The sequence below is a fragment of the Pituophis catenifer genome, unplaced genomic scaffold, assembly GCF_029215685.1.
Source record: "Pituophis catenifer annectens isolate HBS135680 unplaced genomic scaffold, rPitCat1.0.hap2 SCAF_1, whole genome shotgun sequence".
Lineage (NCBI taxonomy): Eukaryota > Metazoa > Chordata > Lepidosauria > Squamata > Colubridae > Pituophis > Pituophis catenifer.
The window spans coordinates 187417681-187561859 of NW_027256881.1; the positions used below are offsets into that span (position 1 = coordinate 187417681).

At 38.9% G+C, this 144179-nt stretch overlaps 1 protein-coding gene across 1 annotated transcript; it reads right to left on the reverse strand.

Moving 5' to 3' along the window:
* Positions 1-594: 594 nt before the first annotated feature.
* COL3A1 (collagen type III alpha 1 chain) lies at positions 595-72499 on the reverse strand. Its single transcript, XM_070940720.1, has 51 exons — positions 72418-72499; positions 48295-48500; positions 45955-46002; positions 43920-44036; positions 41336-41401; positions 37566-37634; positions 36100-36153; positions 34322-34375; positions 32729-32782; positions 31583-31636; positions 31080-31133; positions 29477-29521; positions 28771-28824; positions 27719-27763; positions 26936-26989; positions 26433-26531; positions 26259-26303; positions 26049-26147; positions 24868-24921; positions 24595-24702; positions 24057-24110; positions 23824-23922; positions 23037-23090; positions 22068-22166; positions 21742-21795; positions 21578-21631; positions 21068-21121; positions 20659-20712; positions 20073-20117; positions 19892-19990; positions 19689-19796; positions 19108-19161; positions 17828-17881; positions 17677-17730; positions 15841-15894; positions 15462-15569; positions 15233-15286; positions 14341-14394; positions 13233-13394; positions 12146-12253; positions 10406-10513; positions 9701-9754; positions 9463-9570; positions 6807-6860; positions 6596-6703; positions 4974-5027; positions 4734-4841; positions 3701-3983; positions 3055-3242; positions 2692-2934; positions 595-1726 (listed from the first exon to the last, which is right to left on the reverse strand). Exons 1-51 carry the CDS (start codon positions 72497-72499, stop codon positions 1580-1582), a joined length of 4392 nt encoding a protein of 1463 aa, XP_070796821.1. The 3' UTR covers positions 595-1579.
* Positions 72500-144179: the final 71680 nt, after the last annotated feature.

Consider the following 144179-nt stretch of genomic DNA (forward strand, 5'->3'; position numbering starts at 1 on the left):
CGTTTCTTTCCTGCCATATTTAATAGTCACCCAAATTTGTTATAGTTGCTATAAAATAGCCATACCAAGGGAAATGACTTAAGTCTGGGGAGCAACTTTATATAAGGGGATGAAGTTGATGGGCTGAAATTTCAACCCTTGATGGTCATGCCAGTCATCTAATCAACATGGAATGGAGTCTCAAGGTTAAAAAAAAAGAAAGGACAAAGCCCATTGATCTGAAAAGATAGGAAGAAGAGGCCTGGGATTTGAGCCTGAGCCTGATCTATACAAGGCAGGTTTCTTGTGTGTTGCTATAGGCTGAAGGTCTCTATATCTATACTTTCCTAATTATTTACAATAAAGTTACTCAGTCTGCCTGGAAATATGAATGAGAAGAAAGATTAAGCTGTTGTTGGAACTTCTCAGCTCAATGGAATTTAAAAAAAAAAACACAGCAGAATCAGATGGTTCTTCATCTGGGAAGGCCCTGCATTTTCTCAGTGAGCAAGTTATATTAAAGATCATTTATGAAACCTCCAGAAGAGTAAAGCAACACAGAAAGGACACCACAAAGTTTTATTACAATATTTTATTATGTGTCTCTGTAAAGAAAAGACCAACAACTGTATAAAAGCTTACAAAGATGGTTAACCTCCAACACCATACATGTGTGAATGTGACAAGAGAAACTCATGATTCTGCATCTTTATTGACTTTTACAGAGTGAAGGAAGAAAAGCCCTTCAGAAATGGCCTACCAACCATATGGCATCCAACAAGAGACATGTATGACTGTTGTCAAGTTTTGGCGTTTCTAGGCAAGTCAATAAAACCTGGCTTGCAGATTTACAAGGGAAAACATACACAACTAGCACCATCATATGTATCTTTTTTACACTTCCCTAATTTTAGTGGTTGACCAGCAATGACAGGAAAGTTTTGGAGCACCCTTAAAACATGCAATGCAGTCCAGAAATAAAATAACGCAAGTCTGTTGGTATCAGGGCATTCTTTTCTTCTGATGGACTATACTCTGTTCAGCTCAATCTGGCACAGGAAGAAACTAACAAACATAAAAGACCAGATGTATTCCTTGGTCCCAATACATTTTTCTTTCTGCTTTCTTGATGGAAATCATCAAACTTATCCCGGTTTCTGTCCGTGTTGAGGTAGTTGAAACAGGGAATTCTCTCTAGCTTTATGAACTGCATCTTATAATGGAAAGTAAACTTGGATGCTGGAATCCGTCAGTGCTTGATTGATTGGGCAAGTATTCAACTAAAATTATCATTTTGAGTTTTACTGAGTGTTGAAGTTGCAATGTAGCACCATGAGAGTATTGTTGAACATGGGAGTTTGGTGAAAGGAAAAAGAGCAAAAGACATTTTTGTTGTATTCTGTGTGAGAGCAAAATAAGAAAATGGTAACCCTTTATGTGAATTTATCTTATTTTTTTTCTCCCCCCTCTTTCCAGAATTTTTGCAAATAAATAACTGGGGTACTGTTGATTTGACTCTAATAGTTGCCAAGATTAAAACAAGAGCAAAGATGGAGTGTGAATTTGCTTTCTAGGGTTCAGAATGAGCATTACTCGTGATTTATAAGAAGCAAACTGGGCCAACGTCCACACCAAATTCTTGATTGGGAGCGCCAATGTCGAAAGGTGCAATATCTATCACCGGCAACCTCATCGTCTTGCGTGTTCTGTATTCAAAGACGGTTTTACCCCATTTGTCAGTATGTTTCTGTGAAATGTTAAAAAAACAACAGCTATGTTAAAATATACTCATGTAGAGCTGTCGTACTTGCTCTTCTGCCTACCCTGATTTCAGAACTTTTGAGAAACCCAGTAACTTGCTGGGCTTCTATTAGCAAATGTAACCAAAGGAAATGAGGAAAGAATAATCTTGATATCTTACATCCCCACCCATTGGATAGATTTAAAAATGGAATGCTTTGAAGGATCTCTTTTCATTGATGTGGATGGAGAAGAGTAAATTGCTGTCAGCTGCTTCTTGCAGATGCTATATTAAAATATTACTTTGCTGTTCCAATTCTGATACTTCAATTTTTCCTCCTCTAAATAATTTCATGAAAAAACTTTTATACTTCTTACAGATTAGATCCAGGTAAAGTAAATGAGTCATGGAAACATATTGTTCCCATTGATTTCAGCGAGACCCAAATACACACGTCATCTGTAGCCATCATATCTTTCTAACCAATCTTGCGTCCTCTTGAGATATGTGACAGAGTGAAATAACAATTTCACTTAGACTTATATACCACTTCATAGTGCTTTACAGCCCTCTCTAAGCAGTTTACAGAAACAGCATATTGCCCCCAACAATCTGGGTCCTCATTTTACCCACCTCAGAAGGATGGGAGGCTGAGTCAACCTTGAGCCGGTAAGACTCAAACTGCCAGACTGCTGGTGGCTGGCAGTCAGCAGAAATAGCCTACAGTTCTGCATTCTAACCATTGCGCCACTACAGCTCTCATAAACAGTACATAAAAGTAGTTTTGGGGCATTCAAATCAACAGAACTGCACTAAAGTTTAATATGGAGATGCGTCCATTTGAAAAATTCTATTTTTTACAATTGTTGTGTATGTATTTGTATTTGACTTTCTGTAATGACTAAAAATACTGAATGTCTCTCTCTTTTTTTAAAAAAAAAAATTGTAATGGGGGCATTTTGTTTACTTACAGTACAGCCATCTTCCAGAACTGTGTATGTGAATTTGTTGTTTCCTTCTGCCTTGATTTCACTATCAGTAGAACTCATGAACTTGAGTGCTCTCTTCACATTCCCACTGGCTTCATCCATATAGGCAATGCTGTTTTTGCAGTGATACGTGATGTTTTGAGAGGCTCGGCTTGAAAGGATTCTGAGGAATGCCAGCTGAACATCTGCAACTTCTTCTGGAAGATCTGGATCTCCATAGCTGAACTGTGGTGAAAACACAAAAGAGTTAGTGGCTGTTTGACACAGCTCGTTCATTCAGTTCTGCTTCATAGAAGTTGAGAACTATAAACACTTTCATCAAGTATCAAACAATGCGGTCTTTACCTGGAAGCCTCCACTCATAGTCTCTCCAAACCAAATGTGCTTCTTTTCAGGACCTGGGCTTGTCCACCAGTTCTTCTTTGGAACACTTGAGGGATTGGCACTGAGGCATGTTTCCCCAGTTTCCATGTTGCAGAATACTTTGATGGCATCCAGTTTGCAACCTTGGTTAGGATCGATCCAATACTCTCCTACAAAAAGAAAAGCAAAACAAGCAAGTGAGTAAGCAAATAAAAAACATTATTTAGTTCAGTTGGATGATGATAGACTCCATTTAAATGGTCGGCATTTTGGGAATAAGGCAATCTTCTCTAATAATGTATACATCACTCTTTGCATGTTATTTTAAAGCTATCTGGATAAACATATTTCTTTAGCATTTTAAAGTACAAATTAAGTGTAACTCCCAAAGTAAAATTAAGTAACTCCCAAAGACTTTTTTCTTTTTTCTTTACATTTTCCAGGAATATTCAACATTTTCTTTTTGTAGACAGAAGAGTTTTATCATATTTTTGTGAATAGTTAAAGAACACATGACTTTATATTGCAAATCATATATTTGTATTACTAGAAAAAGAACAGAAATAATCCTATTTCTTGAGGATCCCACATTGCTTGCTAGCACAGATAAGAAAGGAATGGAACATACCACTTGGAAGTTCAGGATGGCAGAACTTGAGATCTCTGCAGTTACGGGCAGGATTCTTCCGTGAACCATCAGGGCTAATGATGTTTTCGATCTGGCTGTTGACTGATTTCAGTGAAGCTAAAATCTCACCCACGTCAATTTTGCCCTCAGATGCCTGATCTCCATAGTAGCCATATCCTTTTGTGTCACCACCACCATTACCACCACCACCACCATTGCAGCATGGACCAGGTGATCCAGGTTGACCAGGAGGCCCAGGAGGCCCACTGTGACCAGGTGGACCCTTTCAAATACAACAAGTAAAATTGCCCATCAAAACTCCATCCATAGGGATGCATTAAGAGAAATAATGTTCACATGTTATACACACATTTATTTCCCCCCACCACCAAAAAACCCACCCCTTAATATGTATTAGATCCCATACACTGGGTATTAATGGTTTTTTTCTCATGTTCATTGTAAGCCGATTAAAGGTTTCCCCTGTCTGGTTGAATCCAACTCAAGAGGGCAGTGCTCATCTCTGATTCTCAGCCTAGAGACCCTGTGTTGTCTAAGAGATGTGTCCATATCGTGTGGCCAGCATGAAAATATGGAATGCAGGAACCTTTCTTGCCAAAGCAGTACCTATTTATCTACTCCCATCTATATGCTTTTGAACTGTTAGGTTTGCAGGAGCTGGGGTGAATAATGGGAGCTCAACAGGGGTGAGTTCTACTTACCTTTACTACTGGTTCGGAACGGGATCGTTAAATGATCTAAGTGACCAGTCAAGGACTATCTTTAAATGTGGGAAGGTGCTAAGTGTGCATGTCATGTGTGCTAGGTAGATTGTGGCAAATTTTATTGGAGTATTTTTATGCAGATCCTTTGAAGCATAACTTTGAACTTCTGGGGAGTGGCAGCATATGACTAATTTGCTTCTCCTGTCCTGTGTTAATCTTCCTGACATTCCTGTCATGTTGATGCATGGACATGTTCCTTTATAAAATGCAAGATGGAAACTTCAGAGTGGAAACTTGGTTTATCTTACCGATGGTCCACTTTCACCTCTGTTCCCACGAGGACCTGGAGGGCCAATGGGGCCTGCATAACCAGCTCTCCCATCTTTGCCAGGTGGGCCACCTGGTCCAGGAGGCCCCTAAAGAATACCAGAAATCAGATATCTGTGTCATTCACGTGTTGTAAAGTATTATTATGAAGTGACATCATATCTCTTTAAATAGCTAGATATAACTTAAACACGGATTAAGAAGATACAGAAGATACTTACTCTAGCACCTGCAGGTCCTGGACTTCCATTTTGACCTGGGGGACCCAGTGGACCCTACAAAGGTAAGAATAAAATAGAGATTGTTGTATTCATTTCAATTGATTGTATAGAATGTGAAGGATGTGTGTTTTTGTTTTATTTTTTTTTATAGTTTTCTTAAGTATGATGTACACTGAAGATGGCATTTAATTTTGGTGAACGAGGTGCAATGATAATAAGCTAAACTAAACTCATTACAAAGTTTGATAATCGCCATCAATCTAAACCATATGTTTTAAAAAGCAGATGAGGGTAAGTAAATAGAACCTTCAATTGAAAAGAAAAATCAGTATATGATCTAGGAAAAACAATAGGCTAAGTTTTATAGAAACATTACTGTTGGATACAAATTCTGGATTAGAAATTAATTGAGGCTAAGAAGCCAGGCTATAAGTAAGAACATCCCCATTATGAATTTTTCACTTGACATAAACTCACTTTAATTGAGGGAAGCCATTATTTTTCAGACTTACTTCTATTATGTATATGAAACACTTTTAATAAATATAAGTAGCTGTATTTCTATTGAATGCTATTTTTATCAACAACAGTCAGCAACCACTGATATTTGTAGTACAGGTTAAAATGTTCATTTAAATATCTTCTAACTATTTTGAGTTCAGAAATGCAAAAGTTGTTGAATTGAACCCCAAAACTCTTTAAGTTACTGAGCATTAATGGGTCAGAATATTGCATTTGCAGTATTTTGTTTTTCTTCTATACATGATTTCTAAGGATTTGGGGATAATAATAATAATAAAAAAGCTTTTTTCTTTACACTTATGGAAAAGAAACATTGATCTTCTGAAGATGATCCATAAAACTTAAACTAATAATCTCTCCTGAAAAGTAGCATCAGATACTATCTTTCTGCAATTGTGAAGAGCTCCAGAATGGCTGGTTTTCTCTAGCTCCAGGTTCGGAGAGAGAATTGGGCAAACTGGATCTCTACTTGAATAGGTCCATGCCCTTCTAGTTTCTATCTCCACTACCTAATGGTTTTCCCAGAGTTGCTTTTTCAAAAAGCAACTAGACTTTGTTTTTCCTTGAAGACATTTCTCTTCTCATCCAAGAAGCTTCTTCAGTTCTTCAGAAGTGAAATATCTTCAAGGAAAAACAAAGTCCAGCTGCCTTTTGAAAAAGCACCTTTGGGACAACCATGACCTGGATGACTGAGAATCTCCATAGACATTTACCTAATACTTTGCCTTTCCCTTGGGATCCCATTTACTTGGAAAGAAAACCCCAGATGAGCAAAGGAAGCTGTGTCCTTCACTGCTGTCTCTGAAAAAGGCAGGAGAGCAAGCAGTGATGTTCAGAAGAAGAAGAATAAAATTGCGCTGGAAGAATCTTCACATTGGGAATGACTTAAATGGACATGCTGTTCAGCAGGTGTCCAGTGATGCCTACTCCTAAAACATTATGTCTTTAAGATGGAAATAGACAATAAGGAAAGAGATGCAGCCATTTTAAAATACAGCAGTGCTATTCCATAGTGACACGTCATCGTAGGATGGCTTCTTCTAGTCCCATCTTTCCCCCCCCCTTTCTTTAGGGAAGTCAACAAAAGCTGCCAAACTTACCGCTGGACCAGGGGAACCTGGGTTACCATTAAATCCTCGGTGACCCTTGAGTCCATTGCTACCTCGTTCTCCAGCTTCACCTTTATCACCACGTGGTCCAGCAACACCCTTTAAAAAAAACATAATGAGAATGAGTTTTAAAAATGCTTCTCAGATGAAAGAGAACTAGCTGAAGCAGACAATGAGACGTTATTCTGAAGTGAGGACTTACAGGAGCACCACGAGCACCAGCTGGGCCAGCTGGGCCAGCAGGACCAGCAGGACCCTATATGAGAACAAAAACAAATGGAAATTAGGAATGCAAGCATCATTCCATATCAATAGATAGATACATTATGACACAATAAAACGAATAATTGTCAATAGGATCCCAAACGTACCACTGCATTTAATATACAATTATTACCTGAGAGTTGGCCTTCCATAATAATTGAAATCCCTTAATTTTTCACAAAAGCACTCATACCATTTTGACTTTTCTGACTGGAAACGGTTTAAGAAACTACTTTCTAATTATTAGATGAAAGAAATCTTGTTCTGCAGACTTAAGAGTAAGCAAGAGTAGGGAAAGAGGTGGTTCTCCAAATATGCTGCCTTGAATCCCGAGCAGTTTTAAAACTCCATGCTGCTTATCTGCCATGCACATAACAGAGTTGGAAGGGACCTTGGAGGTCTTCTGGTCCAACCTCTTGCTCGAGCAGGAGACCCTATACCAGTGATGGCTAACCTTTTTGCCATCGTGTGCCAGGAGAGGGGGGGGGGGCAGGAGAAGGGTCGCGCATGCACGTGCCCACACGCATGCGCACGCAACCCCACCCACCCCTGCTCCTGGCACATGATGGCCTGGTAGGCCCATTTTTCTTTCTTACCTGATTCCAGATCCTCTCTGTGTATCTGGGAAGGTCGAAAACAGCCTTTCCCACTCCCTTGGAGGCCCTACGGAGGCTGAAAGGGCCCATTTCCCAACTCTCAGTGGGACAGGAAGTGATTTTTTTTGCTGTCCCCAGCCTCCAGAATCTCTCTAGGAGTCTCTAGGAGCCTCTCTAGGAGTCTGTTGGAGTCTCTCTAGGAGTCTCTGGAGGCTGGGGACAGGAAAAAACGTCACTTCCTGTCCCACCGGGAGTCGGGAAATGGGCCCTTTCAGCCTATGTAGGGCCTCCGAGGGAGTGGGAAAGGCTGTTTTCGCCCTTCCCAGATCCATAGAAAGGATCTGGAGCCAGGTAAGAAAGAAAAATGGGCCTTCCCCACCCCCCACCAGGCCTCCAGAGGCAGGAAACAGCTTGTTTCCCTACTTCTGGTGGGCCCAGAAGGCCCGAAAATCAGCTGTCCAGCATGCGCATGCGCCCCAGAGCTGAGCTGGCGTGCCCACTAATATGGTTCCACGTGCCACCTGTGGCACGCGTGCCATAGGTTCACCATCACGGCCCTATACCATTTCAGACAAAAGGTTGTCCACTCTCTTCTTAAAAACGTCCAGTGTTAGGGTATTCACAACTTCTGGAGACAAGTTGTTCCACTGATTAATTGTTCTCACTGTCAGCAAATTTCTCCTTAATTCTAAGTTGGTTCTTTCCTTGATCAGTTTCCATCCACTACTTTTTGTCATGCCTTCCAATGCTTTGGAAAATAGGTTGACCTCCTCTTCTTTGGGGCAGCTCCTCATATATTGGAACACTGCTATCATATCACTCCAGTCCTTTTTATTAAACTAGATATATGCAAATCCTGCAATCATTCTTCATATGTTTTAGCCTCCAGTCCCCTAATCATCTTTGCTGCTCTTCTCTGAACTCTTTCTGGAGTCTCAACATCTTTTTTATATTTTGGTGACCAAAATTGGATGCAATATTCCAAGTCTGGTCTTACCAAGGCATTATAAAGTGATATTAACACTTCATTTGATCTTGATTCTATACCTCAGCCTAGGACTGTGTTGGCTTTTTTGGCAGATGTGGAACACTGCTGGCTCATATTTAAGCAATTGTCCACTAGGACTCAAAGATCTCTCTCATAGATACTACTAGGTACCACCTATTCTATACCTATGAATTTTGGTTTTTTTGCCTAAATGTAAAACTTTATTTTTCTCTGCATTGGATTTCATTTTGTTAGATAGGGCCAAGTCTGTCACGATCCTTCTGTATCCTGAGTTTATCTTCTGGAATATTGGCTTTTACTGTCAGTTTGGGGTTGTCTGCAAATTTGATGAATTCCCTTTCTATCCCCTTGTCTAAATCATTGATGAAGATAATGAAGAGTACTGGGCCTAAGATAGAGACTTGAGTACCCCACTGCATACTTCCTTCCATGTAGGCACAGTTCCACTAAGGACTATACCTGAGTGCAATTGGTCAGCCAGTTACAAATACATCTGGTAGTGATGCTGTCTAACCCACATTTTTCTATCTTTTAAAGTAATAGGTTGTTGTCTACTTTATCAAATGCCTTACTGAGGCCAACATAATTAATGGCAAGGATGCTGGGAATTACAGTTCAGCAACGCTAGCAGGACCATATGTTTCCATCCTATACTAAAATGGAAACAGCATTCAAAGGAAATGGAGTATCCTAATTTAACTCATTTAAAAGCATTTGAACATCTCTGATTGCAGGGCTTAAGGAGATCTTCCTGCCACTGTCAACTCTCTGATGTTTGCAGTTGTTGTCGATTCTATAGGACATTTATCACGTTTGATCAGGTTCTTTCAAAGAGAATTCCCTCTCGAGAGTATAAATATATTAAATTTCTCTTTGACCGTTGCAACATAAAAATGCAGCATTGGTTGACTTGAATAAGTGGCTTATTCTTAACTTTTTGCTAATGTACAGGTAAGAAATGTAGGATTCAGCAAAATTTTCATCCTTACCGAATGTCCTCTTTCACCAGTTTTTCCAGGTGCACCAGCATTACCTGGGGGCCCAATATGACCTGGAGTTCCAGGCACACCAGGAGGACCATTTTCACCACGATCACCCTGAAATGAAAAGAAAATGAAGCTTTAATTTATTATATGACATATGAAATAAATGCACAGTTATGCAGGAAGGCGTATAAAGATTCAGCAGAAGCAACCACAACCAAATGATAATATTGACGATTCTCACCTTTGGTCCTGCAGATCCATCACGACCTGGGAGACCATCTGATCCAGGATTACCCTTACAAATACAGAATGATAAGTATTTAGATTTTTTTGGGTGAGGATAGGAAGAAGGAATAGGAAGACACCCCCCCCCCCCAATTTAAAAAGCATTAACTCAGGAGTAGATTTTCTTTTCACAATATCTCTCCCTTAAACTTAGCGGTGTTGTAGAGAGCTTGTCAACCATGTGGTCATTGCATTTATAAGACTGCTGGTTCATATATGTTTTCCTAGTTTAAGGCAGCATCAAGTGATGATTGTATATATAAAAGGTCAAACAGATGTATTGCGAATAGACAATTCATATTAACTCACAAAATGTTTTTCAAGAGAATCAATCAGCTTAGTAATGGACCATCTTGACCAGTGCATATCTTCACTAGGAAAAGACCTACCAGCTTTCTCAAACTTTCTGCAGATTTCATCCCCAAATCATGTGGGATTTTGATCTTACGTACGATTATCAAGGATATGGAAATTAAGTGGTGTAATCCCTTGTATAAACCAGCTTTCACTTTCACACTATATTAAGTTGATTAGATTACATGTCTGAACAAGATATCTGCACGAGGTCCCTTTTTCTCATTTTGGGATTTATGTCATTTAACTGTTCTATTTGTGTCAAGCATCCAACACAGGAATACAACTAAATTAAAAATATGATTACATCTCTTCCTGGTTCTCCTGGTGCCCCACTGATGCCAGGAGGACCTGATGGCCCTGGAGATCCTCGTTCCCCTGGACTACCATTACTTCCTGGTTTGCCATCTTCACCCTACATTGGAATAAGAAAGAAACTGATCATGAGTTGAAATGTTTAGATTTTGTAAAATTCATGCCTAACTTTTAAAAAAGCAGCTAACATAAATAATAAACACAAATAATATATGCCTATAGATATATTGTTCAAATTGTACCTTTGTTCAGCCAATCATGGAAAATGAAAGGCGTTTCCCTTTATAGTAATAAAGGTCCAGATAGCTATACAAAATGTAGCTCTCAAAATTCCATTAATCCTCCAAATTATTGATATTTTCCTACTCACAATCTCAGATGTCAACTTTTAACAAATATTCAGGTCTTTGCCTAAATGTATATAATCCTATGTATTGTTATTGACTCTTTTTTAAAAATAATCAAGGTAGAATGTAATTGCATTTGCCCTGGTCTTGTGATAAATGGGTGAGAAGGTATCATAAACCTAAGAGAAAAAATAACTATGGTAGGTGGCTAATTCACTAGGCAAAGCAAAAACTCAACTGCTATCATGTGAAGTATTAATACTGCTTTATAAATCCTTAGTAAGGTCATACCTGGAATACTGCATCCAGTTTTGGTCACCACATTACAAAAAAGATTTTACTATATTAATTTATTATATGACTTCTAGTTTTATTGTTTTTATATGGGGTTTTATATTCTGTAAACCACCTTGTGTCACTATGTGTGAATAGGTGGTAATATAAATTCCCTAAATAAATAAATAAAAGAAGATGATGACTTTGGAAAAAGTGCAAAGAAGAGTAACTAAGATGATTAAGGGCTTGGAGACAAAAACATATGAAAAACAGTTGCAGGAATTGGGTATGGTCAGTCTAGAGAAAAGAAGGACTAGGAGTGATATGATATCAGTATTCAATATTTGAGGGGCTGCTACAAAGAAGAGGGGGATCATCTTATTTTCCAAAGCACCAGAAGGCAAGACAAGAGACTATGGGTGGAAACTAATCAAGGAGAAAAGCAACCTAGAACTAAGGAGAAACTTCCTAACAGTGAGGACAATTAACCAGAGGAACAGCTTGCCTTCAGGAGTTGCAGGTGCTTCATCACTGGAGGTTTTTTTTTTTTTAAAAAAAAAAGACTAGACAGCCAGCTATCTGAAAGAGTATAGGATGTCCTGCTTAAGCAGGGGGTTGGGCTAGAAGATCTCCAAGGTCCTTTCCAGATCTATTCTGATTGATCAGTAGGCAACCATGTCTTAGGTTAATTATAAAAGGAAGCAAGCTGGGGACAGAGAGGGATCTCTGGAGCTTTAACAACTACCGGTAGCGGAGCATTAATTAATATTAACTTGGGGGCACAACAATATTAATGAATGAATGAATATTAATGTAGGAGATGATGCCATGGAATTATGGGGAAAAAAATATCTTGTCTAGTTTAGAAAAATGAAGGCCATTTTTAAAAGCATTGTCAGGAGACCCTAACCCTGATATAATGATGTCAACAAAATTAGCAGATGGTTCTGTTGCTCTGAGGCTAAGTATCTGAGCAAAATAATTAAAAAAAATATTCCCCCCAATTCTCTCCCCCTCTCACATGCATAAACCAGTTCAAGCCCCAAACCAAACAATCTCCACTTTCAGCTCAATCCTTCTTCCATGAAATCTTTGGGATGATGACTTACCTTGGGACCAGCTGGACCAGAAGACCCTGATGGTCCCCTTGATCCTGGCAATCCTACAATACCACGCTGTCCAGGGATGCCACTATTTCCTGCAGGACCTGGTAGACCCTAGGAGAGATCAATCAAGACCATAATTCACTAAATATCAATGGAGTTAGGGGTATAAGGAAAGAGGTATGTTTGAATGAAGCTGGAGGCTTACATTTTAGAAGATATATCAATATATCCATATGGATATCTATAATTATTGTATTATTATTAAGTATTTTTCCATATATTAAATAATAAACTGAAAGGGAAAAAAGAAAGAGAAAACTAAAACAAAACAAAAAAGAGCAAGAAACAGCAAAGAATAGGAAAACAAACAGAAATCAAGAAAAATATGTTATTTCCAACCTTCTTTTCAACAGGTATTTACAATCTTATTTTCCCTCTTTCCTCTTAGATATTATACAAGTCACTTATAAATGGGATCTGAATAAAGTTAGGAATATTAGAGACAAATAAAAGTAAATAAGCCTCTTGTTATAATAGACCTGTGAAACAGCTCTGTGCCACATCAAGGCATGGTTTCAATTTAAAACTCCTGCAGCTATCTGAGGTGAGCCACCATCCAGAAAATTAAGACATTTAGCATCACTGAAGCATGGCAACCTGATTCTGCTGGCCACTTCAGTCTGGTGGAGCAGGGATAAGTGCAGAAGTCCCCTTTAGCAATAGGACTGAAATGGGATGACTGCTTTCACCTGGCCCTTGAAAAGGGGACTTTGATTTGGCCTTTGACTTCAAGGGGGTGTTTTAGTCAGAGATTTATGAAACTGAACAACCCCTTCAAATTTCTATACCACCCTGGAAAATCAAATAAGAAAGTATTATATTGATAACATTTTTCTGTAGGCAGGATGTAATGTTTGGATGGGTTTTTAAATTTCTGGACTTATTTATAATGGTAGATCACCATGCAGAATAGTTGAGTGTGATAACTGTTCAAGATTTGCAGAGCTGAAGTATTTAGAAAGCTACTGTAATCATTTCTGAATATTGGTTATTTTTTAAAAAACGTACAATTTTCAAAGAATGTACTTACATCATTTCCTTTTGGTCCTGCTGAGCCTTTTTCTCCTGGTACACCTGGCTCACCTTTTGGACCTACACCACCTGGGGGACCAGCTGGGCCAGTAGAACCAGGTGGGCCAGAATGTCCATCTTTGCCTGGTGGTCCAGAATTGCCAGGTGGTCCTGATGCTCCCTAGAATGTGATATTTGAGAGAGAGGAATATAAGATAATTCTTGACTTAATGATACCAGGACATCAGGAAATAGAGAATGTATGATGTAGGTATAAAAGACAACAACTAAACTTCTTAAGTACCTCATATCCACTACTAATAAAAAATGAATATATCTAGAATTGCATGCTTTTAAAAATAGCAAAGAAATTAAAGATTAAAGATCAAAAGAAATATCTGATAGTGTAGGCCAAATTGTTTTTTCCCAGTTTGCATGCATACTACACTTTTTCTAAAAAGCCATCCTAAGGAAATGAGGATGCTGTAGTTGTAACAGTGATGGCTAGTGTTATCTGACCTGTGGCCAACGGAATATAACATAGTTCCCTATCCCACTTCCTTACTTTGGGTAGGGCAGGAGTAGCCAGCTCTGCTGTTGCTACCATCATGAATTGAAAAAACAGAAAGATTGGCTTCCATGAAGGATAGTTCATGCCAGAGTTGCATCTCCATGAGACCTTATTCAATTCCATGACTGCATTGCAACTCCTCCATTGATCCTGCTCTTGGACTAGCTGAATCCTTCAAACTCCAAAGTTATTGCTCTAGCTTTCCATTTCTACAAATCATACTCAAGATGGAGCATTGTTGCTCACTTTTCTTTTAAGAAAAGAAGGAAATATATATTTTGGAAAAGAGGTATTCCTTAGAAGATTTTCAGTTAGCAATCATGGGCATGAAGTAGACTGGGTTAAATATTGCCCACCACAGATATATGCTTAAGAGGCGCTTCAATTTATAAATGGAACATCTATGATCGAAGCACAGCACCTGTGACTGAATGTGCAAATGGAATTGTTGTACAGTTTGATTTCTCTACTTATTTCCAGCTACAATACTGGAGCAGAGAAAAGAATCTGAAAGCAGAGAAGAACAGTAAGTGTTAAATATTGTAGTAATCCTTACGTTGTTACCAGGAGGGCCGGGTAAGCCTCGAGCTCCAGGAAAGCCAGGTGCACCCTGAAACAAATGAGTATAGATGACATTAACAAGTTATCAACTACTGCTCAGCAGGAGATGGAAAAACCAAATTCAAGAAACTGATATACTCTTTACACATACAATAAATACACCACTTATATTTCTTTTGCCTCTGAGTCAGTCTTGACTCCTGACGACTGCCTGGTCCATGCAGTTTTCTTGTCAAGGTTTTTCAGAAGTGATTTCCCATTACCTTCTTTCCTTGGACTGAGATATAGTGACTGGCCCAAGGCTACCTAATTGGCTTTGTGCCCAAGATGGGGCTAGAACTCCCAGTCTCTAGCCTGGTACCCTAATCACCAGACCAAACAGTCTCTAAGGAGACTGTTTGCATTTGACGATTTGGTTAAAAGGCCATTACATCTCTTGTACGATAGCTTGCTGTAACATGACTCTAAATAAATGGATCTCAAGAAAAACTGATAGGTTACAAGTAGCTGTTAGACTGCGCTTTTCCCAGCTCCAACCTAAAAAAACCCAAATCTGTCCTTTACATAGCTATTTCCAAAAAAAAAAAAAAAAAAAAAGAAGAAGAAGAAGAAGAATGCACAGTACATGTTTATAAGATTCAAATGGAAAAGTCTGATTGTTCTAAGCCCACGGATCACTACTGAACCACTGAGAACATTTTGGAACTGAAATGTCAGGTGAACTGGAACATGCCATATTAAAAGGACATTTTTACTTTATTTATGTTTCTTTTTAAAGAAATTAGTGTGTTGTCTTTAGACTATGGTGTCTTTTAGAGGCCCTAAGAATTTGGATGCAAAAATCAACTAGTTTACTAAACATTTTTTTTTAAAAAAACAAGACTTACGGCAGGGCCTGGACCGCCACGTTCTCCTTTAGGTCCTGCTGATCCAGCTGGACCCTAGATAAGATATGAGAATTAGCACCATAATACTAAAGTAAAGAACAGACCAATCAATACATGCATTTCAATGGAATCAATATAGTCGATGGTTTCTCTTACAAAAGATACAGGATAAATCAAGTTTCAAAAACAGTAGAGAATACATAGAACACATAGATTACAGCACACTTACTGGGGCACCAGGGCCTCCTGATGGACCTGCAATTCCTGGGGGTCCAGATTCACCTCGCTCACCAGGAAGGCCTCTCTCTCCTTTTCCACCAGGTTCTCCATTTTGTCCCTATATAAAGATTAGATATTGCAAGTGTTAAACCTTAATAGTTAATGATATTTACTAAGACTTAGTAGAAGTGGAAGTAGGACAAATCTTCCTGAAATACTAATAGACAATCAGGCTTTGAACAAAACAAACAGGCCTCTTATCAGCTGCCTGATATGCTGGTTGATATTTGCTTTGGGTTGCTCTGCTATTTATTTACTTTACTTCAATTCATCTCAACCAGTAGAACAAATCTTTCCCACCCTTTATGCTAAAATATCTTCATACTTACAGGACCTCCAGGGAAGCCAGCAGGACCAGGGGGCCCTTGTTCACCACGATCACCCTGCAGGTGACAAAGGAATAGAGAAGAAGCATAACTAACCCTACAAGGAAAATGTTCCACTATGCTAACACCATTCTATGAGCCATGGTGGTGCAGTGGTTAGAGAGCAGTACTGCAGGCTACTTCTGCTGACTGCCGGCTACCTGCAATTTGGCAGTTCAAATCTCACAGGCTCAAGGTTGACTCAGCCTTCCATCCTTCTGAGGTGGGTAAAATGAGGACTCAAATTGTTGGGGGCAATACGTTGACACAGTAAATCACTTAGAGAGGGCTGTAAAGCACTATAAAGCAGTATATAAGTCGAAGTACTATTGCTATTCTTTGCCTCACTCAGCTACCCTCCTTTGCTTACAATAATATGTATTTCTAACACACTTCTTCCACCAAAACCTTTATCATAAAGTTATTCCAAGCTCTTTGTTATTGTGTGAATTTTTCAGATGGAGTGAGAGATTTCTGCACTTTTGAATACACACAAGGGCTTTGTAAAGAACTGCTAATTCCCTCCAGAGTGCTTCAAGAGAGCCATCTCAATCAGATGGCTGGAACCTCCACTCTGGTGCAGAGAGGCATTGCAACATTTGGCTTTGCAGGCAGCATCAAAGGGGATCAATACAGGTCTGTCAGCCTCTATTAATCCAATGAAAGCTGCATTTGAGTTTTCCAATTCTTGTGAAAGCAGAATTGACAACAAAGAACAAGAAGTGGGTTAATATTTTTTGAAGACAGTGTTCCATAGGACAGGGATCCCCAACCCCTGCTCTGTGGCCCAGTGCCAGGCCACAGCCCATTCAGAACTGGGTTGTGAAAACGGTGGGTAGGTCTGTGTGTGCATGTATGCATGAAACCATCCCAGAAAGGTTGGAGACCTCTGCCTTAGGATATAAGCCAGATGGTTGCAGTCTATCCCTGTTCCTAATTCACCTGCTGATGACCTCCATTTCTACTTCCTATGTTATTTTCATTTATGGATTTACTTGTCCATTTCCTCTTTTATGACTTTAATGGAAGAGTGACAGTGTATCACTCTTGAAGGAGGCAAACAATTTTAGGAAGATAGGAGAGTAAGAGCTTGAATTATTTTTTTCTAATTAACATTGGTTATGAAGAATTTTATGCTGTTAACTGAAGATACAGCTTTTGAGATATGAATTAATATTCTTAATTGTAGATAGGTAAAGGTAAAGGTTCCCCTTGCAAATATGTGCTAGTCGTTCCCTACTCTAGGGGGCGGTGCTCATCTCCATTTCAAAGCTGAAGAGCCAGCACTGTCCAAAGAAGTCTCCGTGATCATGTGGCTGGCATGACTTAATGCCAAAGGCACACGGAACACTATTACCTTCCCACCAAAGGTCGTCCCTATTTTTCTACTTGCATTTTTTACATGCTTTCAAACTGCTAGGTTGGCAGAAGCTGGGACAAGTAACAGGATATCACCCCATTACACAGCACTAGGGATTCGAACCGCTGAACTGCCGACCTTTCGATCGACAAGCTCAGTGTCTTAGCCACTGAGCCACTGCGCCCCTTTAATTGTAGATATTTACTCTAAATTATCTATAATATGAAATGTATTAATGTTTTAAATTTAAATATAATTTCTAGATAGGTTGAAAAGAACAAGAGTATTCTAGCATATTACTCTTATCAAGAAAGTAATCTAACTTTCCAAACCAATTAAGATTATTCAAATAAAAAAAAACCTCTTTGTATGAAAATCGTAGGAAAAGGATGAAACACCTAAAAATGTAATTAGATTGTGCAATTGAAAGAATTTCTTACCGGACCACCACGGGGACCTGATGGGCCATGGGGTCCCGCAGGCCCAGGTTCTCCCTACAAGAGAAATAAAGAAATAAAGAAAGCTTTTATTTCAGAATCGTTTTCTTCAAAAGGAATTTAATGTACATTAACATATGGATGGAATGTATACCTTATCACCAGATTGGCCAGATGGACCAGGAGGTCCAATGGATCCTACAGGCCCCTACAATGTTAAAGGTAAAAATCAGTTGGAAGCATGGGCTCATCAATCAACAAGTATAGAAATGCAAAAATATTCAGAATACTCTTCCCTGCACTGAAAACCTCTGCTCATTTTAGTTTTGCCTTCCTAATCCAGTCTGTCTCCTGTTATGCTGAAATTTCATAGGCAGAGAGAATATGCATAAGAATTATCAAAGATAAAAGATATAGAGCCTGATGATGTTTAACAAAATGTCACAATGCTTGGGACTTGGCAAGATATTTATTTATTATAGCGGATTCTTTAATTTGTGTCAATCAATTTGCCATTGCATAAATTGATTGAAATGAGAAAAAAAATCTGTTTTTGTTAACCAATATTTTTATATTTCCTCCTCCCACTCCCCCCATGTTTCAGGGATTCTAATTCTAGCTCTTTGAAAGATGAGGAAAAGCTAAACTTTTAAAAAGCCTTAGAATTACTTTTTATATGATTGGCTGGTTATTGATTGATTATGTGCAATCAATTGGATGCCAGCTCTTAGAAATCACATAGCTAGATTTTCCCTATGTCCCTTACCTGGTCCTTCAGTTCTTTCAATGTTACATCCATCATCACTGTAACTCAGTCCATCCATTTTGTATATGCTTGCCTATAAGCCTATTCTACTTCTTTTCATTCTGTTCACTATATTCTCATCAAGAAACTACTCTCAACCCAGTAATAGTCCTGGAGGATAAACCCATCTGCCTCTTCAAAGAATCTTGGTAGATCTGGGGAAAATTAGGTCAACTAGATTATTTTTAATTTTATTCTTATTACTATAGAAAAATGCTTATTAAAATATTTACAAAATTGCACACATTAAGGGAAGAGCTCCTGAAAATGGCTATAAAATACATGTGTCTTTTTGGAAGGCTACATTCAGCAAGGGTTGAGGCAAAAACTGAAGTTTCAGACTCAAGCATCCCTAGAGATAAGGATTTTGCTGTGCCTCTCTCTTAATCTTGGTTAGATAAGGAAGGAGTTGCTACAGATAATCTGGAAATAGATGCAACTAATCAATCAACTACATTTCCTAAACTTTTCCTCAGCATTAGAAGTTCTTGGCATGCCTAAAAATATCCAGGCTATAATATTAAATGCAAAACCTTTAAAAAGCTATATGCTCTGCTGGAACCAATTTTGTTCTGTTGTAAATTAGATGAAGCAAACAAATTATCCATGATATGGCAGAATCTACTTACTCGTAATCCATCTTTACCAGGTGCACCATCTCCTCCTCTGCTTCCAGGCTCTCCCTATCCAAATGAAAGAAAAGAGTAGATATGTTGTGACTGAGCTAACCAACAGCAACCTGTTGCACCATGCAGTTCATAAGCTTTTCCCAAACTAAAAAGCAACATTTAAGTCTTTATTTAAAATTATATAATAAAGAGTATTAAACAAATACAATCAGCAGGGAGACATGAAGCAGGACATTGACTTAGTGGACAAAGAGTAAAGCATTAACAACTTCCACTTCTGAAGTAGGTGAACCTAATTATTCACTAGCCCTATTCTAAGCACTCTTCCCTAAATCCATTAACCTCAGTTGGAGTTACTCTTCTCAACATACAGAAGATGGGCTTTATGCAACCTGGAGATCTACTTTACTACTTACACATAGTGCCCTGCATCAAGTTTTATGAATAAGTGATATCAATCTCAAAAGTTTAAATCAATTTGGTTAAGCTTAGTAATGCTTGATAATAAATCCTAGTTTGGCTGCTCTTCATAATTTTGGATGGTATTATCTTGTTATCAAGGGAAATATAAAAGAAGATACCTTTTCTCCTTTAGGTCCAGGATTTCCAGAAGCTCCTCTCTCTCCTGGCATTCCTTGCAATCCTGGAGGTCCCATACCACCAGGAGGACCAGGTGGACCACCAGGGCCCTAAAATCAAATTTTCCAGAACAATTATTAGGACACCTGGAAAAAAGTACCTGGAGCATAATTTAGGTATACAAAGTGCAATAATTTCAGCTTACTTTTCCACCTTCAGGGCCAGCAGGGCCAGGACCACCTCTAGCTCCAGGGGGACCTGGAGTTCCTGGTGTGCCTCGTTCGCCTGGGATGCCATTTTCACCCTAATAGAAATAAGACCATTTAGTTTTGTTTGAGTTCTTTGTTTTCACATTTTTATGTGACCAGATTAGTACCCAAATTTACCTTTCCTCCTGGAAGTCCTGGAAGTCCATTTTCACCTTTTGGGCCCTGTTGTGAAACAAAGATAATTTGATTATTATTTATATATTTTCATGGGTGACAACTTCATTAATATTCTAGATGCAGCCAAACAATTCCACCTGAGGTGTCTGTCCAGTCAATGACACAACTAAGTACATTGATCTTCTTCCAATACATCATATGTTCCACTGAGTTTAGCTAAAAGAATAGCCACTTCTGAAGAAGGAAGAGAGAGCGAGCAAGAGAGAGAGAGAGAGAGAGGGAGGGAAGGAGAGAGAGAGAGGGAAAGGGAGAGAGAGAGAGAGTGGGGGCTTTGGAAGTATATAATAAGTTTGATTTCTGTAAGACATTATTATAAAAATAGCTGGAATTATATCTAAATAATAGGTAATGAACTTTCTTAAAAGCTGAATTTGGAGTGAAGTTATAGAGATTTGTTTTTGTGGAAAAGAAAGAATGTTTCAGAACAAGGTCATATTTCTGGAATTATAATTTATATTGTTCTCCATACTTATAGCATTACATATCCTTTTTAGCCCTATTGGGGAGAGACGAAAGGACAACTTACTGAATCGCCAGGTTTTCCACTCTCTCCAGGAGGTCCTGAAGGACCAGGTAGACCCTACGGGAAATACGATTATTGTTTAATGCATATTCCTCTCTTTTTTCAAGATTGCATTTAAAAATATCAGAAATAGAGATTTATTGTACCTGATGAATTTTTATAAAAATTTGAAATAGCGCATAGTCAGGCCATTAACATCATGTATGTCATTCTTGTGATTATAGCATTCAGTGTCACCACTTTTTATTGTGAACCACCATACACATTAAATAAAAAAATAAAATAAATAAAACATGAAATAATTTGGTGGACAAAATCAGCCAACCGTAAGCTTCTACTTTTCTTCACTAATTTCTTGATTCTGGCTTGAATGCATTATTTAGAAAGCAAGCATTGAAGAATATCAGCATACCTGGAATCCAGGTGGACCTGTTGCTCCTTGTTCTCCTCTTTCACCAGGACCACCCTGGGAAAAGAAGAATATCATTCATGGTTTTCCATCCCCCCAACAACCCCTTCCTTAGGTCGTTTGTGCTGAGCGGCAATAACTTTCTGTTCCTGGATATGAAGCTTTCCAAAACCCCAAAGGGACAACAGCAGTATTAATTAAATAATAAAAAAGACAACAAAAATTAATGTGCTATTGTAGAGTTACAATAGTCAGTGGTCCATTCCACTCAATCTAATTTTCAAGGATTTAGGCTAATTCACTATTTTGAAAAATATTGCTTTCCAATAGATCCTGTGATCAAAGGATGGGCTCAAATAATTCTTCCCATCACTGTAAACAATATGATGACTAGTAAGTTAATGAAAAATTGTCTTATTCATTGCTTGCATCCATTACTCTTTAGTAATATAGGAGATATACATATACAGTAAGTTAGTATTAATACATGACTTTTATGTTTCTATTACTTACAGCAGGTCCTGGGGGTCCCTGTGCTCCTGCTTCACCATCCTTTCCAGGTTGCCCCTGTTAAATAATGGTATAGTGATTAGCTTACACGGGCAACAGAATTCTATATGTGGGTGTATACATGTGGAAAGAGTGAAATAAATTATTAAAAGATTGAGTTTACTAACCGGTCCACCAGGAGGTCCAGAAGTTCCTCTTTCCCCGTTTTTACCTGGTGAACCCTAAAAATACAAAAGATAAAGTTTAATATCTTACCAATTATTATATATAAAAAATTATAGGGTTCAAAGGCAACTTCAATTTAACATGCTCATAGTAACATGGTTGGATATTTTCTTATTAGTTTCATTTCTGTGAATAATACACACTTGAGAGCTTATTTCTTTGTTTAGTTTTACTTTTGATAAACAAAGAGTTGACATCTCAAGAGAAATGTAAAAAAATGTCATCCTAAAACCAAGGGTAGTCTGGATAATAACAAGGTTATACTGACCTCGTTGCCTTTTGGACCAGGGAAGCCCATCACACCTGGTTGACCTCGTGGACCTGCTGGGCCTGGGGGACCACTCCGCCCTGATTCTCCTGGTGAACCCTGAAAGTCATAGAGATGAAGAGAGGAAGAAACATAAGAAAACACTGGAAGACCCCTGAGATTAAACATTCACAGATACATTTAAATGATGGGATCAGCCCACCCCATTCAGTCTAGCAGAAGGGGATTGGTACAGACCCTGTCTGTCAAGGAATTTCATCTTGTGAGGTCAAAGAGAACAGACTTTTCCACTATGGTCCCTTCCCAACATTCTGCTGCCAGAGGTGAGATCTGCCCCCACCCTTCTGACTTTCCAGAAGGACCTTGACATATGGATTTGCCAGCAGGTTTGATGCCCTTATCCGGGCACTTTTCATTGGAGGTGGTTGATGATGTAAAAAAGAAAACCCTTCCCCCCTGCCATACATCCCCTTTTAGTTCTTATTTAAGATTTATTAATTTTAATAAGTTTTTATATTTACATTTTTTACCATTTTGTAAGCCACTCAGCATTACTTTACCAATGAAATGTGCGATATATCAAATGAATGAATGAATGAATGAATGAATGAATGAATGAATGAAAGAATAAATAATGTATGTATGTATGTATGTATGTATGTATGTATGTATGTATGTATGAATGAATGACTAAATAAATAAATAGTGCTATCCTATTTGATCACTTAAAATATAATTGATTTTTTTCAGAAGCAGAAATTAATGCACTTCTGGTAATAATGGATGTTAATACCAAGATTATGTAAAAAGGCTTACAAAGCCATTAAATAAAATGGTCAATGAAATGCTTGTAAATAATTCCCCAAGAAGCAAAATAAGCAACTAAATTAAAGGCTCATAAAGTGACATCAAGGTAAGGCACAGTAACAAAAATAGTATCAGGTAAAACAACAGAATATAGTAACGTACAGAAGGACCTGGTTTTCCATCTACTCCTGGACCACCTGGACTTCCTGTTAAACCCTGAGTAAGAAAATAAAAACAATATTATGTAATAAGTGCATGTTCAAAGCAATAGCTGTTCTAACCCTACTTTATTATGTAAATAGGGATTAAGAATACAAATGGGGATATAGAACTGGTTGGATAATTTGTTTCAAGTACTTTTATTAAACAAATCAAGAGAGGCATCAATAGAGCTCAGAAATATGTGATGCTAATACTACAAGGTATAAGTAAGATAGTTACTGTAAGTCAGGAATATTACAGTCATTTCTTTACTTTAATAAAAACCTATATAGCAGGGCTTCACAATTTATCCTGGGCTAAAGACTTTGCCTTTTAGAGATATACTGGGTCCTTTATTCCCAAAAATAATGAGTGAGCTATTAATTAAACCCATTGACTAGCACTGACATTTAATTAAAATTAAAGCAATTTCAAAAGACTATGGCCTGGTCATATATTTAATACTGTTCCCTTTCCTTCACAGCCTGTCAAATTCTCTGAGAGCTATACCTCAAACTTTCTAGAGTTACATTCTTAAAGGAACAGTGAAGTATTATCTATAAAGATATAACTGATTCTCAGAACTGCTTTCGAGATGTTTGCATTAAATGTAACAAATATTTACATTCTGGAAATATGGAATCTGATCATTAATAAGAGAATGCATTGGTCTTTTTTTATTCTTGTAGCATCTTTCCTAATAATGTCTCTGAGTTTTATATTCTACACCCAGGAAATTTCTACTTACTCTCATTCCTGGAAGGCCAGGGCTGCCATCCCGTCCTGGTTCTCCAGGAGCTCCTCTTGGACCGGTGCTGCCTGGACCACCTCGCTCACCAGGTGCCCCCTTAAATGACATTGGACAATATGATCATACAAGGATATGAAGGAAAAGGGGATTACAAATCATAATGTGACCTGAACAAAAAGTAGTAAATATCTTTGGAAACCAAAACTCTAAGTAAGAAATATATTCTTTACCTTTTCACCTCCAGGTCCACTCGGACCAGCAGGACCGCGGAATCCTGGAGCACCCTGAAAAAATAGAAACACAGACAGTTTTATTGAAAAACTCATGAAGGAATTTCTAATGGTAGGTATATCACATAGTAATGAAGTTGAGAAGTCAATGCATACTTTAAATTTGTGTTCCCATGTCTGATTATTCTGATATCTAATGACTAAAATAACTAAGATTATATCCTTGTTAACAAACTGAAATTTTGCTTCTAGAGTGTAGCAGAAGAAAAATAATGATAACAAGATAATTCTCTCTATCAACATTAACAATCCCATTGCCATTTCTCTGGTGAACAACCATCATACTGCTTTTAATTCCAATTCTTCTGAATAATCCCATTGGTTTAATTAGCAATATGGACACAACTGATGTACACAAATAGTGCATAATCTCACCACTTTAATCTCTTTTAGGCACAAACGTATCTAGAAAAGGAGTGCTGACTACCATAGGTTGCCTTGTGTTCCTGTCTAAAATGAACTTGTTACTTGTACTTGCCCGTTCTCCTGCAGCTCCAGGTATGCCATTGGTACCAGGTTGACCAGGTGCTCCTGCCTTGCCTTCTTCTCCTGGAGGACCAGAACCACCAGGGGTGCCATTTTCACCCTTATAACAAAATGCCATCAAACAGTCATTGATAAAACTAGTGTCATTCAAGATAAACTTTTAACAGAACAATACAGCTTTTCAAATTAAGGTTTATTCTATTTTAGTAAAAAGGGCAGGCCTGTCCCACCCATATCTACTACAGTTGTATAAATCAATACTTACACGTTCACCTCTTGCTCCTGGCTCTCCTTTTGCACCATTTTTACCAGGTTCACCCTGAAAAGAACACAATGACTGATGAATTGTCTTGTCAAATCTGATTTGTTCAGTCCCACCAAACACAGATCTTGGTAGTAGATTAGAATCTTGCTTACAATCAAAGACAAGAGTTTATTTGGAATTGGATCCAAAGAATCGTGTGCACAAAGAGAATGTGAGTCAATACTGTTACTCTGTGAATTCTTCTGCAAGCACTAGATAGATTTCTCACAGTGAGATGTCATTGAGAATTGGGGATATTGATATGGGAATGAAGATGGCATACAAATATGTAAGATGTTTTGAGACAGCTATTACAGAATCAGTCTATGACAGAAATGTGTATAATCTAAAGATGATAAACCATGCAATGATCTTTGGCTGTTGTTCTATATTGCCAGTATAGAAGGCCATTTTATATTATTTTTACCTAGCAAAAAAAAGTAGAAGGCCTTTTGCTGGATTTGATTTATGAAGCTTGTATCTAGTTTGCAGAGGCCTAGGTAGAATCCTACTTCCTTTCTGGATCCTTGTTCTGATTTTAGTCCTTTACTCAGTGCTATTCTGGTATATTTCTCCTTGTAGGAGAAGATAGGAAACAGAAAACGCCACAAAAATGGAAACATGGGGCATAGAAACCCCTTTGAATGTTACAGGGAGGCAGATATACAAGTGAGCATATTACTTGAACATTACCTCTGGATCCAAGTCAACTTCTTTAAATTGAGACGTTTCAGAGTGAATATCTGATCTACACTTACATGTTTATTGCCTCAATATATAAATGAGGAGACATATATATTGCCCCTCCTCTCTGAGATCATCTATAAATGTTACAAATTCTTACTCAGCATGTAATTCTCTTAAAATATTTTCTTACAGTTAATATTTGGACCTTCTGGCTCTCTCATGTTTTAGATTATCAAAATTACACAATAGGAAGAAAAAAGTTGACAATCTCCACATATTGAAAAAAAATGAAGAAAAAAAAAACTTTGAAACCTAGGAGTTATTTCCCTCTACCCAAATCATGTCCTTCTGTCAAAAGACATTGTGCAGATTTCTACAACATGGCACATTTTGTGTGTATCTGAATTCATTTTTCATGTAATAATGACATAAAAAATAACATGCTGATGACTTACAGATGGACCTCTTTGTCCAGGGATTCCATTAGTCCCAGAAGGACCAGGAGGACCACGAGCTCCACTTAGACCAGGAGCACCAGGAATTCCAGCAGCACCCTGGATAAAACCAACATGTGCTCAAGAAAGATACCATGGAATGATTTGAGTCAACATGCACATTACTTAGGAAAATGCAATGGCATTTACTACTCTGCCTGAGACACTTACTGGAGGACCTTTGGCACCAGCATTTCCATCACGTCCTCCAGGACCCTATTGACAAAAGATAATAGCTTTTATTAGGTTATGTATTTTTTTGAAATACTATGATCTTACTAAAATACACTTTACTAAAATCTAAAATAGACTTGACACATTATTTTATAAAGAACATATACTTACAGGAGGGCCAGAACCACCAGGTTGGCCTGGGGCACCAGCATCTCCTTTTGGTCCAGGAGGTCCACTAGAGCCTGCGGGACCAGAAGGACCTGTTTCACCCTGTGAAGTGAGAGAGAAAGAGTTAGATCAATCAAATTGATAATATGTGGCAGCTGGAGAACTTTATTGGGGGATAAGGTGGTAGTGGATTATCCCTTGTGGTTGGAAGAGGTTGGCAATGTGTTAATGAATATTCTTTAGAAGAAGCATTATCCCAATGAAATCTCAAATATTCCCAGTGCTGATGCACTGTGCATAGAACGGTATCTAGCAGAGGATAGACTAGTAGAAGGTAGAAAGAATTAAGGATGTATCAGCAGTGCCCGTCAATATGCCACAGTAACAATGGCTTCTTTTCCTCCCTTTGAAGGAATATATACCAAACATAGGCTAATATATGAAACATCTTTTTTTAGAGTGTTAATTTAATCTCTGTCTCTTTTTATACATGCGATAGTAAATACCTTAAAACCTGGAGTACCAGGAAATCCTGTAGGTCCAGGAGGGCCTGGTGGACCCTGAAGAAAATAGAAGAGAGATATGATTACTTGAAAATTATCAACGATTACTTAAAGAAAAAAAATATTATTTGGTATTACATCATATTCAAATGAGAGGGAAAAAAGGCTCTTGTAATTGAGCCAACCAATGTAAAATTGTGTTGAAACAGTTATATCTCTAGTTATATGACTTGTTGTTCTTGGGGTGACTTGTGGAGCCTTCAAGATAAGGTGACCAATGACAAAGTTCTTGAACCTCCATCCAAATCTAATTATTTGCTAATTTATTATAGGGTTCTTTTTTTTCAAAAGCACTGGATTTTTATTTTCTCTGCCTTATTTGCAAATTGTAGTGTACATTATAAATTTACTGTCCAGGTCTCAAGAGTTTGCGACCTTGATCTTTTTAATGGATAGGTGGGAGAAATAATATTTGAAAATAATATTTTATTTTAAATATTATTTAAGACCCAGTTAAGGTGCCAGGTTAGAAATCAGAAGGTTGTGACTTCTAATTCCACCTTACACATGAAAGCCAGCTGGGTAACTTTGGGCCAGTCACTCTTTCTCAGTCCAATTCACCATGATTTGGGTTGTTGTTATGGTATAAAATATAACAAGTATAAAGTTTCAAATGGGATTTTGGTGATCCAAGGACCATAATTTGTACTTCAGCCAAGAATTTCAGTATGGGAAATCAGAAAAGGGATGGGAAATACCTAAGAAAGAAAGAAGAGATATACTTACAGGTTGGCCAGCTGCTCCAGGACTACCATCATTACCACGAGAACCCTGAAAATACAAAGGAATTGATTAGAAACAAATGAATGTTGCTTGTGGTGTTTTGAAAATAACTAAGCAATATCACAAAGCTTACAATAATGAATGATCTATAACCTTTCATAACTGCTCTGAACTCATTTATTTATAGATATCACAGTTCTTTGATAATTAAATATGGAACCCTAACATCTTAAATGTACATAATAAAATACAGTATATGGGAAAAACCTGATGTTATCTAATTATGTATTCATTATCTAATTACATTTTTTTAAATAAAAAGAACTGTTCTGTGAAAAAGATTCCATGTCTTATCACTAAATCTCTTCAACTGGGATCATATTCTAATAGTTTTTTTTTTTTTGAATTGGAGCATGCAAGCCAAATATGAGGCAAAGGAGGAAAACATAAGAGCCAAAAATAGCAAACAAAAATTCCCAGTTTTTATACACCAAATTATAAATATGGACAACACACTGCTAGAAAACAATAGAATCAGAAATGGCAAAGTTGTGTCCCTGAAATGAGTTGTAAAATGTCTCCAAAAAGACTGATTTTGCCCAAGCAACTCACAGAAACCAAAGAAAGTACAACAAAATCAGAGGTGGGTTTTCAGGGGGTTCTAACCAATTCTGGAGAATCGGTAGTGAAAATTTTGACTAGTTCGGAGAACCGGTAGTAAAAATTCTGACTGGCCCCGCCACCATCTATTCTCTGCCTCCCAAGTCCCAGCTGATCGGGAAGAAATGGGGATTTTGCAGTAACCTTCCCCTGGAATGGGGTGGGAATGGAGATTTTACAGTATCCTTCCCTTGCCACGCCCACCAAGCCATGCCACACCCAACAAGCCACACCCACAGAATCGGTAGTAAAAAATTTTGAAACCCACCACTGAACAAAATTGACTTCCATTATCTTGTCCCTTCCAGGATTCTTAAAGTCTATAATCTATACCAGAGGATCAAAATTGGCAATGATAATAAGAGTTTATATTAAACTTTCACCCAGCTACTTACTGAAGTTCCTGGAAGCCCAGCTCGTCCTCTTTCACCGGGCAGACCTCTGGGTCCCTAAGAAACATACAAGACATTTAGAGAACGAAGGGCAAACCCAAATCATTCATCACTGAAGGGACAGCTGTAAAACCTTCATTAAAGAAAACAAATCATAAGATTTGGATCAACCATAGTTCAAATTAGTCATTTGAGGAAATGAATGTTTCATCTGTAACATGATTTTTCCCCCTTTCTCTTATTTTTAATCAGTTCTTTCTATACTTCCTCAGATCAGAAGTGATTTAGGCAAGGAAGATTAATTTAAAATCAGAAAGTACAATAATGGGACCTGCTTCTGACTTCACATTGCCATTCCAGCGTTGTATGTGAATTAGGCAAATACTTATAATTGCCTCAGGTGTCCATAATCTTATCCCCAGGGTTGGTACCACCAATGAGTATCCTGAAAAAAATATTTGGATCTCAGCTCAGCCATACTTTTATTATTGCTAAGCTTAATTGCAACTACATATGTGATAAAACTTCATGTACTTCTTCAATCAGAATGGAAATGTAAACCTGTTTCCTTATTACTTACTACCTAATAGATTATCACAGAGTTCTTTAGATTTTTCTCCATGTAGATGAGTAAAAGGATCCCAGGTTTATGATAATTCTGTTGTTGTTTTCTCCCACATACTTTCTACAATATTGTTCAGAAAGTTACCATTGGTCCTGGGGATCCATTTTCTCCGGGAAGGCCATTTTCACCCTATGTGATAAAGGGAATATTGGTCAATACATCGTCTTTATCATTCCACATTTTGAGCAAACCACCTTTACATCATTGTCCTAATCCCATCTTTCTCATATTCTCATCATTCATATTACCTTTCCCTATTGGTATTTTATGATTTATCACTTGTTGTTTGTATCTTATGATTTATGATTGTATCTTATGATTTATGATCCACTTTGTTGTTTGTATGTACACTGAGAGCTTACGCACGGGAGACAATTTTTTTGTGTCTAATTACATTTGGCCAATGATGAATATTCCCATTCCTATTCCCAATTAAGCAAGAACCTAAGCACTCTAAAGCAAATTTCCATATTTGAATCTCTTTCTGCATCAGACCAGTTCAGTACAAAGAAGAAGGGTCAGTTTGCATCAGCTGAAAATATATATACCGTATAATTCTCCTTACGGAGATCATTTTTATCAATGAAAATGTGGCATGCAAACTTTAGAAATGAATAAACAAGCAAACTTCCAATTTCCTAACAGTGATCTTATTGGAAATAATGTGATGGGCAGTGAAGAGACAAAGTAATTGAAGATAACCTATTTTCTTCATCAAATGATGAGGATGACGTTACTGCATCTGTCTATAGAGTAATCTCATGAAAAGAAAAAACCGGTATGTACAAGATTTTTTTTTTTAGGACAGTTCAATATGCAGTGGTAAATGTACCTCTCTATCAAACTCAATTTAATAAGAACATAAGATTTCCAACAACTAGCAGCCAAAAGCAGAGTGAAATTATGATTAGAGGTACTATATGGCCATTCTGACTAGCAATCCCTAATGGATCAGTTTAATTAGTCTTGTTTTCAGAACTGTCCATCATCTTGTTAAATATGTTCTAAGTGAAGAAATATTTCATTGATTTCTTTTAAATCAACTTTTTGGGATGGAACATGATTATTTTATTTTGAGAAGTTGGGGAGGGGGAAGGGAGGGGAATCCCAATGCTAATCTCTAACTACTTTCTTCTCATTGTTCACAGATGGGTATAAGGAAGCCTTCAGAAAAATTGACTAACAGAGAATATAAATGGGCAAAAAAATATATTAAAAAGTCATATTGTCTGACCTCTTTGTCAGATTTCTTTCGTTGGGGGTGTTACTTGGAACTCTGACACATATATTTATAAATTTTGTGAACTGAATTTAGATTATAATCCTGCTATTTCTGGGGCAATTGGGTAAATCAGATTTAGGTATCTCACACTGGAAGAAAAGGTTTGACCTCAGAGGTAGTAACCCCCCTAAACCCACCCCCCAATTCAGATGACCATGGCAACAACCTTTTTCCCCTTGTCTGAGAAACAGAAAGAAAGGGATGTGGGGATTGCAAGTGAAACATGAACATAATGGGAGAGCCATTACCAGAGGGAAAAAAGGCAGATCCAGTTCGGTCTAGATATGACCAGCAGGTAAATAAACTGAGAAGCCCAAGAGACTGCACTGTTTAACATCTTCTAAAGAAAAATTTTATCTGACTAAGCCTGTCTTCTTCTGCACAAGTAATAAATGTAAATGGTACCTTTAGACCAGGAGCACCGGCATCACCTTTGCTACCATCTCTTCCATCAAAACCCTTTGTGCAAAGAAAAAAAGAAATAATATATGAATGACACGTAGAAAATTTCCTAAATCAAAATACTGAACTTCCGGAATGTTTATATATCTCCTTGGCTATATCTAAAGCTTGTAAAAGGAGGATGATCCCTAATTTTTCTATCTACACTGTTTCATGCTCCCCCAACCCACTCAGCTAAAGTTCATTGCATTTGCTTCAGCAATTCCTTTAGAAAAGTTTCTGACTGTAACATGCGTGTTCCATCTGCTATTGTAGTTTTCTCCAGCATAGTGCCATCCTGATGAATTGTATCTCAACTCTGATAAATGCCCACCAGAATTCTATAGAGATTGCTTTAATCGAAAGAATTTGGAGAGCATTAAGTTGAAGAAGCCTGAAGCAGAGTTAGCTGTGTTGATATCATCCCCCAATTTTTTATGATAGAATATTTGAGGTTGAGCACTTACCCTGTGACCTTTCATTCCAGGCATTCCAGGCATTCCACCAGGACCTTTGTGGCCCTAAATTAAGAGAGCGAGAGAGCGAGCACAATAAGATGAGAAGAATTGCATTGGAAGATTATGATCATCAGGAAATGATAAACAGCCTAAGAGTTTAAGCATGGCTAATGGAATAACTGAGGAATTATCAAGGGAATCAAGCCAGAGAAAGCCAAAAGGAGGAATACTTCAGAATACAAAAGATACATCAATATTTCAAAAAACCTGACCCTTGGAATGGATTATTTCTGAATATTCAATTACAAGGTGTCATGTAATTACATGACATACCATGACTTTCTCTTTTTCAATAGATCTAAAAACAATTTTCCTCAGCTTTGATTGCAGAAAGAATCTGCTCTTTTCACAAAGCATGGATGTCACTACATTTTTTTATGATTTTGTTCTTTGATAAGAAGTTGCCATAGGATGTGATTTCATGTTATTTGTCCTCTGCTTCATCTGCTATCAGTAGTGTTTAATTTGATTGATTGCTTCTGATTTATAACTTTCAGATTATTGCTGTGGCACCCTCAGTTAGGTTTTCACTTTCTACCTAATGAAATGGCCGGGAAGCTATATAAGAAAGTTATAGGCCCAGAAAGACTGCAATGGTATGGCTATTTTTACAACTGGGAATAAAACCTACAACTTTCTCATAGCCATAGAACTAGCAATAGCAATCAATATCATTGATAAACAAACATAAATCTTATAAGTGAAGCAAGAACATAGGAGATCTGGAAATGGCTGAATAAATTCAACAAAACAAAATACCTTATTTGTAACCTCATTGTTAGATCACACAGATGGGAAGGCATTTTTTGTACTTATTTGTGCATTTCTTAATTGGGGAGGGGGTGGTGGATGGGACTATGCCTGGGTGGAGATGGATGCCACAACATGCCATTTCCCATCAACCCTAAATTATGAAATAATAGAGTGAAGGATGCAGTAGGAGGATAATAACATAATTTTATCACACAAGTGATTGAAATGGAGTTGGCTGGGATATAAACACACATACACACGATGGAGTTTCTCAAAAGGCTTAGTACCTTTTAGAGTTAGTTTCCAACATATCCTAAAATTTAAAAAAATGTGTTTACTTACAGGAGGGCCAGGCAATCCACGTTCTCCAGGTCTTCCAGGTCTTCCAGATTCTCCCTGGAAACACAATATACAATTACTACACATAGACACCGACACACTGACACACATATTCTATAGTCACTCTAAGAAGGACTGGAAAATAAGAACACATAATGATGAAAAGAAGCTTTGGCTATATATTGTGGAGCTACTGCTGGTTGGCCTTTCAAGAATTAGGGCAACTGGAATATTTCCTCCCCACAGCCAAGATATCTTCAGTAGACCTCCAGACAAAATCTTTCTTGTTTTCTTTCAGCGCACAGGCAATCTGGCAGGTTTTTTGACTGATAATGAAAGAATTAACAAGTGGTTGTTTATACAACTATCTCCTGAACCATTTTCAATCAGAAAACTGACCATTACATCATCTAGCAATTTTATGTATGATGGAATGGAAAGTCTTCTAGATCAGGGGTCTCCAACCTTGGCAATTTTAAGACTTGTGGACTTCAACTCCCAGAATTCAGAGTCCACAAGTCTTAAAGTTGCCAAGGTTGGAGACCCCTATTCTAGATTGCTATGAGTTTATATATGAGTAGTGAAAGCTAACAAAATACATTCACCGATGACAGACCATACAAAAATTAACCAGAAATATGTATCTATATGTAGAGTGTTTGCTCAACTGAAGTATTCTCTATTTCCTAATGAGATGATGCTGATTTAGTTGGTTTGATCTCATTGCAATTTACTTAGGATTCTATTCATAAAACAGTTCTACAGTATTGGCAGAATGTTCTTTTTTGCATTTTTCTCTATCCCCATAGAATGATATGATCTAAATAAGGTGTTCTGAGGAAAATTGTGCAAAAATCACCTCTCCTTCTTCTGACAGCAGAAGCCTTTTATAGATCTGAGAACTTTGTGAATGAATAGAACCCTTCCAATTATGAAGAGCAAAAATATGACTTTCCTAATGGAAAAAAATTAAGCACTGCTGGAGCTCATTAACCAACAGGCCTTATTTTTTTAGGTATGTCTTTAACGAAATCTAATTATTAAATCTTTAACCTGCTTTTCATGGGAGAAGCTGTCTAAAGGCTAGGATACAAACAATTCAAACAATTTACAGTATAATAATTTAGAACAACTTTTAAAGAAACACTCTTTTTGAAAAAAACATTAAAAATCTAGAATTTTGTCTTACAGGATGGAAACTAGTTGATTTCTACTTCACTGTACTGTAAATACATAAAAGAGCTTTGGTCAATTGGATTGAAATATCCAATTGAAATATCAATCAAAATCAAGATGCCAAAATCTGTGAAAAATCACATTTGGATCCAGCATATGAGTAGAATAATTTAAAAAAATTATTACTCTTTCCTCTTCAAGCAATGCTTTTCTCCCCCCCCCTCAAAATCTCCATTTAAGTATTAGGCAACCTTCTATGTTGAAGTGTCCTGTGACACCCCACCCCAAAAAAAAAGATTTAAGTCAGAGGAAGGAGCCTTTAATTACTGCAACTATATCATTCATACTCTATATATCTTTAGAGTGATATGCCAAAAAATCTCTTTATCTTTATTCATGTATTGATAATCAAAAACTTACATCTTTCCCTGCTGGTCCAGGGGGTCCTATCATTCCGGGGGGGCCAGGAGCACCCTGGAAAGTAAAATAAAGTTAAATAAAAACCAAAGATAAACAGATACTTTCCTTTTTGTGTGAGCTACTTTGGTATAGTGGTTAAAGCACCAAACTAGCTCTCAGAGAAACCAGGTCACTGTGAGTTCTAGTCCCTCCTTATGCATAAAGCCAACTGGGTGACCTGGGCTCAGTCATTGTCTGTCAGCCCTAAGAAGAAGACAATGGCAAATACTGATTGGAAGGCATATCCTCCTTCCCCAAATTATAAAAATGTATGGGAAGTACATTTTGTGGGTTGCTAGGCCATTGCAAAGTGATTGAGTTGCTGATTTTATACATCACTTTCTCTTCCAACAGTGTCAAAATATATGTGAGATTTTAACAAGCAAGCTAAATATTTTGCTAATTATGCAACATAATAGGCTTTGGTAGTATTTCAAGGATATGATCTTTCTATACTTCTACCTGTTTCACTCCCCCAAATCTGCAAAGTGATTACAGTTTCTCTTCAAACTGTTTTTGAGGATTTGGTGAATGAAATTGTGGAACAGAAGAACACAGTGTGTTCATGCTGACATCTTCACTTCTTTCTTGAGAAATGGTGAGTAGTAGTAAAAATTACTGTCCCATTCCAGGATGAGTTGTAACATGCCCTATTAACAAAAGAAAACAGCCTACCCCCACAGCCCCACTCCCTATTCTTATCCTTATTTTACATTGCATTTATTTGTCTGACTGTCTGGAAAAAAAACACCCCTTCAAGTGTTCCTATGAGGAGAGATCTGAAAACTGCAGATTCTTAAACAGCCATTCCTCTTAAAAGACCTACTAATGCAGGTCTAGCCTATGGGTTACGCAGTGGAGTGAAAGCTATGAAAAATTAAACTATCTCAGAAGAGAAACTAGCTTTACAATAGCCAAATACTGGAAATAATTTCACATGTTTCCCATATTTCAAATTCTTGAAAATAAATTGGTTCAGCCACTGAATATGAAATATCTTATCACAATGCTGTGGGCCCTGTTGAGGAGGCACTTTTGTCTCATTATAGTTCTATTTAATTAAGTATAGAATAACACAATATTCTGTTACATAATGATATTTTTTCTTATGGGGACATATATTTAAAAACATATATACTTTCTTTTTTAAAAAAGGTAGTAATTTGGTTTATTCCTGATTTGATCTACTCCAAACAAAAAGTTGATATCCAGCAGAATGTTCCACTTATGGAAGAGTTGATTTTCACCATATCATCCTTCTTCCAGTTGTACTCAGCGCCACAGCCTTTTGGAAAACTCTCCAATCTACCAGGCACATTTTCAGAAACAGGATTGTAGAGAGGATGGAACTAGATATTCATCCCATTCTTACCTGGCATGATGGAGTTTACAGAATTTTGCCCTATCATATTTAGATCCAAACCATTGTAGGCCACGTCTGCTCTCAGTCTGGAATTGCTTTTAAAATCATAGTTCTAAAAAGCTCTTGCATGTTGTTAGAAAGTTCCTTGGTAAACACACACAACTGCAGCTTTTAAAACACAGTTTTGCATATGTGTGGGTGGCTGTCCATAACCTCTAAACAACACAATAGTCCAAGAGGCATATGCTTTCATTAACTCATGAAGCAAACTACTTTTCAAACTGGAAAACTAACACGTGTACACACAAACAAGCCTGTCTTACAATATGATATACTGTCTAGTATGAGATCTGCAGAAAGGAATATTGATACTTACAGGAGCTCCAGCTTGCCCAGGTTCACCAGGTGCACCTTGGTATCCATGAGATCCCTAACGAAGAAAAGATGAGTTGCTTTCATTAGATCACTGTATACCATATCCACAATCAGATGGAACAAATTTCCACTATCTTAATAATCAGATTGTTAGGAACTACAGGGAATTGGACCAGACGAATCCATTCTATTTCATTTGTGCATATAATAATTTAATGTATAAGTAATTGCTTGTTTTGTACAAAGCACTAAATAAAGGAATGTTGGTTTTCTATGTTTCTTTTGCCCTCCTTTCTCCATCTATGGAAGGGGTGTCTACCAGGTGAGGGTAATAAAGCTCAAGATAGTAGCCACAACTATACAATCAGCCTTCCCCCGATATCCTGTCCTGTGGGCTGCATTAGAATTGCTTCTCATTATATCTGAATTGAACATGATGAGAGCCAGTTTGATGTAGCAACAAGGCTACAAACCAGGAGACTGTGATTTCTAGTCCTGCCTTAGGCACAAAAAGGCCAGCTGAATGGCCTTGGGTCACTCACATTCTCTTAGGTCTAGAAAGCAGGCAATGGCAATCCGCTTCTAAAAACTTGCCAAGAAAACTTCAGGAACTTGTGCAGGCATTTGCTAGAACTCAAGATTGTTTCAAAAGCAGCCCCCCCCACTCCCTACCTCTGAATTCTGCTTATCTTAAAAGAAAGTCTATAGTTTGGCAGTAAGCCAGATGGGATACCCTATTTTGTTTTAAATACTCAACATTCCAAAGCTTAAACTTACTAGAGAGCAGTGGTGGGTTGCCCCCGGTTCACACCGGTTCTATAGAACCGGTAGTAAAACTGGTGGGAGGCTCCGCCCACCGACCCCAATGTCATCAGAATGCTTCTGCACATGTGCAGAAGAGCGTGCGGCCCCATTGTGAACCAGTAGTAAAAGTAAGTAGAACCCACCCCTGCTAGAGAGACTTCATTTAATAATGGAAGCCAATGCATCCACTTTGCTTCTCTCCTAGGGAGGTCAATGGAACAATGTTTACTAGTTTGTGTAGTGCTAAACTGTTTTCTAGTCCTCTATCACAAAGAGTTCCTCCTTTGGCACTGCTCAGCTAAGGAAAAGATAATTTGCACCCTGGTGGTATTAAGGCATTTTTGAAAACTTGAAATGTCCAACATCATTTCAAACCTCAAACTGGGTATTATACAGTATTTTTCCTCATTATTCCTGAAAAGGGCTGGTGCTTTAATAGCTATGCTACAAGACAGCCTTTAAGAAAATGTATTGATTCAAAATATCTTTAGCAGCCCTACTAAATAGCAGAAGGCTACAGAATTTATTGTTCTTTGCTGTGCTCAGACAATGTTCTTTAGAGTTTAATGCACATTCTTGCCTTTATTAGTGACATGGTTAGCACAACTAACCAACAATATAAAATATAACTTGGAAGCAGAAAAAGAAACGACAAATACTTACAGGTGAACCTGGCTGACCAACAGGACCAGGAGGGCCACTAGGACCAGGTGGGCCAGGATAGCCACCACCCTATGGAAAAGATTGAAAAACAATGCAATGAATTGCAGATAAAATGAATGTTTAATACTGTATCGAAATAGAGTGCAAAGGGCAGTGTGTATACTGTAACAAAAGCTGGTTATGTGAAAAGTGGAAATGCTTTTAACTTGAACCACTCTAGTATTAAATCAGCATTTCAGTTCAGTTTCAATTGCTTTCGCTTCCTAGGCTGGTGTTAAGACAAAAAGAACTCATTACGCACAAAGCAATGAACAAGGCAGCACCAGTCATTAGGATGCCATAGAAGGTTCTGTTTGGTAAGCCAAGTTCATTTGTGTACTGCCTGTGATTAATTATGGATTCTGGGAAGTGAGACGTAGGTAACATATCCCTGGTTGACCTGAGTAGAGTTACCAGTTCCTCACCTGGGGACTGTGCTTGTCTCATTGGAAAGGTTTAAGGCAGTGATGGTTAACCTTTATGGTGCTGAGTGCCCAAAGTGTGTGTGCCTCAATCCCCAAAATACAATGCGAGCACCCCCCCCATTCATGCCCCCCCCCCGTGCATGCGCCCCGATCCCCGTTTTGGCTTCCATGTTGGTGCAGGAAGTTTTTCAGGCACAAAACCGGGCACAGGGAGCCTCGTGATCTCCACAGTTTCTCTCCCCTCCCCCGTGCCCAGGCTTTCTCCTCCACTCCTGCCTCCCATGATTTTCCCAATCTGCACAGTTTCTTCCCCCAGCACGCCCAGGTTTTCTCCTCCATTCCTGCCTCTCGTGCCTTCCCTGATCTGTGCAGTTTCTCCCCCCCACCCAGGGCGCCCTATCTTTCGTCTCCATTTCTGCCACAAAGAGGCATCTGCGGAGGATGGAACCTCCAGAGATCGGGGAAGGCACAGGCAGCAAGTATGCAGGAAGAAGCTAGGGTGCACCGGGGTGGAGAAACTGCGGAGATTGGTGAAGGCCCCGCTCCTGCACATGCGTGGCAGAGACCCAAAGACCAGCTGGCTGGCAGGAGGTGCATGCATGCGTGATGGAGCTAGGCTGGGGTGACAGCTGGCGTGCCTGGAGAGAGGGCTCTGCATGCCATCTGTGGCACGTGTGCCATAGGTTTGCCATCATGGGTATAAGGCTATGAACTTTGAGCACTAGGAAGAAGGTACATGAGTTATTTGACATCTCTTTCCCTCTGTCTCTCCGAATGGTAGTAATATGGCCATTTTCTTTTCTCTACATATTATTTCCCTATATCTTGTTTTAAAAATGCATATCCAACTTCTCTGCAAGGATGCTGTATGGTTTGCTGAATAAGATTGCAAGATGTTCACTCTTGTTCATTAAATAAATATCCAGCTCTCTTCACTTTTATTGAAAACATACAATTTTAATAGAAATTGGGATGTGTAGACCAGATACATGATATTTAGCCCTAAACCTACATCTTGTCACCAAATGCTTAAGTAGTTATACTTTAAGTAGTCTACTAACAGATAATTCATTATTTATAATTGTTTCAGGGAAGAAAGATTAAAACCTATTGGCTTCTTAAAGCACAAATAATATATATATTTGAGAGCTGGAATAGTTTCTATGAATTACAGTTTAGTTAAAAATAATAAAGAAAGAAATCAGTGATATAAGAGATGTAAGGGCAAATAAATATTTCTTCCAGTGAACTGCTATGGTGAAAAAAAATGGGTTAATTTCATTTTGTAAGGTAGCTTTATAACTCATTAGGATTCATTAGATGATTAGACCTCTCATCTCTTCTTGTTAAGCAATTGTATCTTGGTAAGCAATGAAATATTAAAAGTCATTGCTTGCCCTAGAATTATGGTGTAACTCTGTTGAACCATCTACGGCAGGGGTCTTTAACTTTGGCAACTGTAAGACTTGTGAACTTCAACTTCCAGAATTCCACAATTCTGGAAGTTGAAGTCCACGGAATTGCCAAGGTTGGAGACCTCTGATATGCAGGACTCCATACATTCATGCTCATCCAGAGCCCTATATGCCCAACAACTCAGGTAGTTTGAATTTTTGCAAACAGCTCCATTAATCCCAATGGAAGTGATTTATAAAGGGGAAATGCAGGAGAAGAACCTTTGATTGCAGTCGCATATTCTTGGATCCATTAAAAAAAAAGCTATAGTAAATATAAATAGGAATCAATATTGGGTCTTTTAATTTTTTTTATTTTTAAATACAGTCCCACTGGAAGGATATGACCATAGATGTCTTCCTCTGCTAGATGCTCTGCAGTGATATTTAATATCAAATTCAATAACTTCACTGCTATCTGGAAATTACAAGAGTTGCAGTCCAACATATCTGGAAGGCATCTGGTTGCTGTGGTCCTTCTGGCCATGCATTCCCCAAAACCCCTTCCATGAAAAACCAGGACCTCTCAGATACTTATCAACCAAAGACATGAAAGAAGAAGGCATTTCTGGTTCATACATCTCAGATGCAGAAGCCAGCGGTAGACTACAAACAACAGAAGCTGTGAGAAGGAAAAAAATGGTGAGCAACTGGAAACAGATGAATGAATTATGACGGATGGATGGATGGATAGATGGATGGATGGATGGATGGATGGATGAACGGATGGACTGAAAGTAGAAAAACTCTGTGAGGAACAGAAGACAAATGAATTTCATGATTCATAACACGGTAGCAAATGGACAACATAGGAGAGAAGTAGACAACCAGGAAAGTCTGCTGTGAGCACTTTTAATAGCCCAGCATGAGATCAGTTGCCCTTTTCACAGATTATGCAGATATCACACATCCACATATATACATACATTTTTACATTTTGTCAAAATATTTGCTTTCTTTAATTTTTGCTTGTGAACAGAATTTATATGCTGCTTTTTATTTTTATAGAAAAACTCAGCAGCTTACTCAAAGTCCAGGTGATTAAAAGATACCACCATGGAAAAATGTAGGTGCCTCTCTATGATCTCTCTACTTTTTAGGCATTTATCTGAGGATGAGTTGTGTGATTTTTCTAAAAATCAAAACACCTTCACACAATCCTTCTCTTTACCTTCTACAACATCCCAATCCAGCTCAAAGCCTGTGCCTAGATTGACCAACATATAAGAGGCACCATCCCAAGTTAATTGAGTTTTTTTAATCCAAAATTGCCTCATTTAGCCTTGATTTGGTGTTTGCAACCAGGTTAGAGCATAGCTTTATTTTGGAACATCATGTGGAATTATTAAGAGAGGCTGCAAATTTAAAAAATCAAAAAAGCTCTCCTTCTGTGAAAAGAATGCTAAACAATTAGCAAGTTGATTTATTACCCATTGATATCTGCATTCTGGAAATAGCAAATACTGTGCAATTAATAGCCCGGAAAATTGTTGCAGTGGAGAAAAATGAGGAGAAAGATCTAGACAAAAAGAATTGGAAGAGCAAACATTGCAGGAAACACATGGGAACAAAGAAGCAGGTGACAAAAACAGCTGAGGGTGTGCTGTAAAATGTAGAAAGGAAAAGGAACAAAAATGTGAGGCAGAAACATCAATGAAATCTTTGGTTTGATAAGAGGTTCCGAAGAGTATCTCTAATCAGAATTCCGAGGAAGAATACTGCTTTAATCCAGTTATGTTTAGGCAATCATAAATCAGTATTTGTTTGCTAGATAACCTGTGCAAGAAAAGAAAAAAAAACCAATTTTTTGAAAAACCATTTAAGCAGCATAAAGGTCATGCTACTATCTTACAGTTATAACGCCTGGGCCTGGGCCTGGTCCAGCCTTGACATCATAGTCATACTGAGGAGAATAGGTCTGCAGTAGAAAACAAATTGAAAAGAGAAGTAGTTGTTAGAAATGAATAGGTCAGCAATTGATACACTGGGAACACACACACAATATATACCCATCCCTTAATCAGCTCAGCTTGGAATCACAGGTCATACCTTCATGCACTGGTGGATAAATCAAACCCCAATTATTTTAAGGGCTTATAATAGGAAACATAAGCCCCAGCATTTTACATCCCAACAGCTTGGAAAGTTACAGAAGAGACAGAGCAATGGGTGGAAAATCTGTGAGCAATAATTCCAGTTATTGCTGAACCAAAGCATTGCCACCATTAGATACAGTGGCTGGGGATGCTGGAAATTGTTCCACCTCGGTGACCAAAGGCTTCCACTTAGATTCCTCCAGGAATGAGATCAAGCTTTGCTGAGAAAAATAATGTCAATCTTTGAGGAGGTCCAAATATACAATGAGAAGAAATGTGAAAAATTGGTTGGCTGGAAAGGGGTATAGGATACCAGTTTAGAGAAAGTCATGGGGAAAGGTAGAATTTTTCCAATTCCAATTCAGTCTGTGTCAAGCCTTGCATCGTAGGACATGTTCTAGAAAGCAAAAGTCATATTAACTTCAGCATGGAGTTTTAATGTAAGAACTGTGGTGAGATACAGCATGCTGGAAATCGCAATAGGAACTCCCAGCCATTATTTATTAGTGAGTTCATTCAGGTGGGATCACTTTCAATATTTTAAAATCTTCCCAAGCCTTTTGCAACACAGACTGAGCTGCTGTTTATGAGGTAAGCTACTAATTAACTCCTCCCTGATTCATTGGTAGTTTGTGGCTAAAGTTACCATATTGAACTCCATCTTCTCAGACATACAGTTCACAACAGAGGACAAAACAGCTAGACAATTACCATTTTTAGACGTGCTTGTCAACAGAGAAGAAAATGGAATGGCAGGGTGCGAACCCACTGCAATACCCAGAAAGCTAAACAACTGGAAAGCAGGTACTCATGTGAACAATTCAGGCAGAATGGATACCCACAAGCATTTGTTACAAGATGTCAGTATAACATGGTGGGAAAGGAAGAAACAAGGTAAAGACCAACTAAATGGCACACTCTGCCATATATCAAAAACACTTCGGAAGCAATAAAATGCATCTTCTGAGATCGGGAAATGGGCATTGCACACCACCCACAGGCTCCCATATGAGGACAAATGATGCATTGTAAAGATTGCTTTGAGGTGGAAGATACTTCCAATGTAATCTACTGGATCCCCTGCATGGATTGCCTCTGTGACTATGTAGGACAGATGGGGAGGAAGCTAACCACCAGATTGCAAGAACACAAACAAGCGGTCAGATGAGGAGACCCGAACTCATTGGTAGCCTCACATTGTAATGAACAAGGACATACATTCAATTTTGCAGATACTAAGTTTGTTGGATGAGCAGGCACAAAAACAGTCAGGGAAGTGATTAAAGCCTGGGAAATGGCCCCTCATCTGTTCTCAGGAGTGCTGATTTACCACCAGTTTATCAAGTACTTAGGTGGCAAGGGCTTGACAGCACAAGGAAACAACAGCTATCAACATCCCAATCAACAACTAAAAAGCTACATATAACCAGGCACCTTATGAATGCCAAAACACAGAATAACCCAAAGTATACACTCTACTAGAGAGAAGTTCTCTAGGATGGCCTCTAACATGAGTCTGAAAGCTTGGTGATCAACCCAGATTGGATCTTGCTAAAGTTTTTCCTATTTCTTTCTCAATCTTTCACAGCCTGTTAATTGGAGGTATTATTTCAAGCTTATTATACAATATCAATCTGGAGAGAATATATTCAAAATGTTTTTAATGACAAATTTTAATTGAATTTGTTTTGGCTAATTTTTAATATTTCATAATAGTTATCCCATGGTAAGTCATTTCCTGAATTTGGTTCAGAATCACTGAGAGACCAGAAGCACAGATTTCTCAAGGTTTGAAGTACAGGGTACATACAGGTTGACTGCTTCTCCAGTTCTCCACAGCAATATCTCTTTGATTATTTCCTTTAATTTAGATTTGCTATGAACGCCTCTTTCCATGTCTTCATAAATTTGGAAATTTATTTATATACTATATTAACTAGTTCTTTAGTAAACTACAGACAATTATAGTAACATATGGTATTATCTACAGAACATGTGAGAGTAAACCTGGTTGCCAAGCTATATACATGCAAACATGTAACATTTAGATTTTGCCACCCAGAATGATTCTTGCCTTGTTCATTCCAACTTTTGCAGGGGTGCCATAGAAATAATTCATCTAATTATTCCCCATGCCATGCTGGCTGGGGAATTCTGGGAGTTGAAGTCCATGCATCTTAAAGTTACTGAGATTGAAAAAACATTGATCTAATTCATCTTTTACCGTAACTTTAAAAAAAAAAAAACCCTTTGTGTTTCTGAACCAATGACATGCCAAGCATTGCAGATTAACTTTTATACACTAGCAAAAGAAAAGATGACAGAGAGAATGTTACTTACATTTCCATTGAAACTCGGGCAATTTTGACAGACTCCAGGGGGGCCAGGTTGACCAGGGTCTCCTGGCATGCCTGGGATACCAGGGGATCCATTTCTTCCAGGAGTTCCAGGTGAGCCCTAAATATAATTTTAGGGGAAACATGGAAAAAAATGAATATAATGCACACTCAAATGGTTTCTCATCTAGGCAATGCATGGAATGCTAAACAAAAGGAATTTTGCGACACTGAAGTCCTATGCATGTGTGCACCCCCCCTTCCAATATAGTTATATTAACTATAGGTAATTGGGGAGCTAAGATCCTTGATAGCGGATCAATGCAATCATTTTAATCATAGGATACTACAGTTGCCCTTTCTGTTATATCAGTTCATATGTACTGACTAATCAGATCCACTCATTTTCTGGATATATTTCAATTGGGTTTAGGGTTGGTTTTGGCACTGAAATTGCCTTGGTCATTTGGACGATCTTTACTGGGAATGATAAAGGAGGAGTGCAATCCCATTGATTATCTTGAATGTTTCAGCAACTTTGATATCAATGCTATAGTGCAGTGGTTCTCAACCTTTTCTTCACTATGGACCCCCAAGATGTAACTCAAAATTTAAATCATAACATTTCTTAAAGTCTTCATGGACCCCCTGTGATGACATTGTGGGCCCCCAGGGAGTCCACGAACCACAACTACAGTGTCCTTCCAAAGATGTTGTTAAGTTTAGTCTGGGAGAAACATGTCAACCCTATTAAGTAGACTGAAATCAATTCCACACGATGGCTAAAACATTTTACTGAAAATGGTTTAATAATAAAATTTACAAGTATGATTGTGCTGTACCTCCTCCTTATCTTCCTCCTCTTTTTCCCCTCCTTTTCCTCCTCCTTTTTTTCCTCCTTCTCCTTCTCCTCCTCCTCCTGCTCCTCCTTATAGTTCAGTAAATTAGGGAGGTATACTCCTGAGCCACTTCCTAATATTACCTGGACATTCTGGACTTAAAAAGTGCTTTAGCCTCTTTTGCCTGGACAATGGAGCCTTCCTGTTTCCATCTACTCTGTAAAGAATAATCTTCCTTACTCTCCACAGAACAGCCTTGAGGTCATTTGACTCATAGATTTCTCCTCGATCTCATAGCATTTAGCATTTTAGAATAAATGTCAACTGAATGCTGATGACATCTAGCTCTTTCCCAAAAGAGTCTGGTGAAGAAATAGAATCAGTGCTTGACTCAGGTAATGAATTCAGTAGGACCAATAAGCTGGCACCGATAAAAGCCAGCTTCTTCAGGACCATAAGGAAGTCCAAAAACATCTTCTACCCAAGTCAATTTAGGAATCATTAAAAAAAGGATTCATGGTGAATGGCATCAGTTTACATTGTAGTGGTAATTCAAACTTTATGTTACCAGGAGAGATAGAAAACTGGGTAATTTGTACCATGATGGTTACAATTTTGCAGCGGAGATGTACTTGCTGCAATGAAAGATCAAGGGTAGTGCTGCCACTTGATTACAATACCTTGAGTAGAGTAGAAAAGAAGAGAGGCAAGTCATTAACCTGTTGTCTTGGAATTGATACATTATCAGTCCTTCTACTTCAGCTACACTTGATGTTATGTCCATGCCAATTGCCTTATTTCACATCAGAAAAACTATCTCATGAGCAGTCAAAGTAAATGCCCTGTGACAAAGATAGTACGATATGGAAAAATCCCAGTACCTCCAAAACAAACTGGTAAGTGGGAAAATGAAACTCAGCCTTCTTTGTATCTTTAAAATACAAGCAGGGACCAATATTAGAACAACACATGTTTTAGTATGTGCTTCAATCCAGACAAATGAATTTATTGGATTGAAGCACGTACTAAAACATGCCTTTTCTGGAATGAAAACAAAATCCTTAAAAACCAAATGTATGTTGTTGTTAATAGAACGTCACAAATATATCTTGCATAAACAGTGCAGATTGAGCTGTCCATCCTTACTGTATTTTCAAACATTTCTATTTTCAAGCAAAGGAACACATTAGTTGAACTTACGGGGTCTCCCTTTGGACCTTGGGGGCCCTGGACTACTTCTTTATCAGACTAGAAGGGAAAAGAAAACGCTGTTAGGCTGAGCAATAAATATAACACAAATGCAAATTAAAACAATTAACCAGAATTTCAAATAAAACAAAAGATGTAATCAAATGAGTTAAATGAAATGGATATATTGGTACGAGGCATGTGCACTTCTGAGCCGGTAAGGAAGGTAAGTAGATTTCACCCCTGTACCAGATGTTTTCCTTTTAGGTTTGATGGACAAAGAACTTGAAAAAACATGACTTTGTTATTATATATGTTGACAATGGTGAGAATCTTATAATCTTATAGTTCCCAGAATGAAAAAGTGAATGATGATGAAATTAGCAGAGATGGCAAAACCAACAGTTTTAATTAAAGGGAAGAATTTACCTAGTTTTGTTTGTATTTGGAAACTTTTTTTCAGAACTAAAAAAAGATAAAACTTTGAGTTTAGGCTTTGATGATTTTATTACAGAAATGACTTGAAATGTTGTGAAATCTAAAAGAAAGGAGGCTAAAACATATGAAGAACGGTTGCAGGAACTGGGTATGTCTAGTTTAATGAAAAGAAGGACTTGGGGTGACATGATAGCAGTGTTCCAATATCTCAGGGGCTGCCACAAAGAAGAGGGAGTCAAACTATTCTTCAAAGCACCTGAGGGTAGAACAAGAAGTAATGTGTGGAAACTAATCAAGGAGAGAAGCAATCTAGAACTAAGGAGAAATTTCCTGACAGTTAGAACAATTAATCAGTGGAATAACTTGCTTCCAGAAGTTGTGAATGCCCCAACACTGGAAATTTTTAAGAAGATGTTGGATAACCATTTGTCTGAAATGGTGTAGGGTTTCCTGCCTGGGCAGGGGGTTGGACTAGAAGACTTCCAAGGTCCCTTCCAACTCTGTTATTCTAAGTTAAAAGCTTGAGCTATTTTTATTTTGCTGCACTAAAAAAAGTCAGAAGTTATCACTTTTCTCTCTTTTGCACTTTGCACTTTCTTTTTTCTTGGTTTTCTAACTTTTGTCTGTATTTTTACAGAAAAACTTAAAACTTAAGGAAAAAAAAAAGAGAAACACTTGGTTGGGGAAGCCTATATAGTTCAATTCTTTATATATCTACTGAGAAGTAAGATGCATTGCATTCAGCGAAATCTACTCCCATATATGTTAACCTGGGCATAGGACTTTACTTTTATTTTAATAGCTGAATAAAATTAACACAGGACTTTCAAACTACTGTGAGGAAAGAAGCAGTGAGACATCTTGATATATAAAAGATATGAGTAATAATGAAATAATTTCATAAGTTAAGTTAAAAGTATGCATGTACAGCCAAAATGGACAGAGATACTCCATTTTACAAAAGTTTCTTGACTCACATCTGACTCAAACATTTTAAACATGTTTAACTAGCAGAAACCAAGTGTTCTGTGTGAACTTCTCTCCAACCATCCAGGCATTATGGGAGAGTTCCAGCTGAATTTTACTCTTGGCAAATCAATTGTGGACAAGCTGGGTCTTCTCTTGGGACTGAGTTTAGTGTTCTTTGGATCCACGTCTTTTGGCTGGAGCAAATATTCATAATACATGCCAGGCATTCAACTAAATAACAGGTCCAGGCCAATTTTGAAATGCTCAACCATTAGCAGCATCTTTCCATTGGGAAAGTGGAAAGAGCAATTCTTGGGAGATTGCTGTGAGACTTCCTTGGTTGATCCCTGGTTGGAAAGGCTTGCAAAAACAACTTTCTGCAGGATGTTTTGGCACTTTGCATTCTGTTCAGGAAGGACAGAGGTCTCTGTTATATACAAAAAGGAAGGATGTGAACCTTCCTGGGCCTCCATGAAATGGTCTGCTGGATTGTGAGGTGTGGTTTTGGAGCAGGGATGGGCAACCTGCAGCCTTCAAAAACAGATTGTATGCAGATGTTAGTCTAATTTGAAAAGTCTTCCAGCAGACAACATTTGTCCCCTAGTAGATAATAGACTGTAGATCTATGGGAAAAAAGCACCCTGGAGATTTTGTTCTCCTGTAGTTCAGATTATTTAGCCCTTTCCTACATTAATATCTCATTCTTTAACTCAGTGTCCAAATCTTTTGAAAAGAGCACCAAAATATTTAGGGCAGCTAAGCTCAAAAACAATAGCACTCTGCTTCTGCACCATCTTGTTCAAGCCCCAAAGATTTGACTCTTAAAGTTAAGCGTATCTTGTGAAATCAAGAGGATGGAACCCTTTTACATCTAAGCACTGAGGCAGAATTGATGTTGATATGAAACGGTCTGAAAATACAAGTAAATCCAGATGTGGAACTTACAGGTAATTCTGTTGGATTTGGACAAACAGCGCAACATTCTCCAAATGGAATCTCTGGGTTTATGCATTGTAACTCCTGGTCTTCACAAACAATATCATCACAAAGAACAGTTCCTGAGTCACATACACAAATTTGACATGGTTCTGGTTTCCACACGTCTCGATCAGAATAACTTTGGCCAAGGTGGCTGCATTGTCCAAAAACAACTGGGAAAAACATAGATAGGAGAGGGGAAAAAAGGAAGAAAGAGGAAATATTAATTACTTGGATTTCACTACATTGATCATAGTAAAAAAGAACAGCAAGTAATAATAAAACATAAGCAAATTATAATTATGACTTTGCTAAATGCTCTATTTATAACGTATTCAACATGTCAGTCCTTGAGAATAAAATTAAATGCATTGTCATTTATAATGCTCAAGTTGGTCACAGCTCCTGGCTGACCCTGGGCTTGGAAGAAGAAATTGGCCTGGCCTAGTTAGTGCTTGGAAGATAGACCACCAGAGAATGCCAGAGCTGTGGGATACACTGGGGAATATAAAAAGGGGTTGGAAGTAGGCAAAGGCAAATCATGTCTACCACATTGCCAAGAAAACTACATGAGCATGCATGAAGTCACCAAGAATTCAGCTTGATTCTATGGAGACTTTATTAGTCATTGCTATGAGAGCCAGCCAGGCTCCCTAGCAATAAATATACTCCTAGAGAAGATGCAGATTTGTCTAGACTTGCTCATGTTATTGTGCGCCATTATGAGAGGGACACTCACACCATTTAGCTCAATGGGGCCAGATCATTCAAGATTCACACGGCCCAATGTTGTGCTGCCAGTTAGATGGGTGGTCTCTAAATTAGATAGATAGATGATGATAGGTGATGATAGATGATGATAGATGATAAGTGATAGATAGCTAGATGGATAGATGGATAGATGGATAGATGGATTTCACTTGTCAAGGGTAGGAAGAGCTCCTCCCCAAAAATGAAATCCATTTGAGAAGGGTTATCTCTGGATCACCACAGATGAACTTTCTTCAGGAAGAAACCAGATAGAAATTCATCATTTTGTGATAGCTCTTTCTTTCTTTCTTTCTTTCTTTCTTTCTTTCTTTCTTTCTTTCTTTCTTTCTTTCTTTCTTTCTTTCTTTCTTTCTTTCTTTTAATCAAATTCTATAGCTGTCCAACTCAAGCATGTGACTCTGGGCAGTTTACAATTCTAAAATTATAAAACAATTTAAAAACATGAAAACCATAAAAACATCCACAAAATAAATAGATTTTATCTGAGGTGGATTGCAATGGCTGCCTCATCACATGCTTTGCCTGCTCTTTGCTGCTGGAAATGATCAGATAACAAGCTATTATACAGCCGGGAAGATTAGATAGCAGAAAAGATGTTTGAAAGATTAAAGATCAAAATCAAAATAGCTTTGCCTGGGCAAAGCTATGAATACTAGCCGACATACATACATACAGATTTTAACACTATTACTTTAATACCTTTATATAGAAATGGTGCACTAATCTTGTGTGTGACCCTTCAGGAAAGACTAGAGGTTTTCAGCTCAACCATCTTGACACAAATCATTTTAGTCATTTCCACATTGTTAAAAATGCTAATAAGAGGGCATGATGGCTTAGTGGTTAAAGACACTGAGCTTAAGATAATAAAACGTCTTAACATTGAAATGTAGATGTTCACTGAAGAATGAAAGTAGTATAAATATATATCTTCTTAGATTAACATTTAAATATACTTATACCCAATGCTTACCCTTTATTGTCACTATAGTTTAACATGGTTAACACATAAGGTCCAAGATTTATATTTAACTTATTCCAAACAATTTTATGATCTTTAAAATAAGAACAACAGATTGATTGTTTTCTATGACCAGCAAGGGAGAACTAAGAAATTTATGATTAAATTCTACTATAGTTCAAGTTATCAGGCAGAGAAGATGTTGAATTTGAACACCTGACCCCAATCAGGAAATGACTAAAGTAGTCTTTCATAACCTCCATTTCTTATTTGTAAAAGGGAATGAGAGAAAATAATAATAATAATAGGAGAGAAGAAAAACAAAGAACAGCAAAGCTAAGCTATGAGGAGGACCCTCTGTTGGTGCAGCTCAAAACTACATTGGCTTCCATAACAGAAATCACTGGAATTCAGTAGATAGAATTTTAATATAAACAGGTTCAACTTGCTCAGATAAAAGGGGCATGGAAATCAGGAATTCTTCCTAAATACTTGTTTAAAAATAGGTTTGAAATAAGCAACCTCCTCCCAAATAAGTTAAGTCCTTTGATCATACAGATATTTCCAGTTCTTTTCATGGTGGTAAGGAAGAAAGTAATGTTACCAGGCTTGGCCTAAAATCCAGACAACTTGGCCTATATAAAATCCAAACAATGTCAAATGACGGCAATAAATACATAAAACTTTAATTTTAATGGCTATTAAACTTATGTAGAGCCTACATATAAAAGTTTTAGGAATGTTGCAGTAAGAAACTCTTGGAAAAAAACAGATTTTCAGACCCAGAGAATGTATTTATTTCTGTAAACTAAAAAAAAAAAAAGTTAAATTAAAAATTACCTTTACTGAAAAAGAAGGAAATTCAATAATGTTTCATTTCATTCTCTTATTGCCCAGGAGGTGGCACTATTGACTAGATAGAAAAATAACATTGTAGAAACATCTGGTTGTAATGACATAGGGTTTGCTTCAAACTGGCTGGATATTGTTAAATTAGTTACGAACTAAACTGGAAGTGCTGACCTACAAATCTTTGAAACTTTTGGAAAAAGTAACATACTGAGTCCTTTTTTCCAGGAGAATCTTCCATTTTGGGGTTTTTTTGCCAACTGAAAAAAACCCTGCTAGGTTAAAATGTGCATCTTTGTGTTGATTCCGTGTAATGTAATGGCCTGTCTTTTGTATATCTACAGTTCTTTCCTGGGTACAACTAAGCTAACAAAAGTTTTTAAAACAATGGGTAGTCAATCCTGCAACCTGAATTTTCTGTTTCCAGACTTGTGGCTGCAAGGACGAAAGAAGAACATTACAATTAAAGAACGACTTATTTTGTTTTCTGTTGTAAGAAGGAGACTTCAAAGTGTATTCAGATAACAGGAAACTACTTTGTATTTAATGGCTACTTTATTATGCAACCATGGAAGAAGGCTTAAATCAGAGTATGATAAATTATGTGAGAAATGGTTGTGGGATCAGAAATCTGGAAATTCTTCAGGTTGTAAAGATGAATCATGAGAGATGAAGAACTCTTCTCATTAACTATCAATTTCCCTTCTCATTAACCATGTTGGTGGGCTTCTAGAAGTTGTAGATCAGCAACATCTGGATGGCCTATCTAAGCTTCCTGCTTGAGACTGCTTTAGTAATTCCCGGAGGGACTGAAGGAAGGAATCAGGAGCCTAACTGGTGAAGGGTGCTTCCTGCAGGCTTGATTTATCAACCATGATTTCACAGTTTAAAGGAAAAGGACAGCCCCAGGCATTTGGGTAGGGTGAGTGGGAGAACAGAAAATAAAATGTGTGTTATCTTTGTGAAATTCCATCCTTTTCATGCTTGTATCACCATATCATACAAAAATGAGGGGTAAAACTTGCATCATAATGTCATACCACACATTTGGTCATTTTTGCATCATCATAGGTTGTACAAGTCACCTAGGGAGGGAAGTATAAACATCAGCAAAACAGATCAAAACCCATTGTCCACAAACTAATACAGAGTCTGTTAGATTTATACTCATTTATCTCAGGATACTAATTTCCAGTTTGGGGGCTGGAATAGGGCCTTTGTGTGCTCTAACTTGGAAATTTCAGGGAAATCAAGGATGGATGGCTTTATTCCTGGCATACTGTGTATCACCCAAGTTGTTGTATATAATTTTCTTTTTAAATAATGATGGGAATTGCTTGCCAGCTTTTGTATAAATAAATTATGTTATTGAACATCTAGAAGACATTTCACAAAACATAAAGAAGGGGAAGGGTTTTTGTTTTTATTTTCAGTATCAGAAGAATTATGTAGCATATTAAAATAGCATTTCCTGAGTATTTAATGACAGTTTTCTCCAGGGAAGACTTGCTGTCCTTACATCAAACTGAAGAAAATCAGAACTGAAGTTTGCTTTCATTAGTTTTAGTTTAGTTTACTTTATTGTCATTGCACCTCGTACAACGAAATTAAATGCCATCTTCAGCATACATTATAACTATAAAAATACTGATGAATGATGTTTGATATAATGCCAACACTTTTATGCATGCCACTAAAGGAACTTTACAGTGTGACAAAATATTTATAGTGTGACAGAGCGATGTTTGTTTTTTGAAAAACCACATTTTAGCTTGTTCATTAACGAAACAACACAAAGTTCCTAAGAAACAAAAGGAAGAGAGAAATCTATATTTTTTTCTTATAAGGATGTTAAATATCGGATTTTCTCCTTCTCAAAAACATCAAGGTAGAGATGCCCAATTAGATAATTTGCCCATTGTGAAATGAGTTAAGTGTCAGCCTTAACTGGTAGATCAGACAGGAAACACGACCAGATAAATTATTTCTACTTTATTGTAGGGCTACATGAACAGGATCTTACAAGTCTAAAATCAAATTCTCCTGCCATCTTTTTTACATCCCATGAACATTGGGAGGGCCCCTTTTGAGCCTCTTGTTTTTTCCATTGTGCAGCTGTTTTTTTTTTTTTAAATTTTGATTTATATGCCGCCCTTCTACGAAGACTCAGGGCGGCTTACAATGCATTAAGCAATAGCCTTCATACTTTTGTATATTTATACAAAGTCAGCTTATTGCCCCCACAAACTGGGTCCTCATTTAACCTACCTTAGAAAGGATGGAAGGCTGAGTCAACCTTGAGCCTGGTAAGATTCGAACCTGCTGTAATTGCAGGCAGCTGTGTTAATAACAGGGTGTTTTAAACCACTGTACTACCAAGGCTCCTGTGGACTATAGTGTTTCTTATTTGACCATTTCCTAGCAGCATCTCTTCATTCTGTCTCCCAAGTTTTCCCCAAATATCATTATATCGATCTAGAGGGAAATGACTGGAGGAAAAATGGAAGTGATTTGGGTAAATGCTGGAGGACAAATATGCTGCCTCATCAAATATTTCTCTGTGTAGTACAGTAGCTAGAGAGAATTCTGGGTACAGTTGAAGGTGCTAGTAGTTACCTCTAAAGGCTCAAGACTTGGAGATCTTCAAGTTTTCTCTGGTTGAACCTATCTGTCTGGTTTGAGTTGGGAAATACATGTTAAAAGTTCCCCGCTCAAGGTAATGTCATCTACCGTTGAGCCTTCTAAATGATGCCTTTTTGTGAAATAGCTTATCCACTGATATTTGAACCACCCAACTTTTTCTTGGTTTCCAAAAAATCATGAAACTGCAGCTTTCTGGGCCAGCACTTGGAGACAATAAAGATTAGGGGGTCTTGAAACAGTTAGGGGCTGTGATTTTTAGTATGTGTTTTGTTGCTTGTTATAGTAAGAGCTATTTGGAATTGAGTAACATAGAAGCTTAAATAAGTAAGTATGTTTTCTTTGGCAAACACCAAAATGTTATTTTATGTACCATATGTGAGGTAGGAGGACTTGTAAATTAGCAGAATTGTGTGGACAGAGGGATCTATAGTTTTGGGATATCTGGAAACTATCTCACATTTGCCCATCAATTTATGTCAGTTGCCACTGAATCTTGGAAGAGGTTTATGTATATATTATTAATGGTGGAATTTTTAATGTATGAAGCAAAACAACCAGATTAAAATATATGTCTCTTCAGAGTTTTCTGCATAAGACCTATGTTAGTTATTATGGCAATGTTTACAAGTAAAGCTAATGCATTTGTTCCATATTAAGAGTCAAAACAGAGCAGTGCATACTCTCAAAATGAACTCACTGAGTTGCTGAGCCAAAATACAGCATGTTTTCAATTTGGGGGCAATTAGGTAAGTGCTGAGTGCAGGAAACTGGAAACATTTTGCTCATGCTGACTTAGGAGGAGACATGAAGAGGTATTATCACAAGAAGATGACAAATAGATGCCTCTTTACCATTCTATAGGTAACCTACGCATGATGGGATTTTTCATCCTTCTGAGCTGCCAACAGATAAGTGGAAGTGATAGCTAGCAAATGAGAAATTTTAGACACAAACAAAGAATTCAGCAAATCACAGTAGCTATCAGAAAACAGGCAAGAAGTTATTCTCATTTTACTGAACTTAACTGATCAACATTGAGTAGGCAATGTGGAGTCTCTTTTGGCACCCACCAGACCAGACACTCTCCTGTCCAGTTTCAATTTGTATTTCCTAGAATCTTTTAGTTTTTTTTTTAAAAAGGTAGACAAACTAGTCCTTCCAAAGTGAACCACAAGTTCTAATATTATTTGGAACTGTAGTTGATACTGTGCCATTTCTGCCTTACCTTGGCAAGGCAGAATGGAAGTCAGGGTATCACCTCACCATTTTGCTTTCTAGTAAATAGAAATGTTAAGGCTGGCCCATCACTTTAGTTTAACTGTGGTAGTGAATATGAAAAAGAGGTGGGAGAATACATGGACTAATATTATTCCCTATGCATGGACTGTATGTTGACAGAACCCCCAGGATTCAGAAAGAGAGGAGCAAGGATCAAACAGATGCTGCAATGTTGCAGTGTTAATTCTGTCTCTGATATATTTATGTAAGTCATCCTCTGATCCATCTTAATTTCCTTGCTTGGACATTTACAAACTCCCATATCCCATGGGTTTTTTTTTTTAATAGATTGATACAACCATGTCTAAGACTTGTGACATCAGGTGAGTGGGAAGAACAATCAGGGATTGACTTTACCTAGTATCTTTATCGAATTATCTCTTTCCCTCATTGCTAAGATGGAGCATGATTTGTCAGAAATGCATGCAATCTAATTAATGAAGCAAAAATCTGTAATGATTAACTCTCAAATTTTAAATCTTTTTTTAAAAGATTTTTAAATGGCCTGATTAAAAACTAATGGTGTAGCAACTCCAAAACTTTCAGTGGTCATTTTTGCTAGATTGTAGGCACAAGTTTAGAACAGTAGACAAATATCCCATCTGCAACACACATATGCCACCAACCTGATGCTGATTAGATTAAGCAATATTCTCAAGGCCTATGTGTGAGAATTAATGGTCAATCAATGTATGAAAGAAGAGTAAATGCTTATTTAAGACCTGTTTCAAATGTTTGGTTTTGGACTTTAACTTTGTTAATATAATGGGTAGACTTATCAAAATGAGATATATAATATATCATCTTAACTATATAGATAAATTATACACACACACACACACACATGTATTTATTTATTTATTGTTTATTTATTGGTTTGATTTATATGCTGCCCTTCTCCGGAGACTCAGGGCAGCTTACAATGCGTTAAGCAATAGCCTTCATACTTTTGTATATATCTGCTTAGTAGGGCTTTTGGCCCCCCCTAAGCGGTGTTCTATTTTATACAAAGTTAGCTTATTGCCCCCACAATCCGGGTCCTCATTTTACCTACCTCGGAAGGATGGAAGGCTGAGTCAACCTTGAGCCTGGTGAGGTTCGAACTTGCAGTAATTGCAGGCAGCTGGTGCTACTTAACAGCACTTTAGTCTGCTGCACCACCAAGGCTCTTGGTCATATATTTATGTAAGTATATATGATGTGTATATGTGTGTTATGTATGTGTTTGGGTACATATATACTTTCTCTTGAGAGCAAGCAACAGAATTTCATTTTTAATGTGGGCCAGTGTGCTCACAGTAAAAAAATGATAATAAAGTTATCTTATCTTATCTTATCTTATCTTATCTTATCTTATCTTATCTTATCTTATCTTATCTTATCTCATCTCATCTCATCTCATCTCATCTCATCTCATCTCATCTCATCTCATCTCATCTCATCTCTTTATCTTATCATCTTTCCTTTCCTTTCCTTTCCTTTCCTTTCCTTTCCTTTCCTTTCCTTTCCTTTCCTTTCCTTTCCTTTCCTTTCCTTTCCTTTCCTTTCCTTTCCTTTCCTTTCCTTTCCTTTCCTTACCTTACCTTACCTTACCTTACCTTATTTTACACAATTAATAGATAGCCAAAAATAGATAGCACAATATAGAATGTAACAATAGCCAGTAATTTAGATAAGAATTGCAAAGGTTCCTAGAGCTAATGCCTCTAAGGTACTTCCAGGATCAGGAATCTACATAGTTGCTGGAGATTGGGCAGCATGCAAATATGCTAAAGAAATAATTAAATAAATATTATAAACCAGTGACAATGGGACCAATGGTATATCTTGCCCTCATGGGCATCTGCATATAGAATATGATTGGCAGCTGCAACGTATGGGAGGTTGGACCAGCTAGCCTTTGATTTGACCCAAAAGGCTGTTCTTATATTCCTGATTAGATGCATGTCAGTTTAGTAAGGTTTGCTGAGATTGATTATCTATATTCCTAGAGAAATCTGTAGAGGACAGAACCTGGGAGCTTGACAGGGTTTAATTTGAAATTCTACCCATGTTTACTGAGAAGGAAATCTCTTCCTTTAGAAATCACTGTAGGGTGTCTGCAAGATTTCTAATAAAGCATTTTACATCGCTGAGATTTTTCCTGGCATTTTCCCCACAGCTGTACATCATTCTTTCCATTATGGCCTAACCCTCTATGCGGGCATACCAGAGTTCAAACAAATCCTGGCACTTGGATTTCTGCCTAACACTTGGATAAACATGTTCAACTGGAAATTCTGTTGATTCCAGTGAAATTTACTTCAATATGGAGAGTAATGGCAAGGATATCCCGCCCCCCAAGCATGGTTGACTGGAATCTTCTGATTTATCATACATCATCTGTCAACATAAGAACAACACAATCACAATGCAGAATCTGTTTGTTTTATTTTGTTAGTAAAAAGAAAAGCATTTTTACTTAGTACTGGACTGCTAAGAAAGGTAAAGAAGAACATATACATTAAATAATTGAATTATTTAAGAAACACTTTCTGCTGATCAAAATGTAAAAATGAAAATAATAAACAATTTAATCTTAACATTAAATTGGTTCTTCACATATTTTAGTTAATGGGCATGATTCCAAATTCATTTTAAATGTAAGTAAGTTTAGATCCTTCTTGTTTTGGGAACAATTCATTAAGTATTTGTGCCAGAAACTTGTTCCATGCAAGTCGCAAATGATGCTTTCAATAACATATATCCAAAAAAATGTTTCTCTGCTATGCAGCTCTGTGCTTGATTTATTAGTTAGACTAAATATGAGTGACGCCAATTTTCTAGTAGGCTGCTCACAGATTTATATTCTTTCAACTCTCATACTGCTTAGCTTCATGCTTGTAGAAGCAAATGAAATAATTGGTGCTTATGAAAAATTTGAAAGGCTGATGACATAAAAAGAAATTTGTCTTTTATGGGAAAGAAACAAAAAGGTGAGCCTAAGTTTTTATCCAAAAGTATATTTAACATCAACATACATTTTATAGTGATTATAGTGGTGCCCAAAGTCCGACAAAGCTGTCTGAGAACATAAGAGCAAATTTTCTTATTCAAATTTTCCATGGGTTAAGTTCAAGTCAGGGGACACTCCACTCCAAAAAAGAGGAACAAGTTTAATTGTTTTCTACTTCTCCTCAGCATCATCTGACATAATGTTCCATAGATCCACTGGAACAGCTTTCCAGGAGAAGCGGGCCCAGAAGACTGAGGTGGGAGAAATCTGTGAAAATATCTCCATCCTCCAGTCAGTTACTCTAAGGAAGCTTAGACCTTCTGCAAGTAGAAAGTCTGAGTCCTTCTACTCTATGGCTTAAGTCAAGGAAAGTGTATCATGCTAATGAGACAATTACATTTCTCGGCTTTTCCCCAACACTTCAAGCAACTGCAACAAGCATTGTAGGGGAGAGATGTGGGGGTAAATCAGGGGTGGGATTCAGCCGGTTCTGTCCGGTTTGGGTGAACTGGTAGTGGCGACTGTGGGAGGCTCCGCCCACCCACCCAGACATAATGCGTGAGCACGAAAGGCTGTGCGCATACACAGAGGTGGCGTGTGCAAGCGAAGCACGTACGCGTCCTCGCTCACATTTGCAAACTGGTAGCAAAGGTAAGTGAATCCCACCTCTGGGGTAAATGTGGATTATTTTCTAATTAATGTGCTTTTGAAGTGCACCGAAGGAGGGATCTCTCCAGGTGAACAGGAGCCAACTTCTCTAAGCAATGGTTCTCTTCAAGCATAGCCAATAGAACACATTCACAACCTGCTGTGGCAATGCAAATCTGGCATTTCCAATATGTGAAGATGGTTTAAATCATCAATCTGTGATCATTGGGATTTGGAGATTCTGATGAATTCTATTGTCTGGAATAAATAGACTCTATTTCAGCACTCTGAGCTTCTAGCCCTATGCTTATTAACTTGTAATTAATCTTGATGGAGTCAGGGAAATGCCCTCACACAACTATGAATTTGTGAATGTCAGGATGGCAATCCTGTTTATTTTCTACACTAAGAAGGCAGGAACATATATGCCTTTCAGTTGACACCTGATTGCTCGAAAATTTGACAAATTGATTGGAGTGATTACCAGCTGACTATACATTAAGCCAAATGATCATTTTCTAGCTGCCTCCAACTTTTATGGTTGAGGAACCCTACAGAAACATTAGTAGAACACTGCATCAAAGAAGCAGATTTGTAAAAATGAGCAATAAAAGGAGCAAATGCCAGGTAGAACAACTTTTTAGTGAAATGCACATAAATCAAGATTAAGATGCACAAGTACATTCAACATTGCTTCAGTATTAATGGAGTTTCTTTAGAAAACACATTGAGACATACGAACGATTCAGAATTACTTTAAAAGGTAACAATATTATGCAATTTAGTATAGGTGACTTGATTTGACTTGTGACTGGTAGCTTAACAAACATTTGAAGTTACAACCCCCTCCCCTCAAAACTACTTATGATCTGGTTTCAAAGTTACAGCTACTGCAATACCCCTGTGGTTGTCTACAATTAAACATAGGGCTGTTGCAGCAGCCCCCCCACTTATGTCCCACCAATCCCATTGGATCCCTACAGGTCTTGGCCTACTTCCCATCCAGCCCCTCAGTCACCTAAGGGAACCTAAATTTGGGCAGCACCATTGCTATCATTTCAGACGCTATGATGGGCAGGTTTCCTTAGGTGACTCAGTAGTTGGGTGGGAATAAATGCAAGGATGGAGGGGATCACAAAGAGGAGGAAGCAGAGCATGGGGTACCTCAGGAGAGGCCTTGGGAGGTCCTGGACATTCATTTAATGGCTGCATCAGGAAAAGCAGAGGGTACAGGGTTGGACTAGAAGACCTCCACGGTCCCTTCCAGCTCTATTCTGATTCTAGTTCTAGTTCTAGGGGGCCATTAAGCAAAGCTGTCTCACTTAATGACCATCATCACATGCAATTGTAAAGGATAGCCTCCTAACCCATATTTAGAGGTAGTTGATCACTGCATGCCAATTCCAGGAACAAGTACATATACAAGAAAGCTCTACCTTACATTTGTGCTTGGAAATTTGCCAGGAATATCTTATGATCATTGCTCAAACCAAAACCTTGGATTAAATGAGATTGTATTCAGTGCACTGTTTTTATGGTTTGCATTGCATGCTGGCTGGCAGCCCCTGTGATGAAAACCACCCTTTCTTCCCCCTGAGCAATGTCTAAATCTTCTATGGGGGTGCTCCAGAAATACATTGGGGGGAATTTTCTCAGAAGAACAGAGGAAAGAAGGGTTGGAAGAAAGCTGCTGTTGTAATGTGGGATATATCTTTCCAATCTTAATTGATTTATGTCTTTCCAATTTGAGGCTCTAGAAGCTCAAATCTGAAGGCTCAAGTAAGAAATATGACCTGTTTGATGTCTGGTTTGGCCAGATATATTTTCCAGTCAGCAGGAAAAACTATGGGAAAAATAGAGTGGAGTAGGGGAATGGTATTTTTCTCTGCCAAGAAGAAAAAACTTACACATTTTTATGGAATGGAGTTTTATGGAGCTGTTTCACTTTATTCAGTGCATTCTATTCTCTCTCTATCTCTATATCTTCAGATAGGAAAGAAATTTGTTTCTGGTCTATCTCAGGCTGCTGCTGCCAGTAGTAACTTTATCGGTGACCCAAGATTAATTTTGGCTAATTTATCAATGATCTTAATGATTCCAAAGCTTATAAGTCAGTGAAAAAAACCCAGGCAACCATTTCTGGTATATAATAAAGCAATCTAGCAATCTAAACTTATTGATTACAAAATAAAATGAAGGATATAGACCAGTGGTGGGTTTCAATTTTTTTTACTACTGGTTCTGTGGGTGTGGCTTGGTGGGCATGGTATGGCTTGGTGGGCGTGGCTTGGGCATGGCAAGGGAAGGATATTGTAAAATCTTCATTCCCACTCCACTCCAGGGGAAGGATACTGTAAAATCTCCATTCCCACCCCAATCCAGGGGAAGGTTACTGCAAAATCTCAATTCCCACCCCAATCCAGGGGAAGGTTACTGCAAAATCCCCATTTCCTCCCGATCAGCTGGGACTTGGGAGGCAGAGAATAGATGGGGGCAGGGCCAGTCATAATTTTTACTACCGGTTCTCCGAACTATTCAACATTTCCGCTACTGGTTCTCCAGAACTGGTCAGAACCTGCTGAAACCCACCTCTGATATAGACATTTTCTGATCTTGGACACATTCGCTGACCCATAAACCTTCACATATTTATTACGGTGTCCATTAATGGAGAACTAGGTGAAAGTGAATGGTGTGATGAAAGCAGGATTGGAATGTAAATATACATTGCTGGTCAATCAGGAAAAAGCTACTTTATATGAACTAGCTGTTAGTAATCCCACAACTACACTCCTGGGCCTCCTATCATGTTCCTTAGGACTGTGCAAAGCATTGAAAAAAGGTATTTTGCAAAATATATTAGGGGAGGGAAGGATCACATTTCAAAGCATTAAAATAGCACCATCCCTTTGAGGGATGGTAAGGGCAGTTTTGAAGGCTGATCTCAGCTGCCTGGCCTAGGCATGAGTGCACAGTGTCTTAACATGGCTTCTGGTCCAAGTGGAAATATTGCAGATCTATTTGACCTCACAGCCCAGTATTTTTATTTCCAAGTAAGAGACTTTTATTAAGATCTCAGACTATCTCCTTCTAAAAATTGGAAATGGCAGGATTTGAACTTGGAATCTTCTGTGCACAGATATTCTGCCACACTAACCTAAGATGAGATACATTTTTTAAATTCTCCACAGTAGCATCACCACACCTTGACTGCTGATAGTACTAGCAGGGAAAGTAATCCAAATACTTTTTTTAAGAATTTCTCCATTACATTCAATGCTGTTGAAAATAACATGGTAGTTTGTTCACTGTCCACTTGTCTATTACCCTAAACTACATGCTACAACAAGGACATCAAGGAAACCATGTTGAATCCCATTTAATATATCATGGTACATCCATGACTTCCACAAGTAAATGGATCAAATGTTGCACAATACAATGTTTTGTATTGCCAAAATTTTCCATATACAGACTTGTTCCTTAAGTTTTCTTTTCACAGTCAAGAACCTACACATTCTAAACAATCTCTCTTAAGACATGAATGCTCATAGTTCATGCCTTCTCAACATCCTGAATCAGCCTTCTCTGTTGGTGGTTAGGGTCTGTCTTCAATTTTATTTATTTATTTATTTTTATTTTTCAAGCATATATAAGATAACAGGTAAAAGTATAAACATAATTTGAATACATGATAAGAGTAAGAGTAAAAAGTAATATTAGGACAAACTCTTCATGATCATTAGAAACTTGGCAACATAGAGATACAAGATATAGAAAAGTGTATGTATTAATAGCACCACCATCTAAAAAAAACCATGTTTAGCTATATAAAACATGATTTTCTGTTGAGTTTGGGTTGTATTTGAATGTGATATGGGAACAAATTGTTTGGACACTCAGCACCCAATCATGGAAGCAATGGAAATAATCAGAAGAAGAAGGTAGTCCAGTGTTCCTAGAACTATACTATATACTGTGTTTCCCTGAAAATAAGACCCTGTCTTATATTTTTTTGAACCCTGAAATAAGCATTTGGCCTTATTGTCATGCACTCAAAAGCCCGATTGGGCTTATTATCAGGGGATGTCTTATTTTGGGGGAAACAGGGTAGATATTTTTGTTCTGGGAATAATGCTTTGATTTTTCCTCCTTTGCAAAGTTCCCCTTCATTTTGGATGCTATTTCATCCTGATGAGACACAGTTTAATCAGCTCTATGCTATAACCCGCTGAGCAGTGCATAAGACCATCCATGTAGAAGGCCAAAAGAATCAAGGTAACAGCTGTGACCCTTTTGATGCTTTGTATTGCTTTCTTTCTTTTTTTTCTTTTTCATATTGTCTGTCAACAGCCATGACTGTGTAATTTAAACCTAGATGCTTTTTACATGCACATTTTTAAGGGGTGTGGCTTCAATGGTAAACTCAAGACTTTAATCTTGATATTTCCCCCACCCCATCCTGCCCTGCTCCATAGATGCACCTGGCAATGATCCCCTTTGAGATACACCATTGCAACTAATCAGAGAAACATTGAAATATAATAGCAGGAAAATGTATTTGTAAAGGCATATTAGTCTTCTAATAGGATGGCAAGACATTATCTATTTATGCAGATAACAGTTTACTCACCTAAGGAGAAAATAATGAGGCATTATTGTTTGTATGTGTAGTGCCTTTGAATTATCGATGGTTCTTGGTGACTGCTGTCCCTACAGTTTTCTTGGTAAAGAGTTCAGAAGTGGTTTGCTCTTGCATGCTTCCCAGGCTGAGGAAATGAGGGATGGTCCAAGGTCATCCAGGGGCTTTGCACCTGAGACGGGGCTAGAACTCATGATCTCCTGGTTTTTAGCCTAGTGCCTTAACCACTACATCAACTGTCTCTCTGTTAGATTTACCCAAACAATATTATAGCACTCATTCCACATGAAATCTTGGAAAATGGAATCAGATTGTTAGCTAATATGAAAGGCATCTCGTTCGTTGTGTTTCAATAAATGCAGCCAAAATCCCTGTTGGTTGATGCATACCCAAAATAAATCTAAGAAGGGACTCTTGTTGAAAGAAATGTTTCATGTTTTCCATTGTCATCCTAATATGAAACAGGCAAAGTTTACAAAACTTGGAAAATGGAGCCAACTTGATGTTAGCAATATAAATGGGGCTAAATACAGCTTTAAAAAAAAAATCTGGAAAGAATTATGACATGTAAACAATTGACCTTACTTTTTTTTAAAGCTGGAATTAGGATGCAGAAGATGTCAGATTTATTTAAAATGAGTATCACTGTGAGTATTACAGTGAGTATCACTGAGACAGTGATAGTACTGTTATATAGAATAGGTGTTTAAAACAAAATAGACTTTTTATTAGCAGTATTTAAGAAGAGAAAGAAGTGAATTGCATTATGAGATTATATCTATATTTGTTCAGTTGCTGGTGAACTGTAGCTTTTATCATAACAGAAGAAGGAAACAAATACAAAAGGAGTAATATTATTAATTATATATAATTAATTTAAGTTTAAATTCATATTTCATATTCAGGTTTTATCCAGCTCACCCACTTTTGGGGAAAGGTTATAGAGGCAGAGGGCTTCAAAAGTCCTTCTTAATTTTATCATGTTCTTTTAGAATAGAAAATCTTGCAACATTTTGCAAAATCTAATGAGATCATCCAACTTTCTTGGAACAATTGCTTAATAATGAGGGCAATGAAATGTGGTAAGTAAGGAAGGTCTCTTAAAAGAAATAATTCTTTTATGAAACATTGAGAGCATTTTCTAGTAACTTTGATTTCTCTTTTTTTTCTCTTTTCCGTATCTATCTTTATATCTATCAACCTCTCTCTCTCTATCTCATCTATCTATCTATCTCATCTATCTCATCCATCCATCTATCTATCTATCTATCTATCTATCTATCTATCTATCTATCTATCTATCAGCTATCTATCTAGTCTGCCTACATGTCTCTATCATTTATTGCTTTTCTGTCTGTCTGTCTGTCTGTCTATCTACATCTGTCTGTTTGCCTGCCTGCCTGTCTCTATCATTTATCGTCTGTCTATCTATCTATCTATCTATCTATCTATCTATCTATCTATCTCTATCCATCCATCATCCGTCCAACCACATGTATGTATGTATGTATGTATGTATGTATGTATGTATGTATCTATCTATCTATCTATCTATCTATCTATCTATCTATCTATCTATCTATCTATCTAGTCTGCCTACATGTCTCTATTATTTATTGCTTGTCTGTCTATCTGTCTGTCTGTCTGTCTGTCTGTCTATCTAGCTCCATCTGTCTGCCTGTCTGCTTGCCTGCCTGTCTCTATCATTTATCATCTGTCTGTCTGTCTGTCTGTCTGTCTGTCTGTCTATCTATCTATCTATCTATCTATCTATCTATCTATCTATCTACCTATCTCTATCAATCCATCATCCATCCATCCATATGTATGTATGTATGTATGTATGTAAGTATGTATGTATGTATGTATGTATCTATCTATCTATCTATCTATCTATCTATCTATCTATCTATCTATCTATGTATATATGTATGTATTATCTATCTATCTATCTATCTATCTATCTATCTATCTATCTATCTCCATCTGTCTGTCTGTTTCTCTCTATCATCTATCGCTTGTCTGTCTGTCTGTCTGTCTGTCTGTCTGCCTATCTATCTATCTCTATCTATCTATCTATCTATCTATCTATCTATCTATCTATCTCTATCCATCCATCATCCGTCCATCCATATCTATCTATCGTCTATCTATCTATCTGTCTATCTATCTATCTATCTATCTATCTATCTATCTATCTATCTATCTCCATCTGTCTGTCTCTGTCTGCCTCTCTCTATTATCTATCCTATGGAAGAAACTATGCTCTAAGAAAGAGAGCTGGTTCATCACACTGTTAGACTCAATGTACAAAATGGCAGCCTCAAAGATTGTAAAAATAGATCAAGAGGTTTCATTACATAAAATAGCTATTCAAAGTTTCAAGTAAAATACATGCAAAGAATTTCTTTGAATTTATCATTAGCTGGATTGAAAAAGTAAAAGAGGCCATTTAATAGAATCATGAGGATGGATCAGTGAATGTTTCTTGCTACCCAGATTGAACCTATCATTCAATGATCAGCATAGCCATTCACACAATCAATATAAATCATAGTCACACTCATTTGGAAATGAATCCAGTTGACCATAGTGGGTTTTCCAAGGTTTGTTTAAGAGAATGTATGGCTGCAAAGCCTCAGTCCTTCCAGTTCTTCCCAGAACTCTCAGACAGAATGAGACTGCCCTGGTTAAGGACTTGGAGAACCTAAGCCTTAAAAGGCCTTGTTATGGAACCAAGTCATATAAATTTACCAGTGTTATGCTCCCAGTCACTTGGTGACATTTTGGCCACAGAGATTTCCATCATTCACATTGTTTTATTGCCTGCGCAAACCTGCCAACTCAAACTCAAGCAAGTTTGAGAAGTAGGAGTTGTTAAACTATATTTCACAGGGATCAAGAAGTCTTAAACCAGGTTTGCAGCCTGAACAGCAATGCCTAAAGATCAATGTGTTATCCAGATTGTGTTTCCAGAGATTCAAGATTTTGCAAAGATCCACTTGAAGTGTCATCTATTTGAAGTATCTTTTGTCATTTTCATCATTCTACTCCCACCTTGCAAACTGTGGTTGTGGGGCTCCTGGCTTGTGTCAGCATTGCACAAGTTGCATGCCCTAACTTGGGTCATGAATACATAAATGATTTAAATAAATCTTCCTGAAATGTGGTGCTCTTCGAATGTCTTGTGACTATAACTTCCAGAATCTCTGCCATGGCCAAAGACCAACAGACCTGGAGACATTAAGTTGAAGGAAACTGATCTAGATTAGAATAAGAATCCTGACTGACCACAAAAGTGGGACTCATTAAAAAAAAAAAAAAAACCCAGACTGATTGTTTTCCATGTTCAGCATTAACCACTGAATTCAAATGGCAATGATTAAAGCTGACTGCTTTTGGATTTCTTGGCAAATGGCATCAATTCAACATTGTCAAAAGTCAGTGAAATAACACTGAGGAAAAGAAACTCCATTCTCCATTCCTTTCTCTCTGCAGTAAAGCAGTATTTCTCCTCCTTCCATCCTCATCTCTGCAGTTCTGCCCCCTCCTGCAGGAAATCATTTGATGACTCTTGGTCTGAAGTCAAAACACACACATGGAAAGTGCAGACAATGCAGAGGTAACCACTTAGCTTTCATCAAACCACAATTCTCCTCCGGCTGATGGAACTGGCCTAATTTCAGTAACACCTACTCACTTAAAGGATGTGGACTAGTTCTTAAAACTTAATTAAGAATTGGGCTTTCCTTAGTTCTAGGAATTGCAAATGAAGTACTCTATGAAGTTTATACTTTACAACAGTTTAAACAGGGTTGGACAGCCATGGTGGCAACTTTTTGATAGCTAAGGAATGAGCTCGCTTAAATGTTCCCAAACCAAAGTGAGAGGGAGTGAGATACAAACTGGGTGATCCAATTGGGGAAGGCCAGGATTGCCTTCCCCAACTCCAGAATAGACTTTAAGGGATTTCTCTACTTCAACCAACCTTCATTAACTGGGTGAAGCCTATTTTATAACCCACATGATAGTTTTTTTTACTGATTTCTTGTCTCAAAACAGCCACCAGCTTTTAGGATTTGCAGTCAAAGAGGGCTCTGGAGGCTGCAAACGTAAGTCCAGGACCTGCTAGTTGTGTATTCTTGACCCACAGAAAACCAGGATCCTAAAAGTGAAAGCACGTTGAGCCTTAACTGATGTGGAGAGGAAGATATGCCACACATCTGAACATTGTTCCTTTCTCTTGGCTTGATCAGTCAGCATATTTCACATTTATAATCTTTGTTTTATGTAACTTTGGCCATTAAGAGTTAAACTGAGGTAGTTCCAGTAAGGTTTTTATAGAAAGAAATTGGCGAATGACATCCAGAGAACTTTTATCAAAAACCTCTGAATACTTTGGAACGTAACATGAGCACATTTTACAAATTAGATTGGCAGAGGCAACAACTGTTTTAAGTGTATCATTGAAATGTAACATGGAAGCTGAAGCCAAATAAAAGTTATATAAACACAGGATCTTGTCTGAACAATGATATGCCAACAAATTAGTTAAAAATAAAAAGTTTTGCTAGAGGAATTCTACTTCAACTATCTTCTGGAAGTTCAAAAGAGTTGGGACAAGTCTTACTTCTTTGCTAGAACTATTGCACAACATGGAATCTAGGTATGGAAGGCTCATATTAAAATAATTCATTTTAGTCATTTGTTTGCTTCGAGAGGGGTATATCCATAATCTCATCCATGTCTGCAGGGATAGGACCCCATTTCTAACTGTCATTACTATATGCTACAAATAAAACTCTGATTATGCACCAAGTTATTATGCTTTCTAAACTATGGTTTTTTAATGCAATTTCAATAAGCTATGGTTTAGAGCAGTCATGTCCAACCCACAGCTTTTGGATCACATGCAGCCCTAGACAGCTAGAAATGTGGCCCCACAAGACACCCCCCCCAAATAAAGAACATATGTTTTTTATATACGTTAGTTATATATTTTATATTTGGCCCAAGACAATATGTCTTCACTCAATGTGGCCCAGGCAAGTCAAAAAGTTGGACATCACTGGTTTAGAGGGCTGTCTTTCCCAGTCCTTTGGGGAAGAATGGAATTAGCTGAGCTCATACAGTAAGATATAAATTAGGCTTGTCAAAAGATTCTGTTATATAACCCATAATTCTATTTCATGCTGCATCTCTTCTGCCATTTACATGTATCTTGACTGGAAATTTTGGCTTGGCTTATCTCACAATCCACTAATTCCAAATTAATGTTCAAATGCCAGAAATGTAAGCAGTATTTGTGCTTTTTGCATAGTAAGCACAAAACATACACTGTAATTGGAAAACCAGAAGATCATTATATATATATATATATTTTCCTTTGGCCAAAAACCTCAGATGATAGTTTGGGGTGGAAATCTAAAGTTGATTCATACATTATCCACACTGTGTGAGACTGCTGCTTCAACATAGATAGATCCTACTTTCAACATCTCAGTCAAATCACTATGAGAAGAATGGAATGGAATCTGCTATTTTTAATGCCAAAGAAACCATATGCTCGGTTAATACCACAAAGTTATCAAATTTAAACATTAATCCTATACAGTGGAATCTATTTGTAAGGACACAACAGTCAATAAGTGAAGAAAAATACTTCTATTTTAACGTTAAAAGCTATTTTAACAGATTGTTTTCCCTAAAGACTGCACTTGTATTATGCTTCTACATGCTTGGTATATTGCAGATCTGGCTGTCTCCCTTTTAGAAAAAAAGACACAAAAATGCTGGCATTCCTCAAGCTGTTCATTCTGTCTAGAATGTTTTTACATGAAAATGCATCATTTTTGAAAGCGAAGCCTTTGTATATAATCTCTTTCAAAACACTTCGTGTTTTCATTATACTGTACATGAAAACTTAGGAGTAAAACATGAAGAGGCAAGAGTGCAACAAATCCCAGCACCCATGGCTACAATCCAACACATTAAATATGGAAACCTCAAGTCTTAATTTTGGTTAAGACTTGTAGTGATTCTTATTCTTCAAATTCTTATGAGGTAGCAAGGAAAACAAGTCATATAAAGTCATTTATTCATCAACTTAAGAAGGGTGGTGCAGTTGAGTAAAGACATTATGAATTTCTCTAATAATGGAAATATTAATAATTTCTAGTAATATAAGATGAGGATCAGATGGTATGGCACTACCAATTATAGAAACAAAAAAAATTAAATAGGAGCATTATTATCCACTAGATAGCCTTTCATTATCACCAGTACTTCCAGGAGCTGAAGTCAGGTTATGGAATACTAAGAGAAGATACTTCATTCAAAAGAATGTAAATTAATACTCAGATTAATCTACTGAATGAGGTTTGCAAGGAAGAAAGACACATGGCATATTAGAATATTTTCTAATATTCGTAACTAGGAATCAGGAAGAAAAGAAAGAAACTAGAACCTTGCTGTAAGATGAATTGCATCAGCATAGGTTCAGGGCAGAGAGAGGGAACCTGGTGGTCCTCTAAATGATGCTGAATTAACTAATTAACCCATAAGGCCCAACTAATGTGACCAATGGAGAGAAATTCTAGGCCACAAGTTCTGAACAGCCATAAATTCTCTGACCCTAGTATAGGACACCCAAACAGTCCATGTATACTGCAAGTACACTGTAGTGATGTTTTATCCACCTTGACTTCAATGCTTAACCTAATAATTATGATGCAAATCTGTCTTCATTCTCCTTTTCTAGCTATTATAGCAAAGAAGGAATTCATGGTTGAGTTTTAGTGTGATTATTTGATGCTCAATGTATAATCATCAACTTCTTTACCAGAATATATTGGCACAATTTAACATTTGACATTAATATTGTTCCTTCCTTCCTTCCTTCCTTCCTTCCTTCCTTCCTTCCTTCCTTCCTTCCTTCCTTCCTTCCTCCCTCCCTCCCTCCCTCCCTCCCTCCCTCCCTCCCTCCCTCCATATTTAAATGTTACTTTCAGCATATGCAGAACAATTTACCATATATAGAAAATATCTTCCTATATATGTAAATATTAATTTCCCAGAAGGTTACTGTTTTACCATATTTCATCTATGTGTTATAGCTTATTACAATCTGAATAATCTTTATTCTGGTAGGGAGGGAGGGAGGGAGGGGGGGAGGGAGGAAGGAAAGAAGGAAGGAAGGAAAGAAGAAAGGAAGGAAGGAAGGAAGGAAGGAAGGAAGGAAAGAGGGAGGGAGGGAAGGAAGGAAGAAAGGAAGGAAGGAAAAGAAGGAACTCATCCATAACACACCCATGGCATAAGCCATTCCAGCATGCTATATCATTTCCATGTTTTAAAAAAATCAGGTCAATGTTATGGGATTTTGCATTTTCTCTCTTTCTTTCCTTTTCTTCAATCTTACAGGGTGTTGCCAAATAATGATCACAGAAAATATAACAGTAGAACAAAAGTAATATTTCTGAACATGCATTTGACTACTATATTATATCTATCTAAAATGCATGTTACAACTAGAAACAAGACTGCATCTGTTAAATACATCAAATGTGTAGCCATAAATGCTTCATATCCTTTAAATTACTGGATGTAAGTGATTGGATGCAGTGGAATGTGGAAAGCAAACAAAATCTAGAAAATTACTACAAGCAATTTCAGTATAGTTTAAATCAACCATACATAATCAATTATATAAAGGAACTTTATAAAAAGTGATTGCCTTTTCTCCTTAGTCACTAAATCGTGATGAATGAATGAATGAATGAATGAATGAATGAATGAATAGGTTTATTTCTATAATCCTTGCAGCGTATTTTTTTTAAAATATACAGAATATCCTTTTTTCATAGGATCATATGTAAAAAAAGCTTTTCTATTAGATAAACTGATGAAGAAAAATCTAATTTTAGATATGCCTATTAACTATGTGAGTATAGAGAGTGGTAAGAACAGCCCAGAAGATTCTAGGAAGCTCATTTCCTGTCATTCAGGATACTGCTTATAAGCACTATGTGCTTAAAGTTCGAAACATTGTTAGAGACCCCACACACCCACTTCATGGTCTGTTTTGGTTCCTCCCCTCTAGGAGGTGGTTTCAAAGTATTTCTATCAGGACTACCAGATTCTGTAACAGCTTTGTTCCCTATGCCATCCATCTGGATTCATTTTTCTCACCATATACATGTATACATCCAAACTAGACTGTGTTGTTTCTCTCTGTCATATAATATATGTGGGCATATGCATAATTTTGTATTTATTTATTATTTATTCTATCATGTTTATGTAGTGTGTTTTGGTGTACATTCAAAGTGACAATAAAGTTATTCTAAGTTTAAATCTTCTATATTTGGCTGGGGTAAATTATGATGTAAAGCTTGTTATTAATCAGTTGTATCAATCAAATTGTGCATTCAAGACATAGATCACACAATTCAACAATTCTGCAATTCAACACAGTGCACAACACCATCACCACACACCAGGCTCCAGAAATGTCCTTTATTAAAATATCCTGAATTTTAATGACCAAATGTGCTTGCAAGTGATCGTTTCCTGCAAATCCTTTGACTGTTCACAATCAGATGTACTCTCCAGGAAGCATGTATAGCCTAAGGTTATTTACTGTTAGGAGAGCAATGGGCATGAAAGAATTCTCTGATGAGTGATGAAATGAAGTTTGAGATGTGATACATCCCTCTCCTTTCCTGTTTATGTCTCAGAAGAATACACTCAAACCCACACCTGGAAAAATCTTTCCCCAGAGCTGAGCCAACCAGCCTGGTTCACAAAAGCAGTTCCTTAAATGGTATAAATAACTTTATACGCAAGCCTACATTTAAAAAGAAACATATGCCAGCAAGACCCCAAAGCAGTGTTTCTTACAAACCCTACCCCACCCCCAAATGGCTAAATACAACCTTCTTTTACATTGCAAATGAAGTTCAGACTTTCCTGAATTCTGCACTCAAGAATTTTATTCAAATAGCAAAAAAGAAAATCACAGTAACGTTTCCAGAGGCAAAATGAGTCTAGAAACATCAAGTTTAGGAAAAAGACACAGAATATGGTTAAGCCTCTACAATTTCCCCCTTTTAAGGTTAGCCTTCATGCTTCAAATGAAGGCTCCCCAACCCAGCTCAGAGCAAAAGCAAAAAAAAAGTAACTGGAGAAATGCTTAATATCTGGCAAAGTTGCATATAAGGGAATATTTATATATATATCTAGAATATTTATATATATATATCTAGAAACAACAACAATTCTCAATTCTTAAGTGGGATTACTTACCCTCTTGTTGTTGTGCCAAAATGACGGAGAATTGTGACACAGTAAAGAAGAACAAAACGGCTCCCTGCACACAGCTCATCATGTTTAAATAATTTTAAACATGAGACTCTATGTGCAAAAGAGAATCAGAGGGAAAAAAAAGGGGGGAGGAAAAAAAATCAAAAGATCACCATCAATTGCTTCCTGCCCTGTCAACCACTGGGCCTGCAGAGAACTCAGCCACAGGCATTCCTGTGTCTTGCCCTTAAATAGGGAGAGCTTTGGCTTCCTCTACTTGCCAGCCCCTTTCTGAAATTTGAGAGGAGGTCCCATCCCTTTCACATGAAATCAAGTGATTAATATTTCTTTTGGCCTTGCAGTAGGAGCAGCCAAAATGAAGTAGATACATAACACATCTGGAGTGCCTGAATCTGAAAAGCTTTTAGCCTGTGCATGTTCAGATAGGGGATGAAGGCTCCGAAGAGCTGAAGTGGAGGTGTGAGGGATGGAGTTTTTTTTTTTTTTTTTGCTTCTGGCAGATGGGGGAAAAATGAATGTGAAATGGGGATTTAACCTTTTTCTTTGTAGTAGGACCTGGTGTATTTACGTGCACAACATTTCTATTTGTTTGCTAAATACGATAAGCAGGATCGCTGAGAGGACGAGGAAGGATAGAAACTGGTGCTCCTTGAAGATGTTGCTGAACTACAGCTTCCTTTAGGCTTCCCAATTGGCTGTTTGGCTGGAGCTGCTGGGAACTGTAGTTCAGCAATAGCAAAAGTATCAAAGACTCCTCTCTCTGACCCACACATTGTAAGAGGAATATTAGTAATGATGGGAAGCCACATAAAAGATGGTGAAAGGGACCTTCTAGAGAAGATACAGCATTGATAAGCAGGAGTGAGTTTTGTTAGCTAATTTAGAAAACACACTGATTGATGCCAGAAACCAGCCAGCCTTCGGTGCCGTTTCACTTAAACAAGAAGCCCAGAGAGCAAGACAATGAGTGGTTGAAGCGACAATCTTATTTTGTGCTGAACTATGATTCTAATCATATCTTATGATAGCTGAGTAGGTGAGATTCCTACTTCCAGAGATCTGTCACCTGGAGTTTTCAAACTCTCGTGCACAGGTGTCAAACTCGTGATGTCACATTGCAGTCATGTGATGTTTCATGATGTTTTTCCCATTCGCGGAGTTGGGGTGGGCATGGCCTATGTGTGACGCAGCTGTCTCGCGGGCTGCCAGTTTGACACCCCTGCTCTAGTGCAAATGAATAGGCTACTTTTCTTCAGATGGTGGGAGGGTGGAGAATAGCTAATCAAATAAAGGATGTAACGAAAGATTCTTACCTTCCTGCAAGGGAAAATTATCCCAGCAATGAGATCTTTAGTATCATACTAGGGGTGTTATCGTTATGGTTTTATCTATGATGATGGTGATGATGATGATGATGATGATGATGATGATGATGATGATGATGATGGCAGCAGTGATATTCCTGCCCTGGAATCTACAGGATCAGAGTTTGTGACAGATTCCTATTATTTCATTCTACTGTATATATCCACCAGGATCAGAGCAAGTCTGTAGAAGGGGAGAAACACTTTCCTCAGAGAGTTGATGAGATCAATGCAAGTTCAATCCAATTGTTCAGGCTTGACTTAACAAATAAATAAATAAATAAATAAATAAATAAATAAATAAATAAATAATAAATAAATAAATATTTTTGTAGGGTTTCCAATGCTTTTGAACAATGCTGCAACCATTTTAATAATATGGGCATCCATCCTCCTAACTGAATTCTCCTAATCTAATCTTAACCCTAATACTAAGATTTAACAAAACACCATTCATATATGAGAGGGACTAACTACTTTTATAGCTGAAGGGAATGCTAAGAAAAAAAGGACCATTGCGGGCCACAAGGCTACAGTGGTGATTAGGTGATGTCACTAGAGAAAGTAGAGCCAATTTGGAGGATAACTTTTTATTCTTCACTCTCCCACTTTTTTGGGGGGAGTGGGGGTGGGGGGTATTGTTGATTGGTTTGTTTTAAATATTTATCGTAGCAGAGAACACAGTTTGCTTTTTAAAAAATAATGAAAAACCATATCACCAAATTTGCATTGGATGGGAGGCAGGAAAAACAAAGGTTGCCAAAGAAAATCTGGGAGAATATGGACTCTTGGCCATAGATGCCCACTTTGGCTATTGCTCATTGAGTTCCATAGCCACCTTGCATTCAAGATAAAGTGTTTATAATTGGCTCACTCCCAGGAAAAATCACTGAATTGTTCTCCCCTTTTAGAGGGATAAATTGAAGGGTGGGAGATTTAGCTCACGTAGAAATGCTGGATTACTCATCCTTAGTGGAATTCCATCCATTCAGAGCAAGATGTTTTCTCTCTTCCCATTTCTTTTTATATGATTGATTGCTTGGTTGCAATTCACTTTGACCCTTAAGCACTGCTTACATAAAAAATGTATCAGCAAAAATAACCAGTCATAGTGACATGCTATTAACAGTCAGTATAGAACCCTTTTAGATTTAACACTTGGGGCTTGAAAGAGTCATATGACCTGAGCACATTAAAATCCAATAATGGCTCATGAATCCCTAAGGTCCCATAATTAGCCAAAATAGCATTTCATGTAAAATATATAGTCTAGTCTAAGGCGAGATGGACATCAATAGATTAATTCTGGACCAAAATGTCTTTTCCAGTTTCCATAAACTGAATGTAAAAGATTTGTTTCTTGACCTCATTCTCAAGATGCTGCTGAACTTCATTAGCATTTCATTTTCTTGAATTTATCTTATTGTTGTGTAGGATAAACTAAAGAGAATGCTGAGAATATATCCTATTGCTCTGCAGTTGAAATTCCTTTGCTTCTTAGTCTGAAAAAGCCCAATGGAAGGAATTGTATTCATTCATTTAATTTCTATAGCAGCCACCTCAACTAGTGTCTCTTATTCACTTATGATGACATCCTTAAAATGTTTTTATGATATACCTATAGCAGGTGCTGATATATAGTTGGATTCAAGGATAGCCAGCTTCAGAATAGCTCTATGATGCTTTGGCTAAGTCCGTCTCCTGTTTGAATGGGACAGCCCTTCCCATGACTGTTTACATCCAATGCAGAGCAGAAACTTAAGGATTCAATAAGTGATCTTTAATTTGTTTCTATAATGAATTTCAGGTTAGTATCATACATGCAAATATGTTCACCGCACTTGAATTAATAAAGTATACACGAAGCCTAAACAGCAATCAGAAACAATACTTTTCATGAATATGTAACCTTTCCAGGCAGGTCTTGCAAATTAACACTCTGGAAAAAGTGCCAGCAGATAACTGGCACTGCCTTTGAATTTTTCAGTCAATATGTAAATCTGTACTTGCGAATGTTCATATCAGATACATTTTTTTGGCCTGATCTTCCTATTCTTCACTTGGTCAAAGAATGAGAGCCAGTGTTTCATGGACCAGGGGGAGACCACGGACTTGATGGGGAAAATGTTAAGACTCTTGTCCCGTTGTAATAGCTTGGCACAGTGCCTGTTTGTGTGTTCTTGAAGCAATGAGAGAAATCATTGTCTGACAGGAATCCTTTGCTTTGCACCCATAAGAACAACAATGGTGTCCCTGACTCCGAAACTCCTGGGCCAAGACTAGACATTTATAAAAACTGGAGAAGAAGCGAAAAAAAAGATGGAAATGAAGATAATATGGAATGCGGTTATTCATCTGATTCACAATTTGGACTTTCATGTCCAACACAGCTGTATCTGCTCCTAAAGCACAGCCAAGCTTATGACTGTAACTGGATTAACCAAAGAAGACCGGCAATCACTGATCTGCAGGGGGAAAAAAAGTTGCACTTGGAAGTGCTTTTGGTAAGAATACATATTCTTGACCCCTGGGACACAAAGAAATAAGCAGGGTGGGGTCCCGTTTGTTAGCAAGCCCATTATTAGCCAGAGATGAATCAGAGGAATTGGCAAACTGAACCAGACTGCTGTTCTAAAGAATGCACATCTTTTCAAATTAACGTGTTCTCCATTTAGAAGTTGCACATTGTCAAGTTAATTTTGTTCTGCAAAATAGTTGACAATTCAGTTTCGACAGAAACTAAGTGGTGATTTTTTAAAAAAATTGTAGTACAGCTGTAGGAATTGATCCAAACTTCTGTGTGGCCACCTGTATTGGCCACCTGTATTGAGTTCTGATCCTGTAGACCGAAAAAAACAAAATGTTGATTTCCATTTTCTGAAAATGTGCAGCCCTTCAGCCTGTTGCTTCATCAGACCAAACTGGGGACTTGCAAAGAGAGAAGCATTAATCAAAAATTACCTTCTACTTATTACCACCAGGAAGAATAGACCTCTGAATCAAACGTCTAGAATCCAAGTCAGCGTATAGCGTATAGCAATGTCAAAATCTTTATAGCTGGCCACAAACAAGAATTACAGAGACTTCAATAAAAAATTTAATGCAACAACTGGTAACATTAATCCTGAAAACTACAGAATTTTGAAAACTACTACTGGAATTTTCTCCCATCTTTAATTACCAAGCTCGTTAAGATGAAATCTGTTTGAAAGTCTTCCTGATATTATTTATTTATTTATTTAATGTAAGACACTTTTTTTGGTAACTGGGACTGACTTGCCATTTATGAGATAAGCTACTGATGATTATTTTATCCCATCTGCTGATAATTTCTGTCTAGGGTTCCTTCGCCTTCTTTCTCAGATTCCTAATAATCTTTTATAAGCAGCTTGGAATTAACATAAGCAGATAAGACTATTTTGGAGATAAACCTTTAAACCTAAATGTTATGTTGTATTAGGATGGTGGAAATATCCCTTGTAGAAGTATCACTTTTCTGTTTAAAAAATTTAGGAAGAAATATCCTAGATTAGAACATAAAGATACCATGGGACAGGAGTATAAGTAGACACATTGATATTAGTGCAGAATATTTTTTTGGTACAATTCTGGTAAAGAAAAAAACTTTAGCTTCCTTGGAAATAAGTCATATCACCAGACATTAAGAATTTTCAGAGTGAATGCTTAAAAGGTGCAAAGGGAAGAGTTTTTTGAAGTGAGGAAAAGGAAGGAAGGAAGGAAGGAAGGAAGGAAGGAAGGAAGGAAGGAAGGAAGGAAGGAAGGAAGGAAGGAAGGAAGGAAGATGATGGGATGAGATGAGATGATGATGGGGAGAAAAAGTGAAGGGTGGACGAAACTGTGCTGCAGGACTTCCCCAGCCTGCCCATGAGACTTGGCCTTGGAAGGGATCACTGACTCAAACAGGAATGCAGTGAGGAAGGCTGATAACAGTAAAGAGAAGCTGAAACTATGATGATGGCATTCCAAGTTTTCATTTTCAAAAGCAAAAGATCAAAGGGTGTCAGCCTGCTCTACCAAGATGGCTTAGTTATGAGATTGAAGTATCAAGGGAATTTATGCTTAAATTACATCTCTGTCCCTGAGGGGGAAGGTATGAATACATTAATGTATCTCTATTGCTGTGTTTTGTGTAGTCACTTACAACTGGTTGACTACATCCCCTTGTCTGGAACATGTAATACCACATTAGTTCAGAAGTGAGATACATAAAGAACTTGGTTAGGAATATAGTAAGGAGGTGTTAGGCTACCATTGACCTATGAAAAAAGTGTAGGGGTGTCAATATAAACTCTTATAGCCACTTTGTTTTGCTCTAAAGCCTCACAGTTCTCCAGAACAGTCAAACAACAGTGGTATGGTGGAGGGCTATGGCACAGAAGACTGATGAGCAAGCAGATGAGACTGCATCTAATAAATTGAGCTAGAATGATGACTTCAATAAACCAGCCCCATATGTACAACTAAAGGAACACGATCTACCTGCAGCTCAGGCCACAGAAGAGATGGATCCTATCCTTGTGTTTTGCAAACCATGACATGTCAGCAACAGATTTGGGATGATAAACAATGGTGCAGCACTCAAATACCAAATAGCTATGTGTGGCATGGTAAAGACATTTAATTGCATGTTCCTTTAACCCCATGTTCCTTTAAACCCAGGATTTAAGTTAAAGTTCCTTTAACTTAAATCCTTTCTTGAGGCAGGATTTGCACAAGATATTCTTCTTTATAATGAATTTCTTGCATGCAGAAATAGTCACTGTGAGCCCATTTTTACTCTTGGTTCTTTTCTTAGTAAATTCCTTAGATGAACTCCAAGAGAAGCTGGACTCTGAGGAAAACAGCCCAACTTTGCATTGGGATCATGCAACAGCTGAAGCATTTGGTTTCCCAGAAGGCATTTATGCTTATCAGCCCATATGGGTCCAAGGATAAGAAAACTTTTGATTGCATAAGTTGCCCTGGTGAAGTTTAAGCTATAGCCATGTGTAAGGGTTGGTCCATCCAGTGAAAGTTGCTCTCCTATCACCATCTAGAACAGGGCTATCAAATTCATGACCCATGGGCCAGATGCATCATGCGCTGGCCATGCCCATGCCCGGTTTAACAAAGGGGGGGAAGTCCCGATATGTCATGTGATGCCACCATGATGACGTGAGTTTGATATTCCTGATCTCGAGCCTCCATTCTGTCATGAGAGTCTCCATGAAAACTCAAGTGTATCAATCTCAATTGGGGTAGTATGTTTGATGCATCGTCAGGGCCAGTGATAACAGCAGTGTCTATTGGCTTGGTTAGCAACATGGAACCCCTATTTTGTGTTGAGTAAGCCAAAGGAAGGTGAGGAGATGCACCAATTGCAATTGTGAGCAAAGTCACAAACTGGCCTGATTTGCCTGTGGTTGCATGATGGTACCTTATATTTCTTGCTCACCAAACAGCATCTAACCAAAAGGGGATATTTGAACAAATAACAAGGTGAAGATTTATTTATGTGTAACTACAGTTGGATTGGGCTGTTTGTTTTATTTTCTGGTCATTTTTTTTAAAAAAAAATCAGTTTGATTTACTTCTGAAAGCTGTCTGATCTAAAACATTAAATACATAATACTACTCTGTATCTATGCTTAGGAAAGCATTTCCAGTAGTAGCTGATATCAACCAGGATCCTGGTCTTGAGAGCAAAGTACATATTCACATATTATATTTCATAATCATCTGGTTTGATGAGTGCCCACTCAGGACCAACTAAGAAACTAAATATGTATTAGAAAATACTTTGCACAGGTATTAGATGTATGATTAAATCCACGTAAAACTAACTCAAGGAAATACATGCTGATAAAATGTTTGACAAAAATGTATTTAACAACTTGGGCAAGAAAATAATATTGAAGGGGACACCACAGTAGTTCTTATCTCTGTATGATACAGATATACTTGTTAGGCAATGTACTTTAGAAGCTTTTGAAATTGTTACTTGGAAGTGACACCATGCTAAAGCAAAGAACTATTGGAGTAGGATTCATATTCTAATACAGAAGATTCTTAAAGGGACCATAAAGATAAAACCAGAAACTTTTCTTTTGGGTTTAATGGGAAAAGACTTGGAACTTTGATGTTATATAACGGCAGCAAGATTACTTTATGCATGAAAATGGAAGGACACTTTAATCCTCACAATGGATGAATGGTTGCAGAAGCTGGAGGAGTTAGCAAAGATGGCTAAATTGACTGCTTTGATAAAAGGAAAAAAAAAAAAAACCATAGGTACTTTTGTTTCTACTTGGAAACCACTTCTGGACTTTCTGCTTGAGGTGGGGAAAAAAATGAAACTTTGATTTGGGGTTTTACTGATTAGATAGATCTGTTGTTATAAAAATGGCTAGTTTATACGATTAGGTAAAAGTAAAAAGTTGAGGTTTGATGTTATTTCTTATTCTACTATACCAAAGGGAGTTGAAAGTCAATGCTTTTTCTTTCTTTTTCCCTTCTTCTCTACACTTTTCTCTTCCCCCTTTCCCTCCCCTATTTTTCCTATTATTTGCTTTTGTATTGTATTTTATATTATATTATAAAAAGGATTGATTTATAAAAAGAAAAGAAAGTGAAACCATGCTATGATAGCTATGTAATCTTTTGACATGACGTTTGACTGTTTTAACCTATAATAGAATTAATATTTAATAAAAAGAAATACACTTTTTGCCTGTAAAAATGATTTAAAGATACACATTTTATATTCAAAAGCTCAAGAAAAATCTTAAAGACTGTTGAAGTAATTCTTTCAAGTTAGCCCAGAAACAATTAAGCTAATGGGTTAACTAACAAACATAAAATAATTTTTTTAAATTATAAAACTGTGGTTCATACCAGCATAATTAGTGAAGCAGCTGAAGCCAACTTTAAGATTTCTCCAAAATTTATCATTGTAATTATACCATACTGGATAGGATGAATTCATTTTCTTTGGCGCTCTTTTCCTAATTTTTACTATAATTTAACTTGATGTGAGCATGTTTCAGCACCTTTAATTTTGGGGAGAGTGCAGAGAGAAATGAATAAATGCAAGAAAAATGTGTCAACATGGATTTTCTCAGATTTCATTTATTTTATTACTGCATTTGGCTATTCATACAATTCACTTTAAAAAAAAAACCCTTCCGAAAAATACTTTATTAATTTCATTAATATGTGAGTTTTCTCAAATTACTTTTAATCTTCAAAATATGTTTCCAATCATCATAATCAACATTATATTAAATAACCACACATTTTTTAAAAATAGAAGTGCTGTAGTCAATTTCCCATTTCGCAAGAATGGTGTTTTAGCACTGGGCTGATTGAGTTTATGTCAGTGACTTGCATGCTGTAATGTCTTATTCAGCAGTTGTTTTTAATAGGTGGAGGGAAGAACTTCTATTGATCCTCTCTAGTCTGCAGCCCGAGATTTGTTTCAGCAACTGAAGAAGAAAGGGAGAACAAGAAGTCATCTTCTTCTCTCTTCCAATCATAAAAACTCTACAGGACCAGAGCGTTTTTATAAATAAAAACAGAATATTTGCTCATGTCCATGAGTGCATGAAAAGCCAACGTGATGTAGTGGTTAATGCACCAGGCTAGAAGCCCTTCAGGAGACTGTGAAGCAGTGGTGAAATCCATTTTTTTTTATTACCGGTTCTGTGGGCGTGGCTTGGTGGGCGTGGTGTGGCTTGGTGGGTGTGGCAGGGGAAGAATACTGTAAAATCTCCATTCCCACCCCACTCCAGGGGAAGGATACTGCAAAATTTCCATTCCCACCCCACTCCAGGGGAAGGATACTGCAAAATCCCCATTCCCTCCCCACTCTTGGGGGAAGGATATTGCAAAATCTCCATTCCTGCCCTAATTTGGGGCCAACCAGAGATGGTATTTGCCGGTTCTCCAAACTACTCAAAATTTCCGCTACCGGTTCTCCAGAACCTGTCAGAACCTGCTGGATTTCACCCCTGCCTGGATCTGGCCTGCAGGGTGCTTAAATCTGGCTCATGGGGGCGGCCTGGAAATAGCAAAAGACTGGCCTACTGTGCCTCTGGTAGTCAAAATGGGGCATGTGAAGGCTGCGCGCACCCCTCCGCACCCCATTTTGGCTGGCAGGGTGCTGCAGGAGGCGTGCATCCCATTTTTCCCCACCCCAGCCAGCCCACGGAAGAGAACTACAATGCTGATCCAGCCCTTGAAGAAATCCAGTTTGATACCCTTGATCTAGATAAAGTTAGGGTATTCAGATTCCATTTTGCAGATAGTTAATGTGGCCATTCTGTTTTCACCTTGCACTGAAAGAAAATTGATTTTTTTTTTTAAAAAAAGAGGAGCCTGACATGATTTCAGATACTATAATATTTAAAGAAGTCTGCAGCTGCTCCATAAATAAATCACCTCATTAATCAAAAGTTATGACTCAGGCACATTCCTCTGGTCACTTGCTAATCATTTAAAATGTGAAAAGGGTATTATCTTGAGAGATGAAAAAATGCAATAAAATGTTGGTATATTTTAATGAATTGTTACAAGCTTTCTTTGTAACATATGATTAATTGTAAGGCACAACCTTCGATTTGAGCAAAACAATAAATAACATTAATTAAGGCTGTTCAGAAACATTAGTAAATATCCAAATCTTACATTCTATTCAGGGATCTTGGGTACAGTTCAGGGGTAAAATCCACTTATCTTCGCTACCGGTTCGCAAATGTGAGTGCGCGCATGCGAGCGCTCGCTACGCTTGAGTGCACCTCCTCCACACATGCACAGAACTTTTTGCACATGTGCAGAGGGTCAAAAACGGACGTGATGACATCCGGGTGGGTGGGCAGAGTCTCCTGCTGGTGGCGCTACTGGTTTGCCCGAGTCAGATAGAACCGGCTGCATTTCACCACTGGTACAGTTATTGCAATCACAGTCCCATTCCCAGCCAAGTTGACCCTGGACATACAAATCAAGGCCCTGTTTTAATTCCTTTATACTTATTATTTTCACTTTAGTAAAGAAACTATGTTGAAATTTTAAATGGGTGAGGGAGAGGGTAAGCTATTGTCCAAGGATTTTAGGCAGTCACAGATCCATTTTTTATACCCTTAATCTGCTGGTTTATGACTGAATAAAGCTTGTTTTTGATTGACTTTACCCTCAGAAAACTACCCACCATACAATATAGGTCAAAACTATTCATTCCAAAGACAGTTGTGTAATAAGCCTTGGTGGTGCAGTGGACTAAGTACTGTTAAAGTAGTACTTAGCTGCCAGCTGCCTGCAATTACTGCAAGTTCAAATCTCACCAGGCTCAAGGTTGACTCAGCCTTCCATCCTTTTGAGGTAGGTAAAATGAGACCCGCATTGTGGGGGCAATAAGCTGACTTTGTATAAAAAAGAACACCACTTGGGGGGGGGGGCAAAAGCCCTACTAAGCAGGTATATACAAAATTATGAAGGCTATTGCTTAATGCATTGTAAGCCGCCTTGAGTCTCTGGAAAAGAGTGGCATATAAATCGAACTAATAAATAAATAAATATCATTATGCTTTTATGGTCATTTTTTTAAAATAAAAGGAGTCCAATCAGAAGAACAAGTCCCTAGTCTGAATATTTATCTAGCAGATTGAAATATTGTTCTACATAACGGTGAAAAGAACATCTTAAATATTGTATTTGTATATTTGTATATCTTTGTATTACTTTAAAGCCCAATAAATAACACAAGATGTAGTTGTTACTGTTGCTATCTTAATTGCTTTGTTTTAAGTCTCCTGCACGAGCTTCACTGGCTCCCGGTGGTCTTCCGGGTGCGCTTCAAGGTTTTGGTCACCACCTTTAGAGCACTCCATGGCTTAGGACCTGGGTACTTACGGGACCGCCTTCTGCCACCAGTAGCCTCTCAACGGCCAGTATGCTCACATAGAGAGGGGCTCCTCAGGGTGCTGTCGGCCAAACAGTGTCGACTGGTGGCCCCCAGGGGGAGAGCCTTCTTTGTGGGGGCACCTGCTATCTGGAATGAGCTCCCCCCCGGAGATATGGAGGATCCCGGATTTACGCACCTTCCGCCGTGCCCCCAAAACCTATTTATTTCAACAGGCTGACCTGGCCTAACTTCCCTTTTAATTGTAACTTTTAAAATTGGTTTTAAAACATTAGGGGTGTTTTAAATTATTTTGGGCCAAATTATTTAATGGGTTTTTATATTGTCTTTTAAATTTTGTAGTCTGTGTGTTTTATCTTTCTGGCTGTTCACCGCCCTGAGTCCTTCGGGAGTAGGGCGGTATATAAATCTAATAAAATGAAAATGAAAAAAATGAAAGTGCTTTGGATAAATATTCATGTATTTTGATACTTTTATTGCTGCTGTGCCAATCAGGTATAAAGTAGGTTAGATGGCAGAGTTTTCTGTCTTGCTTAATATGGACTAGAAACTTCCAACTCTGTTATTCTGTAAACCATACAATGAACGGCTAGGTACACTTAGCCTTATGAAGAGAAGGACTCGGGGCGACATGATAGGAGCCTTCCAATATTTGAGGGGCTGTCACAAAGAAGAGGGGGTCAGCCTGTTCTCCAAAGGCAGGACAAGAAGCAACAGATGGAAATTAATCAAGGAAAGAAGCAAGATAGGATTAAGGAGAAATTTCCTGACAGTGAGAACAATTAATCAGTGCAAAGGTCAGACATTCACTGGAAGTTTTCAAGAAAAGATTGGATAACCATTTGTCCAGAATGGTATAGGGTTTCCTGCATGAGCATAGAAGACCTCCAAGGTTCCTTCCAACTCTATGAGTCTATGTTCTGACCACTTTCTTTTCTCACTTCTGAGTAGTAAAAGGGGAAAGTAAAAGAGTTCCTTAGAGATTGAGAATCTTCAGTATTCAATATTCTCTCCCTCACACAACACAATATTGCTAATATTAACCCAAAGCTATTGCCTGGAACTGTGACCAGATTTCCATATATCTTTAGAAGAAGAGCTGCACTATTTTAATTAGATCTGAGGCAGAGCTATTCAGGAAGGAAGAATGAAACTTGAAAAGGCATTTTCCAGTAGTTGAAGCTTAATTGCAACCCCCCAGGGAAGCAATCCACAAAGAAAAGTAGGACCTCTTTTGAAAGACTGGAGCAGAATAATTCAGATGGCTGGTTAAATGGAATCGGCCATGGACAATGTCATATGGAAAGAACTATCTGATAAATGTAGTTTACATCCCTTTACAGCCACGGTGGTGCAGTGGTTAGAATGCAGTACTGCAGGCTACTTCTGCTGCCTGCCGGCTGCCTGCAATTTGGCAGTTCGAATCTCACCAGGCTAAAGGTTGACTCAACCTTCCATCCTTCCGAGGTGGGTAAAATGAGGAGCCAGATTGTTGGGGGCAATAGGCTGACTCTGTAAACCACTTAGAGAGGGTTGTAAAGCAGTATGAAGCGATATATAAGTCTAAGTGCTATTGCTATTGCTAATATTTCCAAAATATGGGTAATTATGCAGGGGCGAGCAACCTACAATCTGAGGGTTGTATGTGGTCTCATTTTTCTGGAATGCTTGGAACCTGTTTGAAAATTTTTGTTGAAATTTGGAAACGCCGTGTTCTGCCATCTTGAAGCAGCAACAGACAACAAAAAGTAGAATTCACTCTTCAAAGCAGGCCTAAAATAGCTTAGAATAAAGCAAAGAAATCTGCAAGTCTCCCCCATATCCCAGGAAAATCTCTGAGTACATCTTCTTGTGTCCACCCATGTTGCATTGTCATTCTGCTCACTAAAGTCTTAGCTTTCCCAACAGAAATGGGGAAAGTTGCCCAGTGCTGCTCTCGCCAAATCAAGAACAGAGAGAAAAATGTACTTCCCTTGGAAAACAAAAATATTTCCCATTAGTTGTCTTTCAAATAATTCTAAATCACAAAACTTGTTTGCCATTTAAAATATTGCATTGCTAAAGTGACAAACCATATTTTGTGGTAGCAGCAGGACCTTGGTGTGCATTTTATAAGAGTAAGAAGAGACTGCTTGGATTAAAAAGAAAGCCCAGTTAAAATAATCATTGTGTTCCTTGCAGCCAACAAGAAGAACAGAAAGGCATTCATGAGTCACACTTAAGAAGTCTCTAGTCCTAAATTAATCTTTTGCCATTGTGACTGATGTCTGTTGATAGCTTTATCCCCCATGATAGATCCTTCTAACTTTCCCTTGTTCAGTTTGGAAAGGGCTAGAGTTTACAACTGGGAAACATTAATTATTATTGCCAACTTCAGATATTCAAGTTATAACAAAGAATGAAAAGTTAAAATCAAAGAGGGAAAGAACACTATTGGGTGATTTTATCCTCAAAGAATTTAGCAAATGAATCACAGTGCTCAGTTGGATCAATGACTATATCACTTCTACTTGTAAGGGACAGGTTATTCTTATTCTGGATAAGAATCTGGGAACATTAAGGATAGAGCAGGGGTGAAATGCTCCTGGTTTGGACCGGATTGCCCGATCCGGTAGTGAGGGCAGCGGGTGGTTTGGAGAACCGGTAGCAAAAATCCCTCCCCCCCATGCCCAGTTTAGCCATGCCCGCTCAGTCACATTACCCCCCCCCACCAAGCCACGCCCTCAAAACCAGTAGTAACAAATTTTACATTTCACCACTGGGGTAGAGCATTAAAATAAAAACAATTTAAATTTCAAGTATCGCATTCAATATTCCAATGTTTATGCCTTTAACACAAGATGTTGTATACTTTATTACAGTGTGATTTGGAAACATGCCCATCACATTTCATGGCAAGTTCTGATGGCTGTGGACCCTAGAAAGGCTGCCGGTCCTGATGGTCTCTCTGGCTGAGTTCTTAGAAACTGTGCTGATCAGTTGGCTGGAGTCTTTACCAGGACCTTCAATCGGTCTTTATCCCAGTCCACTATTCCATCTTGTTTGAAGGCTTTCACCATTGTTCCACTGCCAAAGAAGTTCCCTATCAATAAACTCAATGATTACAGACCAGTGGCACTCACTCCTATCATCATGAAGTGCTTTGAGAAATTTGTCTGTCGGCACATCACTTCTGGTCTTCCTCGTACATTTGATAAACACCAGTTTGCATACAGAACAAATAGATCTACAGAGGTTGCTATAGCCATCGCTCTTCACACTGCTCTGACTCATCTGGAACAGCGGGGGGGGGGGGGCTAAGTGAGGATGCTTTTTGTAGATTTTAGCTCTGCATTTAACACAATACTTCCACATAGACTAGTGTCTAAACTTCTGGATCTTGGACTTTCTTATTCAATCTGCCTTTGGATTATGGATTTCCTGTCTGGCCGCTCTCAGAAGGTCAGATTAGGTAACCATATGTCTTCAGCCAGTGGTGAAATTTACTTACCTTCACTACCGGTTTGCAAATGCAAGCAAAGCAAGCACACAACACCTCTGCACATGCATAGGACCTTCTGCGCATGCTCAGAGGGTAAAAAATGGGATGGGATGACGTCTGGGCAGGTGTGCAGAGCCTCCCACCGCCGGCGCTATCAGTTTGCCTGAACCAGATAAAACCAGCTCAATTTCACTATTGTCTTTAGCCCTTATTCTTAACACTGGTACACGCCAGGGTTGTGTGTTGAGTCCTTTACTCTATACTCTTTATATGCATGACTGCATTCCCACTCAGGCTAGTAATGCTATTACTAAATTTGCAGATTATACAACAGTGTTGGGACTCATCTCCGGGGATGGGGGGGGGATGAGTCTGCCTATCAAGATGAGGTGGACCAGTTGCTTTCTGGTATGGAGACAATAATTTGGTCCTCAAGACCAATAAGACCAAGGAGCTTATAGTGGACTATAGAAGGAATAGATCAGACATCCGGCCCTTGCTTATCAATGGAGACTGAGTGGAGCAAGTGGCCAGTTTTAAGTTTCTGGGTGTTATCATAAAAGAGGACCTGACCTGGGGCACTCACATTGCAGCCCTGGTCAAAAGCAGAGATTATACTGCCCAAGTATAATATTACCTGAGACTTCTCAGGAAACAACTGAATGAAAAAGTACTGGTGACCTTCTAACGCTGCACGTTAGAAGGTATTTTAGAGAGTATTTTAACTTACTGCACCTGTGTATGGTTTGCCAATTGCACAGTGGTAGATAGGACAGTACTCCAGAGGGTTAAAGTCATTGCCCAGAGGATTGGTTGCCCTCTCCCCTCTTTGGAAGAGCTTTTTTAGCTCCCGCTGCCTTAAGAAAGTTCAAAACATTCTTAAAGATCCGTCTCATCCTGAGCACCTTTTTTTGAACTATTACCATCTGGCAGACGGTACAGGACTGTCTGCCAGATGGTAACAAGGACAAATATGCTGAAAAACAGTTTCTATCCCAGGTCAGTAACCATATTGAATTCTACTGTATAATGCAATATTAATGCAATATCAGGGGTTTTCAATTCAATTGTATAGAATGTGAAGGATATGTGTGTGTTATTTTTATAGTTATAATGTACACTAAAGGTAGCATATAATTTCGTTGTACGAGGTACAATGACAATAAAGTAAACTAAACTAAACAACTAGCATTATGAAAAGTACACGGAAAATAGAAGTAGCGATCAAAAGAAAGTAAAGATGTAATATAGCCAAAACAATTTTATATAATCATTTACAATATAACTTGCCATACATTTCTGTCTTTGCAAACAAACTTTTCCTCCACCAGGTTCCTCCATTGATTCATAAGTTGCCTTTTGTTTCTTCAACTTCTCACCTTTATGATTATCTCCCTCCAGTCATGACTAAGTTTTTCCCTTCCATTCATTCTTCCCTTATATATTTACTTTGCGATTTGATCTTTATTCGTTCTTTTGACATATTGAAGCCTTCTCAATGAACTTCTGTCATCTGAGTCATTCTGTTTTGTATATTTTCTTCATTCCCTTCTTTCTTGGATGATAACTTCACACAGGACCCCATTCATACTGCATTCAATTTTTCCTGGCATAGCCAATTCTCACTTTTGCATGGCAAAGTTGGCCGAAACAGTTCTTAGGCTTAGCCATTTTCATTTATTTTAACAAGCTTTCCTTTCTTAAACAGACCACATACTACTCATTATCTTGTATTAACATTTGCACATCTTATAATTTTCCCTGCCATTTCCTCATCTTTAATACTCATTCCTTTAGGGTAAATACATTCAGCAGTTCCGTTCCAGTTTTCTACTATTTATGTATAGTTTGCAATTGTTCACTCCATTCTGCTTGGCCAATTTAACTGCCCCGCCTCTGATACCAGTATATTAATTTTCAGATGCATATTTCTCATTATATTATCCAATCTAACATTTGCTATATGTTGTTTGAGTTCACATATAGTAGCACAGTTTACTATAAAAGTGCACACATATTCATGTCGCTTATTAACACACCTCTGACATCACCACATACATAAAGATGCATTTATTTATGAATACATTAAATAATCAAAGGGATATTGTGGTCTATTTGCTAAATGTTAAACCACTCACTAAACATTCTAGATATGCTCACCTGTTGTACTGCAATATATCATATAACACTCTTTTCACATTGATTAATCAACATTAAAATTCATATTTACATGAAACATTCCAACATTCAAGCTTATTCACTTTATCCAAAATCAAGCCTCCTTAGTTTTTCCTCAAAATAATCCAGTTTGGGAAGGAAGAGACAAAGTTTCTTCTTTAAACAGCAAGCAATCCACAATTGCAATTTGCACTTTCCCTCTCAGCAGGCAACCATTTTAGCTTCTTCCGCTTATTATTCTCATACCTTTAAAAAAACATTCTGCTTGTTTCCTCTTCTCCTTCTTCCTCTTCAAAGCTAATCCATTCTCGTTAAGGACCAAGAAAGTATCAAATTTTAAATCCATCCAAAGGGACATTAAATTCCAAAAGCAGTCAATAAGTACTATTGTCCTTTAATGGGTCTTCTCCTTGTTACTTGTTTTGAGTTCTTTGCCCAAATAGTTCTTAGCCGCTGTTAGGGCCAGGGCATTATTAGTAATTAAATATTTGAAGACTGTTCCTGCCTGGGCTAGTCCTACTCACCCGGCATTCAAACATTTTGCTCCTGTGTCTCCTCCTGCACTTTGCTTGTCCCGGTTGCTGAAGCTTTGGGGCAGGCGTCATGGCTGCCTCTCCACCACCGCCGGCGCAGAGGGCAATCCTCTGGCCCCAAGGAACCTGCCCATTCCTCTCGACCATCCGAGGAGTCCATCTCTAATCCCCTGTCCCTTCAGGACAGGGTAGGTCCACAGACCTGCCGGCGGTGGCTTAATAGACGGGGTTTTGGCGGGGCTACAAAGAGCCCCGCTATTTCCCTGTCCACTCACCGCAACGCCAACTGGAAGAAGCTTATTCACTTTATCATACACATTCTTTAAACCAATAAATGTAGTGCATTTCAAACATTTCTTAATGATCTTCATGTCTCCTTCTTTTTAAAACTTTTTTAAAAATTCAAATAAGGGCTTTATTTGTGGAGAAAAAGCATTACCCTTAGCTTCAGTGTGACAAAACCAAGTAAAGATCATACTTTGGGTTACAATTATAATGCTAATTTGTTGGTAAATGAGGTTGCTAGAATTTTAATAGTCTCACAAATAATGTCTCCTGATAGATTTATAAGAGGCCGTCAAGATTTTGAAAATATTAACATTTTGATTCAAGTGCTTCCTTTAATTCAGCATAGATAGAATTCAGCACATAGTATATCACTTTAGATGTTAACAAAGTTTTGATAGCATCTCTTGGAAGTAGATTTTGATTCATTGGGTTGACTTTCTTCTGACATGCTTTATTTAACAACTAAATCACATATAAATACTTATGCTATGTGTTTGACTTAGTTAAATTAATGTGATAGCTTTAGAAGGCCAGATCCTGAAGATGAAACTCAAATACTTTGGCCATCTAATGAGAAGGAAGGATTTACTGGAGAAGAGCCTAATGCTGGGAAAGATTGAGGGCAAAAGAAGGAAGGGATGGCAGAGAATTAGATGGCTGGATGGTGTCACTGAAGCAGTAGGTGTGAGCTTAAATGGGCTCCAAGGGATGGTAGAGGACAGGAAGGCCTGGAGGAACATTGCCCATGGGGTTGTGATGGGTCGGACACAACTTCGCAACTAACAACAACAATAAGCCAAGTTTAATTTCTTTTTTTGTTTGTTTAATTTGGTATTGGAATCTCTTATTATTACAAATTCTAGGGGAGGCAGATTTATTTTGCAAATCATTTATTATGATTAATAGATTGATCAAAAACATCTTTAATTAATCTAATTTCATTAATGAAGTTGATATCCTATCAAATTAATTTAGAAACTAGAGTAAATCAGATTTGATTTCTTTGAGTATTAGTACTAGTCAAATTCTGACATAAGTAGAGATTGAATTGTTCTGAATTTCTTGCTATCTTGCTTTAAAGCTCTCGGGAAGCTCTGTTTGAACCTACCTCTATTCTGAACACAAACAAAATATTATTAGACCTCACTGCACGCCCATTTATATAATTAGTCAGATCAAAACTGCAATTTTAGATTTTTAGATGTATTAGTTTATCCCATTGTTCACGTCAGCGAACATGCCTAATACTCCTTCCTCCTCCTATTCAATACCTTGAATAATCTAAGTTTATTCCTAAAGCTCCAAGGGATGGACCTGGAGCAAAAGGCAGGGAAGAGAAGAAGAAATTATCTTGCTAGTCAAAGTAAAAAAAATAGCAGTTTGGTCTTAATTCCAACAGGCTGTGCAACTATATATTGGCAACTATATACTGCAATCTCGATCTTCCTTATAAAACCTAAAGATAACTTCCTAAACTCCATCTAAGGCAAAACATCAACAGTTCTTGCTTCAATTTAATGCTGTGGATACAGAACAAAGAACTAAAGAGTCGGTTACAATTTCTTTGAGTATCTGAGAGAAATTTAATAGTAGGTTTAATATCATTGCCATCAAAATCATCATCATCAGTCTATGGAGATTCTCAGTCATCCAGGCTATGATTGTCCAAAGGTGTTTTCTTTCAGAAAGCAACTGGTTTTTCTTGTTTTGCTAGAAGTTGTCTCACTTTTCACCCAAGAAGCTTCTTCAGTTATGATTGAAAAGTGGAGAATGGAAGGATTTCTATTTCTTGCAGTCATCTGATTGTTAGCACTCTTTCTGAGAGTCATTGAGCCTGCTTGAAGGTTATCTGTGCCCTCAGAGTCACATGAATCCTATAGTCTGCAATTTGTTTCCTGGAAATCACCATTCAAAGGGTGTTTATCCCGAAGTGCATAGCTAACTGTCTATGAAGGTCATGGTTGTCCCAAAGACAATGTTTGTCACAAGTGGTCATCCTCCTCCTCCTCCTCATCAATCTTCATCATCATCTTCCTTTATTATTCCCACAGATGCAGGGTCTACTTTTCAGATTGATGAATGCCATCTTGCATGATCAAATGCAGCATCCAGGTCCAGCTGGCAATTTTTGTTTCTGCCTTTATTGTTTCTTGCCACCTTTGCTTTGGCCTTCTATATGAATGCTTGCCATCTGTGTTAAAGTGGAAGGCAATGCAGGCAACGGTGTGAGGTGCTGCTTGTAGGACATGGCTGTACCACTCTAGGCATTTCTCCTGCATTTTCTCAGATATTGGTGCAATACCCATTTGCTGCCATTCTGTGTCATTGCTGACATGTTCAAGACAAGAAACACCGAATGAGCAATGAAGCACCGAATGAGCAATATGCCATCTCCATGGCATATAAAGAACGCTCAGGGCATTTGATGGTTGACTAGCACTCAACGCTATATAAAGCTAATGGGTGTACCAGTAGCTTTATATAGCTACTGGTTTTATACACCTCTGATTTTAGATAGACTGGTATATGTCGATCGCAGAACACTTTAGTGATCTCCTTCCATCCTAGCCATGCTTTGTTCACTTTTGCATACACTTTGACCTTAATGCTGCCATTACTTTGTAGATGGCATCCTAAGTAACCAAAGGTGTTGATCTTCACTAGATCTTCATTGCTGACTTGCATGGTGGAGGTGCTCATGTTGAGGTGTAGGCCAAATTGGCAAAGATGGTTGTTCCATGTTTGTACATATTGCTGCACTTCTTCTTTGGTGGCAGCTGCGCATAACATTATCAGCATAGAGCAAGGTCCAGGGATGTCTTGTTGTAGTTCTTTCATGAGAGTATCCACAATGAGAATGAACAGCAATGGTAAGCTCCTTTGTACAATTGCAAGGAAATCTATAGAATATTAAGTAGCTTCTTTTGACAGCGGACATTATCCAGAGACCTAAATAGCCACACATAGTATGTCCAAAATATGATAACTTGAGCTTCATCGTTTATGCCTTTAGTGGATTGATTATGGATTGATTTGTTCAATGATACATTGGTTTGTTTGTTTTGGCTACCCATGGTATTCTCAGGAATCTTTTCCAATACCAAAGTTCAAAAGCATCAATACTACATCAAAGAAGTCTCTTTTGAAGAAAATGAATTCCCCAGAGTGTGTTTCTTAAGGACAGTTAAGTCATGACTGCCTTGTTTCTGCAGATATAAATCAGCACGGAACAGTAATCAATTTAATGCCACTTTGCTATATTATTTTTGTGTTTTGGATTGTATCAATAAAGTAGTTAAGATTACTAAAACAATTGTTGCAGATTAAAATGGATCCATTCTTCAATTACATCCACAGTATTTGGAATTTATTATCTCTTTAGGGATCACAAACTTTCGTTCTGATAGTTTTCTATAGTTGTGCCACTGAAATTAGATAATGTGGTCATTAAAGGTAAAGTAAAGGTGAAGGTTTCCCTTGCCACATATGTGCTAGTCGATCCCGACTCTAGGAGTTGGTGCTCTTTTTCATTTCAAAGCTGAAGAGCCAACGCTGTCCGAAGATGTCTCCGTGGTCATGTGGCCAGCATGACTAAATGCCAAAGGCACACAGAACTCTGTTACCTTCCCACCAAAGATGGTCCCTATTTTTCTACTTGCATTTTTTACATGCTTTCAAACTGCTAGGTTGGCAGAAGCTGGGACAAGTAACGGGAGCTCATCCCGTTATGCGGCACTAGGGATTCGAACTGCTGAACTGCCAACCTTTTGATTGACAAACTCAGCATCTTAGCCACTGAGCCATCATATCCTGCGAATGTGGTCATTAGTGCTGATGGAATGGAATGTGTGGATACCCTGGGATGGAATGGAATGTGTGGATACCCTGGGGAAGCGGGGAAGAGATGCTGCCTAGGAAACAATCAGACAAGAGAGGCAGTAGGCTCCAATGGCTTATTGATCAGAGAAAGAAATCTAGAAAAGACCTGCTCTAATGGATCAAACGATTAAAAGTGGTGGTGGGATGTTTGCAGTTTCAGACTTGCAAGATTCTGTTAATGTGGCCTCACAATAAAGTAGAATTAGTTCATCTTGTCATATTTCCTGTCTGGTTTGCCTGGGAGGGATAACAGCTCCAGAGACCATAATAAAGAATCTGGAGATTACTTGTGTCTATAGAATTCCACAGATTGGCGAACTCTACTACCACCAAATATTATTTTCAGATTTTATGTTGGGATGTGTCCTGAATTGTCTTAACAAAATTGAATAAATGTCTTGAGTTGTCCTAACAAAATTGAATAAACAAGGAAAAATAAATAATCCTTTCAATCAAAATTATCTTACTTGTTTGTCAAAATAATTCTTCATTCAAAATAAAAATGGATCACTGGGGAATTATTTTCCAATGTTTCTTCTCCTTGGCCTCATTTTAGTTTTGATAATATCCCTGGAATTAAACTGGAAATGAGTGCCACGGAAAACAGATTTCTTTTAAAAAAATAGGAGTTTCAACATTTCACTTCTTGTGTTTTGCCAATACTTTTTCACAATTCTTGAGATGAAATCTGACCAATTTTTCACGGACATTTGAGAAATATATTATTTGGATTGTAATTGCTGTAATAATTTTAAATCATTTCAATAACAATTATTTTAATTCTATTAAAGAGACATTGAAATGGAACAAAGGGAAGTCTTGTGGAACTAAAGAAGTAATCAGCATCTAATAGCCATTAATTCCTTATGAATCATTATAGTAAGTTTAATTTTCAGAGTGATGTGACATTAACAAACAGAATAGGGCATCTTTTACTCTACAAAATGGATTTATTCAGTTTATATAGTTGTCCCTCTCACATAGCAACTCTGACTAGTTTACATCAAGTAAAAATTATAAAACAGTATAAAACATAATAACACATGAAGAGATTGACTCTTTTAAATCCCCTTTTGTTTTGATTATTTAGGCCATTCAACTTGTTGCAAATCATTTCACTACATCTAAAGATTATTTTACTGTAGAAATATTGAACAGTTAGTTAGACCATATACCAGGAACAAAATACCAACTTGTTCAAAATGTAGAGCAAATCAAAGAAATTGTCATGGAGAATATATGGGCTAATGCATCTATCACGAACTCTGAAAAACAAAATAAATACAGGCAAAAAATATGGCAAATAAAACCACCAGAGTGAAACAGCCATAGTGATTAATACATACATTTACTGTAGAAGCATGAAACTGTACTAGAAGATGCTTGATCTACTCTAATGTTGGTCTTATACCCATGGCAGAAATGGTAGAAATCATATTCATATTCTCCCAAATCATATTGTTATTGGGATAAACAAGGATAAAGAATTTGGGAACTTGCAGATATTATTATACTCCAGGTAAGAGTGGTCCTGTCCAGCATGGCCAATATTCAAGGGTGATGGAAGTTACTCTTGGGAAGCCCCAGGGTTTCAGAGTCTTAAAAAAGTATAAGTCATTGAGTCTGGATAATATTTGCTCAAGAATCTTAATTCAAATGTAAAATGGATGATCTTCTATTACAAATATGTGACTTATCAATAAAATTGATCTTACTGTAAGAACATTAAACAGAAGCCAGACTGGTACTGACTTTTTAAAAAGGAGATCAGGAGACAGACAGACAGCATGTTATAAACCCATTTATCTATAAAAGCAGATTTGTTGAAAACTGGAAATATAAAATTTGAGATAGAATTGATAAATGTGGAAGACAAATGTTTTTTATGAAGGAAATGGTGTGCCTACCGTAGCACCTGTGTGCATCCCCCCCACATGTGAATGTACGCCCATCCTGGTCACGAACAGGGCTATCGGAGCTTGGTGCGGAGCGTGGTGATAGCGAAGGCGCTCGGTGATGGCGCAGCCCCATCCCGTCCTCACGCCCCCTGTTGCAGTGTCGAGCGGGATGGTGGGGCTTGACAGGCAGCTCCCCTTCACCAGGGACCCCTCTGTAAGATATAAAACAGGTGCATTAGCGATAGCCTTCGGTTTGTTTGGGTATTTTTTATGAAACTTCCTACACAGTCTATCAGCCTCCACGTTCGCCTCTGGGACCCAGGATGCTTCCTCAGATGGATATCCCTTCCACTGGACCAGGTATTTGAGCTTCCCCCTGTCAAGTTTGGAGTCCAATATCTCGTCTATTTCGTAATGGTCACCCGCTATCGGTCCAGGGCATAATGGCTTATCCCTTATTGCCGTTACCGGCTTCAAGAGACTGCTGTGAAACACAGGATGGATCTTGCCTAGTAACGGTGGAAGTTTCAGAACCACCGTGACGGGGTTTATAACCTGACGTATAGAAAACGGCCCCAGATATTTCGGCCCTAATTTTCGGTTCGGTATACGCAGCTTGATGTATTTAGTGGATAGATATACCAGATCACCCACCTTAAAGGGTTCTATACTCATTCATTTTTTATCCGCCTGTATTTTATATACATTCGCTGCCTTATCTAATGCCTCTCTAACTTGGGGCCATAGTGTGCGTATCTTATCTGTCCATTCTTGCGGTTCCATTTTGTTAACCAGTAACTCCTCCAACTCAGGTATAGCGACGAATTCGCGTCCAGAGACAACTCGAAAGGGTGTAAAGCCGGTGCTATGCACCGTGTTATTATATGCGACTTTGGCGAAAGGTAAAAGGCTTGACTATTCTGTTTGTTGGTATGAAACGTAACACCGAAGGTAGTGCTCCACCATGGCGTTTGTCCTTTCTACTGCACCATTGGTGGGTGGAATGCTGAACTAAGTCCTTGGGTTGAGCCTATAGCTTGCATAAAACCCCTCCAGAACTTAGCCGTAAACTGCACTCCTCTATCGGAAATGATACGGCGTGGGACCCCATGTATTCGATATATATGTTGAATAAACAGTTTCGCCAGCTTCCAGGCCGATGGTAGTCCACTACAGGGGATGAAATGAGCCTGTTTGGAAAACAGATCTATGACTGTCCAGATAACCATGTGTCCATTGCTTTCTGGAAGATCTACTACGAAATCCATTGCGATTTCGTCCCAAGGTTTATTAGGGGTGGTAACCGGCTGTAACAGACCAAGGGGTTTTCCTGGCCGGGATTTGGACTTTGCACAAATGACACAGCTAGTTACATATGCTTCTACATCTCTTCGCATATGAGGCCACCAAAATTGGCGTCATGTTAAGTGGAGGGTTTTTAAAAACCCAAAATGGCCAGAAGCTTTCACATCGTGGCATCTGTGTAGAACTGCCGATCGCAATACAAAGGGGATATACATCTTATTCCCTTTCCACTCTATCCCGTCTCTATGTGTGAGGATATGTTTATTATCCTGTATCCACTTATCCCTGGATAAAGCTTCCCGTAACAACTCCTCCCAATTACATTGTGTGTCTATACCAGTTGCCACCCTTCCCCCTTGCGTACCTCCTGGTATGATGGGCTGTATAACGTCATCTCGTTTGCTATTGAATTGTGGTAGTCTGGATAGCGCATCGTCCAGAAAATTCCTCCCTGCTGGTACATATTTTAACACAAAGTTAAACCAATGGAAATACTGTGCCCAACGTACCTGTTTGGGTGACAATCTCCTAGTGGTTTGCAGGGCCATCAGGTTTTTGTGGTCTGTCCAGACCTCAAATGGCTTACGTTCCCCCTCCAATATGTGACGCCAGCTTAAGAGCGCCCACCGTACCGCGAAGGCGTCTTTTTCCCAAATGGCCCAGCCCCTCTCTGTTGGGGTAAACTTCTTTGAGGTGTACGCACACAGCTGCAAAAGTCCCTGACTATTGGCCTGTAATAATACAGCCCCTACAGCTACGTCACTTGCATCCATTCGTACTCCCGCCCCCCCCCCCGAGGATGAGGTGTGAGTGTCTGATGGGGGAGGGTCTGCTTTCCTCTGTTGGCTGGCTGCCCGCTCCACCCGCAGTTTAGGGCTAGCTAACCGAAAACATGTGCTTGCACTTGATGTTCCTGTCCCACTCTGCCAACCGGAACCAGGGTCCACCCCCGCGGCCCATGGCTGCCAGGACTGCGCATCACAGAAGCTTGACTCCCCAAACCGTTCCCTCAGAACATCCAAAGTAGAGGGGCCCAGGCCTGTGGAATAGCTCCACTCTCCCCCTTCTTCATCCTCCACCCACCGTCTCTCATGCCACTTCAAAAACCTCTCATCCAGAGGGAAAGGAGTCTGAGTTTTGAAACCTCCTCCAGGGCCAGCAAGAGCAGAGCTATGCCACCAGTCACCAGAAGCAGAGGGGGTGGCATCAGACTGTGACTCAAGTATCTCGCCCTCCTCCTCGCCATGACTCTTCGCTTGCTCTTTTGGCCGAACCACAGGATCTGGAGTTGGAGAAACGACCTGGGTTGGTGGGGTCTCTTCTCGCTCGTCCCCCACGATGTCCTGTGTGAGTGCCTCAGGATCCAAGCCCTCCGTCATCTCAGCCGTTTTGCCAAGATGAGTAGAAAGAAGGGAGAGCACCAATTTCCTCTCAGAATCCTCAGGCGCAACAAGTACAAACCACCAAGAACAACGTTGGAAGTGTAATGCTGGTTTAATCTTGTCCGTCCCGAAAATGCTGCAGTCGTAACAATGTAAAATTGGCGCTACATGCATACGGCATGTAGCGCTTATATCTGCCCTGTGCCTGTCAGCTGTGAGGCGGAGCCTGAATACTGCCTGGAACAATGCCCCGCCACCAGCGAATCAGCAGACCAGGGAGCGGGCAAGGCGATAACAAGAGCCAGCTGCTGCATTTCTGAAACTCCCCGAACAAGCGGTAACCCGATCCCATGGAATCCTGATCCCGACGCGTCTACCTGCCCACCTGCCATAGTGCCTATGTGCATCCCCCCCACGTGTGAATGTATGCCCATCCCGGTCGCGAACAGGGCTATCGGAGCTTGGTGCGGAGCGTGGTGATAGCGAAGGCGCTCAGTGATGGCGCAGCCCCATCCCGTCCTCACGCCCCCTGTTGCAGTGTCGAGTGGGATGGTGGGGCTCGATAGCCGGCTGCATTTCACCACTGATATTTCCTCTATCCACAGACCCACCCCGTTCCAATAGAGTAGGGGTATAGGGTGTAGGCTCAATCTGTAATTCAACAAATCCACAACATACAATGTTGTCTATCCTATTTCAATTGAGACTGAACAAATAGAGAAATAAGATCACCATATTCTTATTTAGTGGAACTTCTTATTCCCACCTAGATGTATACTGTGAAATTATGTTAACATGAGCCTACAGAAGAAGGAAAGATTCCTGGTCTCATAGGCAATTGACTGAGAGAGAACAGGATTCACGGCTAAATGGCTTGAACTTGCAGGACTCTGTTTATGTTGCTGTTGGTACCATATTTTATTTGATGTCCATTTTAGTTATAGAATGTCCAAGCAATGTTCATAGAATAACAACAATAGTAATAATACATTTTTATTTTAAACTTTTCTTTTTTTTTTTTTTTTGGTCAAAGCAACTTTCCAAAACAAATGCAAGTCAGGTGCAAAAGTCAGCTCAGACTTTTAATCTCTCAAAGAAGAGATCAAATCAAATCTGAATATTTAATTATTAATATCCCAATGGGTTAAAGTTCTGTTTTGGATCTGTCAAAAGACACCATGTGGGAGGCAGTGATATCTCCTGCCAAGGGAGGGAGATTTCATTATCTGAGCATCCCCACTGAGAATGTTTTTACAACAGTGCTCAGGAATGCAACAATTGAGCAATAACAAGCATGCCGATGAAAAACAGAGAGCATAGTTTATAAAATATGAAAAGAGCGAGGCCAAGATTGGGAATTTGCTACTTTCTTAAATGCCATTAGATGAAAACTAATTGCAATGTGCTATTGCTTAGCACATTGTAAGCTGCCCTGAGTCTCCGGAAAAGGGCGGCATATAAATCAAATTAAAAAAAAAAAAAACTCCCATCATCCCATCTCTGATAGCTCTTGTGGCTCCCTTCTCTCAAATTGTTCTCCTACATTTACTGTTCCCTCTACCCATTTTCAACCGACAGTGGCCTAGCCTACTCTAGTCTTTCCTATTCTGAATTCAGGCATGCAGCTAAACAAAGCTGCAGTCTTCCTGGCAATTTGATTTCTACCAAGCATGTCAGGGCTAAAATGGGCCCTCTTCCGGCCTGCTAATAAAATCAAAATGCCCAACAAAGTCTCAGCTTCATAGAAAAATATTAATTAATTACTATTCTCCAAATTAAATTTATATGTCACTCATCTCCCCAATAAAGCAACTCTGGGTGGCTTGCAGATTATAAAAATATAAACAGAAAAAATTTAAAATTATGCAAAAGACTGGGAACCAAGAGACAGACAGTACAGGGATACGGTCTCCTTAAATCATCAACCAACTTCAACAGTTAGTGCCTCCCTCGGGTCCCCAAGCCAACCAGCAGAGCCAAGTTTTAATACCTTTCAGGAAGGCCAAAAAGGTGGTAGCAGTTCTTGACTTTGGTGGTAGAGTCTTCCACAGGGTAGGGACCACAGTGAAAAAGGCTCTTCTCCTTGACCCGGCCCATCAAAATTTCTTAGAAGACAGGGTCCATAGCAGATCTCTTCCAGAGGTTTGAGTGGGACAGGCTAGTCCCATGGGATCAGACAGTTTCTCAGTTAACCTGGGCCCATGACATAAAGGGTCTTAAAGCAATAACCAATACCTTGAATTAGACTCAGAAGTAAAATGGTAACTAATGCAGATTGTGCAATGGCAGTATTATATGAGACACTCTAGGGGCTCCCAGAACTGTGTGCACCCCTGTATTTCACACCAGATGTAGTTTCTGAGTACTGTTCAAGGGTTGCCCCCATGTAGAGTGCCTTGCAGTAATCCAACTGAGAAATGGCTAGGGCATGAGTGACTGTGTGCAGGGCCTCACAATCCAGGTAAGGACACAGCTGCACACAACACAAAGTTGTGCAAAGGCCCTCCTAGCCACAACTGCCACTTGCTGTTCAAGCAGCAGTACAGGAGAACCCCAGGTTTTACACTGGGGCTGTCTTGAGTACTGCAACCCCATCCATAATGAAAGATGATAAACAACTAGATCCTGAAGTCTCTTTCATCCACAGCCACTCCGTCAGTGGTGAAATTCAGCCGGCTCTATCCAGATCGCGCGATCTGGTAGCACTGGTGGCAGGAGGCTCTGCCCACCCACCCGGATGTCATCACGTCCCATTTTTGACCCTCTGCACATGCACAAAAGGCTATGTGCATGCATGGAGGAGGCGCGCACATTCACATTTGTGAACTGGTAGTGAATATCAACCCTGCACTCCATCTTGCCAGAGTTCAGCTGAAGCCTGTGGTCTCCCATCCAGACCCCTTCAGCCTCCAGGCACTGAGAAAGGGCAGTCATAGCATAGCTTGAATCACCGGGGATGGAGATATAAAACTGTGTACCATCAGCATACTGATAATATCTCATTTCATGGTAACAATATCTTGCCCATTCCATGTAGGTGTTAATAAGGAACAAAGAGAGTATGGAACCCTGTAGCACCCCACAATGGAGTGGCCATGGACTGAACCTTTCAACACTGATTGTGACCAGCCTTGAAGAAAGGAGCTGAACCAGTGCAATACTGTACCACCAGCCCAAACCCAGCAGATGGTCCAAAAGGATATCACGGATACAATTTAGAGCCTTGGATCCATGCCAAACAGAGTGGTTGCTATTGTGTTGCAAGTGTACAACAGCTAATACAGCTGTTGTACATTTCTGTTGCAAGTGTACAGCAGCTAATGTCCCCCCCCCCAAAATACTGGTTGCCCACAGATGCAAGAATTCCATTCTTCTTATGGAAGAACCAACAGAAACAGGTCCAAAGTTAATTGAGCAAATAGAGGAATATGGTGAAGTAGTGGGACTGAAAATTAATAAAGATAAGACAAAAATTATAGTTAAAAACATGAGAGAAAAACAAAAGAAGCAATTAATGGAGAAATTAGATATCCAAGTAGTGAAGACAGTGAAATATTTGGGCATCCAATTAACTTCACGGTGTATAACAGTGAAGGAAGATAATTATTATAAATTTATTTATTTATTTCTGCGATTTATATGCCGCCATTCTCCCGAAGGACTCAGGGCTACTTACAACAACAACCAATAATACAAATCACAAAATAAGAAAACTGAGAAACCAAATTGAAATAGACTTGGAGAAATGGAAAAACTTGCAATTATCACTAATGGGAAGAATAGCGTTAATTAAAATGAATATATTACCAAGAATTTTGTTTCTCTTTCAAACTATCACGATAAAGTTGGACAAAAATATTTTGAATTTTTTTTTTAATTTGATTTATATGCTGCCCTTCTCTGGAGACTCAGGGTGGCTTACAAGGCATTAAGCAATCGCCTTCATACTTTTGTATATTTATACAAAGTCAGCTTATTGCCCCCACAAACTGGGTCCTCAATTTACCTACCTTAGAAAGGATGGAAGGCTGAGTCAACCTTGAGCCTGGCAAGATTTGAACAAAATGACAAAAATTTGAACAAAATGATATGGAAATATATATGGCAAGGGAAAAAAGCAAGAATTAACCTTAAATTGCTCCAAGATCCTAGAACTAGAGGAGGCTTCAGCCTACCAAATTGGGAACTTTACCACCAAGCGGCGATGTTAACTTGGGTCTAAATCAGTTTGTTGATTTATTTAATTTCTAAATTGTCTGACTCCTAGTGACTCTTGTTGAGAACAACAAAAAGGAAGATTTATTGACCCAAGGGGATGGTGATGACACAAGAACCTTCCTGCTACTGCAGGAAGGAAATTGATGTAGAATGATACTGAGAAAAATGAAATAAAACAGGAGAACCATTTTTTGCCAGAACATCTTTGCCAGTACGAACAAGAATATTGACTGGTAAAGTGTTTGCCATCATGTCATTTTCTGTCCTGGTAAGTCCAATATAAAACTGTTATAAATTGACCAAACCAGGGGTGAAATGCTACCAGTTCGCTCTGGTTCTGGCAAACCAGTAGTAAAAATTAACTACCGGTTTGGGTGAACCAATAGTTAGCTACTGGCTCGGTGGAACTGGTAGTTAAAAAAAGCTGCCAGTTTGTCCAAACTGGTATTTCCGATGATCAGCTGTGCCGCGCGGTTTAGCTTTCCTAGAAAGCAGGAAATCCTGCTTTCTAGCGAAGGTAAATCGCGCAACACAGCTGTTCCCCCCCTCACTGTTCTACTTAACCTAGTGAAGTTTTCTTTTTCCACGCGAAGCATGCGTTTGGCACGCACCGCACATGCATGGGCAGCGAACCAGTGGTGATCTGAGGAGGATTTTACAACTGGACCAAACCCACCTAAAAAAAAAGGAAGTGTTATTTTTTCTTTGAAGTTGACCATGCAGTCCTCAATTGAGTTGCAATCTTGTACTGAGAACACAAATGACTAAAAAAACACGATTTTGGTCTCAGCAAAACAAAGGAAAGGATTCTATTTTAAATAATTTATCTAATGGCAAAAACCCTAAAAGTCTGTATTTTAACATAAGCGCCAAGGTTGGTTTTGGCTATGGGCAACTTTGGATACATTCCGTTTGACTCATCTATGAATGATTTTAAATTATAAGGTAAGTTAAGAAAGACCCCAAAATTTTAATGATCCAAAAGAAAAGAAGAAAGACAAACATTCTAATTATATGCAGCCTTTGGGAGAAAATTGCAACCACAAGATTTCCAATTTTTTGCAGAAATCAGCGTTTTTGGTTTGAGCTGTCAAAAGCAATTGGTTTGGAATAATCTGACGGTTGGGGTATCAATCATCCAGAATACTGCTAGAAAGAACATTATGAATTCAATTCAATATTAAGCAGTAATATGTGGTATCTCATCTGCAGGTCTACTAGCAGCATGGCAGATGAAAAGCTTATGTTTTAACATAGCAAATAGAAGTCAGAGGCAATTTACATCTGCGTAGAATTTGAATATGAAAGTATAACTGATATATTTGACATTAATATCTAATATTAGTAGCTGCATATAATATTACAACTTTAAAAAGTCTATGTCTATGGAGATTCTCAGTCATCCAGCTCATGGTTGTCCCAAAGGTGCTTTTTCAAGAGGCAACTGGACTTTCTTGTTTTTCTTGGAAGACGTTTTGCTTCTCATCCAAGAAGCTTCTTCACTCTGACTGGATGTGGAAAATGGAATGATTTATATTCCTTGCAGATAGCTAATTGTTTGCATTCTTTTAGAGAGATGTTGAGGCCCTTTGGAAGTTTATCTGCATCAGTGGTGGGTTGCCCCCAGTTCGGACCGGTTCTATAGAACTGGTAGTAAAACCGGTGGGAGGCTCTGTCCACTGACTCTCGGCTCCGGCCAGGGCTCGACACCGACCCTGATATCATCAGAACGCTTCTGCACATGCGCAGAAGAACGCGTGTGCATGGCCCCGCTGCGAACCAGTAGTAAAGGTAAATAGAACCCACCCCTGATCTGCATCCTCAGGGTCACCTGAGTAGTGCAAATGGGTGTGGAGCCTTCTTGGAACTGCTGAAAGGACTGTATTGTAGACTGGAGATAGATCATGTCATATCCGTCCCCTTCTGTTAAGAGAGGGCTGTTCAATTTTGATATAGATGGACTCTTTGACCCCTCTGTCAAATCAGTGGTCCTCTCTGTCCAGAATGTGGAATTTGCTGTCTTCAGAAGAGTGGCCTTTGTCTTTTAAATGCAGATGGACTGCTGAATCTTGTCCTGATAGGTTTGTTCTCCTATGTTGTGCCATGCATTTATGAAGTGGTAGTTTTGTTTTGCCAATGTACAGATCTGCACGTCTCACTGCATTGTACTGCATATACCATGTTGCTCAGTTTATGTCTGGTGTTTTATCCTTGGGTGGACAAGTTTCTGCCTTAGTGTATTCTTGGGTTTAAAGTGTGCATGAATGTTGTGTTGGCTGAAGATCCTCCTAAAAATCTTTACTGGAAGTTTAAATTCAACAGTCTCTGAGAATCACAGATTGTTCTTTCCTGCTTTCTGCAGTGCAGAGAATTATCCAAGAATTAGCAATATTCACTCCCCCCACAAACACATATACACTACAAAAATTAATGAGAAACTGGATGAAGATGTATGAAACTATCCTTATCATTTCTTTTTATTTGGATGGCACAGGTGCATCGCTGATTTCAGGGAGTGCCAAAGTGTCAGATTCAGTCCTGAGATCTCTAATAAGGAGAATACCATAAAATTTGGCAGGTACATTTTTCCTCTTATCATAAAATTCAAATTCTAGAAGTTCATTTTCTTCAGAATTATCTGTAAACAAAATACAATTGTTGTTAAGTTTTCCATCATATTTAGTTCTTCCTTCCTCTCTTTCCAGAGGCTCTATTCCTATTCAAATGTTGAGAAATAAGGCCAGCATTCAGAGTGCCAACATTCCTAATCAGCCCAGCCCATGTTGCTATCTTTCAAATGATGTAATTTTTTGAGAACTCTTGGCATACATTGGTAGACCTTTGCAAGACAAATGCCTTCACATATACTGTTGTATATCCATGAATTCCATAGAATGCATATAAAATTGCACATGCAAAAGCTTTCTCCTTGCAGTCATCTGTTTAAAAATCTATTTGGCACTATTTGAGTGACATTCTCACAGACTGGGGTCACTGGGAATATTCATATAATTAGATGAATTTTGCTGTTTGGCTACAAAGAATGAGAAGAATAAAACATCATAAATCCAGTTATTAACAAAAACAGCGATAAGCTAGCCATCTTCTCGGAAACCTAAAATTTTTCAAGGACTCAATTGCTATACTTTGACAGAACTTTACATTTCAGTTATGTTACCAAATATAAACCTAACAGTATGGCATGGTTTATTAATAATACAGGTGAGTGGTATGGGCTATGATTTATAGAGGACAAGTGACATTTTATTCTGTTTTGTTATGTATCTTTTAATAAATCCCCCTGGGAATTGATCTGGCTTTACTGATTTGTCTCCTGTTCTTGCTGGGTGAATAGTTCAATCTAAGTTCAACAGTTGAGCATCTCTATCAAGTGGATCAAAATAAATATAGTTGTAACATAAAGCCTGGCAATAGACAAGAGAGTTATCTCTTAGGTTCTGCTGGAAGCTGGAATCATGTAGTTAAGCAAGAAAATATAGGTTTCTTCACTAATATGATGTCCATTCAAATGTTTTTACTATGACATTATGTAGACTTGTTCTGTAGATAGGTTGACTTAAGGTTTATGGTGGAGTGAAAATTGTTGAAGTCTTGATGGAATTTGATGAGATTTTCTTTTCTATGGACCAAATAATAAAACTCTCAGAAGTGAAATTCAGGTCAAGGAAAGGTTCTAAGGAGTAAGAGTTGAGGAAACATTATTCTAGGTCAGTCATGAAGAAGTTGGCATATTGTGGAGCTATGCATGTGGCATGGCTATATCACTGACTTGCAACTATAAGTTGTATACAATTAAAATAGTTATGGGTGAGTACAAAATCACAATCTAGTGGCACCATGTACTGCACTGACATCTGTGATATCCCTGATGGCTTAAAATCCATGCTTACAGGATGCTGGTGTATAGTGCCTCAATATCCTTGGTAGCTAAAATGGTGCCATTAAGGATCAATGGTGTTCAGACTTCTTAAGAAGTTTCTGATGTCTCTTACAAAACTGGGAGAGCTGAAGGCATCTGGACTGAGTACAGAATCCATGAAGGCTATAACCCAGTTATGATTGTTCCAGTGCTTGAGACAATGGGAGAGCCTAGATTATTTGATTTGTGTATTTTGGGAAGTAGGTGGAAGATCATTAGTTAGAGCTCCAGGAGTATCTCCATGTGGATACAATCAGAAAATTCTTTCTGATATGTTGTTGTGGGATATGAACATAAAAGCTGGTAGGACATAGCATTGGAAAACTTGCTTCTGAGTCTCTATGAAAGCCATAAATTTGAAATCAGACCTAAATATTATCAAATTTTGCTGGAATAAATTCAAGGTTCTTTTTTAAAAACAACAACAACAACAACCTCATGTATTTCACTTTTATTTATATAGTCAAGACATTCAAGAATAAAGTTTGATAATTACATTTCAGTTTTCAGAAATGATTGTATTATGAGAATAATAGGCAATGTTAATGTAGATCAGGGGTGTCAAACTCAAGGCTCGGGGACCAGATCTGGCCCACGGGTACTTAAATCTGGCCCAGGGGGCTGGTCTGGAAATAGCAAATACCTGGTACCTTTAGTAGCCAAATGGGGCACCCCATTTTCAGCCTGGATGGCCTCCTGCAGCACTCCGGCAGCTGTGCGGCCCCCCTGTGCCCCATTTAGTCCAGCAGAATGCTGCAGTAGGTGCCAGTTTCATCTTCCCCACCAACTGGCTCACAGAGGAGAACTATAATACTGATCTGGCACTCTAAGAAATCTGCTTTGACACCCCTGATGTAGATAGAGAGACAGACAGACAGATAGATAGGCAGCCAGGCAGATAATAGAATACAGAGATATATAAATTAAAATTTGGTTTGGGGCATCTTTCCCTAAATTAGTTAATCAAAGGATGGTATAAATTTTAATGTGAGGTAATGTGAGGTAAGAAAATCAGTACCAAAGTATACCTATTAAAAGAAAAATATGACACGCTTTCCTTTCTTTTTGGCATTATGTGAAAAGAGGAGCTCAATGTTATTTTTCTATCATGGATTTTTTTTCTTAGTTTGGTTTGGTGAAGAATTTCTATGTATTGTTTATTTAATGTATATCCTATTCCACATTTACTACCATGCTGCTCTTTAGAAATGATAACTATGAATGCTAGGATTACATGAATCAGGACTGATTATCTTTGAACAGTTGAATTGATTGAGAGCATTTATTTAATTAATGATAGATATCTGTATTTTATCTCCAAATTGGTCTGATTCAGTTCAAACTAATTGATACCACAAAAACACTTGTACAAAAATATCCAACCCATTTTGAACTAGTTCAGCTGCGATTATTCAATGTGCATGAACTCTGAATTTATTGAGTCAATTTTATGCTTCCAAGCAATCATAATTGGTCCAGATTGCTTCAGAACTATTAATTATTCACACAAGCTAATAAATAAATAATTTTTTTCCTCTTTATTTTTGAAGATCAAGAAAAAGTAGACAGACAGTCTGGCAGCGCAAAAATGCTAGCGCATTTTTTATGCTAGCGCAAAAATAATGCAGAGCAAAGATTTGCTGCTCTAAAGTCCCAAAGGAGGAAGTTGATCTGTTGGAGCCAAATTCTGAATGACTTCCCAGTCACTCATTATCTTGTTACTTCGGCACTATGAGGTTTCAGAATGAGTAGAGCTATGAGAATAAAACTCTGACTGTGCTGGAGTCTAACTCTGAGTTGAAGAATTAGATGATTAGAATTAGGTTATAACATACCAATATGTCATTACATAAGAGAGAGAGGGTCACAGTCCCTGAAATGCATTTGACTCCCACCTCACTAGTCATGCATTCAGCAAACAGATGAAATATTTCTCCTCATACAGAGAACACAATCCCCACAATATTCTTGGTATAGGAGGATGTCACTTTGAAGAATCCACAGCTGCTGAAGTTTAAATAGGATGTCGCTATGCATGGCTGTTGAAAGGAAGGCATAAATGTCCAGGACAGGGACAGGGACACTTGGATTAGCCGAAAATGTTACTTGCTTGTTCCATTGACTATAATTGGATAGTCATAATATACAAAGTTTGAGTGTTACTAAGAGCTGCTTGACAAAATTCTAAATTGATTGAATAGATCTAATTGGAACTTCAGATTAAATCAAACCAGATGTATTTTTATAAATGGTTGCTTTGGCAACACAGCTTACAAAGTGGTTCCTTCGTGTACATTTGCAGTAGAATTACAGCTGGGAAGAAACCAGAATTATTCAGGAATTGGAAAAGCTCCAGTGAATGTTTGTAGCTGTTACAAATTTCTTCTGCCTCTCTATTATCCTATCAGATTGGATCCCAAAATTATCATAGATAAACTACGATCGGTAGTAGACATGGCTTAAATTATCAAGATTAAATACCACTATTTAGTTTACACAAATAAACTTATTACACTAAAAATTTGAGAACTTGCTGATTTCAAAGGATAACTCTAATCTCCTGCTATCCTACTTTGTTGGTTATTAGGCCTGGCTCTGATCCATAAATTGTTCAAAACTTAGAAAAGAATTCTAATAAATATATGTAGTTATATAATCCACTTATAAGGCAGTTTACAGATCACATTATCCATCCATAATATATTCCCTACAGTCTAACTAATCCACTTGCTGCATTAGAGAAAAACTTAAAATCTTTCAATTATTGGATATGTTGAATACACACTGGGCTTAGTAGTCAGCAATGTTTAATGATTTCATTTGTTCAGTATTTTGAATGGAATCAATCCTATCCACAATACCCGAATTAATCTGAAAATTAAATACTTGTTATTTCCACATTCCTTGCATTGTGCAATGTAATTCTTGCTTTAAAAGCCATAGCAAAGTGTACTTTAAAAAATTGGGAAAATACACTTACAAATGTGCATTTATGAATAAATTCAAATTCATGAGCAAAACTCTCTTAATGTTTCATTAATTAGAAATATTACTTATAACTACAGAATATGAGCTGATGAATATTTCTATCTCTATATATTTTGATCAATGCCTGTGAAGAAAGAGTTTATAAATATTTTCCTTGTAGGGGGTTGACAAAGTAAGTTTCATATTCCTATTCCATATCTCATCCCATTTATCCAGTTTTGGAGAAAATCCGAGGTTCTTCCCTCAGACAATCATAGTGTCCTTGATCACCTCCTCGCCAATCCATTGTGATACTAAAAACTGGTAGCACCTTGAAAGTAATTTCTTTTCAATTCCCAATAAGATTTTATCTAACTCCTGTAGTGATCTATATATTCCCTCCTTTCTTTGGTCCCTTCTGACTCTCAATTGTATTTGGGCATACGCCCACCAGTCTACCTTTTTGCCCTGTATTGTAAGCTCCTCTCGGGTCTTCAATTCCCCTTGAGGGTCAAGCAAATCCTGATAAGTCAATGGTATTTCCTTATTATATAGTGTCGCATGTGTTACTGCCTCTTATGGGGCAAACCAAATTGGAATCATTGAATAATGCCTGTTCCTAACTTTTTCCCAAGATTCTAATAATATTCTCTGAAGGAAGTGTCTCTTAAATTGTCCACATTTCTTGCCCCTCTCCCTCCATAGAAAATGGTGCCAACCTTGACACAAATCATAACCCTCCAATGTAAGAGTCCTCTTCCTATTTAAAAGCATCCAGTTTCTGATCCAAGTTAAATTAGCCACTTGGTAGTAAAACTCCCATTTCGGTAGACCAAATCCTCCTCTACATGGAGCCTCTTGGAGCATTTTAAGTTTTATCCGGGACTTCTTCTTCTGCCACACAAATTTCCTCACATAACTATCTAGCAGTTTAAAAAAACCACTATCCAGTCTCCTGAAGCAAGTTTTTACCTGATTCTAATGGATCCTCTACAATAAAAACCAAATCATCCACGAATGCCTGAGATTTATATTCTTCAGATCTCACTTTCAGCCCCTTTATTCTCTGATTCTTCCTAATTTCCCGTAGCAGAGGTTCTAGTGTAAAGATAAATAGAAGTGGGGACAGTGGGCATCCTTGTCTTGTGCCTTTTCCAATTTCAATCCTACCCGTTTCTTCCCCATTAATTAAAGCTCTAGCTATTTGAGTTGAGTAGATTGATCTTATCACCCGTATATAATTATTTCCAAATTCCATTTTATCTAACAAGGCAAACATAAATTTCCACCTAACCCTATTGAAGGCCTTCTGAGCATCTACAAAAATGAATGCTACTTCCTTATCTGAAAACGTCTCATAGTACTCCATTGCATCTATTATCGTCCTCACATTATCCCTTATTTGTCTATGTGGCAAGAACCCATTCTGGTCTCTATGTATGTAGTGGTTTAAAAAATGTTTCATTCTCCCTGCTATAATTGAAGTGAAGATCTTATAATCGGTATTCAAAAGGGATATAAGCCTGTAATTGTGAATTGCAACAATTGTGAATTGTTGCAATAACCTTGTATGTATATATGTAAAGTATTGTATTTTTAAAATGAAAATAAACTTTATTTAAAAAAAAAAAGAAAGAGTTTAGTTTAGATAGAACAAACATGCTGGTTTCCTTTTCCAGAAGATTTTTAAAGAATTCAAATCATTTTTCCACCCTAGTGAAATGGCCAAAACCTGAGGATGAGGATAAAATATGAGCTAGATAACTAAATTTCTAAGAAACTATGCAAGATTTTGACTACTGCTAACTTTCAATTTCCAAACATTAGGGGTGCTCAAAAGTTATGACATGTCTTGGGGATTGTAAAGATAGTTTGGTAACTTTAATATAATTTAGGTATGCTTGGTAAATAACTACATAAATTTCATAACTTTTAAACATTTTGTGTGTTTCATTTCACAGATTCAACTGTCTTTCTCTTTTTGTTAAATGTTATTTTCTCTGAGAGTGTTAATACTGCTGGCCTCATTTCCTATGAGTGTGATAACTGATCTGTAATGGCTTCTAAAAAAAGGACAAGGTTGGGATCATTCACTCATATGAGCAACCTAATTGGGACTGGCAGAGACTTGTTGCCATCTGAACTCCCAACACTACGAGAGATATTCTCAGATTTGGCCTACTGTTAAGAGAATAAAGAAGTTATGATGCTAGTAACTACCCAGCAGCCAGTCTTGCAAGAGACACATATCCAAAAGAGCTTGAAAAGTGGGAATGAGCAAACAGTTCTTTTGTGACCCCTGTTGTAAAAGGAAACATCGTGCATGCGAGAGTTCGTTGGGGCCACACTCTGGAAAAGCCAAATTTCTGGGTTCTAGTGTGCATGCTCACCCAACAATCAGCTGTCCAGCCTGCATGCACAGGCCAGGTTTTGGCATTGCTGCGCGTGTGAAGGGCTCGGGCTCCGGAAAAGCTGAACTTCCAGGTTTTGGTGCACATTCACACCAGACAATCAGCTGGCCAGTATTTATGCACACACTGGTTTTTGGCATGCCGCACACACAAAGGACAGCTGATTATCATGTGTGCATGAGCACCAGAAACCCAGAAGACAAACAGGCAAGGCTGCGTGTGCCAGATGACCTGGCTTTGCATGCCACTTTGGGCATGCATGCCATAGGTTCACCATCAGGGTGCTAGACACTGTACAGAAGTTGACATTGATCCTTCATTCATTGGAGGTTCAATTGGTGAGCCTCTTCTTTCACTGAGCAACAGTGTTGTAAAGGATCTCTCTACTGATCAAGAATATGGATATACAGTAAGATCACACAGGCAAATAAGGACAGAAGAACTTCCCACAGATCTGGCTCTTCTGGAAATTGGCCCTGTAAGCCAATTTATGCTGGTTGACAACTGCAAATAGGCTTTGTCGAATATGGGTTTCAAAATGTAGTGGAATACATGTGCTATCCTTGCTGGTTCAATATCAAAGTAAAACATTCCTGGATTGAAGGCCCGCATCATGTGTTGTTCCAGTTGCAGCATGTCAGACTGCAGAAGAAGGCTATAGTATTGTAGATGCTGTTTTGCCAACCATTCAGCACTCAGCATGGTACGCTTTCAGTGAAATGATAATCCAGACACTCTTGTGTTTGGATGACATTGAAGAGAGGAGAGCTGGCATGCAAAAGATCATTGACTTGAGGGGTCACAGTGGACGATGACACGCTAGGAGATTTTTCTGTATGTGCAAGAAAAACACCTTTAATCAACGCCAGAGCATCCACTCTGCTGGAGCTGGTTGACTGGTCTGAAGATGTATATGAACCATCTTTGACGTGCAAACTGACGAGCAGAAATAAAGAAGTTCGTTGATGAACCAATGCAAGTACCACAGTGACCCTGTCATGCACAATCAATAGAGAGATGTGTGAAACAGGTCACAAAGGCAGCAAGCAGAGTGTATACACATGAGAAATGTGAGGGTTATATCAGAGGCCAAGAAGCAAGTCAGTGGCTGATGTCAAAGAACAAATCAAAACAAGACTTGATGAAACTCACTTAAACATTTTTGTAACTCAGATCATTGCTTTTTGATGTTCGTTTATGATTGCATGGATTATTTTTTGCTTAGTTAGATAAGATTCATGCAGAAAAAAAAACATTAATTTTTGTAGCACAAGGTGTAATTTTGAAAAGATTTTTTTTTAATTTTTTTTTATATTTTTATTGTTAAAGAATAACAAAAAGGAAAAAAAATCAATACAAAAAATCAATAGTAAGGAAAGAAAAAAAAATTTTTTCCCCCCAACGTGCTATACAAACGGAAAGGAAGTTTTAGGAACTTGAAGTCTTCAATTCTTCCAGAAATCTCTTTGATAAGGTACTGGTGCCGATTCATCCAATCTCCCAAGTGCAAAGTCCACAAATGGTTGCCAAGTGTTCCAAAAAACATTTTCTTTATATATACCACTTCTAATTTTAATATCACAAGTCAATTTATTATTTAATGCAAATTTCCATGTTTCATTGTACCATTCTTCTAATTTTAAGTCAACATTTAATTTCCAATATCTAGCAATTATAATTCTCCCCATTATAACCAAAATCCTCACCAATTCTCTTTCTCCAGTTGTTAATGTTGTTTCATTCAATATTAATAATAATATGGTTTCCAATTTCAATTTGACCCTCTTCTTAATTATTTCAAATATTTCATTTTCTATCCTAGACCAAAAAAGTTCAACCCCATTACATTTACACCACATATGAGCATATGTCCCGAGTTCCACTTTACATCTCCAAAAGTAATTTTGAAAAGATAAAATTAACAGTATTCAGGTTACAAGAGACTTTGTGGGGTATATGATCAGACGTGGATTTACCATACCAAGCTAAACATAGTGCAATTGCAAAAATAAGAGCAGATTTGAATTCTTGGAAAACACATATTTTTAGAACTCCTCAAAATTGCAAAATTTAAGTTTCAACCCATTAAATGACATGCCCTACTTATTGCACATAATTTCAATCTGGGGCACTAGGTTTTATAGTTTTTTTAAAATCAGCATGACCAATGAAACATATTCTCCTTTTAAAAAATCAAATCAAATTGGGGCAATTACTGTGATGAAATTCTTCTAGACCCGTGATGGCACGCATGCCACAGGTGGCATGTGGAGCCATATCTGTGGGCATCCAAGCATTGCCCTAGCTCAGCTCCAGTGCGCATGCGTGTGCCAGCCAGCTGATTTTTGGGCCTTCCGGTCCCACAGAAAGTGGAGAAATGGGCCGTTTCCAGCCTCCGGACGGCCTCCAGGGGGGTGGGAAAGGCCATTTTCACTCTCCCCAGGCTCCTAGAAAGCCTCTGGAGCCTGGGGAGGGTGAAAAACGGACCTACCGGGCCCACTGTGCCATTGTGTGCTAAAAGTGGGGGGAGCGCAGGGGGGAGCGCATGCATGTGCGGGGGGGCAAGGTGCAGGGGGGCATTGAATTATGGGTTTGGGCACACACATGCGCTCCCCCTGCTTTTGGCACGTGATGGCAAAAAGGTTAGCCATAACTGTTCTAGACTATTCTGGGATTTGGGCTGAGAAGCTGGGCTGTGTTTTTGTTTGTTTGATTGTTCCAATTTATATTCCAGAGCTGGAGATCTGACCATGAACGATCTTGGATGTCCTTTATCAAGCTGCACCTCTAACCCTTCCTGTCATAAAAAAAAGCCCTACCTTTAGGAGGCTTGAGAACTGAATTAATTTGCTGTTCTAGCTGCAATATTTAGCCTAGGACTCAATAAAATTTACTTGTAAGGAAACATACCTCAATTTGCATTGTGTATTATTACTATGTGAATCATGCATAGAAAATCCCTGTTTGATCTTTCTTTTATTCCCAAGTTTTGCTAGTGTCTTCTGGAGAGAGATGGAGAGTTTGCAATGAAAAACATTAATGGTTTTGGCAATTTTTTTTTTTTTTTGAGGCATGACCTGCCAGGAATACAACACTCCGAAATCAAAAAGCAACATAAACTCGAACATTTTCAAGACTATAGTTAAGGGTTTTACACGGGGTGAAATAAAACTGATATTGTATATGATAACAGCAGCAAGATTGTTGATAGGTAAATATTGGAAGAATGAAGCTTTGCCCACTATTGAGGAATGGACTTTGAAGATGGCTAGTTTTGCAGAGATGGCGAAGATTTCAGCATATTTAAAAGACTGTTCACAAGAGACTTATGAATGGGAATGGAAAAGGTGGATAGAGTATGTTCAGAACAAATACCAAACTAGAAAGTATCAAATAGCTTTTATTTGAAAATAATGTATTAGAAATATTTTAATGTAAAGAGACAAAGAGGAAAAATTATACAGGGGGAGGGATGGGTTCAACCTTATATATATCAGTGTTATTAGTTATGAGTATATAATAGGGAAGTCTGGGGGGGGAGGGTTAGGGAGGGTTAGGGAGGATGGGAAGTTTGGGGAGGGAGGTGGGGGGGGTGAAAAAAGGGGTGAAAATGTAATTGTAAAACTTTTGCAATAAAAAAAAAAAGACTATTTGTACAGATATATATCTTGAGGCCAATGGATTGGCTACATTTTTAACACTTTTAATCAAATAAAAAACATCACCCTGTCAAAAAAAGGGTGACCCAGCTGTAACACAGAATGTTTATTTTCCCAGACATATGCACTCCTTTTTTCCATCTCTCCTGAATGAAGTCCTTGACTTGCTGTCTCGCTTAGCAGACTCTATTTGTGGATACAACCCAGATGTAATTCAGATTTCAATGTATTTCACTTCTTTATTTTTCAAAGGCAAATAAAATCCAGCTTCGCAGTATTCTTTTCAGAAGAATTATTCAACTGTGTGTTTCTGCTTTGTATCCTATTTGAATTTCAAACGTGTTGGGGAATGGTGAGCATTCCTGTTTATATCAGGCCTAGCAACTATGTTCAAGAATTTTTTTTAGAGAAGTTGTCAGCAATGTTTAAAGAAATAGGGACTTTCTGAATGGCTTCAGAAGTCTATCTAGTGACATAGTAAAAAAGGAATTTGGAGTTAACCTTGAAGAACAAGTAAATGAGCAGTTAAGGGAGGAAAAACAAGAACTCGGGAGGAAAAGCGTGAGAAGGAAGCTCAAGATAACCCTGTCTTGATTCTATTTGGTATAAGATGGGACAGAAAAGACAGTGCTGTATACTAAGTAATGCATGATTAAATCCCATCCCCACTGCTTATCCTTAAATCCTTAAATCTCCATGATGCCAATGAAGTGCTGGAAGCTGCATACAGGGTTTGGACCGTGCCTTGTCCATCTTACTTAAGGTTCTGAAAGACCATCTTCTCATCATAACTCGGTGTGATAACTGTTACATTGTCTTGAACTCTGAAGGTACATGAGAAAAGTGAAACAGGTAGGAACAAATCTATTAATAAATGGCAGTATGAATATCCAAAGTTGCAAGCCTGGCCGCCTACTGGCTTTGATCTAATACAGAATTCCTATGCAACCACTTTCCCCTCAAGGGAAGGCTGCTTATCTCTGCTCAAGACATTCCATATCCCAAAAGCAGAGTTAGCCTACCTTCCACTAAGGAGCTATTATGAAGGTGGTGGACCAGAACTTGAAAAAGGAAAAATGATTTCCGGTAATGCAATGATAATCATCAGCAAGGTAAATGGAAATGGTTTTAGTTTCTTAAAAATGGTATATGTTGCCCTTGCTAAATTGCTGGCTTTTACAAATGCATAACTCACCTATGTCTCTCTGTCTCTCCCTCCCTCCCTCCCCCCAATCTCCCTCTCTCCCTCCCTCTTTCCACTCTCCCTCTCTCCCTCTCTTGCCCTCCCTCTCCCTCTCTCACCTCTCCTTTCCCTCCCTCCCCTCTCCACCTCTCCCCTCTCTCCCTCCTCTCCCTCCCCTCTCTCCCTCTTCCCCCCTTTTCTCTCTCTCCCTCCCCCCCTCTCCCTCTCCTCCCCTCTCTCTGAAAGAGCAGGACATGCAAGCCACTAGGCTGGCAAAGTTGAGCAAGCAATTTTCAAGTGCTTCTTCACTTCAGGGTGTGTTTTTAACTAACACAAAAAATATCAGGGACTTTAAAAAGAAAAGAAAATAACCTTTAAAAAAAATCCTCATGTTTCTGTTCTGTTTTAACATGCTGATATTCTGCAGGCTGTGACAGCCTGTCCTCAATTCACTTTTCAGATGCTGTCAAGCGGTGAGAATGCAAAGAAAAGAGGGCAGTAATTATTTCAGCTCTACAGAGGACAAACAGTGTACGCGTCTCAGTTATCCTTTCCCATCTACCAGTATAATTGTAGCCAATGCAAAAAAAAATTCTGACAAAATTGAAATATAAATTGAAGAATTCTTCTGGGATCTTCTCTTCTTTCTCCTCCATCTGTTCCTCTGGATCTCTCAGGGTTTCATCATGTAGCTGAATGACAGAATGCTAAGATGTGAATTTACTTGAAGAGTTTAACTGGCAATATCAATTGGGGTGGGGTGCAGTCTGAAAAAAAAAACATTTTATCTAAAAAGCTCTTCTCCAAGGGAGATGAATAGTTCAGATGTAACAGAATAACTGAGTTGGAAGGGATCTTGGAAGTTTAGTCCAACTCCCTGCTCAAACAGGAAATGTAGATGACCAGGTTGAGCCCGAGGGAGGAGTCAAGTCTGTCATCAGTCATGAATCTCTGTGCACCCATAAGAGATCTAACTTCGGCCCACCTTGAATTCCTTTGACTCTTATCTACTGCCAATTTGCTTTGACCATTATTAGCTCAGATTCTTGTAGAGAGCTTAAGCTTGCAATACATCTTTATACTCATTTGAACTGCCTGAATCTCCTGATTTCCTGAACTGTCAGGAAATTTCTCCTTAGTTCTTGATAGTTTCCATCCATTGCTTATTGTCCTACCTTCATAGGTTAACGCCCTCTTCTTAGTGGCAGCTCCTCAGATGTTGGAACATCACTATAATGTCATCATTAGTCCTTCTTTTCATTAAACTAGACATACCAAATTCCTGCAACCATTCTTCATATGTTTTAGCCTCCAGTTCCCTAATAATCTTTGAGGCTGTTCTCTACACTCTTTCTGAAGGATGGATAGATAGATAGATAGATAGATAGATAGATAGATAGATAGATAGATGGATGGATGATAGGTAGATAGGTAGATAGATAGATGCCGTTAAAACAAAATTCATGAAATCAAGACTTTAAATTTGTATTGTTGCATCCATTCCACATTCCTTCTCAATCCTACTTGTTATTTTTCCACATGCACATATATTCTTAATCTTACTCTTTAATATGACCTTAGAGCTAGAAACACAACATATATGTATGTTACACACAAATACACGCACAATCTATGGATATAAAATAAGCATAAAATACAATAAATTGATATAACATTAATACAAATAATAGTGGTAGTTACCAAGGTTAGTATTCTTCTTCATGCATACATACTGTGAGACAAATAGAACAAATAGAAACACAGAAACACAAAGTTGAGCCACCTGAAAAGAGACAACAAAGTTGTCTCCACAGAGCCTTCCCCATGTGGGCATAAATACTCATATAGGGAGGTATTTTTGCGCTCAACAAGACTGCAGAAGTGGTGTGTTCAGCCAAGGTGAAGGTCCAGTGAAATTTCATACCTGGAACATAGCAAGGCTTTGATGATGGTAGATGTCCACTTGAAAAAAAAAAGTCCACAGATAGTGGAATTGGATATTAGGCTTAGACTTATCTGGAAATTAATATTACAGATGTGTTGCTTAGGATAACTCCTGGCATTTTCAAATTGTAGAAGTTTTCTAAAGAAAGACCTAAAGACTGGAATTTGATATTGGCTCTTTTTAGCCAAGTTGATTTTAAAGGCTCTCTGGGAACCTGTGGGGACAGACGTTAATGAGATAGTGGTAAGCTGTTGCATTCTTGGAAACCAAACCATTTTTATGCATTTCAGAACTGCAAAGATAAAAGTTCAGTTCTGATATTTCTTTTCTACCCAACTTTCATTTCCATATAGGAGAGTGTGCAGAAGCCTGCTGCATTCATAACAAGTTTTGCTTCTTTTCATTTGTATAGAAATACAAGACTGACATTCTTCCAATCTCAGTCAAAGATATGGTGTTGATATACATGTTAAACAACTCCATACATAATACATGATGTACTCTTCCAGTCTTTACTTTTTTTCAATTTACCTACATACATGACTTTTCATTGTTTTCTTTTTTCTTGGACACTAAAATGTACAGCATTCATTTGAATCCCACTCTTTGACACGCTGCGCTCTTTCCCAGCATCATATCCTCAGATCAATTTCTTCCTTTTATCAATTTTATTTTTAATCACTTCCTACCCACAAAAGGTTCTTTTTAGCCCACTTCACCACTTTCAAAGCAGTTTAAAAAATTACTCCACTTTTAATCTTAAATCCTCCTCCTTCTTACTTTCTTTGACCATGTTACTTTCTTTGACCGTGTTTTTGGCAATGATCTATTTCACTGCATATGTGCTGCGCAATATCTTCTCTCATTATCCCCCCCAAATTGTTTTTTCCCCCCCCAATTACTCTGTAGAGGGAATAAGGAACAGCCTTGAAGAACAGAAGGAAGAGCCGCTACCAAAGCAATGCTCAGATAAGCAGGACTTGAGCCCAGGCCAAGAAACTTGGAAAAATATCTCAGTGAAGCCCCTCCCTAGCTCACAGAAGAAAGCCAGTGTGGTCTAGTGCAGGGGTTGGCAACCTTAAACACTCAAACAGCCACAAAGGCCCTAACCCCATTCAATTCTGGAGCCGACCAGAAGTCCAGTTCTCCCATCATAATCTCCTCCTAGCACGGCATCCTTTTTCCTTTGCTGACTGGAAGTCTGGTTCCCTTACCAGAGAGTCTCCTCCTAGCACGGCATCCTTTTTCCTCTACATGTCCTAACTGAAAGCCCTATCAATTGTGGAGCCGACCAGCAACAGGGAGCCACAGCAGAGAGATGAAAGAACCACATGCTGCTCCAGAGCCGTGGGTTGCTGGCCCCTGGTCTAGTGATTAAGCCTAGAAACTGAGAGACTGTGAGCTGTGGTCCCATCTTTGGTACAAAGCCATGTGGACAACTTTGGGCCAGTCACTCTCTCTCTCAGCTTTAAGGAGGAGACAAGAGCAAACCATTTCAGAACACCTTGCTGAGAGAACTGCAATTGCCAGAAGTCAAGACTGACATGAAAGCAATGACAACAAAAAGTTCATAGAAAAATAAAGTAAGGGAGGGGACAATATATTCAGACTTACAAGAGTCTGTTACTGTAACTGTTACAACTGTTCAAGGAAGACACATGGAGTTACTTCTGAATAGTTTCCTTTATTGTTCCTTATCTACAGACAGAAATCTTGCCAAACTAAAGCAACTACTTTAATCGCTATTGATATACCCTGGGAATCACTAGGGAGGAGTCTCCTTAATTCTCTTTCTTCCAAACAAACTTTCCATGCTTCATTACCTTTTTGTTCTTTGGAATGCAACTCTTTACTCCTGGGAATCCAGACTACATTCCACCACAGGAATGTCAGTCAATTATAGTGATTTATGAAATTATGTTTTCTCTCTCTTCACTTATTTTCCAATATTATAACAAAGGATGTAGATAGTAATATGGGCTAGGAGAATTTAATTGATTTACTTCAGGAGCTCCATTCTGTCTTTTAGTCCAGAGTCTGATTTCAACATTTTACAACTGAACATTTCATTAGAAAATGCTTTCCAGTTAGGTTTGAAGAAGAAATAAGAAGAAGGAAGTGAGGGGAGAAAAAGAAATCGTAGACAGAGGAAAAGAGATGAAGAAGAGAATAAAGATATCTCCATGGTTTTGGACTCTGGATTTACTGGCAGCTTGCTTCAGTCCCATTCACCATTGGAACTGGATTGAAACAGATTTCTCCAGATACAACATATCCTTAGATAAATGGCCACCCCTTCCTTCCTTCCTTCCTTCCTTCCTTCCTTCCTTCCTTCCTTCCTTCCTTCCTTCCTTCCTTCCTCCCTCCCTCCCTCCCTCCCTCCCTCCCTTCCTCCCTCCCTTCCTCTCTCCTTCCCTCCTTGGTTCTCAGTACCTTCTCTAACCATATTGGTTCTGAAAGGATCAGGAAAATTGCAGGGAAGGGAAGGGAAGGGAAGGGAAGGAAAGGAAAGGGAAGGGAAGGGAAGGGAAGGGAAAGTGCTTAGATTTATTTCTTCCAATTCTGCTGGCAGATGCCTTTTCCCTGACAGCTTTTGACTACGTGGATTCATGTTCAACTCTGAAGTCCCTAATTTTAGGGAGGTTGTTTAATAAATCAGAAAATATGTCAGGAGAGGGGGATTTCAGTATTGGAAATCATGCAGATTCTTTCATCACGCTCATCTGAGAAGACACTTCAAATGTTGCTATCTATGTTAAGGGTGTGTATTAGTTTGGACCTTATAGAGATCTTTTCTACAAGTTAATGTTTTACACAAACAAATTCTTGGCAGATGAGCAGAAAGATTGTTCTCAGTGTTTTAGGATTATTTATCTTTTCTCAGGCTTCATTTACAAATATAACATTGGAATGAAGTAAAAAGTTTCCAAATAAAATGATGTTTATTTTTCACTTAGTGGCCACCCACATTTTTTTTTAATTATCTAGAGATACCTCAATCAGTCCTTCAATCTCAGTAGGGTGGTTTACTCACAGATATGGTCTGAAAAATTACAAACGTGATATCCATCAGATGATTAATTTAATTTAATTTCCAATTTATATACCGCCCTTCTCCCTGAGGACTCAGGGCGGTGTACAGCCAAAATAAAAACATAGAATACAAATATTAAAAACAGTTAAAAAATTTATATAAATTTTGGCCCGAAAGTTAAGAAATCACAGACTGATTAAAAGAATTTAAAAATTTCTTCTTAAGCCAACCCGGCTTGCTGGAAAAGATGGGTTTTAAGGGAATGACGGAAGGCATTGAGGTCATGGATTCTCCTTATCTCAGGGGGCAACTGATTCCAGAGAGTAGGAGCCCCCACAGAGAAGGCACTCCCCCTGGGGGTCACTAGCCTACATTGTTTGGCTGATGGCACCCTGAGGAGGCCCTCTCTGTGGGAGCGCACGGGTCGATGGGAGGTCGTCGGTAGCAGCAGGCGGTCTCGCAGATAGCTAGGCCCTATGCCATGGAGTGCTTTAAAGGTGATAACCAACACCTTGAAGTGCACCCAGAAGACCACCAGGAGCCAGTGCAGCTCGCGCAGGAGCAGTGTTACATGGGAGCGCCATGTTGCTCCCATCACTACCCGCGCTGCTGCATTCTGGACCAGTTGGAGCTTCCGGGTGCTCTTCAAGGGGAGCCCCATGTAGAGAGCATTGCAGTAGTCAAGGCGAGAGGTGACGAGGGCGTGAGTGACTGTGCACAAGGAATCCCGATCGAGAAAGGGCTGCAACTGGCGAATCAGGCGAACCTGACAGAAGGTCCCTCTGGTAACAGCCGTCAGATGTTCCTCCAAAGACAGCTGCCTATCCAGGAGGACTCCCAGATTGCGAGCCCTTTCAGTGGGGGCCAAAGACTCGCCCCCAATAGTCAGTGATGGAGTCAACTGACTATATCGGGATGCCGGGAGCCACAGCCATTCAGTCTTGGAAGGGTTGAGCTTGAGCCTGTTCCTCCCCATCCAGATCCACACAGCCTCCAGGCACTGGGACATCACTTCAAGGGCATCGTTGGGGTGGAGATGTACAGCTGGGTGTCATCAGCGTACTGATGGTATCTCACCCCTAAGCCACGGATGATCTCACCCAGCGGCTTCACATAAATGTTGAACAGAAGGGGCGAGAGGACCGATCCCTGCGGCACTCCACAGATGAGAGACCTCGAGGTCGACCTCTGCCCCCCTGCCAACACAAACTGCGACCAGTCGGAGAGAAAGGAGGAGAACCACCGCAACACAGTGCCTTCCACCCCCAACTCTTCCAGCCAGTGCAGCATGATACCATGGTCGATGGTATCAAAAGCCGCTGAGAGATCTAACAGGACCAGAACAGAGGAACAACCCCTGTCCCGAGCCCTCCAGAGATCATCAACCAATGCAACCAATGCCGTTTCCGTGCTGTGCCCAGACCTGAAACCCAACTGGAATGGATCTAGATAAGATGTTTCCTCCAGGAATTGCGGAAATTGTCGTGCGACCACACAACAGGATGATGGAGGCCGGTCTTGAGAATGTCATTTGGGAGGAGTTCGACCCTGTTGCTCCCGAGGATGTGGACAGGATACTGGGGCGGCTGAATGCGACCACATGTTTATTGGACCCATGTCCCTCCTGGTTGGTGCTGGCCTCCCGGGAGGTTACGCGAGGCTGGCTCCAGGGGATTATCAACGCTTCCTTGAGTGAGGGTGTCTTGCCATCCACCTTGAAAGAGGCGGTGGTGAGGCCCCTCCTCAAGAAGCCTGCTCTGGATCCGGCTGTTTTGGCTAACTACCGTCCGGTCTCCAACCTTCCCTTCATGGTGAAGGTTGTTGAGAGTGTGGTGGTGCGACAGCTTCCTGGGTACCTGGATGAAGCTGTCTATCTGGATCCGCTCCAGTCCGGCTTCAGGCCTGGGCACAGCACAGAAACGGCATTAGTCGCATTGGTGGATGATCTCTGGAGGGCTCAGGATAGGGGTTGTTCCTCTATCCTGGTCCTTTTAGATCTCTCAGCGGCTTTTGATACCATCAACCATAGTATCATGCTGCACCGGTTGGAGGGGTTGGGAGAACCATTCTACGGTGGTTCTCCTCCTATCTCTCCAACCGGATGCAGTCGGTGTTGGCAGGGGGGCAGAGGTCGACCCCGAGGCACCTTGTTTGTGGGGTGCCACAGGGGTCGGTCCTCTCGCCTCTTCTGTTCAACATTTATGTGAAGCCGCTGGGTGGGATCATCCGTGGCTTTGGGGTGGAGTTCCATCAGTATGCTGACGATACTCAGCTATACATCTCCACCCCAGGCCATCCCAACGATGCCCTTGAAGTAATGTCCCGGTGCCTGGAGGCCGTATGGATCTGGATGGGGACTAACAGGCTTCGACTCAACCCTTCCAAGACCGAGTGGCTGTGGCTTCTGGCATCCTGATATAGCCAGCTGGTGCCATCGCTGGCTAATGGGGGCGAGTTATAGGCCCCCACGGAGAGGGCTCGCAACTTGGGCATCCTCCTGGATGCATGGCTGTCTTTATTTATTTATTTATTTATTTATTTATTTATTTATTTATTTTATTCAATTTGTATACCGCCCTTCTCCTAGTGGACTCAGGGCAGTGCACAGCCAGAACTAAAACACATACCAATACAAAATTTAAAATTATTAAAAGAATTACATAACTGGCCCAATTTAAAACAATTCAATTAAAACCCAATGACAATTTAAAAACTAAAAATCTTAAAAAAGACTTAAAAAGGGGGAGGGGGTTCACGCCAGCCCTGCTTGATGGAAAAGAAAAGTTTTCAGGGCACGGCGAAAGACCCGGAGATCCGATATCATTCATATCTCCGGGGGCAAATCGTTCCAGAGGGCAGGAGCTGCCACAGAGAAGGCCCTCCCCCTGGGGGTCGCCAGCCGACATTGCCTGGCTGACGGCACCCTGAGGAGTCCCTCTCTGTGGGAGCGTACTGGTCGGTGGGAGGCTATCGGCGGCAGAAGGCGGTCCTGCAAATACCCAGGTTCTATGCCATGGAGCGCTTTAAAGGTGGTAACCAACACCTTGAAGTGCACCCGGAAGACCACTGGAAGCCAATGCAGCTCACGCAGGAGAGGTGTAACATGGGAGCGCTCCCTCGCTCCCATAATCCCCCGCGCAGCCGCATTCTGCACCAGTTGGAGCCTCCGGGTGCTCCTCAAGGGGAGCCCCATGTAGAGAGCATTGCAGTAGCCCAGGCGGGAAGTGAAGAGCATATGAAGGCCATGGCCAGGGAGGCTTTTCATCAGGTTCGCCTGATTCACCAGTTGCGTCCCTTTCTGGATCGGGACTCCTTACACACAGTCACTCAGGCACTCATCATTTCCTTCCTGGACTACTGCAATGCTCTCTAAATGGGGCTCCCCTTGAGGAGCACCTGGAGGCTCCAACTGGTGGAGAATGCAGCCGCGCGGGGGATTATGGGAGCGAGGGGGCACTCCCATGTGACGCCTCTCCTGCGTGAGCTGCATTGGCTTCCGGTGGTCTTCCGGGTGCACTTCAAGGTGTTGGTTACCACCTTTAAAGCGCTCCATGGCATAGGACCTGGGTATTTGCAGGACCGCCTTCTGCCGCCGATAGCCTCCCACGGCCAGTACGCTCCCACAGAGAGGGACTCCTCAGGGTGCCATCAGCCAAGCAGTGTCGGCTGGTGACCCCCAGGGGGAGGGCCTTCTCTGTGGCAGCACCTGCTCTCTGGGACGATTTGCCCCCGGAGATACGCATGATACCAGATCTCCGGGTTTTTCACCGTGCCCTAAAAACTTTTCTTTTCCACCAAGCAGGGCTGGCGTAACCCCCCCCCCTCTTTGAGATGTTAGATTTTTAATTGTCTATGGGTTTTAGTTTGTAATGTTTTACATTTTGGGTCAAAGTTGTGTAATTCTTTTTAAAAAATTTAAATATTGTATTGGAATGTTTTTTATTTTTGACTGTGCACTGCCCTGAGTCCAGCAGGAGAAGGGTGATATACAAATTTAATAAAAATAAATAAAATAAAAATAAAAAATGTGTATTTTCTACTACAGCTAGTCCTTGACTTACAAGTCATTTAGTGACTGTTCAAACTTACAATGGCACTGAAAAAAAATGGCTTATGACCATTTTTCACATTTGCGACCTTTGCAGCATCCCCATGGTCATGTGATTTACGGATGCTTGACTCACATTTATGACAGTTGCAGTGTCCCGGAGTCACGTGATCCCCTTTGGTGACCTTCTGACAAGCAAAGTCAATGGGGAAACCAGATTCACTTAACAAACATGTTACTAATTTAAGAACTGCAGTGATTCACTTAACAAATGTTAAGAGAGAAAAGTCGTATAATGGAGCAAACTCACTTAACACAGTTCTCACTTAACAACTTAAATTTTGGGCTCAGTTGGGTTCATAAGTTGAAGACTACCTGTATTAATAATGTAAAGGAGTTTAAGAAGATTTCAAAAATTTGATTCTGACTCACTTAATGAGGTTTTGTGCGTGGACACCTAGTATATTATCCAGTCTGTTGCCCCTAGTTACAGTGAACATACCTAGGCATAATTCTCAAACAAGGGGCGTAATTGCAAATATAATGTTATAATTAGCATCTTATAGAACACGTTTTGTTTTTTTTTGCACTTCTGGTCATCTTTCTAAGACATGTTTTATATTGTCATGTTATCATGGTAGAATAAATGAATAAATGAACTTCATTTTGCTGATTATTTGCATGTACTGAAGGAGGGGTCTCCAATCTTGGCAACTTTAAGACTTGTGGACTTCAGCAAAGCTGGTTGAGGAATTCTGGGAGTTGAAGTCCACAAGTCTTAAAATTGCCAAGGTTGGAGATCCCTGTACCGAAGGAATGTTTAGACAGATTTGCCACATATCCAAAATGTGATTTGGGCTACATTGTTCCCTCTCCATACACTTCCAATGTTTCACATGGCTGGAAGGGAAGCCTTAGAATCATATCTAGAAGAAATTAAACCATAATTAACCATGAAGAGGATAGCATTATTAGGCTTCAGGGATCATTATTGCCATCTGAAACAGGCATTGCCAATCTCTGGAATACCCTGCCATGTTGATTTCTCTTGACAATCTTGGGTCCCCTTCATTTTTGTAAGTAAGAAATTTGAGACAAGAATTAAAAGAAAACAAAGAAGAGAGACATCTGCCTCATAGTTTGCATTTGGGCAGATAAATGAAGTAGAACCCAAAGAGGAGAAACAGCAATAGATGTTGGCCAAAATAGCAGGGTGGAAGTTGATCTACTGAAGCGATCTCACCAGAAACCTTATTAAACCTGATGCACCTGTTTCCCGAGTACCAAAATTAGATTAGCCTGGTTTTCATGATGATAAATCCATAAATATTTGGAAATGATCTTAAAGTCCTCTTCTGAACTGATTCAACCAAATTGATAGGTTATAAAGTCTATTCAAGTCTCTTCCTCATTTCCAGGTGCACCTGCTGCTACTCTATCCCATTTTGAAGTCCTGGTGGATTTGTGCATAGTTGCACTTAACCTCCTCTCTGTATATACCATTTATATATCACTAGCTCACCATTGACATCATGGAGATTTACAATAAAATCAAACAAATTAAACTACAAGGTCAGATGTTCAAAGTATATAAACCACACAGAAGACACACACACACACACACACACACACACACACGAACCCCAATAAACAAATTAATAAATTCACCAATAACATCTGATTCCAGATGGCATTCAATCAAACCCCAAATTCCCTCCAGAAAAATACAATATTTACTACCTTCTAGAATGCCATCAATGAGGGGGATAGCCTAACATTGGAAGGCTATGGGCCAGAGGTGGTATTCAGCAGGTTCTGATCAGTTCTGGAGAACCGGTAGCGGAAATTTTGAAGTAGTTCGGAGAACTAGTAAATACCATGTCTGACTGGCCCCGCCCCCATCTATTCTCTGCCTCCTGAGTCCCAGCTGGAGTGGGGAAGGAATGAAGATTTTACAGTATTCTTCCCATGCCATGCCCACCAAGCCACGCCCACCAAGCCATGTCATGCCCTCCAAGCCACACCCACAGAACAGGTAGTAAAAAAATTTGAATCCCACCACTGCTGTGGGCTATATCCATCCATCTCCAACATGACAACAGGTAGCATTGGCCTTATTTTAAAGCCAAGTACCTCTGTACTACATTTAAGGCTGCCAACAATAAGATTGTCACCGCTGGTCTTTTTTTTCTCTTTCTCTTATCATCAAATCGGTGAGCATAGTTTCCTCCAATTTCAAGAAATATGAATAGGTTGGCAAGGAATGAGATAGGTATTCTGGACAACAGACTTTTGGCTGTATTCTCAAGTAAGAACAAGCCAACACAGGCAGAAAACAGATGTAGGGCAAAAACAAATATATCCAGGAGATTTATATTTTTATTCCGTGGAAAAACATGCGTTGTTTTTCCTTCCTCCTTCTTCAATCCTGTTCCTTGGGTCTCATGTTTTTAGATGATTAGAGCTAGTTAGTGAGGTTTTATCTGGAGAGGGGGATCTGGTCAATGAACCTTTTTGGTAAAAAAAATCAAGATACAATTATTCCAAACAAATAGGGAAAAAAATCTTTGCTATATTTCCAAGATTAACACATGAACCAGAATGCAATTATAACCTTGGGCAGTTCATTTCTTCAAATTCTGCACTGTGGACTTCTATTCACTGCTGAACGTGAGTCACTGCCAGTCTCCTATAGTTTCCGCCCAGTGAATTCAATCCAGCAAGTTTGGCATGTTTTGGATTCCTTCAATGGAACAATACAGTCTCTTGAATTTCTGGAAACATGCCTTCTCAGTTGCAGCACCTGTCTCCTGGAATGAGGTTCTCCATGAGATTCAGATGGCCTCCATCCTGTTGGTCCTGAAAACATGACTGTTTGCCCAAGACCTTTAATGAAGGTGATTGAAGGCCTCTTTAGGAGGCATGGATTTGTTTTTGCTTCTGTACAATTGCCTTATTCTTCTTTAATATTATATTGTTTTAGTTTTTTTTATAGTTGTTTGCTTGTGAACTGCCCAGAAACATTGAGAGTTGGGGCTATACACATTTAATTAACTAATTATAATCATAACACAAAGAATGAGCAGGGTAGTAGCCTAGTGGTGAAGATGCTCACCTCCCATTCAGATGGTTGAGAGTTCAATCCTAGGTAGTGGCAGATGTTTCTCTCCTAAGGGACAAAGAAAAAATACCTGCTGCGAACTCCACATGGTGTCAGGAAGGGCATTCGGCCAGTAACTTCTCAGCTCTATCCAGACACCCCAACTCTACACTGAATTAAGTGTTTACAGGATTGTAAAATGGGATTAATGCAAACATGTGCCAGAATAAACCAAACATATATTAGAGAAAGATGCATCCAAAACGCATATGCGTGGTAACAGCATTGTAAAATGTGTATGTGGATGAGTAAGTATATATGCTTGGGGGCACTGCCCACTAAACATATGAGATTTTTTTTAGCATTTTTTAAAAAGGCAGAATAATGCAGAAATATAGCACAGTGATTGAATACCTGTGCAACGAACACAGACTCAGTATAGACTGATTTATATTCCTCTAATGAAGGCATTTTGGCTCAATGCGCTAAAATTCTATAGTCTTTATAGGGGTGGGGGTTGAACTTTTCTTGCAAAGCAGAATGTATATTTTTAGGTAATCAGGAGTACTCAGAGTTGAAACATTTCATTAAGAAATGGTGAAAAAAAGGAATCAGGAAAGTAGTAAATTCAGGAATGCAGGAAAGAATGCCAATGATTTCTCAGACATGTTTTTCTTTAATGTTGCAATAGATATAGCCTCTTTATGAGGATGATGGGCAGTTAGAAATATAGTCTGCTAAATATAGTCTGCTAAAATAAATTGCAAAATAGTTTCAAAATATAATTTTATCTTTAAAGATATGCATAAACATGAACGATCTGGCATGACACAGATAAAAATCCATATGTTAAGAAAAGTTATATATCCACATCAAATAAATTGCATACAAAATTTGAAGCTATTTTCTTTCCACCCCCACAAGCAAATTAATTGATTGCATGCAATAATCCCTAATATGCACACAACGTGCCTATTCCCACATATGCAAGCTTTTACATGCACTGTTTTAATGGTGAACACATTGTGCTTTGGCAGGTTTAATTGAAAAGCTACCAACAACAGATCTCTTTGCAATCTCTCTCTCTCTCTTTTTTTTCTTTTTTTGATATTTATCTCAGATGATGGGAGTATGTCCAAGAGACGTCTTGTCAAGATGGAACAAAGTGGATCCCTTGGTGCTCTCTGAGTTTGGTTGCTTACTTGCAGACATTTGATTACCTGACTAGGTAACATCATTAGAGCTAGCGAATGTGGAGTTTGCTATCTGTTTACTGCATATACCAGTGCAAGGGTGGGTTCTAAATTTTTTTACTACTGCTTCTGTGGGCATGGCTTATTTTGTGGGCATGGCTTGGTGGGGGGGTAATGTGACTGGGTGGGCATGGCCAACTTTTTTTTTAACTTTTAAAAGCATTTTTTCTACAACTTTAAGAGGTTGCAGAAAAAAATTCTTTGAAAAGTCTCTGCTGATCAAGCAACCCAGCTGGGATCGTCAGAGGCTTTTCAAAGCATTTTTTTTAACCACCTCTTCGGCTGAAGAGGTTGCAGAAAACAGTGCTTTGAAAAGCCTCTGCCGATCAGGCAACTCAGCTGAGATCGTCGGAGGCTTTTCAAAGTATTTTTTTTACCACCTCTTTCACCGAAGAGGTTGCAGAAAACAATACTTTGAAAAGCCTCTGCCAATCAGGCAACTCAGCGGGGATCATCAGAAGCTTTTCAAAGGATTTTTTTACCACCTGTTCGGCTGAAGAGGTTGTAGAAAAAATGCTTTGGCAAGCCTCTGACGATCCAAGCTGAGCCGCAGGATCATCAGTGGCTTTTTTTTTTTACTTTTAAAAGCATTTTTTTGGCCGAAGAGGTTGTAGAAAAAATGCTTTTAAAAGGGTATTTAAAAAAAAAAAAAGCCTCTGATGAGGTGGGTGGGGTAAGCGAGCGATGACCGGACCAGGGACCGGTTTGGGGGTGTGGCCAGACAATGTTATTACCGGTTCTCGGAACTACTACAAATGTTTACTATTGGTTCTTGTGAACCGGTGCGAACCAGGAGCAACCCACCACTGTACCCATGATGGTGAACCTACGGCACGTATTCCCAAAGTGGCACCCGAAGCCATGTCGGCTGGTACGTGCGGCCTTGCACGACGATCAGCTGTCCTTCGTGTACATGGCAGTGCCGAAAACCGGTGTGCGCATGCATGCCAACCAGCTGATTGTCGGGTGTGCATGCATGTCAGAACCTGGAAGTTCGGCTTTTCTGGAGTGCAATCCCTTCCCACATGTGGCAGTGCTGAAAACTGGCCTGTGCATGCTGATTGCTAGAACCCAGAAGTTTGGCTTTTCTGAAGCACAGCCCTGACGGGCATGTGCATGCAGGCGCACAATGTTTCCACGCAACCTTTCCGGCACTCAGTGCCGAAAAGGTTCGCCATCACTGGTATATATAGTAGTTTGCCTTGCAAGTTCCTTGATTACGGTATTGTTTTCTGTTTGATAGTTTATGTGCTATTAATCCCTGCTTACATGGGTGTCAGCTGCTGGAGAAGGTGTGTTCTGTTTTTTCCCCCCTTTCCGTCTTTGCTTTTTTAAAAATCTCTTCTGAATGATGTGTAAATGTGGTTATTCTCTACGTGACTACTGATGTCTGATTAGTCTGAATACCAAGCTTTCAGGAAAACCCTAGCATTTTTGGATTTAGCCTGGCCTAGGATGCTCAGAGTTTCCCAACTGAAATTATGGTTGAATCTGTCCATGTATTGTGAGATGAGTTTTCATCATGGCCTTCTGACTGCTAGTTGGAGTTCATGGATGTGCTGTGCTAGTCCTCTGGATGGCTGTCCTACGAAGTGGCTGTGTGTTGTAGATGGCTTCTGTTTCTCCTTCCAGCTGTGCAGTTTATTGAAATTTCTATCTGAAATTGGTGGACAGAGCATGCTATCAGATGCATTTGTGAGCTAGAGAAGTTGTTCCTTGGTGGAGAGGTGACTACATGTAAATTTCTCCCACTTATGTGCTTTCTGAAGCATTTGATGCCCATATGTGATTTTGGCTTAATGCTCTGATGTCACAGTTCAACCCTGAGTTACACATATTCTCTTCCATGGAACAAAGTGTTTTTTTTTTCAAGTATCAGAAACAGGAAGAGAAAATCACAGGGTTAATATCCAATCATGAAGCCCGATCTCAGTTAGTAATACGTGCCTTGAGTGAGTAGGCCAATGTTCACTCTTTTTCAGACAGATGTATAACCTCTTTTAACCAAACTGAGCCCAGGGATTCTCTGTGCAGAATTGAACAACTAGCTGTCATGGCATTCTGCCACTGCTATTGCTTGGAGCAAAGAGTGAAAAGGAGATGCTTTTAAAAAAGTTGCCAGAAATATTTAACCAGGCAAGACACCAAGTGTCTCTGTTTATTTAAGACAAAACTTTGCCGAAGGCAAAATCTGTCCTGGATTTGGAGCCAGATTTTGCTGAGGAGCCAACATTAGACATCATGTAGATTTAAAGACAAACGGGCATCAGCATACAGCAGGAAAATCTCCACTGGCTTTGCAAAGCAGCTGTTCGTTCAACATTTAGTTGTGGAGATAGCTATACTAATTGCAGCTTTCCATACATATATGCAAATGCAGGTTGTTTGGTTTTGAGTGGCTATAGGAAGAGGAACTGACTGTGGTATGTTTCCTCTCTGAAATATTTGAAGCTAAGTATACGCTTTTTATGGAGCATGAAGTGTGAAGCCCAGGGAATACCATGAGATGTACAATTTCCTGCTTCATGTGAAGTGGAGGAAGAAGATGTCCTTCCACTCATATTTCCTTGGCTTCTGTCTCTAAAGTTACCCTAAAATGCAAATAATTGTCCTGGGAAACCTCTCTGAAGTACCTAGAAGTATGCAAGGTCAAACAGAGAGTAGATCTGTGCCCAATTCTTATGTTAGCTCCTTCCTATGTGAATATGGGATTCACATAGGAATCTATGTGATGGAAAGGATTCTATACATCCATTACATAGGATAGTAACTTTCCTTTTCTATGTAGTTTAGCTCAATTAATATTCACATATTCCTAGAGTGAACTAGCACAGGATGAGTTCATAAGGAAATTATTGTCAGGTACAATGGGATGTAAAAGAAATATGAACACTGTGCAAGATAATTGCATAGAGTTGTTTTTCAAGGGAACAAAAAGTGGATTATTAAAAGGGCAGTGGGGGGGATTTTCAGAATCATAGTCTGGTTCTTATCAAGAAATAACTTTCTCTCTTCCAGATTTCATTTCAACTCTATGTCAATGAATCACAATTCTTCTTGATTAATTATGCAATCCCACTTGCAGCTGGATAAGAAGATATCCAGTGGATTCCTCAGCAAAGACTGTAGCCAGTTGCTTCAACAAGATTTGCTTGCATTGAAGATGAATCCAAATGCAGAATTCCTCAGTGTCAATTTAGTAGCTTTCCATTTGAGGAAAGAGCCATATGAAGTTGTAGGATATTGGATATTCTGTTGTCCTGAATCTCTGCATACTGTAGAAACAAATTTATTCATTATTTTAAAATGGGTCAAAAGTTCTTTTCCTATCAGAATCTGAAATCAGAGCTTTCTTTCCATGAGAAGAAGTATTTTTCAGAGAGGGACCAGAATCTGATCTGGTTTGTTGAATAATGTTTCTGCTTGGGAAATAAATGGAAGACCTTAGTGTTACAGAGGCCTTGAGTCACAACTGAGATTGGGTTAAAGATATGGTGACCTTTGAGTCAAACTCAGGTGCCTACTACTGAATGGACATGTATATGTAGTTTTATTGAGGAGAATATGGAGATTATTCCCTCAGTTCCTAATTCCCTTGGCTCCATTTGTACTGACCACAAGAAAACTCTATTCCTTCAGACTCCTCGTGAGGAGCAATTCTTCTAGAAGCAAATGGATGGTTCCCTGATCTCTCCTTTTCTCCAGAGAGATTTCTGTCAGCCAGAAACTGGCTCCTGGCTGGCAATTCTATGAAGTGCTGTCCTTGTTTGCAGTGCTGCATGCAGAGACATCTAAGTCTCTGCATGCAGAGTTCTCACTCGAAAGCCTGAAGCTTTTTGAGATCAGTCAGTATTGCCTGTCTATGACTGCTTAGCTGGCCTGGTTTATACTACATTCCAATAATTAACATTGGAACTCCCTAATAAGAAGGAAACAGTGGAAACACATCTTCCTTTATAATCTGAAGGCTATGAGCATGAGGTAGAATGTTTTAGTGGACTCCAGGGATAGTTCTAAATTGAGCTTTGATTCTATATTTTTAACTGGAATGTTATAAATCCTACAAGTGATCCAAGCTTGCATATTAACAAAAAGAAAAAAAGAAAAAAGAAAAAAAGAAAAAGAAAAAGAAAAGAAATGAGTGACACAAAATGAATGACACACATACAAAAAACATCCCATACCACACCACAACCCTGTGTGAGCAGTTTTTGGGGCCCCTAGAGTGGTCCATGTTACATTGCTGTTCTGCAACCTACACTGGCTGATGATTTGCTTCTGGGTGCAATTTAAGGTGTTGGTTATCACCTTTAAAACCCTTCATGGCATGGATCCAGGATATCTAAGGAACCGTCTCACCCTAATAGGACTGACCTGCTCTACCTGTGGTGATAGAAGGGGCATGCTGTGGACCCATCAGTAAAGGGATTTGGCTTAGTGAAGTCCAGGAAAAGAGCTTTTTCTGCCATGGTGCCTGCTGCCCTTTGGAACATCTTCCCCCTGAGATGAGATCCTCTCCCACCCTTCTATAAGGGCCTGAAGATCTGGCTCTGCCAGTTGGATTGAGGCCCCAACAGGGGTGTATCATGCTGAAGATGGTTGATGGATTAAGAAAATCTTACAACAAACAAATATTAAGCTTTTTCCATCTGAGCAGAAAGAAAACTGTCCAAACAATAGAGAAAAAAAAGATCAATTCCTAATAGGCAAGATAATTTTGGAGAACTGCAAAAGAATGAAAAGTAACTTCAATTAATTTTCAGTTTTGATCAGAATAGAGCTGGAAGGGACCTTGGAGGTCTTCTAGTCCAACCCCCTGCTCCAGTGATGAAGCACCTACAACTTCTGAAGGCAAGCTGTTCCACTGGTTAATTGTCTTCGCTGTTAGGAAGTTTCTCCTTAATTTTAGGTTGCTCCTCCCCTTGATTATTTTTCAACCATAATATCTTGTCTTGCCTTCTGGTGCTTTATAAAATAAGTTGACCCCCTCCTCTTTGTGGCAGCCCCTCAAATATTGGAATACTGTGCACAAACCCCCAAAATGCAATGCTCGCATGGCCCCCTGCATGCACCCCTGAGCATGCGTGCGTGCCCCCTGCATGCATCCTGCCCCTTGCATATGCACGGCAGAGACCCGAAGACCAGCTGGCCAGTGGGAGGCATGTGCACAGAGCTGAGCTGGGGCGACAGCTTGCGTGCCAACAGAGAGAGCACTTTGTACCACCTCTGGCATGCGTGCCATAGGTTCACCATCACTGATATATACAGTATCCAATCCTCATGTCTAAGGACAGAGAAGGGTTTTTTTTGTTGCTTTTAGGATAACGAATAAACATCCACAAAACACAACCGTGTGTGTGTCCATAAATAAGAATCAAGCTGCTAGAAATCTGATGGACTATGAAAGAAACGAAAAATCATCACTTGCCCAGGTTTTTCAAAATTGACAAAGCTTTTCTGTCCAAGGAGGTGGCCAAGAAATAAGAGAAATAAATTGTATCCATGGAGAGGTGAAGCTATCTATTCATCACAGTGCTTGTCCTAAGCCAGAGCATTTCCCTGGAGTTCTACGTGGCCTGACCTTGTTGGCCTTTGAAAGGCTCTGAAGACCTGACTGTCCTTCCAGGTTTGGGTTTGGGAGGTTAAGTGGTTGATTGATTTTTCAGGTCCCAGAACTTGGAGTGAAAGCAGAATTGTTTTAGACCTCACATATATTGTCTGTGTATTGTTATTTTATACTCTCTTCTGCTTTTAATTGTATGATTACCAAGTAGAGTTATTGCTATGGAATTGGTTGCTATATAATTGTTTAAAAACAGAAACCAACAAAATAAAATAACTATTTTTTAAAAATAAATCATGAGATTTTCTGTATTAGATGGGAAAAGCATTAAATTGGCATTTGAACCTGAAAAATTAATGCTCAGTGAGTGTCACCTTGAGTCTATGAAATGACAAAAAACCAAGCCAGATCATGTTAAGTAGATATGATTTATGCTCCCTTGGAAGCACAAGAAGCAAAGAGTTGTAGCTGACTATTAGAAAAACAATCATTATTTCCCAATAAATTAATTCCTGGGTGACTTGTTTAACAAGGCCAATTGAATAGTGTAGAAATATGCATGCGCTTTATAATCAGCTGAACTGTGTTGGTGATAATATGCAGGTTGATTGCCTTACATCCACCACTTCCATCTTGAGACTGACTTGAAACTACAAAGCCCATGATCAGCTGATTTTTTTTCTTCCCCAGCCTCTCCCAACATTTGTAATCTCTTGCTTGATGCACACATGTGTGATGATGGATGCTTTTTCATGGCAGAGAGCAAAATGCACAATCTTTCTTGCTTTGTATTCTATTTTATTTGATCATCTGGGTCAGTGGCTTGAGACAAGGGAGAAGAGACTTATTCATTGCTTCCCTCACCGATTTTCAGAACTGCTCTCCCAAAGCTGTTACTAACTATAAAGAAGGATGCTTCGTATATGTTTCATGATTTCCTTCCACAGCTCAGAGCAACTCCAAGCACAGGAAGGGAATTAAGTCAGGCAAAAAAACACAAGCAAAGCAAATATCTGGATCTCTTCATCCCCTTTATTAAAGTTGCTAATGTTGTTTTATTAAAAGAAAGGTAATAGCCTGGGAAATTTATTCCCACATTTCTATCATAACATGTACTTTGGCCATTAAGGTTTGTGTAAATGTTCCCCCCTCTCCCAAAATTGACAGTACACTTTTTTCTCAGGCCACCGGTAACCACCAATAACCATTGGACACAGGTTCTGAACTGGTAGCGGAAATTTTGAGCAGTTCTGAGAACCGGTAGCAGAAATTTTGAGTAGTTTGGAGAACCAGCAAATGTCACCTCTGGCTGGCCCCAGAGTGAGGTGGGAATGAAGATTTTGCAATATCCTTCCCTCAGGAGTGGGGAAGGAATGGGGATTTTGCAGTATCCTGCTCCTGGAGTGGGGTGGGAATGGAGATTTTGCAGTATCCTTCTCCTGCCATGCCCACCAAGCCACAGCACACCCACCAAGCCATGCCCACAGAACCGGTAATAAAAAATGAATTCCACCACTAATCGGACAGAGTATGATACCTCCAAAGCTCTATTGGTTACGCTAAACAACTTCAGCCCCATTATATCTCTTTAAAATGTCTTGTTCCTTTGGCAGCTAAAAATCCCCAGCAGTGAAACTTTCTTGGGATAGTTTTCTTCTTTGTTCTTCTATCCTGAGCTTCCAGCACATGAAGTCAACCACAGTGACTAATGCATTTATAGGCTATGTTACAGCTTATGCCAACCACATTTGCTTTTGTCTTCACTGACTTCAGCTTCAGCTGACTCATGCAGACTTCTTCTTGGGTCACAGCTGGAGAAATTCATTTCTCCAGCTTTTATTTCCCAAGTTATGATAGTTATAGAAATGAAGCTATCCTCTGAAGTTTGTACTTTTCCAAATTTTGTGATGCAGTTCTCAGTATTAAAAATGTGCAAAAAAATAATAATAATAATTAGGAAGATGAGTGAACCAAAATAAAACTATTAATCAACTTTTGGGACTTTTGATTGTAATAAAGGCATCAGTTAGGAAAAAAAGGATATATAAAGGAAGCATACGTCATGATGTATAGGAAGATACATATAGGAAAAAGTATGGAAATTTTCCATGCTGGCATTTTAAACTATTTAACAAACTGAGGCAACACAGAATGAGAGGAATTTAACACTGAGAATGTGAGAAATGAAGGAAACCTGAAATGGACAGTAAAGGTAAAGGTGTCCCTGCAGGTTTTATTATGCTACTCGTAGCCAACTTTAGGGGTGATGCTTATCTTTGTTTCTGTAAGCTATTGAGCCAGTGCTGTCTGAAGATGATTTCTTGTGGTATGATGACATCATACCACAATGCAAAACTTATGGTGAAACATGTAACACTGTTACCTTCTGACCAAAATGGTACCTATTTATCTACTTACATTTTTACCTACTTTTGAACTGCTAGGTTGGCAGGAGCTGAGACAAGTGACAGGAGCTCCCTCTGTCACATCGTAGTAGGACTCGAACGGATGGAACATAGACTTTCTCTGGTGTCTATTAAGCTGATGAGCCGCCATGCCTATCAAAATGGACAGAATCATTTATTTACAGTAGTGGTCAAAATTGTAAAATTTTGGGAAATATGTATTTTTGAGGTTTGATAGCTAATAACACTACTTTTTTGTGGGAGTTTCAAGACAATCATATTCCACTGCTGGAATGGCCTGGGAATAGCCCAGACATTAACCCAATTGAAAAATCTATGGAGCCGACTAAAGAAATTTGTTAGTCAGAAGCAGCCCAGCAATAAACACAGTTAATAGAAGCAATCATTCAATCTTGGCTTCACATTATAAAAGCTGCAGAACTAAAAGACTTGGTTCACTCCATAGGAAGACATTGTAATGCCGTAATTCATGCTGAAGATTACCCAATTAAATATTAACTGACGTGATAATTTTTGTATATCTCATTTTTTCTACATGTTTCACTTTTCTTTTTTATACTGTAACAACTATTCTAATAGCAAATCCTTCATAAAAAGTATTGCATTACATTCTTGATTAAGTTATCTTTCCATTGATATATAATTTTATGGTACTACTCCAAAAAAAAGTGGTGTTATTAGCTAGTTTTAGAAAATACACTTTCCCCAAAGGTTTCCACAATTTTGGCCACTACTGTATCTACTGAATAAACAGCAGAATCATTAAGAGAATCATTATATTGAATGCCACTAGTAGTTACCTAATCCTTAGGCCTCTCTATAATCACTGGTAGCCTCTTCTAACCAATCAATAAAATACAGCAGCTTGTAGAAACATATACTGCATAGTTCTACACAGGTGAAACTCGAAAAATTAGAATATCGTGCAAAAGTTCATTTATTTCAGTAATGCAACTTAAAAGGTGAAACTAATATATGAGATAGATTCATTACATGCAAAGCGAGATAGTACAAGTCTTGATTTGTCATAATTTTGATGATTATGGCTTACAGCTCATGAAAACCCCAAATTCACAATCTCAGAAAATTAGAATATTGTGAAAAGGTTCAATATTCTAGGCTCAAAGTGTCCCACTCTAATCAGCTAAGTAAGCCATAACACCTGCAAAGGGTTCCTGAGCCTTTAAATGGTCTCTCAGTCTGGTTCAGTAGGAATCACAATCATGGGAAAGACTGCTGACCTGACAGTTGTGCAGAAAACCATCATTGACACCCTCCATAACGAGGGAGAGCCTCAAAAGGTAATTTCAAAAGAAGTTGGATGTTCCCAAAGTGCTATATCAAAGCACATTAATAGAAAGTTATGTGGAAGGGAAAAGTGTGAAAGAAAAAGGTGCACAAGCAGCAGGGATGATCACAGCCTGGAGAGGATTGTCAGGAAAAGGCCATTCAAAAGTGTTGGGGACTTTCACAAGGAGTGGACTGAGGCTGGAGTCAGTGCATCAAGAGCCACCACACACAGACGGATCCTGGACATGGGCTTCAAATGTTGTATTCCTCTTGTCAAGCCGTTCCTGAACAACAACGTCAGAAGCGTCTTACCTGGGCTAAAGAAAAAAAGAACTGGTCTGTTGCTCAGTGGTCCAAAGTCCTCTTTTCTGTTGAGAGCAACTTTTGCATCTCATTTGGAAACCAAGGACCCAGAGTCTGGAGGAAGAATGGAGGGGCATACACTGCAAGATGCTTGAAGTCCAGTGTGAAGTTTCCACAGTCTGTGTTGATTTGGGGAGCCATGTCATCTGCTGGTGTTGGTCCACTGTGCTTCATTAAGTCCAGGGTCAACACAGCCGTCTACCAGGAGATTTTGGAGCACTTCATGCTTCCTTCCGCAGACGAGCTTTATGGGGATGCTGACTTCATTTTCCAGCAGGACTTGGCACCTGCCCACACTGCCAAAAGTACCAAAACCTGGTTCAATGACCATGGGATTACTGTGCTTGATTGGCCAGCAAACTCGCCTGACCTGAACCCCATAGAGAATCTATGGGGCATTGCCAAGAAAAAGATGAGAGACATGAGACCAAACAATGCAGAAGAGCTGAAGGCCGCCATTGAAGAATTCTGGTCTTCCATAACACCTCAGCAGTGCCACAGGCTGATAGCATCCATGCCACGCCGCATTGAGGCAGTAATTAATGCAGAAGGGGCCCAAACCAAGTACTGAGTACATATGCATGCTTATATTTTTTAGAGGTCCGATATTGTTCTATGTACAATCCTTGTTTTATTGATTTCATGTAATATTCTAATTTTCTGAGATTGTGAATTTGGGGATTTCATGAGCTGTAAACCATAATCATCAAACTTATGACAAATTCAGGCTTGAACTATCTCGCTTTGCATGTAATGAGTCTATCTCATATATTAGTTTCACCTTTTAAGTTGCATTACTGAAATAAATGAACTTTTGCACGATATTCTAATTTTTCGAGTTTCACCTGTACAGTAGCCCAGGGGAAGTAGTTAATTTCCTTGTCTATTTTTTTTTTTAAAGCAGCAACCACATAATAAACTCCAGATTGTGATGAAAACTTATAATTAATGGTATCAAATATTCTAAAAGAATTCATAAGAAAAAACAATGACTAATTCCCTTCTTAATCTTCACTTCTGGGAAGAAATAAACAATGGCTTTCTCTTCTTAAATTTCCTCTGTGTCCACATTGCAAATTTGTCAGCCCCCAAATTCTTGGATCCGGTTTCTTTGGAAGCAAATTGTATGCTAAATCAAACATCTACTTCCTTAATTTTGGTTCACACATTTTTTTTTTTACCATACTCCAAGCTATACCAAGCTGCAATTGGGCAAAATAGTCTTAGTAATTCTCCCATCATGAGTGGGTCCCCCTTCCTTCTTGTTAGTGGATGGGCCAGGGGTGGGTTCTATTTACCTTTACTACTGGTTCGCAATGGGATTGTGTGTGTGTGCTTGCTTTGCTCGCGCATGCGCAAATCACCAATGACGACAGCTGGGGCAGTGGGCAGGGCCTCCTGCTGGTTTTTACTGGTTCTTGCGAACCGGTCCGAACCGGGGGCAACCCACCACTGGGATGGGCCCTTCCAGAACTATCCAGTGAGACAACGGATGGGAAGCTAATAAATTCTGCTACTTCATATCTTCACTCTGCAAATTCAGAAATGGCAAATGAATTAGCACATCATAAGGAGGAGGAGGTATGTCAAGGCTGGGAAATACCATGAATCAACAAAAGGGCTCTCCAACCACAGATGCTGTCTTATGCTTCTAAGATTTGTTCTTTCAAAATTATGAAAAAGGAACTATTGAAAATCCACATGGCATTGGTTCACCTTCTGGGTGGATCTCCCAAATTTGGGGAGTTACTTGCATAATAAAAAATAAAAATGAAAACAGGAAGTGACATTAATAACAGTATTACTATGTCTCCTAGAATTCTTCACCCAATTTGTGGGCAGCAAAAGATGCAGACCATTTCATTGCATTTCCAGGCGTAGGTGAAATAAATAGGTCATGCTTTCTCAGAGGTGGAAGTTTCTAGCAGTAATAGCGTTATCAAAATCTCTCTGTCCACGTATAGGTACTTATACTAGGAGTTCTATTCAGCAGGTTCTGACAGGTTCTGGAGAACTGGTAGTGGAAATTTGAGTAGTTCGGAGGACTGGCAAATTATTGGTGGCTGGCCCCAGAGCTGGGTGGGAATGGAGATTTTGCAGTATCCTTCCCCCAGAAGTGGGGAAGGAATGGGGATTTTGCAGTATTCCTCCCCTGGAATGGGGTGGGAATGGAGATTTTGCAGTATCCTTCCCCTGGAATGGGGTGGGAATGGAGATTTTGCAGTATCCTCCCCCTGCCACACCCACCAAGCCACACCACACCACGCCCACCAAGCCACGCCCACAGAACTAATCATAAAAAAATTTGAATTCCACCACTGACTTATACACATGCATACAAACAGCCACTTCAGATTGCTGCATTCATTTCTCATCTTCTGCAATGCCCTTAAACCTTCTGGGAAACACTGAAGTTACAAAAGGAATTCCAGGATGTGTGTAGCCGATCTTCAGAAATGCCTTTCTTTTGAGAAAGACCAGGCTAAGAAAAAAAGAGAAGAGGATATTATAAACCTCCTTCCAAAAAAATGCCTTTTTCAAAGATATCACCAAGAACGATGAGGATGATGATTTCACCACAAAATATTCAGGAAAAAAGAATGAATCCCTGGTGAATTGGAATATTGGATCGTATACAGTTGAAAAGTAGGGCAGATACACAATCCCTCCTCCAAGTCTTTCAGGGTTGACAAAAACTGTCCTTTTTGGAGAGTCTGCAGTTTAAATGATATCCTCTTAAAACCGTTCCCGAGTTAATATTGTATGTAAGATTATCTTTCTGTCTTGAATGTTTTAAATTCCCACAGTGGAATTTTAAGGTCCCATGGCAAAAGAACCACAACACCAAAACACCTTCACAAAAACGGTGCTTGCCAGAAATAAATGGCAGAAAAAAGAGAATCTTTGCAATATGCCAGTAATTGCTTTATCACTTCTCCATTAAATATTGTCAAGCATGTTTCTCCTCCCCTCCCCTCCCCTCCTTCACCTTCACCTTCACCTTCACCTTCACCTTCACCTTCACCTCATCTCTCAAATGGTTATTTGCTGTTCTCTAAAACAAAGGATTAGGGAGTACGTCTTATCTAATGAACTACATTCCAATTCAAGTAATCCCTCTTCTTGTGTTTCACACACTGTAATACTTAGTGTCCATGTATTGTGCTCGGAATGTCATTTTTTTTCTATTTGGGGAGAATTGGATACTTCCTTGATCATCCTCAAATTGGTTTGTTCTTCTGGCTTGTCCCAATTGAGCTAGAGAAGCTTGTGGCATGCCTGTGCTGCAGATACAAACTTTGTTTCAATGGACAATAGGGAAGCAATGGATTGCATTTTGCTTGCTGAACTAATAGTTCAACAGGAACATATCTCGTCTCTCTGATTTTTGTGAATTTTACTGCAAGTAGACTTAACTCCACATTAATGAGGCTTCTCTAAGTGTTAAACTGAGCACTACTGAGCACCACTCCATTCCCTAATGTACAATACAATCTTATAGAGATGTTCCTGTCTAAGGTGATTTTTTATCTATTTTGCCAAGTAAATATAGGTAGATGAAGTTTGCAAAACCCAATTGCTCTTGCCTTCATTGTTTTATCTGTTGCTTTTATATTGGATTGAATTTGGCCTCTGGATTTCAGTCCACTGTAACAGGTTTGCCTTGTCTTCCTTTCATAGAACAATTCATTTGCAATGCAAAGCACCCAAATAAAACATTTTCTTTCCTTTCTCTTGGATTTACAAGCAGATTCTTGACTGAGAACAGCATCTTTTTTTCTCAGAATTATGCTGATTATAGCCCTGCAAGCACTTTTTATAACACATTTTATATCTGCTTCTTTAATTAATATTGCATGTATCATCGTTTGGTCACTTATAGATCATGAATTTAAACTGAAAGCAATGAGTATGCAGGCATGTTCTGTCTCTCAAGATGACTTACTATATATCTGATTTGATTTATATGCAAATATGCAGTATATTCCATCCTCTTGCATTGCATTGCAAACTTTGAAAGCTGTGGATCTCAGAGTAATTAACGAATGTCTTTGGATTCATCTAAATCTCTTAATGTATAAGAGTTAATCATCATCAGGCAGCTAATCCTAAATGCTCT

What these genes read in the sequence shown, in the direction of transcription:
- COL3A1 (XM_070940720.1), bottom strand. Translation starts at nt 72,499, where the DNA reads ATGATGAGCTGTGTGCAGGGAGCCGTTTTGTTCTTCTTTACTGTGTCA. An exon ending in CCGGTGCTCCTGGTCTAAAG is followed by an intron (nt 29,522 to 31,079) that starts GTACCATTTACA and finishes TTTATCACATAG; the next exon opens with GGTGAAAATGGCCTTCCCGG. An exon ending in CTGGCCAATCTGGTGATAAG is followed by an intron (nt 17,731 to 17,827) that starts GTATACATTCCA and finishes TTTCTCTTGTAG; the next exon opens with GGAGAACCTGGGCCTGCGGG.